We start from the raw sequence: 144179 nt of genomic DNA on the forward strand, positions 1-144179 counted from the left end.
AGTTTCATTTCTGCCAGTCTTTGAGGGTGATGGTAGGGGTTTTCTGTTAGCACTGACCAATTAGCTTACTGCTGGTGAACTGGCTTTGTATGCATGCAATATCATTTTGAAACCCTCAGCGTTTTCTTCCCCCTAGCCTCTCTCTTCAGTTTCTCCTCTTGTTTCATTTTGGTTGCTTGAGTTTATAAGCAAAGCAGCTGCCTGAGTGGGGAAGAGCTGCTCCATTGATGATCGTGGTTTATAGTTTGCTGAATGTAAGCCTGCCTAATCCTTTCGTATCATTGGATTACCATCCCCAAGCAAATTTTCCCAGCTTTCATCACGAGAATGGGCTCCCTGCCAAGAAAGCACTCACCCCAGCTCAGTCCACCTGGCTCTTCCCTGCAGTCCTCCCCATCCCAGGCCATTAAAAGGGCTTTCAGGCTGAATATTTGCACAAGCATTTCTCCAAGTCAAATACAAAGTCTTTGTTCCATAGGTTCCCCAACGTCTATGCAAAATTCTTTTCTGAATTATCATCAGAAAGAGAGAAACACAGCCTTGGATGACCATTTCATCAGTTTTCCCTTAACCACATCTAATTATAAAAATTAGTTTTTATTATTTAATTTTAAATAATACTCAAGGTCAGATCCGAGGATTTAGAGAAAACTATACAGTTTTTAGCATTAATGCCACTCTACAGGTGGCTGCATCTGGAAATCAGGTTTAAAAAGCCATTCTGGAATTCCTGAACACTTCATAAACTCCACATCAATTAAAGTTTTAACCGATTAAAAAAATGTTCATGGCTATTTGCTGCCTAATTCCCTCCACAAGCCTACAGAAGGGACCTTCTTGGATTTCAAAGGGAAAGGGTTCTTTGTGACAGCAAAACAGAACAAGGGGTTTGATTCACACACACACACACACCTCCGTCAATCACGTCTAATATTCTGAGCAAGTATAAACTCTCTCCCAGGGCCGGGACAATAGCACCTTGCCACTTGATCACTGATTGCGATTCTGCCTCAGCTAAATGTTAACAACGGTAAGGCAGCAATTGCGGCAGGGTGCTTGCTCAAAGAGCCCCTTTCATACTCAGGCACCCAGACTCAAGGGATTTAAGGGCCTAAGGGTTGAGGGCACTGTGCAAGCAAATGCCCAGAATTCCACTTGAAGCACCGAATCTGTTAGAGTACTCTGAAAATCAAAGATTCTTCTGCATAGTTCCCACCTTTACACAAAGCTTTCAAGAACGTACACTTAAAAGCAAAACGCGGAGTAGATCGCCATAGCTACTGTAGCCTCTCCTTATCCGGAGAGAACACATCCCAAGATCACCAGGGTGTGCCTGGAACCACAGATAGTAGTGAACCGTGTATGTACTGTGTTTTTACTATATATGCACATTTATAATGAAGCTTAATTTATAAATTAAGCCCAGTAGGAGGTTAGCAACAACAGTGGTAAAATAGAACAATTGTAACAGATAGTCTAATAAAAAATATGAGCATGTGGTCTTTACTCTTTCAAAATACAATTTTGGTTTTGCTTTTAAGTGTGTGGGTTTCACCCTGTTGAGGACAGCTGGTATTATTGAATGCCCTAGATTATTGTCACATAATACCAGAGTTAATCCGTCCTTGGAGATTTTATGCCCCCTTGCTTCCTTTATACCTTTTTTTTTTTTTTTTTAGATTTATCTATTTATTTTCATTTGAAAGACAGAGTTACAGAGAGAGAGGTAGAGACAGAAAGAAAGGTTTTCCATCTGCTGGTTCACTCCCCAGATGGCCGCAACAGCTGGAGCTGCACGCATCCAAAGCCAGGAGCCAGGAGCTTCTTCCAGGTCTCCCATGTGGGGGCTGGGGCCCAAGGACGTGGGCCATCTTCTACTGCTCTCCCAGGCCATAGCAGAGAGCTGAATTAGAAGAGGAGCAGCCGGGTGTCAAACAGGCGCCCGTATGGGATGCCAGCACTGCAGGCTGGAGCTTCAACCCTGTTACGCCACAGAGCCGGCCCCAGCACTTTTTTTTTTTAAAGATGTTTTGTTTATTTATTTGAGAGGTAAAGTTACAGACAGTGAGAGGGAGAGACAGAGAGAGGTCTTCCATCCCAAATAGCCACAATGGCCAGAGCTGGGACGAACTAAAGTCAGGAGCCAGTAGCTTCTTCCGGGTCTCCTACAAAGATGCAGGGGCCCAAATGCTGGGACCGTCTTTTACTGTTTTCCCAGGCCATAGCAGAGAGTGGGATCGGAAGAGGAGCAGCCAGGACTAGAACTGGAGCTCACATGGGATGACAGCACTGCAAGTGGAGGATTAACCTACTACACCACGGTGCCGCCCCCTCCTTTGCACTCTTATGAATGTAGGTTGTTTAGGGCATCTTCATCCAGAAAAGTCTGGTTTCATCACAACTGAAGGCTTGTCTGGGATGGTGCCCTTGCTCCTTAGAGCTCTTCAACTGTACTGGAAGTGTGGCAGCAGCTTCTCCATCGGCAGATTCAGCCTCTCTGGGAGTTTTTATATTTTTCAACCCAAACTGATTCCTGAATCCAAGAAACCATCCCTTGTATAGATTAAATGGGTGGGGGTCCCTGATGTCAAGGGATGCCTTTGTTCAGGCTCAATGCTTTCATACACAGAGCACATGGCCTTCAATGAGAACATGTATTCTGTTCATGTCTTCCACTTATAAACTTAACGTCTTTTCCATCTTCATGAAGCACTTATCTCACACTATATCCATAATTTTTGCAGTTTGAGAGATGACAGCAAAACTAGTACTGATTTATTTTTCTTTTTCACAGTTTCACAATAGCATTGCCATTACTGTAGCTCTTAGTGACTTCAGCTTATGCTTTTTTTCTTTACTAATGAAGTTGAGAACGTTCACTTTTTCACTTTAAAGAAGCAGTTTATGACTTCTCTCCAGCTTATCCAAATTGCCAGCATCACTATTCTTGTGCTTTGGGGCCATTATTAAATAAGATAAGGGTTCTTAGAATGCAAGCACTCTGATAACTCCACAGATGAGCTGTGACTAAGTGACCAACAGGTGGATAGGGCAGACAGCATGGATACACAGGACAAAAGGATGATTCTCGTCCCAGGTGAGATAGAGTTGGACAGCATGAAATTTCATTATACTACCCAGAACCAGGCACAATTTAAAACACATAAGTTGTGTATTTCTGGAATTTTCCATTTAATATTTTTTGGCCACAGTTGACTTTGGGTAACTAAAACCAGGAAAAGCAAAACCACAGATAAGGAGGAACTACTGTATATTATTGATTGACTCAAACCCGGCATATCAAAAGTGTCGAGAAAGAACAATTTGGTGGCTCACAGCCTCCTTCATTCACAGTCTCCAGTCTTTCCATGGCTTTCTAGAGTTTCCAGAGACAATGGAGGTGGAAGGCTTCCCCAGCCTCCCCTTTTACCCCTCCCCCTCTGAACTGTCCCTCCCCTTCCCCCAGGCTTCCAGAAGTCAGTAGGCAGGAAGGTCTTGCAACTCATTCTCAAAAAGATAGTGCTTCCAAAAAGGAAAAAAAAGCCAAAAAGACAATGCCTCTGGTTTAAATAAAGCAACCCAGAGGAGGCAGAAGCTTGAGGAAAGTTAGGAAATGCCTTGTTCTTTGGTGGTTGACACTATATCTTCTTAGTATAAGTTCCTTCAAGACAAGGGACCATATATTTTATGTAAAGTCAAGGGTGACACCTAACAAATGCAATGTGCTGATAAGCTCAACTGGAACTCAACTTCCATTCATAGAAATAGCTTAGGCTTGCTATGAGCTCACACTCCCAAGTTTCATTTTGCATTTCTGGGCTCATCACACATTCAGATTCAATGCTGAAAGTCAAAGTGAAACCCCCTGTGAAGAAAACCACACTGATTTTACCTGCTTTAATGTCAATATTTTGAGAAACCCTGACAATAAATCAAATGAGTTCACTCCACATTTGCCTTTTGAAGTATATAAAATACCTCCCCCAAAGTGTCAGGAAATTTCCCTGGATTCAAAACTGTTCCCCAAGGCAAGGACTTTAAATGAGGTGAAAAGCTGTCAGACTGATCTAAAAATGTTTTTAAAAAACCCTGCCTGAATGCCCTTTTTATCCTTTTGTTACTAATAATTTTTAAAATATTTAATAATTTTTAATGTTTTCCCATTTTCACTTTAAATGTAGATATTATATACAAACACATATATACCATCATTTCTTGAAAGCAGGGATATCAAAATCACAAAAATGTGGGGTTCATGTCAATTATCATAATGTCATCATACAGAACACTTCAGGAATTTGAGTGTCCTCCTTGTACCAGGGCTGTGCTCATCTTTTCTGTATTGCTCCAATGTTAGTAAACATGTTGCTGAAATGAACCTGCCTGGATGGCTTATCTCACTCGCATATTCAATGGTTGAGAGCAGAAAGAGCGAGGGACTTGGAAATTTAAACCTAGAGCAGGTGCTTTGTGAAAACTTCAACACACTGAGTTCCTCGGAACAAAGACCAAAAGTAACTATGCAAATATCTCTGTTAATATGCCTACAAAAAAAAAATATGCCTACAATAACACTGTCAACAGAAGACAGAAGTAGAGAAACAAACCAAAGAATGAGAACCTATGAGGAAAGAAGAAGAAAGCTGGAGAGGAAAAAAGATACAAAGATGGATTTCTTTTTTATCCATTTCTAGAACAGGTGGAATTCTCACCTGTTATTGAAATATGCCTGATTTGGAATTTTCATTCGATTTGAATGTTTGAATCAGATTTGGGGCTGATTTGGTCTGGCCAGTTTATCTGTAGCCCGAATTTGTCGGGTCCATTTCCCTGGGGCTGTGTTCATCATACCTGAAAGGCATCCTTTGGTGCTTTTCTGTCTGTCACCCTGAAAGAATAGGACGGGGCCACCCCAGGTTTCGAAGAAAAGAGTAGAACTAGGAGAAAGCCACCGAGCAAGGAAGGTACACATAGCAGAGCAGGAGTGACCAAGTAAATGACTAGGGTCTCAGTCACAGAGCTGAGTCAGGTGTCAACAGGTTGGTCAGGAAGGCTGAGAGCAAAAACAAGATGGAGTTGTGGGGAACACGGGGACAGTTGCTAGGAGATGGTCTAAACTACCCACTGTCATCTGCTGGAATGGGGAGGAAGGGGACAGAGCACCCTATTCGTGCTGGTGAGTTGTTCACTGCTAACTACGTAATGCAACCCATCTAACCCCCAAACTCAACACCTGGCAATCTTAAGGCCTGAAAGTCCTCATCTTTGAATACTTTGCATCCTCCTTTTTCATTTTTTTTTCAAATGATTTATTTAATTAATTATTTGAAAGGCAGAGTGACAGAGAGAGAGATATCTTCCATCTGCTGGTTCACTCCTCAGATGCCCGCAACAGCTAAAGCTGAAGTCATCAGCCCAGAACCCCATCTGTGTATCCTATATGGGTTGAACTTGGGCAATTCATTCGTTGCCTTCCCAGGCACATTAGCAGGAAGCTGTATCGAAAGTGGGGTAGGTGAGACTCAAACCACTATTAGATATGGGATGCGAGTATACCAAGCAGTGGCTTATCATGCTATGCCACAACACCAACTCCTAGCTTCTTTTTAAAAAGAAAATGATAGCCCTGGGCTTTAGTTTCTCTCTTCACTGATAAAATTCAAAAGGTCCCAACTGGGTATTCCATGGAGGTGCGGATGAAAAGTAACGAGTGGTTCCTTTCTCCCACTCTACTGTGTTGCTGGGTTACTAATCTAGCCCTCACTGGTGATGATTTTCCTGTGGACAGTGGCTTCTCTCTCTCTCTCTGCTCAGGGCCTAGCCAAGTGGCTGGCATTAGATAAACAGCTGAGTGCCCAATTCAGTGAAGAAGTGGAAGAATGGTTGTACCATTTGACACTTGCAATGTGAAAGGTCTCCAGATAGGCTTGAAGCATTTGTCCCCTGAGTCAATTAGACACCATCAGTCTCCAGGAAGCCCCACGAGTGCCATTCTTATGGTCAATTTGTCTTCCGCAGAATGAAAGTAGCTGTTGCTTTTCTGGAAACATAGGAGGAAGCATCTGATGGGCTGCCCTTCTTACTGCCTTTTTGCCTACATAACAAACTCATCTCTCTTTTTTTTTTCTCAAAACATATAGTGTATCTGTTTCCAAGCTGCAAAGAAACCGTTGAAAATTAAACCACAGAACAGCATTTTAATGAGAACATGATTACCTAACACCCCACTGTGGTTTCAGATGGCGTTGTGCCAACCTTCCAAACTGCTACCAGAGCTCAGTTAAGAAAAAAAAAAAAAAAGTAGAAGTGGGGGCGGGGGGAGTGATTAGCATCCCCTTAGCAAAGGTAGCTTTCTTGGATGACTTCCAAAAAGATCTCTCTAGAAGGGCCAGGTTATTATTGGCACCTACAGTTGAAGAAAAATTTCTTCCTGTTTTCAAATTTTGAGAGAGAAAAAAAGCAGGGTGTGGGGGGGGATACCCTTGAACTAGTACATGATGTCCTGAGCTAGGTGTTTGCAGCACCAGAGTTCTGCTGTGAGTGACATACCCAACACGGCTGATCTCATCAGCTCGCCTGCTGCGCACTCCCTTGCTATTTTTGTAGCCTGAGTAGCAGGACCGCAGGTGCTGGTACTACAAGGTGGAAGCTCCACTGGCACTCAGAACACAGCCCCAGAGCGCTCTGTTCCTGTTCTGTTTGAAATGACCTGCGCCTGGTACTGAGCAGAGAGAAAGAGACAGAGGCACTGAGCCCACCTGGGTGATTTCCCAGGAACACCCTTTCCCTGGTCTCCAACCAGCCCAGCACTCCTGCTCTAGAGACTGTGGTTTCATTTCCACTTTGGGTTTCCTGAATTAACCCCTGAAGTGCCGTCTGCAGCTGCCTTCTGTCAGTTCAGTGACAGCCAGGTGGCCCTGCAAGGCTGCAGGAAAAAGTGAACCACAGGGCTGGACGCAACCACTTGACCCATCACCTGCTGCCTCCCAGGGTACACATTAGCAAGAAACTGTGGAATCAGGAGAAGAACCAGGACTCAAACCTGGGCACTCCGGTATGGGATGTAGGGGTCCCAAGTGGCATCTGTAACTGCTAGGCTGAATTCTTGTCCCCTGCATAATCTTTTAATTCTATTTTCCATGAACTCCTTGAACTCCCTCATGGGAGCTGATACAGGAAGATGCGGACTAGCATAAGTGCGATGAGAAGCAAAATGCTCTCTCTCTTCACTCCCTTCACCTGGTTGATTCCCACTGACTCACTTGTCAGAGTGTTGAGGTTGCCTCTTGGGAAGTCTACCAAGTTGGGCGCTGCTGGACCGTGAGTGTCTCTGCGCTTGTCTGGGTTCCCATGAGCTGCGTGAGGCAGGTTCCCTGTCAGCCTGGTGCACAGCTGTTTCGCCCTGCCTCGTGCCTAGGACGTGGTTGGTGCTCAGCAAATGTTGGTGGAATAAAGGAGCTGAACATCTATCAGGAAGGTGTAGCTGGGATGTGGGGTGAGAGGAGGGCTCTAAAATGGAAAGGATTTGTAGTAGAAGACAGCTCAGAAACGGCTGGATAGCACCTCCTCATTGGAAACCACGGCAGTCTGTGCTGGTGGGAGGTCAGCGAGGTGACCCTCATGGGTGTCACAGCGGCCTTTGATGAAGAGGAGCAGGAAGGTCCTTTTGGGCCAGTTAGGTGAGGCCAGGTTCTGGAAGGTCAGTTATGCTAAAAAGATGATGACAACCCAAAAGAAGATGTGCCAAAAAAAAAAGAATTAGAAGAGAACATCCACACCACTAGAAGCCACTCGACAAATTACTAGGCTCAGTTTTAAAGTCCGATCTGGGAAGTATTTTCCTGCACTGGAAAAGCAAGCTGCCAATCTTCCTTCCAGTAGCTGCCCCACCCCCACCCCGCCACCCCCACTTGACTCTGAAATGTTGACTGTCTTTCTCAACACCTGAAAACCCAGGCTGAGTTTCACCTTAGGAAAATGCAAACTAGTCAGCTGCACTGCAGAAAAAGCTGCTTGCAATCACAGATTTCTCTGAAGCACTGTGGTAATAAAGAGAATTGGAAAATGACCACTGACTCATTTCAGCTGATCAGGCAGGGTGACTGATGAACGTGGCAAGTGGGTGACCAAAGAAACCACTTCTCTTTGAGGACTCTTCTTACCTGAATCCCTTCACCAAAAGAAAAAAAAAAAAAAAAAAGAAAAAGGTCATCTAGGGGCCAACGTGGGTAAAGCCGCTGCCTGCAGTGCCGGCATCCCTTATGTGCTCAAGATTTGGCTGCTCCACTTCCAATCCAGCTCTCTGCTATGGCCTGGGAAAGCAGTAGAAGATGGCCCAAGTCCATGGGCCCCTGCACCCGCATGGGAGACCAGGAAGAAGGTCCTGACTCTTGGCTTCAGATCAGCCAGCTCCAGCCATTGTGGCCATTTTGGGAATGAACTAGTGGATGGAAGACCTTTGTTTTTCTGCCTCTGTCTCTGCCTCTCTGTGACTCTGCCTTCTAAATAAATTTTTAAAATCTAAAAAAATAAAAATTTGGTCATATTTCACTTGGGGGTTCTTGGCAGGCATTTATTAAAAGGAAAGGAGCTCTGAGAAGAACTATAATTGTCAACAGCACAGAGGGCTTGGTTTCTACTGCTTCTGGCTCATCCACAGGGTTCTTACAAGTGAAGGGCAAAGTATGGTAAGAAGAGGGGCTGAAGGAGGAACATAAAGTTATAAAGGATGGGACGGGCCGGCGCCGTGGCTCAATAGGCTAATCCTCCACCTTGCGGCGCCGGCACACCGGGTTCTAGTCCCGGTTGGGGCGCCGGATTCTGTCCCGGTTGCCCCTCTTCCAGGCCAGCTCTCTGCTGTGGCCAGGGAGTGCAGTGGAGGATGGCCCAGGTGCTTGGGCCCTGCACCCCATGGGAGACCAGGAAAAGCACCTGGCTCCTGGCTCCTGCCATCGGATCAGCGCGGTGCGCCGGCTGCAGCGGCGGCCATTGGAGGGTGAACCAACGGCAAAGGAAGACCTTTCTCTCTCTGTCTCTCTCTCTCTCACTGTCCACTCTGCCTGTCAAAAAAAAAAAAAAAAAAAAAAAGGATGGGACTACAGGTATAATATAAATATAATATATATGAAAATATATAAATATTAATTTATATTTAATTATATTAATTTATGTTAAATTATATTAAATAAATATAAATATAATATATATGAAAATATAATATAAATATAAATTTTTGTCCTTTCATAGCAATCTTCTGTCTCAATTAATATACATATATAATAAAATATAAATATAAATAAAATATGCTGACACCCCCATACAAGAGGTGGAAAGTGCAGCTTGCACACAGCTAACTGTTGCATAAAACACAGCAAGCATTGAATGTCAATTCAAACCATGTTAGCAAGATATTGATTTAAAATAATGCAGCTGGCATTGTGGTACAGTGGGCTACGCTACTGCTTACAATCCCAGCATCCCACATGAGCACCAATTTGAGTTCTGGTTGTTCCACTTCCAATACAGCTCCTTGCTAATGTGCCTGGGAAGCAGCAAAAGATGGACAAGCACTTGGGCCCCTACCATCCACATGGGAGAGCTGAGTGAAGTTCCAAGCTCCTGGCTTCAGCTGGCCCAGCCTTGGCTCTTGTGGCCATTTGGGGAGTGAACCAGTGGATAAAAAATCCTCTCCCTGCCCCTCCCCCCAACACTGTATATGTGTGTGTGTGTGTGTGTGTGTGTGTGTCTTTCTCTCACCTTTCAAATAAATAATAAATTTTTTAAAAATAAAAATAAAGAAATACCAGGAAAAAGAGGGGCTGGCATAGAGAAGAGATTCCAGTTGTCAGTTAGCTATCAGGTAGTCCTGAACTCTCGTTGGAGCCCTCTACTCCAACCCAGGGCACACTGGGTAGAACAGTGTGACTCATTGCTATATAGGACTCCGGTACCAGCTCATAATAGTCCCCAGGGAAGACCACCTGGGATGACAGGTGTAAGAGACCTCACCAGGCTGCCCTGCAGGCCCAGATGGCATGGTGCAGGGCAGCAAGGCCACTTAAATAAGAATATACCACATGATGGGCGCTTCTGTAAGAGCCATCCCTTGAGAGAGTCCATCTGGAAGTGGATTTGAACTTCTAAGTGGAACCTCATACAGTCCAAGTTCCAGTGATCACAAAGATCCCTGTGATGTGCACTCTTCAGAGACCAGGCAAGAGACATGGGGGTAGGGCTGTCACATGGTGAACAGCCCTGTTGACATCCGTAGCAGCGCAGCTGTGAGAAATGGGTAGCTGTTATCTTCTAGTTCACCATCAGCCTCTGGGGGGCCTCAGGGAGGAACATACTTGCTATGGGACACTTGCTCAAAGCCCCTTGGCTAGTAGGCCCATGTTCCTAGGAAGGATGGAGGAACTGAGGGTGGCACAAGCTCTTAAGCAGCACTGCCCTGCTTCTAGCAACGTCTATCTCCTGCCACTGGGTTCCCGCCTATTTCATGTTTGCAATCTCAGTTGTGGGTTCAAGGTCATAACTGTCTGTCCCTCCTCAAGAGGGACACACCCACCGTTCCCTGGTTTCATTTGTACACTGGGGTTCCAACTGTCACTCTTCAGCCAGAACATTGGTTTCACTTCCCTGGGCCTTAAATCGCTGGTTTTTGAAATAGAGATCTATCTACCCGGGTGGATGTGAGAAATAAAAAAGGGGGCGTAAACAAAGCCCACAGGAGGCGCACCACGAAGCGGTTCACGCATTAGTGAGCACCTCACAAACAAAATCATTGTAATGAAGTATTTTTGTCCTTTCATAACAGTCTTCTGTCTCAATTCTGGTTGACATCAGAATCATCTAGAGCATTTTTTAAAAACGCAAATACTCAGTGCCCCATCCCAGTCTGGCCAAAGCAGAAACGCCAAGGTTGAATACTAATGATCTGAATCTGACCTAGTATAAGTAGCCTGTTGTGTGAGGATTAAAGTCAAGCAAATGCTCATCCCTCCAGGAGTTTCCATGAGGGATTCCTGTCCAGGGAAAGGTAGGTTTAGGGAAATTAAAAGTTCTCTCACAAATACAGCCCTCTTATTTGCTTGGTTCTTGGTTTGTAGCTCCCTACTGCAAGATGAGTAGTGATCCATGTACAAAGACATATTTCGTCCATCACCCCATTCCATGCTGGTCCTCTCTCAAGCCCGTCTCTCTGACAGCCCAGAGGGCTATGTCCGGTCACTAATCGAAAACTGTACTCTCTCCGGGGCACTCTTTCCTCAGCCAAACATGAAGATCACTTTTAATAACCACAAAGTTTCATGAACCACCAGATGGAAGCTGGTCAAGCTGGTAGTATCTATCGACACTCTTAAAACATACACAAAAAAACAAAGACAAACTCTTAACAAATTCAAGACATTTCAAATAGATTCAGTATTTTATTCATCACAACAACACCCTGATGCTTCTGACAAACTGTAGCACATTGTTTATTTGGTGTGCTTTAAGATTTGGCACTTGGGAATATATGTACCCTTTGCAATAACTTCCTTGGGACTCCTCTCTTCACAGATTGTACCACCCTGTCAGTGTCCAAGGTCAGTGGACCACTCAATTGCCCTAACTTGCTGCTATACGGTAAATATCACCCCTGAAATACAAATTGTGGAAAAGCAGTGCTAAAGATGAGTCACTGGTGAGTAATCAGTGGGCTGGAAATGTGTTGTGAGACCATGAAGGAAAGAGAAAATGGATCTGAAAGCAACCTTTTCCCATAATAAGTTATATCTAAGGTTGGCCAAGAGAAACTTGTACTTTGAGAACCTAAATCAGATGCTCAAAAGTAGACCAGCAATTGTTATAATAGAGTAAAGGTTTAGAGGAAATAGGTTCCTATTTTCTTTAATATGATTGTGACACAGAGCTGGTGCTGTGGTATAGTGAGTTAAGCTGCTGTCTACAGTGCCAACATCCCCTCCAACATCCCCTAAGTGTGCAGGTTCCAGTCCCAGCTGCTCCACTGTCAATCTTGCTCCCTGCTAATGCATCTGGGAAAGCAGTAAATGATGGACTAAGTAGTTAGATCCCTGCACCCAGCTGGGGGACCCAGAGGAAGCTCCTGGCTCCTGGCTCCTGGCTTCAGCCTGGCCCAACTCTGGCCGTTGCAGCCATTTGGGGAGTGAACCAGTGGATGGAAGATTCTCTCTCTCTCTCTCTCTTTGTCTGTCTGTCTCTCTCTCTTTCTGTAACTCTGCCTTTCAAATAAATAAATAAATCTTTCAAAAAATATTATGGCACAATTTATAAGCAAAGCCACAGTGTAGAGCAAGTTATTTTCAATGTTCAGGTAAAAATTATTCTTGAAGTTAAGGAGCTCTGAAATTATTTCAGATGTCTAGAGTATGACATTCCGATAATGTGCCCAATTGGGAGATGAGGGGTGTGGTGGCCGTATGGCCTCTCTGTGAAGCTCAGCTCCTTTTCCATCTCTGACATAGATCTTCCCCTGGGGCACACTGGTTTGAAATCACTTCCTGTCTGAATTCAAACCTGGTCAATTCTGGAGGTCTAAGAATAGTGGCTGCCATCAACCTGTTCCATCAAATAAGTAAATGTGAAAGCTGCAGATGACTGAATGTGGATTGTTATTATATCACAGATGTTGGCTAGAATTTTTAAGTTCCATAGGACATTTGCTTCCATCTTTTTTTCTTTTTTCAAAGATTTATTTTATTCATTTGAAAGACAGAGTTACGGAGAGAGGTAGAGACAGAGAGAGAGGTTTTCCATCCGCTGGTTCACTCCCCAGACAGCTGCCACAGCCGGAGCTGTGCTGATCCAAAGCCAGGAGCCAGGAGCTTCTTCCAGGTCTCCCACGTGGGTGTAGGGGCCCAAGCACTTGGGCCATCTTCTACTGCTTTCCCAGGCCATAGCAAAGAGCTGGATCGGAAGAGGAGCAGCTGGGACTCGAACAGGCGCCCATATGGGATGCCGGCGCTTCAGGCCAGGACTTTAACCTGCTGCGCCACAGCACCGGCCCCTTGCTTCTTTCCTTCTGCCTTTTCTCTGAAGCTCTTAGCCTCGACCCAGCACCAACTGATATTGAATAACCACATATCGATTTGCTTTGATCTAACAAAATGCCCTACCCAACAAAACCAGCACTGGATCTGACCTTGCCCAGATAGAGACCTCAAGAGTTTAAGGTAAGGGTCTTGAAATCTATGATTATTTTTTGTCTACCAACTTTGCCACCTTTGATGATTATCATTCAGATGTGCAAGGAGATGAAGTCACCTCAATGACATCAGTCACAGGATGTCACCGTACTGCACATAATGCCCACATTTGTTGGTTAAGAAACCAACTCTGAAAAATAAAAGGGTAAGCCCTCAGAAAAATAAAATGGTGTCTTCAGATTCTCTCTAAACGGCATCTTCTTGCCTCTAAAACAGGCTCTCCCCTTGATCTCCACTTATCATACCCTAATGAAAATTTGTTCCCTGACCTCCTCCTTCTTCCTCAACCTCTTATCAGTGAATTGCCGCATGTTGGTTCTCCAAGATCTCTTCTATTCCTTGGCCTCCTTCCAGTTCCCACCACTATCTGGCTGGCCCAGACCTTTGCAATCTCCTACCTGAACAAGCAAGGTTTCTCCCTGGTCTCTTCACCTCAGCTTTCTCCTTCCAATGCATTCAAAAATCCAATTAATTATTCTAATGCTAAGCTCCAACCACAAAAATTCAAAATCTTCAGTTTTCCTATTGCTTGATGGAATAATATCCACACCTTTTAGACTTGCCTGTGAGACCATCTGTGCTTTGGCCTCTATGTTCCTCCCCAGACAGGATTCCAGTCAAACTGCCTGATCCATATTGGTCCAAACTTCTATTGTGTTTTATCACTTCATCCTCCTTGCTGCCTACATCTTTATGGGTCAAAACCCCACTGATTCTTCACATACATCTCCTATGTGAAAAGCCCCCTCTTGACCTGATGAACCTTGCTTGTACTCCACCTACACAGCCCATCTTGCTCCGGCTTATATCACATCACTTGTGTTCCCACCTGATCTCCCAAACCGGACTTAGCTTCAGCCTAAAAACTAGGGGCCAGTGCTGTGGCAACTAAAATCTAGGGGCTGATTCTGTGGCATAGTGAGTAAATCCGCTGCCTACAATGCAATCATCCTGTATGGGCACTGGTTTGAGTCCTGGCTGCTCCACTTCCAATCCAGCTCCCTGCTAATGTGCTTGGGAAAGCAGCAGAAGATGGCCCAAGTGCTTGGGCCTCTGCATCTACATGGGTGACTAGGATGAAGTTCCTGCCTCCTGGCTTTAGCCTAGCCCAGTCCTGGCTATTGTGGCCATTTAAGAAGTAAACAAGCAGATGGAAGTTTGCTCGCTCTCTCTCTCTCTCTCTCTCTCTCTAATAACGAAGCAATATTTTTTTTAACACCAAATGCTATTCATTTAGTATCTGGAAACAGTGCTTGGCAGAGCTCTGGGTGTTTAGCTACTCATTCAGTTAATGGAATGAAGAAGGAAGGAAAGAAAAAAAAGAAGGAAAGAAGGAAGGGAGGGAAAGGGGGAAGAAGAGAGGGAGAGAAGGAAGGAAGGGGGTGGAAGGGAGGGAATGAATAAGCCTTAGAAATAGAAGAGAAGGAAATCAGAATAGGCTAGAGAGAGCAAGGAGACAAGTCCCTGAAGGAGAAGGCAGGTTGTAAAGATAAATGAAAATGAAATGCTAGGGGACACATCCAAGGTAGTGTGAGAGTTATGTGAAAATCTCCCTCACACAAGAGAAGCTAAACCTCACCATCCACCTAGATTTTCACCTATGGCAAACTCTACCACCTATTGCCACCCCCACTTCAGGCCAAAAATTGGGCCTGAATGGGTAGAATGGGTAGAATCTCATCTTCATCTAAAGTAGATTTCATTAAGACATCTGATCTTTGTAATAATTAACTTTTAACTTTTTAATTATTCTGGATGGTTTTCATATCAATAGCAACTCTGCATGATAAACAGTTACTGGAACTTCCTGATAGATGCCTTACACCTCAAAATCTGGTAAGCTCCTCTTTGTCACACTGCTGTCTCCCCTGCTGCTTGTTCACATTTCCACAGCCTGGGGGAAGCCACTGACTCCAGCTCCCAGAGCAGAGCCTGCTGCTGTACACTACCAAGTCTTTGCCTTAATGGTTCTCTGGGCAAAAGTCCTTCTCCACCCCTCAACATTTTCACCCCCACATCCAGGTTTTCTTGGGGGAGATTCAGCGTAGCGTCACCGGAAGGGCTGTCTAGGGGCCTCCTCAGGAGTCTGAGAGTCTCTATCATGAGATACAGATGCCTGGTTTACTGTGGCTGCCTCGGTTTCCATGCAATTCTGGAAGATGAGCCCAGACCAGGGAGATTACAGGACCTACACCACTGCCTCTGGCTAGTGGAGAAACTCAGACACGTGCATGTACACATCTGCTCCCAGGGCTTCTCACCCCAGCAACTCAGAGCAGGGAGGGCTTGCATAGTAAAACCCACTTCCCTCACTCTCAAAAGATGTTTATATGTAAAGCAAAGTGGGGCGACAGAAGGGGGAGAGAAACACAGACTTTCTGTTGACTTATTTTTGCCAATTTCAGGTTCTTCTAGATGCGCCACACTCCCCTACTTCCAGCTATTTCTTACCCAGAGTTCATTCAACACATCTCATTCTGTTGCAAGAAGCAGGGGAGCCACAAAGGCATGGAGTGGGACATTGCAGACAACAGGTCTGGAGATCAGAGCATTCTAAGTGGTTCTTTCCGACTCAAGGGGGTGGGGGTGGGGAGAAACGGATTTTAAAGAAGGAAATGAAGTGTATAGTTTGAAAAAAATATACCTAATTAAGTATGTTTCATATTTGGGAAACAGCCTATTGTTTTCACAATACAAATTATAGGAAGTAAAGTTCTCTAGAATTCTCTTGAGTGCTGGAGAATGAACAGAAGAAATGTCTCTGTACACCTGGGCTTTCAAGAACCAAGCTAAGGTGGGCACATGGCCCAGTGGTGAGGATGCCACATCTCTCCTAGCAGAGGGTCTGGCTTTGATACCGCACTCTGCTCCTGACTCCAGCTTCCTGCCAATGCTCCCTGGGAGGTGGCAGGGATGGGTTTAATATTTGGGTTCTTGCCCCACATATGGGAGACCTGGAATGAGTTCCCATTTCTCAGCTTTGGCCCTGGCCATTGTGGGCACTGCAAGTGAACCAGCAAATGGGATTTCTCTTTGTCTATCTCCATCTCTCTCTACATCTCGAAAAAATAAGCACTAAATAAATATATAAAAGAAGCTAAAAACTCTCCAAGAACTTATTCCCAGGAGAGTCAAGGGTGGAGGAAGTGCTTGCCAGAGTCAGGGGTTCCCAGTTTCTAGACTGATCTGGGGACCTTCATTACATGAACCCTAGACAGAGAACAATAGAGAAATCCATGGTAGTGCCTCAGTGGACTTTCCTCTTTCTGATTGGAGGTTATGGCAGAGGGACAGGCAAATACCAAAGAGAGAGCTGCTGGGATTTCAAAACTCAGAAACCCGGGGCAGTGCTGTGGTGTAGTGGGCTAAGCCTCCACCTGCGGTGCTGGCATCCCATATGGGCACCAGTTTGAGTCTTGTCTACTCCACTTCTGGTCCAGCTCTCTGCTATGGCCTGGGAAAGCAGTGGAAGATGGCCCACATCCTTGGGTCCCTGCACCCATGTGGGAAACCAGGAAGAAGCTCCTGGCTCCTAGGTTCTGATTGGTCCAGATTTGACCGTTGTGGCCATTTGGGAAGTGAATCAGTGGATGGAAGACCTTTCTCTCTGTCTCTCCCTCTCTCTGTCTGTAACTCTACCTATCAAATAAATAAATAAATAAAATCTCAAAAAAAAATCAAACCTCAGAAACCCATAAGAGGTTGGGTTTTGGGAGTGGCTGGTTACAATCTCACGTAAGTATGAGCGTGCGTGTGCATGAGCGCACGCTGTCATGTGCATACGTGGGTGAGAGCAGTGGGGCAGGGCTTTGGTTGAAAGAGAGTGGGTGGTTTTTTTTTTTAGGCTGACCAGTTGCCAAATTTGACAAAACCTTAGCACACATCATGTGGGTGAAAGGCAACAGGAAAAAAAAATCCCCTTCAGAAAAGCAACCAGCTGCCACAGTGGGAAACTTGATGTGAAAATTGACCTGGTTGAGAGCAGAAGTCCTACTCAGCCTCAAGGTACCTAGCCTACACCAGTTTAGGGAAGTGCTGGACAATGGAGCAGAGTGCCCTGTCATTTATCAGCAGAGATAAAGCTCTCAGCAACCTGGGTGTGCAAATGGAGACCTGCTTGCGGAAAGGATTGATCCAAGTTGTCTCTCATTGTTCCTAGTGTCTCTGTGGAGGTCTTTCTGTTGCCTCTGACCCCAAAGAAGCAATAAATCATCTACATGTGAGCTGAAGGGAGGGTGGGGAGACCCAGACCCTCCATGCTCTTTTTCTCTGGGGGCTGCCCTACCTCAGTTCTCAAACTCAAGTACAGCTATGGAGGTTGAATTAATCCACAGAAAACACAGCTCTGGGGATCATGCCACAGCTGGTTAACCACAGATAAATGAGAAGGGGGAGAAAATGGAAGAAGCCTGAAACACCAGGGGTGGCATTATGGTGCAACAGGATAAGCCACACCTGTGATGCCAGCATAGCATTTTGGAGCACGGGTTGGATAATGGTCCAAGTGCTTGGCCCCTGCCACACATATGGTACACCTGGATGGAGTTCCTGGCTCTGGCCTGGCCCAGTCCCAGCCTTTGCAGCCGTTTGGGGAGTGAGCCAGCAGATGGAGAATCTATTTCATTCATTCATTCATTCTCTCGCTCTCTGCCTTTCAAATAAATAAAATAAACCTTTAAAAACAAAAAAATAAAACCTGAAACACATCGCCTTGTAGTTTTAAATGGCTCCAAAAACAGTTCTTGCTCCAACCCAGAGCCGTTCTCAACTTACAGAGATTCCAGGAAATGTCCCAGACATTTGGTAGAAGGTGGGCAGGGAGGGTCGCCCGATGATGACGCAATTTCTCAAGGCCTCCATCAGCATGGGCTAAAAAGAAATCCATTTAGACAATGTTTTAAGTATTCATTTTAACCTGGTTTCACCTAATGCAAAGATGGGGTTAATCTCATTCTTTATCAGTGAATTCCAAAGCTGCTGCTTTCCCACACTTCCTCTCCAAGGCAAGTACATTTGAAAGTCTCAGGAGACCTTAAAAAGTCTCGCACTAAACCTTTTGAGTCACTTAATCCCCAGATCTTCCATGTTTGGAGATAATTTCTTTTATGAAAAGAAAACCCAACCTGGCCCTATTCCTTTCCCCAACTTGCTAATGGAACAAAGAGGCCTCTCATTAGACTCACCCCTGAGCATGCAGAAATAAGTGGCTTGGAAAGAGCAGGTTTTACTTTAGCCTTGGGATGGTTGGCTGCTGCCTTCCTTGGCTTCCTCTCTTGGCATCTCATCTAAACTCTCCCTGAGTTAGACCCAGTAGGTAGAAACCAGGAGAGACAGGTCCCTAAGACAAAGGAAGGGCTCTGTGATGTTGGGGTTTGCCCAGCCATGGGATGCGCTTCCTTTCCAAGGAACGGGCTGCCCATTCCTGGGAGTGTTTAGAGATGGGACCACCTGTGTGGGGCTGTAGAAGGAGCTCCTTCCACTGGCTGGAAAGTAGGACCAAATGGTTTCAAAGACCCCTTCCAATCTCCTGAATCCGAGACTCACTAACTACAGGAGGGGCTTTCAAGGCACACATGAGAAACTCTTTATTACTTCTCCTTCCTTCCCTCATCACACATGTCTCTCTTCTGGTCCATAATTAGAAGTAAGAACGTTTCACACTTTATTTAAGGCTCCATTTCCCTTTAGCTCACTTCTGTGGGTAATGGTGGAGAAAGCCATTTGCCTGGTTAATCAAAGCCTTCTACTGGCAAAAAAGATATTTTGGCAGTTGCAATAAGAACCTATACTAATAATAGGTTATGTTTATTGAACATTGACTATGTGTCCCTTATGACAATAAAGAATTTACACACATATCATATTTAACCTTCCCAACAGTCAAAAAAGTGAAATATTACTGCTGTCCGGATATTATAACAAAGGAAAGAGATTTAGAGAAATGCTTGCCTAGTATCCAGACTGAAAAACCATGTGCTCTCAGAAAAGAAGCCTTGATTTATCACATTTGTTGATTTCCACACTTTATTTTTTATTTATTTATTTGACAGATAGAGTTAGACAGTGAGAGAGACAGAAAGGTCTTCCTTCCGTGCGTTCACCCCCCAAATGGCCGGCACGGCCGTGCTGCGCCGATCCAAAGCCAGAGCCAGGTGCTTCCTCCTGGTCTCCCATGCCAGTGCAGGGGCCCAAGCACTTGGGCCATTCTCCACTGCCTTCCCGGGGCCACAGCAGAGAGCTGGACTGGAAGAGGAGCAACCAGGACTAGAATCCGGTGCCCATATGGGATGCCAGCGCCGCAGGCGGAGGATTAACCAAGTGAGCCACGGGGCCGGCCCCCGATTTCCACATTTTAAATAGTCATACCAATTTTAAGCTACCAACATGATGTTTCTAAATTTGGAATTGGAAGAACTGTGCAGAGTGGGCACTCAGAAGACTGTATGGGCCAATTCCAATGCCCCAGGCTCTGCACCACTAAGCTAGTCCAGCTTATAATCCTCCTTTCTAACTAATCACTCCTCCTAACTAAAGAGAAGAAGGAACAGCATCCCTCTTGTTGAAGGAGGATGACCTACAATAACTGAAAGAGAAGTCCTGTCAAGATAGCTAAGAAAGCAGAGGGCTGGGGATGGGAAAGGAGTTGAGGAATATGAGTCACATAGAGCTTGTTAATTCTTCTCAAGGTCCCAAATAGTGGCCTCAGTGTAGTCAGGAGCCACAAGGTAGGATCAACTCAGAGCTAATTGTGGTCTTAAAGAGATGGGTAAATCCCAATGCAGAGACCACACCAAGAGGAGTTTTTAAAAAATAAAAAGAGAATAAAGAAAGAAAGAAAAGAAGAACAGAGTGATTGATTTATTTGAAAGAGCAGCAGGGAAAGAGAAGAATCTTCTATCCACTGGTTTACTCCCTAAATGGTTACAACAGCTAGGTCTGGGCCGGGCAAAAGCCAGGAGCCAGGAACTCTATCCTAGTATCCCACTTGGGACATCTTCTGCTGCTTTCCCAGGTGCATTAGCAGAAAACTGGATCAGAGGCAAAGTACCTGGGACTCAAAACAGAGCCAGAATCAATGGGAACCAGTATCACAAATGGCAGCTTAACCTGCTGCACCACAATGCCAGCCCCATTCTAGGCCAGCTGTAGCTATGTCCATTGCTACCTGTGTATGTTTATTCTAACCCCCCAAAATCTCCCAGTCTCTAATCTCAACCTTTCTTTCTTTAAAAAAAATCTATTGATTTGAGAGGCAAACAGACAGAGCTCTTATCTCTTGGTTCATTCCCCCAAATGCCTACAACAGCTGGGTTTGGGCCAGGCTGAAGCCAACAGCCCAGAACTCAATTCCAACTACTTGAGCCATTACCTGCTGCTTCCCAGGGTGTGTGTTAGCAGGAAGCTGGAGTCCGGGGCAGAGCCACATACCAAACCCAGACACTTCCATATGGTGTGTGGGCATCTCAAGAGGCATCTTACCTGCTAGACCAAAAGGCCTCCCCATCCTTTCTTCTGATGCCTAGAGCCAACTCCTTAGGCCAATGTAAACCAGAAGTTTGTACAGTTGTGTGCATATGTGTGTGTGTTGAACCAACAGTTTTAAGTTGAAACATTTCAAATTTAAAAATCAGGACATTCAGGTTCTCAAAAAATGTGAAGATATGACCCAAATTCCTACATAGGGCAATGACAGGTAGTGGCTGATGCTTTTGTTTTTAAGGGAGGGTGCTAGAGATGGAGCAGTGGTGGCAGGGGTTGGGGGAGATCTTCCATCTGCTGGTTTATTCCCCCAAATGACACCTAAGGCTTGTCTCCAACAGGGGTGATGGGACCCAAATACTTGGGCCATCTTCTTCTGTCTTCCCAGGTAGATTAGCAGGGAGATGGATCAGAAGCATACTCTGCTAAGGTTCAAACTGGCATTCCAATCTCAGATGACCAGTTTAACCCACTATGCCACAACATAGGTCCCATGGCTGGTGCTTTTTGACAGGGCGTGTACCCTCTAGTTCTGCACAGTCCCTACCACTCTCTACTGTCTCGCTCATTTCAATATGTAAGGACTTTCACTTGTATCTTAGACCTACAAGGCATAATCAAGCCTTTAGATTTAGAAAACTCAAACAAAGCATTACATGACTCTCCCTACACACACAAACAATTCCAACCCTATCCTTCTGATATGGGATAAATAGGTAGGAAGTTAATTTAGGATTGTTGAGTGAGAAATCACAAGTCCCCATTTGTAAGTCCATCCTCCTACCTGTCAGTCAAAATGCCACCTTTCCTGGGATGCCTCTGCTTCATCCCAGACCTAAGAAGAAGATGCCATGAAGATATGGATATTGAGCTCCACATGGAAGTTGTGGAGGTGCCAAATAATTCCCATGAGGATTCACGCCTAGAGGGGTACCAGCCAGACCTCATAAAGGAGGCTAACAACTAGGAGAGGGGTCTCTCCTACTCCAGAAACTAAGGCTGGAGGAGCTCCCAGATGTTCTGTCTCCCTTTTCCTTTCACAGGCAAATCTTCAGGCCCACTGCCCACTCATGATCCATATTTCTCTGTGTAGGATGACCCATGCTCATGTGTGTGTGTATGTGTGTTCACTTCGTCACCTTTTAAATAAGCTAATTCCTTTGTGCATCTTATCTGTGTCAGCACTTAGAATACATATCTTTGTGCATGACAAGTCTGGAGTAAAAATACAAATAGGCCCTTGCCCACATCACTTCTGCTCACATTATGCCCTTGGTAGTGTTAAAGGGCATCTGTCTGAGTGATCACATCACCACATTTCTGGGAGCACCGTGGCTCTGCCATGGGATATACAGTTCTCTTTAAACACTGACTGCCCATAGGGCCCTAGGCAGCTCCTCTTGTTATATAGCTGCTTGAAGTCACCACCAATAAGCTACCAGTTTAAGGAAAACAATGGCAAGTCTCCACAGAGAACAGTGTGTGTTCACTCAGTGATTTCTTCAAGTCGTGCCCTCCTTCCCAGGTTGACACCATAATTTCTGAGGCAACAGCACACTGAGTCTGTTTGTTGCTGTTCTTCACACCCACAAAGCCACACAGCACCTGCCGCAAAAGCACAGCAAACTTTAACCATCCAACCTCCTGGCAGCGGAATTAGCCAAGCAATGATCACCACATTGTTAATGAAGTGGCTGCTTTGCTATAATGATGGACCAGGGTCACTCTGATTTGCCCCGATTTGTTTCCCAGTCTAACTTTTTCTCTTTGTACAACATTTTGTACAAAGCTGTTTTTTGACTACTATGAAGCTTTATAGAAAAATCACTAACATTCTCATTTTTGTGAAAGAAGACCTTTTGGAGATTCAAGATCTGACTTAAATTTAGGGTTAAACAGATTCCCGGAAGGCCAGTAATAATTTTCCTAAATTGGTATCGAGCTGCAAGACCAAAAGGCTTAGGTTTACTCTCCAAAGTCAATTTTTATCAGCAGGTGTTGGACACAGAGGACTCAGTGAAGGAGGAGTGGGCTGGGTGCGGGGAGGCCGAGCACTGCCTTTCCCACCCAACACCAGCTCGGAAATAGTTGACATCTGATAGCATTGTCTCTTGGAGATTTGTAACCCTCTGCTAGAATTACATGCCCCTTGGGAAATAGCCTCCTTTTCTTTTTAATCGCTTGGGAAAACATTAACTTTGTCCCTTTGAGTATTCTCTCCTACCATCAAGGAAGCCTGCACTTTTTTGCTTCCTTTCAAAAAGAAATGTGGTCAGTTTTTTTAAGGGACAAGGGAGGGGTGAGTGATGTACATTCTGAAGTTCATTACTGCCACCTCCTCCTGTCCCCACCATCAGGAAGAGCTCTGTTCCTAAGCTTTCTCCCCTGACTTGGAGCCTGGTTGGGGACATGGTAGAGCTTGCTGTCATACACAGGCACACATACTCAGCAGTAGAGTGAGCAGCAGGAGGTGGCAGGATGCTTGCCACTGTGTGCCTGGATTTGTATGCCTCCTCTTCAAATTGTGGCCAAGGCTCGTTATTCTCTGGGTTAAAGCCAACCTGGTAACTTGGGGACCCTGCCAATGTCTTGACAACTCCTAAGCCCAGCTCTGTTGCTACAGCCATACAGAAAAGCCATTAATTCTTTGAATAAAGGCTCAATGAGTGCTTAGGGAGCCCACAATTTGGTCAGAAGTGGGCTAGCTGGATAGAGGACATCTGGACACTGACTTTAAGAGAGCTAAAATGTTTGGGGAAGAGGTCATGAGTGTGTGTTCTAACATTTAAAAGTTGAATAACGTCACAAGGGATGCCCCTCTAGAAGTACAAAAGTAAATGCCAAATGACCCTTCAGAGAGAACTTGCCGAGCATGGACTGCAGAGGCCAGAGAAAGGGAGACGTGGTGATGTGATGGGGTGAGCCTGTGCTCTGGAGCCTGACAGACCCAGTGCACATGCTCCATGTGATCGAAGACGCTTCTGCACTCTCACCAGACCTCGATTTCTTACCCTGGATTAGCGGTGACAGAACCTGCACACACCTTGCAGAGTTGTTAAGGGGATTATCGAGGGTCAGCAAGCACTCAATACATCAGCTTTGTTTTCAGATTTTTTTTTTTAATTTGTGAGACAGATAGAGAGTAACTTCCCAAATGCTCCCCAAATGTAGGAACCAGGAATTCAAACAAGGTCTTCCACGTCGGTGGCAGGGGCCCAACTCCTGGACCCACCATTTCAGGGTTCACATTAGCAGGAAGCTGGAATCAGCACAGAGCCGGTACTCAAACTCAGGCACTCCCAATACGGGAGGTGGTGTCCCAAGCAGCTGAATCTTAACGGCTACACCAAATGCCCACCCCTATTCATTTTATAAAGTACATCATACAGCAGTTGAGAGTAAGAAATTAGGTAGGATTAGCTCAGGGAAAAATAAACAGAGCTCGTTCCTTGAAACATAAAAAAAGAGGACTGTTAGGGAAAAGGTCATCAAATCTAGTAGAAATATCTAAGTGGATACTTCAGGAAGTGAAAGAATATGAGAAGAAGGACATTTTAGCTCCTTTTTCTTTTGTCATAAAACTTATTGGTGCTGGTGCTCTGTCATACTAGGTTAAGCCTCTGCCTGCAGCACCAGTATCCCAGATGGGCACTGGTTCAAGTCCCAGCTGCTTCACTTCCAAACCAACTCTCTGCTAATGTGCCTGGGAAGGCGGTGGAGAATAGCCCAAGTGCTTAGGCCCCTGTATCTGCGTGGGAGACCCAGAGGAGGTTCCTCCGGGCTTCTGGCTTCAGTTTGGCCCAGCTCCAACCATTGCTGACATTTGGGGAGTGAACCAGCAGAGGGAGGACCTCTCTCTCTCGCTGTCACTCCATCTCTTTCTCTGTAACTCTGCCTTTCAAATAAATCTTTAAAAAAAAAAAAAAAAAGGAACTCATTGACATTTTTCCTGAATGTGAAAATGCTTCATGTCTATTACAGAGAATTTGGAAAGCATAGAAAAGTGCAAGGAAGAAAATAAAAAGCCAATATAATTCCACACCCAGTGGAAACTGCTAAAGAAATTGTGGCTTTCCTCCCAATCTTGTCCTACTGCATATTTCAACCTCAGATACACACAATTTTAAATCCTACTTTTTACACTTAATGTTTCCTAAGTATTTTCCCATATCAATAAAAATTCTCCACAAGCACCATTTGCAGTGTCCACACAAAATTCCACATATGGATGCATAGAAACACTTTCAACTCTTCCAGTAAACAGTGGACATTTAGGGCTACACAGCTATTTCACCATCATAAATAATGCTTCCACAAGTATCTTTGTAGCACAAGCCCTGTTTCCTTAGGGCAAGTTTTTAAAGGTAAACTGCTGTTCCAAGCTCCCTACTGAATACAAAATGTGTAACAGGGAGACTGTCCCAACCCCCATTCCCACCAGTGACAAGTGAGAGACAGCTGGTCTTTTCAAATCTGGAAAACAAATATTATCTTTAAAAAAATGTTTTTGGCTAATTTGATAGACAACAAACAGCATTTCATTGTTCTTTTAATTACTGGTTTCCTTCCAGCAGATATACCTAAAAGGATCTACAAGGAGTCTTCAGATAAACAAAGGAGCTTTCTTTTGTCTGCCAACAATCAACAAATATTTATTATGCAACTAATTTTCTTCCAAATGTCTCTTGTGGAGCAGGTTTAAGGGAGTCCGCCCTCTTCACAATGGTTTTAGCCATTGTGAAGAGAGGAGTTTTGAAGTCCAAATGCAACTAATACTCAGGATAAAACCGACTTGTGAACAGCAAATCATGGCAACCGGGCTGAAATTCGAGTCCATGTATGCAAATATGAAAATCCTGGGGTTGTAGTAATGATTTGGTAAAATAACAGCACTCTTCAAAGTTTCTGGAAAATTCTACATAATGCGATTCCACGAGTAGTCTCATCTAGACAGGAGTGTATGTCCTAATGCCGCGGTCTCTGAGCTTACTACTTTCAGCTTTCCCGTTGGGGTGCAAGTGCTGACTCTACCGACAAATAGGAAAGAGGAAAACCACGCTGCTCTCAGCCTGCGCGCTAGCTCTGGAACACCCCAGGCTGCAAGCTTTTATCTTTCGATAAGGAAGGAGGTAGTGTTTATGGTCCAGTCTGGGCAATCCCTCTCCTAGGGACCCACCCCGGGTGGAGGGAGTCTGTTGTCTGGATCGGCGCAACCGTGGCTCGCGCCGCCCGACGCTCCCACCTCGGTCTCAGTTGTCACTCCTGCGGCCTCCCGCCTGCGGTCGCGTACTTTCTCGGCTCCGCCCCACCCAGGCACGGCGCCGGCGGCAAGTGACGCGGGGCTGGAAGGCACTGTCTGGGCGCCCACCGCAAACCCCATCCCGTCTGCGATTGCTTTAACCGTCCAGTCCTCATCCCTTGCCCCGTCCAGCTCTACAGCCCAAATTGTCATCTGTGCCCACGCTTGTCCCCAGCGCAGAAGACGCCAGAACTGCGGGTCTGGGGCCGGAGCGGGGGAGGAGGGGAACGGTTCAAGCCGACTTTTGCTGTTTAAACCGTTTCTGCTGTTTCCTGGGGGTGCGGGCGTCTGGCCCGCGGCTGGATCTGCAGAGCCTGCAACAGTGCGCGGCTCGCAGGCCGACCTCGATAGGTATCAGTTGACCAAATGGACCTCTGTCATGAAAACTCACAGAGCGGTATGGGGATAACGAGTGATTCTGTACAAGTTCAAAATGCCATAGACTCCACATTTCTTTTCTAATAAAGCACCCTTTCATAATTTTTAAAGCACCATTCATGCAACTGGGAGCCACCACTGGATATTCCTGCAGGAATACGCATCTTCTTCCCCATCACAGTCTCCGTAATTATGACAACCCCTAGCTTCCCCGGTGTTATTATTGCGAACGTGCACGGAGAGCTGTGCTCCGACGGAGGGAACTTGCCTCACCTTCTGAGCGGATTCTTAACTGCTCAAAAAGCGGAGAGTGGAGTCAGGTGCTTGGCCCCACTTCCAACATTGCCGCCTACTGGTTGGGTCACTCCCTCAAGTCTCCTCCCCGCCCTGCGCATCGGGGGTCTCCAAGTGTTAGTTAGCATTTCCAGGTGTGAAAATCCATCCACGTGAGCAAGGATGGATGCGCCACGCCCGGACGCGTCCCAGCCAAAGCTTCCCGCCTCGCTCCAGGGACATCGTGCTTTCCCCAAATTCGAGAATGCCTCCGCGATGGCCCACCGGGCGCAGGGACCAGGACGCGATCAACCCCCTAAGAGCCTTCAGTCGGCGGCTTCCGAAGGGGGCACGCTGCCCCCGAGCCCTTGTGTGTTCCTCCTGGTGGCCCGCGCTTCTCCCCCACCCTGCCTTTCCCCTCCCCTCCCGGCCCCGCCCGCCTGCCCACCCGCTCTGCGCATGCGCTGCTCTGGGAGCGTGTTTTTATAAAAGTCCAGCTTCGGTCAGAAACTTCAGTTGTTGGCTGCGGCAGCAGGTAGCAAAGTGTCCTCGAGGACTTGGGTGCTCCGGTAGCCACCGCGGCTGGAGAGCGAGCAGTCACCATGGAAGGGATCAGTGTAAGTCCAGTTTCAACCTGTTTTGTCCTAAACGTGCCCACGCTTGAACTTAGAGCGCAGCCACTTTCTGAGCGGGCAGAAGAGACCAGAACGTTGGAAGTGCCAGTGCACGGGCAGTTTTCGTGATTATAGCCAGGTGGGGGTAGGACTTGGGATCTTCTTTGTAAGCAGAGAAAAGCTTGGAAACGGAGCGTTGGGTGGCTGCGTGTGTCCCACTCAACCCCTTGAGTCTTGGGGCGCGCGCCGGTTTTCGAGCTGTTTGCAAACATAACAACATTCGGTGCACAAGTGCACCGAAGTAGCGCGCGCGGCGCCAGCGCTCAGACCCTCGGTCTCTTCTTGAGAGCAAGGTTTTCTCGGAGCAAGTTAGGTTATCAGAATTTGGAGGTGGAGGGGATCGCGCCTGGGCTGAATAACCCAGATGAGACTGCCTTCTTGGTTAACTTCTGGCAAAGGATCGGGTGGACCGTTCTTGCCGTTGGGCACTTGCTTGCTAAACTCTTGGCCACCCGCGGAACTGTGCCAGTGCCCGGGCTCGGTGGGCAGAGGGCGGGAAAGAAAGGCGGCCCTTCCGCGCCAATTGCCTGAGCGGTCTGAGTGGTGGCAGCAGCTGGGAGGCGGCCGGTTTTGTAGCCTGAGCGCCTTGGGACCGAGGCGCAGACGTAGCGGGCGTCGGAGGCGCGTAGCCCTTCCCTGGCTGCGAATGGGCCCCGAGGTTTAGGGATCGTGCAGAGCCCAGAGGGTTGTGTGGGAGACACCGTGCAGCCGCTAACGGCGAAGGCGAAGCGTTGCGCGGCTGGGACTTAGCGCGGGAGGGTGTTGGGTCCGCACCTGGGCTGCCCGGCCGCCGCGGCGAAGACAAGCAGGTGCAAGTGGAGAGACCGTTTGGCTCTCGCCGAGCCCAATTGCGGCGTTTAACCGTCGGTGGTTTCCTGAAGCCTTTTGAAACCGGCTCTCTACGGACGCTTTTCGTTTCCTTTCGCGGCGCGCAATTCAAAGGCGCTCGCCGCGGAGCCGCCCAGTCTCTCCAGCACCCTGCGGAACAAGCCCGGCGCGCAGCCGGGCAGAGCCCCTGGGACCAATGCCCACCAGCAGTGGGCATGGTAGGCAGCCGCGGCCTCCCAGCGCTGGGGCGACCAGGTCCCCGGCGTGCCCGCCGCCAGGAGGCTTCCAGCTGCCCACCTCGGAGCCCATTTACACTGGATCCGTGGCGGGGTTGGGAAGCCAGGCGGGAGAGTGAGGAAATGAAACTTGGGGCAGGACCACGGGGTGCGGACCCCGTGACTTTCCCCACCCAGGAAAATGCCGCGCTCCCTAACCTCCCGAACCCGCCAAATGATAAACAGGAGCCTGGCAAAAGATCCACGCCCGCGATGAGTGCCCTCTTGGGTTAGGGGGTGCCGTTGGCTGGTCTGACGCGAGCCCTCAGTACCCCAAGCTCCAAAGGGCCTTCGCTTTAAGCCCGCCTTCTCTTATCCCACTGTGAGTTACTGGAAGCATTGGGTTGGGTTTGGACAGGCGTGGGAAAAACGTTTTGTGCCTTTGGAGTGTCAGTCTTTGGGACACCCCAGGGCCTCTCCCTCCTCTTTCTTGTTCTAGCGAATCTTACAAAAAGTTAATCCCAGCTTCTACCCCCACCCAACGTTAGATTCCACCCCTACACCACCCAGACACCCATGCCGCCTGGGAGTGGCCTCTTTGTGTTTGTAGGTTTTTTTTCCTCCTCCTCCTAAGGTTGTATTCCTCCCTCTAGTGGGCGGGGCAGAAGAGTTAGCCAAGATGTGACTTTGAAACCCTCAGAATCTCAGTGCCCTTTTGTTCTTAACAAAAAATCTTGTAATTGGTTCCAGTAAAGAGGGATATAATGAAGTGACTCTGGGGAAAGATGGGAAAGAGGGGCTGCAGGATTCTACGATAATTCTCTTGTACCCTTGCCCCAGGACTTCAGAATTGCCTGCAGAAAGCTAGCCTGCCGTGAGTGTTATGCATTCTTGTTTAAGACGTAAACGTTCTCTACAGCTCGAGCATGGTGAACAATTGCTGAACATGGAAATGAACGTGCCTTCCTTTGCCTCTCTTGCAGATTTACACTTCAGACAACTACACGGAGGAATTGGGCTCAGGGGACTATGACTCCATAAAGGAGCCCTGCTTCCGGGAGGAAAACGCCCATTTCAACCGCATCTTCCTGCCCACCATCTACTCCATCATCTTCTTGACTGGCATAGTGGGCAATGGGCTGGTCATCTTGGTCATGGGTTACCAGAAGAAGCAGAGAAGCATGACAGACAAGTACAGGCTGCACCTGTCGGTGGCCGATCTCCTGTTTGTCATCACGCTTCCCTTCTGGGCAGTGGATGCTGTGGCGAATTGGTACTTCGGGAAGTTCCTGTGCAAAGCTGTCCATGTCATCTACACAGTCAACCTCTATAGCAGTGTCCTCATCCTGGCCTTCATCAGTCTGGATCGGTACCTGGCCATCGTCCATGCCACTAACAGTCAGAAGCCAAGGAAGCTATTGGCTGAGAAGGTGGTCTACGTCGGTGTCTGGATTCCTGCTCTCCTGCTGACTATTCCCGATTTCATCTTTGCCAATGTCAGAGAGGCAGAGGGGAGGTACATCTGTGACCGCTTCTACCCCAGTGACCTGTGGGTGGTTGTGTTCCAGTTTCAGCACATCATGGTTGGCCTTATCCTGCCGGGTATCGTCATCCTGTCCTGCTATTGCATAATCATCTCCAAGCTGTCACACTCCAAGGGCCACCAGAAGCGCAAGGCCCTCAAGACCACTGTCATCCTCATCCTGGCCTTCTTCGCCTGCTGGCTGCCCTACTACATTGGGATCAGCATCGACTCCTTCATCCTCCTGGAAATCATCAAGCAAGGATGTGAGTTTGAGAACACTGTGCACAAATGGATTTCTATCACCGAGGCCCTAGCCTTTTTCCACTGTTGTCTCAATCCCATCTTGTATGCCTTCCTCGGGGCCAAATTTAAAACCTCTGCTCAGCACGCACTCACCTCTGTGAGCAGAGGGTCCAGCCTCAAGATTCTCTCCAAAGGAAAGCGGGGTGGACATTCTTCTGTTTCAACCGAGTCTGAATCTTCAAGTTTTCACTCCAGCTAACGCTGATGGGAAAGACTTTTTTTTATACATATATATATATATATAAAGAACTTTTTTTAAGTTACACATTTTTCAAATATAAAAGACTGACCAACACTGTACAGTTTTTATTGCCTGTTGGACTTTTGTCTTGTGTTTCTTTAGTTTTTGTGAGGTTTAATTGACTTATTTATATAAATATTTTGTTTCATGTTGATGAGCGTCTAGGCAGGACCTGTGGCCAAGTTCTTAGTTGCTGTGTGTCTGGTTGTAGGACTGTAGAAGAGGAACTGAACATTCCAGAGTGTGTAGTGAATCACGTAAAGCTAGAAATGACCCTCAGCTGTTTGTGCATAAATAATCTCTCCATTCCTGTGGAACATCTTTTTTTTTTCTTCTTTCTATTCTTAAGTTGTTTGGTTACACTATGTGATTTCTCTGTAGAAGATGGCACTTATAACCAAAGCCTGAAGTGGTCTAGAAATGCTGGTTTTTCAGTTTTCAGGAGTGGGTTGATTTCAGCACATGCAATGTACAGACTTGTATTAAGTTGTTAATAAAAGGATGTGATAAAATTGCCTAGTGTTATGCTCTGATTTCTGTCGACATTCCTTTGGTTGGCAGCAGACACACATAATAATAGACAATGCTTATGAAGTGACAAAAGCATTTGGTAAATAGCAGAGCTGATAGTTAAGACTATGTGACATGACTAAAGCTTTAACTGCTTCCACCTCAGGTGGAAGTTCAGGGATGCCCACCCAGCACCATTTTCTATGAAAGAACTTCCAGAAGAACAAGTAGACATAGGAAGAAAACGCATGCAACTGTGTTTGGATCTTACTGCTGCTGTCTCCTTGGTGTGTGATCTGCATGGGTGTCATGGCTGGCACTGTATGCTTTTCTCATCTAAATCCTCCGTAGATACCATCACTCCCCTTTCACAGATGAGGGCACCGAGTGCGCTTCAGAGAACTTCTGTAACTTGCACTTTCAACAGGCAGGTACAAGAGTGGATTCCATTTATCATTCCACCTTTTGCTCTTAACCCTTACCCACTGTTGTCCCCCAGAACACCTGGTCATGAATCAACTGAAGTGTTAAAAAAAAAAAAAAAACAAGCCAAAAGTGAATGTTTTCTTCATAAAATTAACCATGCCCAAAATACCCTTCTGTGATATCTTTTATGCAAATCTCAACACTTGTTCTCAAGTCTATTGCAGCACTCAGCACCACCTTGGGGGTTCAGCTGAACAGCTAGAAGCATTGGTGTGTCTTAGAATCTGGAAGAGAAGGCCCCTGAAGCAAGCTCCCAGTTGCCCTTGTTTTGCACAAGACTCCAGTCTTAGGTAACATCACCAGAGCTATTTACACTACCATTGTGCAAGCCCTGAGCTCTTGAGTAAATTTCAGCTCTGGTCTCCATTTGAAGATAATTTCTTAACTATAGTGAATCCTACCTGCCACACTTTGGAACACAAGCAAGACACTCCAAGCATGCGCTCAGATAACAAGTAGGATATAATTAAGGCAATATTTAGTCTCCTTTTAGTAATTGTTTCTGGCACAGAAAATCCGTTTTGGAGGAAAAATTGCAATGCCTTATCTTTCTGAAGCAAATCACATTTGTTCAAGGCAAATTATAGATCTTGTGAAGGGAAATAACTTAATTACGTAAAATAGAATCCAATTTGGCTGTACATTTTTGCTGCAGTCTATGGATCTGGGGTAATTCAGAGCGGTGTCCCTATTCCACTTGAGAACACAATTAGATTTGAGATAGGGAATTATCTGGAGGTTTCTTGGTTTTCCCTGGAAAGCCTGATTGGATCACCCTTCGCCTAAGCATAGTTTTACATAGACTTTTCAAAGGCTTAGTCCTAAAGCCATGACCATTGTGGCAGACTTCACTTGAACCTTCTCCATAAATATTTATTCTCAGGGAGACAATAGAAGAAATCCTCGGAAGGAATTCCTTTTTCTTTCTCTTCTTGGCTTGAAACCCCCTTACCCCAGATTCCTCTCCTTTGCCTTGGAGTCACAACAAAAGGGCCGGAGCTGAAACAAAATTCCCAGTGTCACAAGTCTTAATGGATATTTCATTCTCCCTAGGAACAAAGGTGGGATCACTCTTTTTCAAAAAGGAGAAGAAAGCGTGGGCACTCCCCACCCCCATCACTCTCTGTCCCAAGCCTGCCATGTTCAGAGTGGCTCCAAAGGCTTGCCTGTGTTGTGGTTTGTCTGACAATGCTGGCCAGCCCTCACATGAAGCAGCTGATTGTTCCCTCTCCTCATCCCTTATGAATGGGACCCTGGAAGGTCAGTAATGTAGATCAGTTGTATAATGGCAGCTAAAATATTTAAATTGTATGCATGCTGCACATAATGGCATAAAAATGACATTTCACTTATTAATAGCATTAAGCCTCTAACTGGGAAAGAATGGGGATGTTTTTTCTCTTGCAAAGCTTTTGCTTTTCTAAAATGCCACTTGACAATTTACCTCCCTCTACAGTGGGCTTCCCAGCCCCCTTTGGTGATTATGCTTATATTAAAATAATGATTCTGGTATACCCTTTTAGGAGGTCACCCTACAGACTTTAATAATTGAACCAAGTATAACTTTCTCTTAGCTTATTGTCAGATATTAAATAAAGGTTTCATGAGCAATTAAGTTACTGTTCCCATGTAACAGTCCATTTAAGTGGGGAAGAGGCCCTGGGGATGAAACCATCCAGGCATCCCCCAACACTTGGAAACAGAGAAGCATGGCTTCACGGGGATTTACTTGCCCAGCAGGCTTTGAAGAGGTCTCTTACCTGGCTGTCCAGGTGGCTCAGGCAGTCAGTGACAATGGAGATCTCTGCAAAGAGCCAGACACAAGATCTGGCTAGAAGCACAGACTCTCAGGGATGTTGGAACCTCAAGGGCCAATAAAAGATGTAGCTGAGGGGCCAGCGCTGTGGCGTAGCCAGTAAAGCCACTGCCTGCAATGCCAGCATATCATATGGGTGCCAGTTTGAGTCCCAGCTGCTCCACTTCCCACCCAGCTCTCTGCTATGGCCTGGGAAAGCAGTAGAAGATGGCCCAAGTCCTTGGGCCCCTGCCCCGACTTGGGAGACCCAAAAGAAACTCCTGGCTCCTGGTTTGTATTGTCCCAACTCCTGCCATTGCGGCCAGTTGGGGAGTGAACCAGCAGATGGAGGACCCCTCTCTCTCTCTCTCTCTCTCTCTCTCTCTCTCTGCCTTGCCTCCGCCTCTCTATAGCTCTGCCTTTCAAATAAATAAATAAATCTTTAAAAAATATATAGCTGAAATTCTGTAAGAACATTGTTCTGCAGCCTTGCCCCCTAGAAAACACTTGGTAAGATCTGGAAACAGTCTAGGTGACCACATTGGGTGGAGGGCGAGGAGGACAGGGAACTGTAGGTGAGGTGTTGCTGGCCATCCAGTGGGGAGGGGCCAGGGGCATTGCTAAACATCCTACAAGGCACAGGACACCAACATCAGTACAAAGAACAGGACCAAAATGTCAGTAGTGCTGCAAGTCAAGAACTCCTTTATTAAAGTAATGAAAATTATCAAAATAAGCATGCGTCCAACTTGTATAATGCTATGAAATAGCACAAATCCATGATGAGCTTGGTCTTCACATGCACTATGATCTGGATATTGGTGTGCTCCCAAAATTCTTATGTGATGACATTAGGAGATGGGGGCCTTTGTGGTGATTAGGTCACCAGGGCAAGGATCTCATGATTGGGATTAGTGCCCTTATAAAACAGACTGCAGAAACCTAGCCTGCCCTTTGCACATTGTGAAGACACATCATCTGTGAACCAGAAAGTGGGCCTCCACCAGATACCAAATCTGCCAGTGCCTGGATCAACTTCTCAGCCTCCAGCGCGGTTGAGAAATGAGTGTCAGCTGCTCTCCGTGGCAGTTTGTGATCGCAGCCCCAGACAACTCAGCCAGTATCACCGGACAGTGCTCCAAGGTCTCCCTTCAGCCTCCCTGGCTCTGTCCCACTTCAACACACCCTCCCCACCCACCTTGCTCCCTTCAAACAGTTATATTTCACCCTTAGTTCAATCTGACTTTCTCATCAAGAACACAGCTTTCTGTCAGTCTATCTTCTCTCACTGGATTATCAGCTTCTCCAAGGCAGGAATGCTGCCATTTTTTCTCTGGGTTGCTGCAGGCCCTGCTGGGAAAATAAATGGCAAAGGGTAACAGCTGAGGGTTCTCTAATTCCCATCAAGTGTCTCCAAAACCCACGGTGTTTACTCACTTAATCCTCACTGCTGCCCATGACTCAATTTGGAACACTTCCCATTTTCCTCCTTTTATTGAAAATATAAACAAGTGATGAGGTACCAGCCCATTGTTCCATTGTCTGCAACTGACTCCGATTAATTTAAATCAATCCTAGTAAGTCCGACAATTAAAATCTTCAAAAGCCTTCTGAAAATCCTTTCAACTAGAAATGTGAACTGGTTGCAGTCCAAGTTGAGGAATCCACAATGTCAAGAAACCTCAGAAGGGGAAGGAATTTTTCAAACTCAAACAAACAAAGGTGCTCAACCAAACTATACCAGGTGCTGGGTGTTTATCTGGCAGAGCTGGTCCATGATTAACTTCATTTACATATTCCAGTTCAACTAACCAGAACTCAACTCATCAACACTTTTAATTAAAGGGAATTACTTCCTCATATTTGTCTCTGTCAGAAAGAAAAATGTATTGAGAGCTCATTAGATTCCAGGCACTCTTATAGATAGGATACAAGAGCTCCACCAATTAAATATTGCTATCTCTGGAGCCAAGGTATAACCTAGCAGTTAACAGGCCCACATCCCACGTCAGAGCACCTGTGCTTCCCTCCTGACTCTGGCTCCTGGCTCCAGCTTTCAGCTAACGCAGACGCTGAGAGGCAGATCCAGAGAGGCTGCAGTGGTGGCTCAGGGAGTGGAGTCACTACCACCCAGATCCAAGACCTGGATCATGCTCCCAGTCCCCAGCTTCAACCCTAGCCCACCTATAAGTGCTGTGAACACTTGCAGAGTGAACGAATGGACGGGAGCTCTCTTCTGTCTCTCTGCCTCTCTAATTCATTTGCTCATTAAAAAGAATATAGATATCTACTTTCAAGCAGGGGCACAAAGAAATTAAACAACAAAGAAGGGGATGATGTTCTTTTCACTACACATATTATCAACGGAATTAAACAAAACAGAACCATCAAGTTCTGAGGCATGTTCTCAAGTTCTCAATATAGTCAGTCCAGACTTGTCTGTCCTTTCTAAGCTGAGTCATACATAACTGTTACTTTGAGAGTAACACACCAGGGTAATTTTTAAATGTAATCTTCATCATAACCCTATACAATAGGGGCTATTACTTGCTTATTTTACAGATGGGGAAACTGAGGCATAGGATATAGCTGAAAATGAACCAGCATTACTTGTTTCATGAGTAATTAAGCTTTGATTTGAGCCCAGGCAGTCTGATAGCAGAGTTGCCTTCTTGCGCACTATAGGAGCTTTATTATTTGCTATCATGTTAGCCAATATTCAATATAATGAAAGATCCTTAAGGCTGTTCAACACTTTTCAGGGTTAAATACTAGACACTAACCTGATTGTACTTTCTAAAGCAAGGGTGGGGAACCTTTTCTCTGCCAAGGGCCATTTGGACATTTATAGCATCATTCATGGGCCATACAAAATTAGCAACTTAAAAATTAGCCTGCTAAAGAACTATAGGATTTTGAGGCCTGCCTTGCAGTTGCTTAGACAGGACCAGATCACATGATGTTGCTGGCCTTATACAGCCTGTGGGCCAGACGTTCCCCACCCTACTTTTAAGCAACAAAGCAGCACTGACATTTTAGAAATATTTGAACTATCAGTGGTTGAAATATTCACAAAAATGGGTTTCAAGCCAACCTGATCCACTGTGCCTGGCACACAGTAAGAGCTCAATAGTGCTTTGTTGAACGAGCACACAAGTGATGACCCATAAATGTCTATTCTGTAGAGCACACCATCCTCTGGGCACCAGGAGGGCTGTGTGTCAGGCTTGACTTCCTCCAGTCACAGTCCTCCCTTCCCACATAGCCGCTCATGTATTGAACAGCACCCAGGTCACACAAATGTGAAAGCTGCTCACAACAGTAGAAGACGGAATCCTTTGGTGTTCCAGACGTGCTGGAGAGGTAGCTAAAAGACTCTTGCCCTTTCCAACTTGCCACATTTTAGGAAATCAAAATTTCCACCCACTCACACTATTTTCCTATTACAGTCAGGCCACCAAATCTGCGGATCATGCCCCCATGGAATCAACCAACTTCTGCTTTAAAACATTTTTTAAAAGTTTTCATTTGTATCTGAGTATGTCCAGACTTTTTCCTTATCATTACTCCCCAAACCATACAAGTAGAGTATGACCATTTACATAACATTTATGTTGTGTTAGATATTACAATCTAGAGATGATTTAAAGTCTATGGGAGAATTCTGTAGGTTATATACAAATACTATACCATTTTATATACAAGACTTAAGCATGCTCAGATTTTGGTGTCCTGGGAGGAGAGCCCTAGAACCAGAGAGCAACCCCTCAGATAGCAAGGGTTGACTGCTACTTACTCTCCATTTAAGGGAGAGCCGACTCCAGCCCATCTCCCAAGGTAGCCGGGAGCTCGCTAAGCTTCATCTGTCTTGTTGCTTTCTCAGCCCCAGAGAAGCTGTTTACAGCAGGAGGATTAGAGCAGAAGGCCTGTCAAAACCTGGGCTCTGGGAGAGAGCTCTGAAGGCAGTTTTTCAGCCTTCTATCCACATGAGACAATTTGTCAGGCTCCTGGGACTGAAGAAGGAAATTGAGACCTTCATGTTGGGCCACATCCCACTTCCTTTGGCTAAACCTATTCAGTCTTTATCAGTCCAAGCGAGCGTTTCCATGCTAAGTTCCCAGCATGGTCTGTGCACGTAAACTCACACAAATACAGGCTTTTTACAAGGTAAGAGCGGCTATTGGTGTGGACCATCATTATTCTTTAAAACTTTTGAAAAATGTTGCTTCTCAACAAGTTTAACACCTTAAGTGCCAATTCCTAACATAGTTGACTGACATTTGACTGGATGAAAAAGTAATCAGGTTCCATAAGGCTGTATTAATGTTGTCTGAAATTAAGCACAATTAGCTCAGCTGTCTAGAACTTGATGTTTCCAAAGCCAGAATTAAGGGTGTGAATCCCACTGGGGCCATTTTAGAGGGATTTAAAGAGGAATACCAAGCTCTATGATGGCAAAGACTATGTCTGTTTATAGTTTGAGGGGATCTTTAAAAAGTTTATGAAAAAATCATACAATGAAAAAATCTAGGCATAGATTTCAAAATCCTCTTCACCAAAATAATCTAGTCCTTTACTTTTGCTTTTCCATAAGTTCTTTGATGTACCTTCCTATTTCCAGGGTCTAAAATAGGGGTCCTGAGCCTTCTTTGCAAATGCTCAGGTAGTAAATTTTTTAAATTTTGTGTGCCACGTATTTCCTAACCCAGTTACTGAGCTATGCCATTGTAGCAAGAATATTGTAGCAATAACACTTTATTTCTGGAAACCAATTCAAATTTCATAGAACTTTCACATATCACAAAACAGTATTCTTCTTTTGATTTGTTTTCTCCAACCATATGAAAATGTGAAATACATTCTTTGCTCCCCGACTATAAAAAACAGCAGCCTAAATCTGACCTGCAGGCTATAGTGTGCTGACTCTGATCTAGATAATGATTAAAATACAATAGGAATTCAGTGAACATGAATAAGTAAAATTCTAAAGATAGGAAAGTTTACTCTTTACTGCATGTGATTTCTATATTCACATTAACATAAAGGTATTTCAAAAGGTTCATGGAAAATGGAATTGAGAGAAGACTATTTGGAGGCAAAAAAAAAAAAAAAAAAAACCATTTGAAATCCATGCATTCAAGGAGCATTCAAAAAGTTTGTAAAAAAAAAGTTTGCTATTGAAAACAGGTGGGGGCCGGCGTTGTGGTGTAGTGGGTAAAGCTGCCGCCTGTACTGTCACCATCCCATATGGGTGCCAGTTTGAGTCCCGGCTGCTCCACTTCTGATCCAGCTCTCTGTTGTGGCCTGGGAAAGCAGCAGAAGATGGTCCAAGTCCTTGGGCCCCTGCACCCACTTGGGAGACCCGGAAGAAGCTCCTGGCTTCTGGTTTGGATCGTCCCAACTCTTGCCATTGTGGTCACTTGGGGAGTGAACCAGTGGATGGAAGATCGCTTTCTGCCTCTGCCTCTCTATAACTCTGCCTTTCATATAAATAAATAAATAAATAAAATTTGTGCATGGATTTCAACATTTTTGGCCTCAAAATAAGCTTATCTTTTAATTCCATTTTTCTGCAAACTTCTTGACATACCCTTGAAGAACACCACTTATGAAGCACACTGCCATTCACAAAATGCTTTCACAGGCAGGATCTCACCCCCATCTACTTTTCAGTTCCTGAGCCATCACTTGCTGCCTCTGAGGTGCACGGTAGCAGGAAGCTGGAATTGAGAGTACAGGTGGGATTCAAACCCAGGCACTCTGATGTGGGATGCTGCTGTCCCAAGCAGCATCTTTTTTTTTTTTTTTTTTTTTTTTTTTTTTTTGACAGGCAGAGTGGATAGTGAGAGAGAGACAGAGAGAAAGGTCTTCCTTTTGCCGTTGGTTCACCCTCCAATGGCCGCCACAGCTGGCGCACCGCGCTGATCCGAAGGCAGGAGGCAGGTACTTATCCTGGTCTCCCATACGGGTGCAGGGCCCAAGCACTTGGGCCATCCTCCACTGCACTCCCTGGCCACAGCAGATAGCTGGCCTGGAAGAGGGGCCACCGGGACAGAATCTGGCGCCCCAACCGGGACTAGAACCCCGGGGGTGCCGGCGCCACTAGGTGGAGGATTAGCCTGTTGAGCTGCGTTGCCGGCCCCAAGCAGCATCTTAACCATGGCACCAAACATCTGCCCCAATCCTGCTGTTTTACTAGGTCCATTATTTCAGGAGGAAAGGTCTAGAAGAGTTGCCTTTGCTATTAACCTTTGTGCAACTCCATCACTCTTATCTCCTAGAGTGCCAGTGAAGGTGGCATCTCATTCTTCCCTAAGTCCCATAGCTTGAAGAGCAACAGCTCACTAATGAAAGTTGGTGAGCCCTGACTAACACCCTGGAGCAGGAGCAACACCCACTTTGATCCTACAAAGTGATAATCACCAGTCACAACTTTTGGCAGAGACTCCCCAGACAGCCTATAAAGAGGACAAAAGAAAAGCCATGATGCAGGGCAATGAATAGCGTTTCACAGCCACAAGCTGAGCCACAAAAGCCCAGGGAAAATCAATGGTGCAGAAAGCGTTTTTGGACCTGACCCCAGCTTTGAGGGGAAGAAGGATTATTTTGCTGTTTCCTTTCAGCCCTCAGGTGCCTCACGGGGTCGTCAACGTTGATTTCCAAGGGGCCTCCACTATTACGTCTCTTACGAAAAATGTCTCCCAGCAAACTTCATTGCTTTATAGGACATTCTTCCCCAGGGGAGAGGCCCAGCTTCTGTCTCAGACGGGAAGACACGTGAAGAGGCTGACGTGTCTTCTGCCTGTCCTGAGGTGGGTTTCTGCTGCACCTGCCGACAGCACAAGACGGGTGCTCAGTCACCGTGGCCTGAGGGAAGGAAGGCAAGCCGTCTGGGCTGCATGGGTCTCTCAGTGTGGAGTGGAAAAGAAGGAAGTTGAGGACTGGTGTTTTAGTGCAGCAAGCGAAGCTGCTACTTGAGACACAGCAACCCCAGTCAGAGGGCCGGCAAGTCCTGGCTGCTCTGCTTCAGATCCAACGTCCTGCTAACTCACCTGGGAAGGCAGCAGATGATGGCGCAAGTACGTAGGTCCTTTCCAGCCCTGTGGCAGACCAGAATGGTGTTCCTGGCTCCTGGCTTCCCAGCCTAACACAGACCTGGCCACCACTGTGGCCATCTTGGGAGTGAGCCAACAAATGGAAGAATTCTCTCTCTCTCTCTTCCCCCCTTCAAATAAATAAATATGTTTTTAAAATAAATAAGACTACACATAAGAAAGTCTGTTTTAAAATATTTTTTAAATAAGAGAGTTGTATGGGAATAAATAAAATGGGAAAGGACACCATGTGCCAATTAGTAAAAGAGGAAATAAAACTGATAAACAAAAATATGAGGAAATGTTCAACCTCACTGGCAACCAAATACATAAAAATCAAAACAACAACACACTGCTGCTCACTCATCACACTAGCAAACATCTGCACAGTAATAAGCCCCCCCAAGTGCCCGGGTGCAGCGGGCCACGCACCCCCGAGCACAGCTGCTCAGACCAAACGGGCAAAGCCCCAGCAGCCCTCTGTGCTCACCCTTTCTGCCTCTGACAGACCACTTCTGGACATCCAATGTGAGGAAAGAAACCCTAAATCTTATAACAGCTTTGTAAATAAAGTTGAGTTTTGCATTTGCAGAACTAGCAGTACATATCGATGCATTTGCATATCTAGCAGTACAATGAGAGGTAAGGCTGCCGTTGCAGCCAGTTGTGGAGTGAACCAGCAGATGGAAGACCTCTCTCTCTCTGCCTCTCCTTGTCTCTCTGTGTAACTCTGACTTTCAAATAAATAAATAAATCTTTAAAAAAAAAAAAAAAGGTTTAGAATCTTGTAGAGTTCACTAGTAGCAGAAATCTTAACGTTATATTCCCAGTAATGACTTTGGCAGTCCAGTGTTTCTGAACAGAAAGTCAGGATCTCAAGGAAGCATTCTAGAGAAGTCCAAAAGTACAGGAGAAAGAAATTCAGGACTGTGTGGCAGTAGCTACAGACCAGACTGAGCTGATGGCAAGTGAACCTGATTCAATCAATGCATAGACATGGCACCATCTTTACAGGATCACGTCTTCAGTAGAAGCAACACAGACCTGGGGACTCTCTAAGAACTCCTCCCAGAGAGGTCAAGTCTTTCTAAACGCACAGAAAAGCAAACATACTAGAAAAACCTAAAGGAAATTTCTGAAAGGGTTGGGCATTCACACATGACAGCAATAGTGTGGGGCCTGAAATGAGAACAATGTGTAAGAGGTCAACCCTAAATATTCCTTTTTTGCATTGAATTAGAAAGGAAATGTCTTGTTGGGGAAGAACTTCCTTCATTCTAATAAGCCCCCAGAATACAGCAGCACACAACAATGGTGGTTTAGTTCGTGTCCAATAATGCAAGGTTCTGGGGTGGGCAGTGGCTGCAGAAAAAGACCAGTGCTTTCTGTTGAGGAGAAGATACTGCGATTCTTTACTTTTATTGCTTGAAATGAGAGGAGGAGTCAGAACACATGGACTTGAAAGGAAAAATAAATATTTTCCCTCAGGGTTAAAATGAAAGTAATACATTAACAAGAAATAATTTAACAATTACTATGACTGTTATTCTAGGAAACAAACTCTCCTCAAAAATTATATGTTGTCAGGGCTGGCGCTGTGGTATAGCAGGTAAAGCCTCTTCCTGCAGTGCCGGCATCCCATATGGGCACCAGTTCATATCCTGGCTGCTCCACTTCTGATCCAGCTCTCTGCTATGGCCTGGGAAAGCAGGAGAAGATGGCCCAAGTCCTTGGACCCCTGCACTTGCATGGGAGACCTGGAGAATGCTCCTGGTTCTTGGCTTGGGATCGGCCCAGCTCGGCCATTATGGCCATTTGGGGAGTGGGTTGGTGGATGGAAGACCTCTCTCTCTCTCTCTGCCTCTGCCTCTCTGTAACTCTGTCTTTCAAATAAATAAATAAATCTTTAAAATTTTCATGAAAAAGATACTATCGGCCGGCGCCGCAGCTCACTTGGCTAATCCTCCACCTGCGGTGCCCACACTCTGGGTTCTAGTCCCGTTCGGGGCGCCGGATTCTATCCCAGTTGCTCCTCTTCCAGTCCAGCTCTCTGCTGTCGCCTGGGAAGACAGTGGAGGATGGCCCAAGTGCTTGGGCCCTGCACCTGCATGGGAGACCAGGAGGAGGCACCTGGCTCCTGACTTCAGATCGGTGCTGCGAGCCGGCCGTAGCGGCCATTTGGGGAGTGAACCAACGGAAGGAAGACCTTTCTCTCTGTCTCTCTCTCACTGTCTAACTCTGCCTGTCCAAAAAAAGAAAAAAAAAAAAGATACTTTGAAATCTACATGGTAAAGAAACCTCCTTTTGTAGTTCTGAGTATATATGGTCACTTGTGACTTGAAACTTGTGTTTCTGTTTTGGTGCCTGATTTATCTGGTTGAGCATTACTAGTCCACTCAGGCATCACCAAGGAGTTTTGGTCTCACTCTTCACTATTTTTCACATGTTTGTATCACTCTTTGGTTCTAAATTAGACACTTGAGGGAGGATATTGATTCTTTGCCTTATTTCATATCATTTTTACTTCTCATCATATTGTATTTAATTTTTATTAGCATCTAGTACAAGTTAAAACGAAAGAACTTTAACCAAAGCACTGCAAATTTATTGGCCACTTTATGGGCCTCCATTATGGACTGAACTGTTTTCTTCAAAAATTCCTGTGTTGAGACCCTAACCCCTACTGCCTCAGGATGTGACCATGTGAACATATAGGGTCTTTTTTTTTTTTTTTTTTTTCAGACAGTGAGAGAGAGAGACAGAGAGAAAGGTCTTCCTTTGCCGTTGGTTCACCCGCCAATGGCCGCCGCGGCCAGCACGCTGCAGCCAGCGCACCACGCTGATCCAATGGCAGGAGCCAGGTACTTATCCTGGTCTCCCATGGGGTGCAGGGCCCAAGGACTTGGGCCATTCTCCACTGCACTCCCTGGACATAGCAGAGAGCTGGCCTGGAAGAGGGGCAACCGGGACAGAATCCGGCACCCCGACCGGGACTGGAACCTGGTGTGTCGGTGCCACAAGGCGGAGGATTAGCCTAGTGAGCCGCGGCGCCGGCCTAACATATAGGGTCTTTAAATAGATTCTTTTTTTTTTTTTTTTTTAAGATTTTGTTTACTTGAAAGTCAGAGTTATAGAGAGGCAAAGGCAGAGAGAGAGAGAGAGAAAGAGAGGTCTTCCATCCGCTGGTTCACTCCCCAGATGGCCACAATGGCCAGAGCTTTGCCAATCCGAAGGCAGGAGCCAGGAGCTTCTTCCAAGTCTTCCACATGGGTGCAGGGGCCCAAAGACTAGAGCCCTTCTTCTACTGCTTTCCCAGGCCATAGCAGAGATGGGTGGGAAGAGGAGCAGCTGGGACTCAAACTGGTGCCCATATGGGATGCAGGTGCTACAGGCAGCAGCTTTACCCACTACACCATAGTGCTGGCCTCTAAATAGATTCTTAAGTTAAAATGAATCCCGTAGGCCCTAATCCAATATAACTGATAACTTCATAAGAAGACAAAGGGAGGGTACAGACACAGGGGGAGACCAAATGCACTCCCCAAGTTCATGTTTTGAAATCATAACTCTTTCTGTCGTGTGGAGAAGACGGGGAGTTGAGTAGATCTGGAAAGACTACTAAGCAAGAGAGTATAAGAGTGTGAAATCTGCGATCTCATCTGGATTGATGTTTCCCTAGCTTCCACGATACATGTTCCAAAATGAGCCCTGGGTGGGGGACGCAGTGGCCTAGAGACACTCTCATCATTGACAGTAAAAGGTCACATACACAGACACATAAGGGGCCGGCACTGTGGCGTAGTAAGTTAAGCCTATGCCTGTGGAGCCAACAAACCATGTGGGCACCGGTCCCAGTTGGCTGTTCCACTTTCAGTCCAGCTCTCTGCAGTGGCCTGGGAAAGCAGCAAAAGATGGCCGAAGTTCTTGGGCCCCTGTACCCATGTGGGAGACATGGAAGAAGCTCCCGGCTTCAGATTGGCCAAGCCCCTGTTGCAGCCACTTACGGAGTGAACCAGCAGATGGAAAACCTCTCTGTTTTCTCTCTCTCTGCCTCTCAAATAAATAAATAAATCTTGGCGGGTGCCGCAGCTCAATAGGCTAATCCTCCACCTGCGGCACCAGCATACCGGGTTCTAGTCCCAGTCAGGGTGCCAGATTCTGTCCCGGTTGCTCCTCTTCCAGTCCAGCTCTCTGCTGTGGCCCGGGAGTGCAGCGGAGGATGCCCAAGTCCTTGGGCCCTGCACCCACATAGGAGACCAGGAGAAGCACCTGGCTCCTGGCTTCAGACCAGCGTGGTGCGCCGGCCGCAGCAGCCATTGGAGGGTGAACCAACAGCAAAGGAAGACCTTTCTCTCTGTCTCTCTCTCTCACTGTCCACTCTGCCTGTCAATAAATAAATAAATAAATAAATAAATCTTTTTTAAAAAAAATCAGACACATAAAATGACTTCATTATTGAAGGCTTACTTGCTAGTTGTCCTTTTCCACTGTCACCTCAAACCAATATGTCAAAAACAGAAGGGGTCTCCATAAACCAGATCTATGTATAAGCCACTTTCCCCCATCTGTCTACCAGCCCATCTCCTCAACTTTTCACTTGTGAATCCTGGAGGCTACCCTGTGACAATTCCCTCTGTGGGGAGCAACTCGGACTAGACTGTTACTGGAATTAAGACTTATTCTGTGCATCTGCTCTCCCACAATATGGCGCTGGGAGAGGAGGAAACAGCTTCTACACAGCTGCCTCCAGTTCAACCAATAAACAGCAGGAGCTGCTCCTGATTGGAGGAGAGCAGCGTACTCGGCGTTGGGTAGCAGAGTTGGGATTGGTGGAAGAGGACTATAAAGGAGGAGAGAGACAACATGCACCAGGAACATCTATCTGAAGGAACACCTGAGCAGCCCCTGAGAGAGCCAGCCGGTGGTGTGCCGCTCCCCCGCGGAAGTGGGGAAAGCGGCAGGGGGAAGGGTCGGTAGCCAACCCGGGAAGAACCAGCAGCAAACCCGGGAAGGGCCGAGAAGACAAAAGAACAGCCCAGGGTCCTGTGTCGTTCCTCCACGAAGAGGGGGAGCGACATAATGGTGCCGTGACTCGGATATGAAGCCTAGGCAGGGTTTAGTGTCGTTCCTCCACGAAGAGAGGGAGCGACACCCTCTCCAACATCCCTGTGTCTCGATCCCTGGCTCCTTCTACTTCATCCTGCATCCTGGCTCCAAGGATCGGGCGATATCCAGATATCTGTCTTGGAAGAACTGGAGCTTATAGGAACAAACACAGTTGAACTTTGTTTTCTCAGTGTATTTCATGAGTGCAGCCGTTAGGTTCAGATTTCTTTTCCTTTATGAAAGTTTCCTGTCCTGAGCTGCCACCTTCTTGCCAAACTCTTAATCCAACATTCCACACTATGCAATTTACTGTTGAATCACTTTCCTACTCTTTCATTATTTATGTATTTACTTGAAAGACAGTGTTAGAGAGAGAGAGAGAGAGAGAGAGAGAGAGAGAAAGGGAGAGACAGAAAGATCTTCCATCTAATGGTTCACTCCCCAAATGCCTGCAAACAGCTGAGGTTGGGCAAGACCCCAACCAGAAACCTGGAACTCCATCCAATTCTACCTCTTGGATGGTTGAGGCCCAAGTCTTCTGCTGCTGTTCCAGGAACATTAGCGAAAGCTGGATAGGAAGTGGAGCACCCAAGACTCAGGATGACGCACATATGGCTAGTGTCACAATGCCATTGTTTCCAGGTCCCTACTTCATGGCAATGTGCTATAGCAGCCACAAGACACATAATACATGCAACTACAATTCATTTTACATATTTTTTCCAGGTATATTTTCTTTTTTAAAAAAATATTTATTTATTTGAAAGACAGAGTTACACAGAGCAAGAAGGAGAAGAAGAGAGAGAGAGAGAGAGAGGTCTTCCATCTGCTGGTTCACTCTCCAATTGGTCACAATGGCCAGAGCTGAGCTGATCCGAAGCTAGGAGCCAGGAGCTTCCTCTAGGTCTTCCCACGTGAGTGCAGGGGCCAAAGGACTTGGACCATCTTCTACTGCTTTCCCAGGCCATCAGCAGAGAGCTGGATCAGAAGTGGAGCAGCTGGGACTTGAACTGGCGCCCATATGGGATGCCAGCACTGCAGGTAGCTGCTTTACCCACAACACCACAGCTCCAGCCCCAAGATACAGTTTCTTAACCTCTGCTCTAATCATGTTCCTTTCCCACTTATTTCACTTCAGGATGTATTAGGTTTATTAGGCAACTACTCTGTGATAGTCACTATAATTAAACTGAGGGTGTAGAGGTGAACAACACCAGCATGGCCCCTGACTCCATGGAACTTCCAGTCTAGTGAGGAAGACAAACATTAAACCATTAGAGCCTCCATAAAATGTATGGTTATAAATTGTAGTGTACTATCTATGAAAGGAATAGGTATGAAACATGATTGGAGATCACACGATGTTAAGTTGGTGCCTGAAGGATAAATAGGAGCCAACATGACCCAAAAAATTTAAGGGAAAGACATGGATAAGAAGAGACAAAATAGACAAAATGAGAAAGTGCCCAGGAAGGGAAAGAGTTTAGAATCATGGAACTGAAATGCAAAGAAGGCCATTATGCCTGAAGCCTGGTGAGCAAGGGGAACATGAACAATATGAGACTGGGTAAGAAAACAAAGAGTGCATCAGAAAATCAAGTTCAGGGCACTTGGGATGCTATCTTGGTGAAAATAGAAGGCACTGAGAGGTTCCAAATAGGAACAGAACATGATGCAATGACGTTTATAAAGCTGTCTCCAGCTGCTGTCCAAGAGAGGACCCAATGGAGTAAAGAAAGAAGTCGCCAGTTGGGAGGTAATGCATTAGCCATGTATGGATTTGGATTGTGGATGGATTTGAGATTTACTTTTTAGGTACAGTTGATTGAACCTGCTGATAAACTGGATCTGAAGAAGAAATGGGCTGTCCCTTAAAGCATTCTGGTCTGGCTGAAAAGCCCATGAGAGCATTGCAGGCATGGAAAACCAAGACGCTGTCATGAAAATGTTCTACATGAAGGATCTCTGTGAGTGAGATCCCAGTGGAAAGAAGAGGCCATCAAAGAAGGATGTACTTTTCTCTGAAGGGAGGAGAGAACTTCCACTTTGCTTATGGCCTTGTATAAATACTGACAGAGACTGTGGATTCAAAAGGCTTTTATAGCCTTGGCAGCTCATGTCAAGAGCCTTGGGTGGTTACTGACATCATACATAAGAATAAGTGCACAGGAGCCACTGCGCTCTTACTTCCCATGCAGGACCTCTGTCCTTAATGAGCTGTATTATGAGAATTAATTGTAAAACTTGTTTTCAAACAGCTTGTGTGCAAATTGTGGAAATCTTTACTTAGTATAGAGTTGGTCTTCCATGTGTAAAATTAATTGAAAATTAATCTTAATGGAGAACAAGACTGGGAATGGGAGAGGGAGGAGGAGGTAGGGTGGGAGGGTGGGTATGATGGGAAGAATCACTATGTTCCTAAAGTTGTGCTTATGAAATCTGTACTCCTTAATAAGAGGTTTCTTTGGAAAAGAGATAAAGGAAGGGAGGGAGGGAGGGAGGGAGGGAGGAAGGAAGGGAGGAAGGAAGGAAGGAAGAAAGGAAGGAAGGAAGAAAGGAAGGAAGTTGGGCTGTCACAAGGCATCTGACTTGAGAAATTAGGTAGATGAAGATGCCCAGTACTGAGACTGGGAGGACTGGATGTATTAGAGATACAGTATAAGTTCCTATTCGAAATGGTTCCAAAGGACGATGGCTCAAAGAAGTTGGAGACAAGTCTCTTCTACAAAGTAAGCTGGTAAGGCACCTTTGCCACTGCATGTGTAAAATTTCTGACTTGGACTAGAAGTTAGCTGTGTTAAAATTTGGCCTTCACAACTACATACTGGTCAGCACGGAGGGCACAATTTTGGGGCCACCACTTGAAAATGGCCTGAATTGCTACGGTTGCCCTCTCATTGGGCAGAGCCTAGCTACATGACTACACTGAACTAAACTGGAGGGATGAAATTAAGCTTCTGGCTGGGAAGCTAGATGCCAGGCTGAAATGGAAATTTTTTTTTACCAAAGGAAAAAGAAAAGAAAGGATGTCGATGGGCAAGCAGCAGCCACATGAGCAGGTGAGATGAGCAACATATGAGCAGGAGGTTCCCATGGGATAGCTAAGTGAAGAGGTTTAGTAGGCAAATGGAAATGAGAGTCTAGGAGCTCAAGGTGCAGGAGGGGGCCAGAGATGTGGATTTGATGTATCATCTCCATGCAGATGATATTTATAGTCAAGGGTTCAGGTCAAATAAAGTACAACAGATAGAGAAGAAAGCCGAGGACTGAACCCTGAGGACTTTTGCTGTGGTTTCAGTGTGATTTGTCCCTCCAAGAGGTCAAGTGTTTCAGGTTTAGACCTCAGTGTGGTGGTAAGAGGTGGTGTAGGTCTTTAAAAGATGGGGTCTAGTCAGAGAGCCTCAGGTCAATTCGGGGTGTGCCTCACAAAGGACTGTGGGACAACGGTCATGCTGTGGCTTCCTGTGTGGCAGCTATCACTTGCTCCCCGACATGCTCTTGCTGTGATGTCATCCACCAACAGACCAAACCACTGAGCCTGCCTGAGTTTGAACTCTCAACTTCTAAACCTACTATGTAAATATGCATCTTGGCCAGCGCCGAGGTTCACTAGGTTAATCCTCCGCCTGCGGTGCCGGCACCCCGGGTTCTAGTCCCAGTCGGGGTGCCGGATTATGTCCCGGTTGCTCCTCTTCCAGGCCAGCTCTCTGCTGTGGCCTGGGAAGGCAGTGGAAGATGGCCCAAGTGCTTGGGCCCTGCACCCCATGGGAGACCAGGAGGAAGCACCTGGGTCCCAGCTTTGGATCGGCGCAGCGCGCCAGCAGTAGCAGCCATTTGGGGGGTGAGCCAATGGAAGGAAGACCTTTCTCTCTGTCTCTCTCTCTCTCTCTCACTGTCTAACTCTGCATGTCAAAAAAAATTGCATCTTTTCTTCAAAAGTAACTTGCTTGTGATATTTTGTTACAATGCTGAAAAATGGGCTGCAGTACTTAGAAGCTGAGTAGAGAGGCCAGCATTGTGGTACAGTGGGTTAAGCCACTGCCTGCAATTCCAACATCACATATGAGCAATTGTTCAAGTCCCTGCTGCTTTGCTTCTAATCCATGTCCTCGTTAATGCACTTGGGAAACCAGTCAGAAAATGATCCATCTGCTTGGGATCCTGCTGTCCATGTGGGAGACCCGGATTGAGCTCCATGCTCCTGACTTCAGCCTGGCCCAGCCCAGCCATGGTAGACATTGGGGAGTGAACAAGCAGATGGAAGCGCTCTCTTGCTCTCTTTCTCTCCCTTTAACTCTGCCTTTCAAATAAATAAAAAAAAATACTCTTTAAAAAGTTGAATACAAAAGGATGAGCTTATTAGGAGACTAATAAGACCAGTGAAAGAGAAGCCCACAAATGTGAGACCTTATGGAAACCAGTAGCAGACAGCATTTCCAAAAAGATGGCCCCTTGTAAAACGTATCACACTGACACTGTATTTCTACTGACAGTTCCAACTCCTACTTTCCATCAAAGTCTTTAAATTTGTTTTTAGACTATCTATCCAAACATATTTATCTAAACTTCCCATTCTAAATTCATTTTCTTGACCCTTAAACCTGTCAACTGGTCCCCACCTCCGATCATCCTCTTCAGCCTGGATTGTTTCTCTTACCATTATCTAGTTATCCCAGTTTTCCACTTTGTTCCAAAGTCTCCATTTGTGAAGACATCTTTCACAATAGCTGAGCACTAAACTGTTTTCTTATTACCTTATTTTTCTCTCTCTCCCTAACTCCTAAGGGTACATTATGTATATTCCATTTCCTCAATAAGCTAATAGAGTTAGGTAGCTATCCACGCTAATCAGTATCTGTTACTACTAAGAAACAAAAATGATACTTCCAGGGAATATTAATTAGGAATAGATGTTTAGTATTTTAAATGTAGAATCATCTTTGAGATTATCTGATTCAAGTCTCCAATTTAGTGCTTGCTTTGGCAAAATATACTAAAATTAGAATGACAGAGTATCAGTATGTTCCCTGTTTAAGTGACATATAAATTTATGAAGTGCTCCATGCTTTAAGAATGGGGAAAATTTTTGCAAACTGTTCATCTGGCAAAGATTAATATCCAGAATATATAAAAAACTCTAAAAAAAAAAAAGATTAAAAATGGGCAAACAATGGAGTAGGCATTGTGGTACAGCAGGTTAAGCCACTGTTTGAGATGCCAGCTCCTATACAGGAGTTCCTGGATTTAAGTCTGCCTCCAAGTCTGTTCTAGCTTCCTGCTAACGCACCTAGGAGACAGTCAATGATGACTCAAGTGTGGGAGATCCAGATGGAGTTCCTGGGTTATGGCATCAGCCTAGCCAAGCCCTGGCTTTTGTGGGCATTTATGAAGTGAACTGGCAGATGGAAGAACTCTCTCTCTCTCTCCCTCTCTCTTTCTCCTTCCCTCCCTCCCTGTATCAGTCACTCTGCCTTTCAAATAAATAAATAAATAAACAAAGCTTTTTTTAAAAAGGGGGGGGGCAACTGTGATGAATATATATTTCTCAAAAGAAGAAATCCAAATGGTCAGTAAATTAATAAAGTAAATGTTCACATTACTAGCCATCAGGAAAATTAACCAAAACTCCAGTGAGATAACATCTCACCCCAGTTAGAATGACTACCAACGAAACATCAAAAAATAACAAATGCTGCTAAGGATGAGGAGAAAGCCTTATACAGTGTGTGGGAATATAAATTAGTACAACCCTTATGGAGAACAGTATGGAAATTTCTCAAAGAGCTAGAACTGTATGTAACGTGTGATCGCTCTATCCCACTATTGAGTACGTATCTCAAGGAAATTAAAGAGTTATCTGCACTCCTATGTTTAATGCTCTATTACCCCATAAATAAATACAGTTAATAATGTTAGAAGAGTTTTCAAAAGATAATGAAAGAGTTTACCAACCTTCTTGCCCACCCTCCAAATACCTAGTTTACACATGAAAAGTCTAAAGTCAAAGAAACATGAAAACGTTTTGTCTGTATTTAATGAAGGCAGATTAACACTCAAACACCATCCTCACCAATGAGCACATTCAAACCATGGGTTCCACTAATTGCACTAATTGCAGCAATCATTCTTTTACTTCTGTTCTTTCTATAGCTCCCCACTATGGTTTGGTTATGGTTTGAGTATTGCCTAAGGCTGAAGTTTAATCCCCATTGTTAGGTGTTAGGAGGGTAGAAATTGAGAGGTAGAGCCTTTGGGAAGTGATTAGGATTAGATACAGTGCTGGGTGTAGAGCCCCCATGATTGAATGTGGTGGCTTTATAAGAAGGAGAGAGAGCAAGCCGACACACAGAGAGACACGCATGTTCCTTATTTCTTGATATGTGATACCAAGTGCCACCTCAGGACTCTGCCCACCAGGAGGCTGACATCAGCTGTGAGTCCTTGAACCTGCAAAACTGTGAGCTAAATAAGCCACTTTTGTTTTGAAACTTAGCCTTCGCTGGGTGTTTTGTTATAGAGATGAAAAGCTGAGTAACTCTGGGTCATCCCCCTCAATTACCTATTAGATTCCTGGTAGGTGTCAGGCTCAGTCGCTATGCACAAAACAAAGGTCTACCCTTTGGAACTCTATACAGATAGAGAAGCTGGAGTCTGTGCTGATCTATTCCTTCCAGACATCCCGCTATGTGCAATTTTCAAGGAATCTTGAAGCATGTGTACAGAAATAAAATAAAGCCCCGTCTTGACAGATTCAGATAATAAAAGCAACAGGTTCACCTGCATGGACAGACTTTTACCTGCCTCATCGTAATTCCTCCACTCTTTTGCTGAAAATTTTGCCAAACTTGGTGCAAACCACATTGAATCAATAAGTATATTTAGCATTTTATGCAGCTTTTCTCCTCTAACTCAATTAGCCCTCTATAAATCTTACTGAGTTATGTCAGTCTCGTTATAAGCCAGAGGATGGTTTACAAATAAAGGGTTGCTGCTGTGAACCATAGATGCTTTTAACCAACTTTTTTTTTTTTTAACAGGCAGAGTGGACAGTGAGAGAGAGAGACAGAGAGAAAGGTCTTCCTTTTTCCATTGGTCCACCCTCCAATGGCCGCTGCGGCTGGTGCACCGCGCTGATCTGAAGCCAGGAGCCAGGTGCTTCTCTTGGTCTCTCATGCAGGTGCAGGACCCAAGGACTTGGGCCATCCTCCACTGCACTCCCGGGTCACAGCAGAGAGCTGGACTGGAAGAGGGGCAACTGGGACAGAATCCGGGGCCCCGACCGGGACTAGAACCCGGTGTGCTGGCGCCACAGGCGGAGGATTAGCCTAGTGAGCCGCGGCGCTGGCCTAACCAGCTTTTAATACTCTTAGTATTTGTTTTCAGTCCTGTATAAGGACCACTGTCATGGGTACAACTCTGAAAGGAGAGAAAATGTAGAAAGCCTGGAAGATACCCAGGAGGGGTCAAGGACTCTCCATTCATGGTACTCCTTATGAAAACATTTAGAAGCTATTCTCAAATGGTGTGAAGCCACTTTATACCAACCTAGCTGTGCAGTCCACAGTAAGCAGACAGGAGGCAGACTGGTAGCTCTGAACCCCAGCATCACCCTTATACCTGCACTACTAGGACACTGTGTCATGTAGAAAACCTCACCTGTGAGGAGTCCTTGAGATCGAAGGAAATGCCCACATAGAATGTGGCCCTCTGGGGCCAGTGCTGTGGCATAGCAGGTTAACCTGCCACCTGTGATGCCAACGTCCCATATAGGTGCTAGTTCAAGTCCTGGCTGCTCCACTTCCAATCAAGCTCCCTGATAATGCCCCTGGGAAAGCAGCAGAATACTTGGGCCCCTTCACCCACATGGGAAGCCTGGAAGAAGCTCCCGGTTGCTGGCTTTGATCTGGCCTCGCCCTGACTGTTGGCGCCATTTGGGGAGTGAACCAGTGGATGGAAGATCTCTCTTTCTCTGTCTCTTCGTCTCTCCCTCTGTAACTCTGCCATTCAAATAAATAAATAAATCTTAAAAAAAAAAAAAAAAAGTGGGCCTCAGGTGCTGTAGATCAACTCCAGCATCCAGGGCCTCATGAATCTGTGCGGTGAAGCCCTACACTCACTGCCTGAGTAGTGTGAGCCTCTTCCCTGAGTGGCTCTGCCGAGGGCAGAACATGTCATCAGTCCACACAGTCTTGAGCTCAAGCACAGATTTTTGGGGTGGGGAGGGAAACAGAACTTGGATGTATTGGCTGAGCCCTTCCCAGCCCTAAGGAAGAAGGCAGCCCTTCAGTGTGCCACCAAGCTAGAAGTGAAAGAAAAATGGTGACATGCAGCCTCTGTTTGCATTTTTGCCCAAAGATTAAGGGTAGGCTGTCTGAAACCCTGGTAAAAGGAGCTGCAGTATAAAAAACTCTTCACGCTGTGGGACTCTGGGCAACCAAGTCCTCCCAGGGAGGCTCCAGCAAGAGACACCATGACAGGGAATCTGCAAGGCAGGGGCGTCCGGACATTCACGCACTTTGATATCTCCTCATCAGTAAGGATGGGGAGGCATCTGTCTATCATGGAATTACAGGAAAAGCTGAAACTTCTGATAACTGGATCTGCTGAAATAAACTGACTATAGGTTGACAAGAGAAAAGACACAGGGCCGAAGTTGTGGTATAGTAGGTAAAGCCGCTGCTGGTGATGCCGGCATCCCATATGGGCTCCAGTTTTGTGTCCTGGCTCTTGCACTTCTGATCCAGCTCTCTGCTAATGACTTGGGAAAGCAGCAGAAGATGGTCCAAGTACTTGTCCCCTGCATCCATGTGGGGGACCAGATGAAGCCTCTGACTCCTGGCTTTGGCCTGGCCCATCTCTGGCCATTGTGGCCATATGGGTAGTGAACCATCAGATGAAAGATCCTCTCTCTCTCTCTCTCTCTCTAGCTCTTTCAAATAAATAAATAAGTCTTAAGAAAAAAAGAAAAGACACAAATGTATTAACATACACATGTGCACAGTAGCCACACAAAATGTGAAACTCAGAGAGGCCACATGATTGAGGTTCAAATACCCTCTTCATAGGTGGGAGAGGAGTAGGGGATGCAGGCAATTTTAAATGATGACTAGATGATTTTATGAGAGATGAATGGACATGAAGAACAGAAAATATCCTGGGAAAATGTCTGTGTGGACTGTGGGTATGGGGTTAACGCTCATCTCCCTTGCTAGGATCTGTATGTGTCAACATCTGATAGTTGGTGAGATACGCTATGGAGAATCTGGTGCTGAGGTGAGTGTGGGAGCTTCAGACAAAGTCCTTCCCTGTGCTTTAGGAGACAAAGCCAATTCAGACACAGGAAGACAACCGAAGGTCAGAGAGACTTTGAGGCTGCTGCTTCAGCATGGCAAAGCACCACACTTTGAGGTTTTCTGAACCCCATCAGAACTATTGGAGACACTGGTTTTAGTTAGGGCTTGTTTAGTTGTTGGCCTTCATATCCCCTTAGCTCTTCCCAATAGGCATAAATCCAAAGAGCTAGGGGTAGGAAGTTTCTTGTACATTTCTTTTTTTTTTTTTTTCAATTTTTAAACACCCAAGGTTTAGAATTTAAATTAGGTGTCTAGGAGCTAGGGTTGTGCACAACAATTAAGCCACCACTTAAAACTCATACATTCTGTAAAGGAGTGCCTGAGTTCAAGTTCTGACTCCACTTCTGACTCCAGCTTCCTGCTAATGTGAACCCTAGGAAGCAACAGTGGTGGCTTAACTACTTGGGTTCCTGTCAGCCACCTAGGAGACCCAGACTGAGTTCCTGGCTCTTGACTTCCACATGCCCAAGTCCAACTGTTGTGGGCATTTAGGGAGTGAACTAGCAGGTAGGAGATTCTCTCTCCGTCTTTCTGTGTGTGTCTGTTTTCCAAATAATAAATAAATAAGAAGTTTTGAAAGTGTCTAAACGTTTAGGTGTCTAAAGTTTAAGGTGTCTAAACTCCTTCTTTCAATCAAAATTTAAATTTTGGCTGTGACGCTTATTCTGTTATATTCGAAGAGACATGTGATCTCTAACCTTTAAAGAAGGCCCTTTAATTGTTCAAGCAATAATTTCATAGTAATAATAATTATAAATGTTATTAATACCTGAAGATGTCTACCCATGTTTCTTTGTTCTTCTCCTCCCCCATCCTTGTGCCTCTCTTTCTTCAGTGACTGCATACAAGTGGCCAGTGTGCACACGCTAATGAGTTGCCCAGGCACTTAAGGATCTTAATCCCAAATCATAAAGGCCCCTAAGAAGGACCTCAGCTGCCACCCATAAATTTTTATTTAAAGGCAAGATAAAAGTGGAATTAATTCAGCACAGAGCCAATGCAGTGGGGAAGAAAAAAATTAAGTGTCAATTCAAAATACTTAGTGTGTCCCTGCCCTTCCTGAGCTCATAACTTCTGCACATGCTTAATAGGTCATGTCAGAGTTAATGCTTCTTCCTCCTAGGGACGGCTTCATAAAGCCTCCTGAAATTCAGTTATCACAGATGATTTGGAAATGGAAACTCGGACGCGACTCTCCACTTTCTCTAATTGGAATGGCTAATTTGGCCATAACCGCAGCTCTATCCAGATGCTCAGACTTGGTTCAGAGTATAGAAATCTGTAGACGGGGGATTTACTCAGGATGCTGAACAAAGGAAGCCATCATTATCTGTGATCAGGAGAAAGTATTCTAATTAGTGTTAATATCCTCCTGCTGAGCTTCCTGTCATCCACATTTTGATCTCTGTGCTGTGGTTTTCTGATGTCTGGGCTACATGCAAGCAAGGGTCAGGGCACTGATAAGAGCCAACGTGAAGCTGAGGCTGGGTAGGCCGTCCAGAGGGAAAGAATACACTCTAACATGCCACCTACACAGACTCTCTGGAATGAGATCTTAGTAAAAATCGGCCTATCAGGTATAAGTCTAATGCACTCACTTTATAAATCCATAATAACAGTGATTGAATAAAAGCATAAGAAGAATATGTGGAACATTAGCTTCAAACATGAATTTCCATTAAGGCTCATCTGCAAATGAATCTGAAACACATGGAGACCCATTAAGGTCTGAGGTTTCTCAACAATAAATTTAGACTCTAGGGGAGCTCAGGGACAAGTCAGTGCTTAATAAATCCCTTTTGACAATGTCAGTGACAGGAAGAGGTGCAGGTGGGCCTTCCCCTGGATTCCTTTCTGTTCCTCACCCCCTGAAGTCAGTGCCCTGATGGGTTGATTTGAAAGCCAAGAAAGAAACTTGATGTGCAAGTCCCAGGCAGAAAGAAGGAGGGAAAAAGAAAGATCCTATCAAGTCATAAATTTCTAACAGAACTGACACATACTGTCTTTTCAAAATCGAGGGATTTAACTCACCCAGTGGAAGTCCTCCATTCAGATTTTTCCAAGTACCGGGCTGTCTGCCAGCCACATATTTTATGTCACATATGACATGTGTGGCTCATGGTCAGAGCCAAGCTGGAGGAGGCGCCAGGTCGGCAGTTATCCGGAGAGGTAATCTGAGCAGCGAAAAGGAAAGTTTGCTCCCTCTCCTATCCTGCCTCCTAAAGTAAAGCTAGCTATGATAATCTGTGACGGTGCTGAAAATTTCTGAAACATCTACACTGGAAAGTCTTCTATTCTTTTGACTCTTTTTTTTCTTCCTGGGAAAATCAACATGCATGCCCTGATTCCAGCTCATGTTTAGACTCTGTAGTGCCTGGACAAAATGCAAAAGGAAATCTACCACGTGTTTGGTCATTTTCTGAGACTCCAAGCTGAGTTCAAATACATTCAATACTGTATTAGACCTTTTTGCAAAAATGTAGCTATGCAGGAAAATATTAATTACATGTTTTGCTCCTTATAAAACCTAGAGATGACTCCACAAAGGACAGTTGGTGAGAGAGATTTCATTTGACGTACATCACATTAGATAAGAATGCTTTCCAGCTTTATTATTAACTACCAAGTGATAAATAGAAGTCTGGTTTTGAAGTGCAAACCTTGCCTCCATCATTTTCTGTGTAATTTCTCTGTCCACTTAGATCTAAGACAAAAATAAATATGAATAAGCAAAGGAGGTGATAAGAGTAAATACCAAGAGGGTAAGATAAATATCAGACATAAGAGTGGCCGGGGGGCAGGGGGAGCTCTTAGAAACAAAGCTTTGTTGTCACTGTTCTTGTTGAAGAATATCATAGTGGTGAATTTTTAATCAAAAAAAATCCAAATGAACCATTTTCCTCATGTAAAATTATGATAATTAAAAACTACTGGAGCGATATTAGTTCAGCCCAGCAGTTAAATTACTGCTTGTGATGCCTGCATCCCATGCCTGGGTTTGAGTCCTGGCTTGGCTCTCCATTTCATTTCTCTCCTGATGCAGACCCTGGTGGCTCAGGTGGTGGCTCAAATAGTTGGGTCCTTGACACCCTTGTGGGAGATCCAGATAGAGTTCCTGGCTCCTGGCTTTGGCCTGGTCCAGCCCCGGCTATTGTATGCATTTGTAGAGTGAACTAGCTGATGGGAACTCTTTGTCTCTGTCCCCCTCTTTTTCTTTCAAATCAAATTAATTAATTAAAAATAAAGCATAAACATTATTGGGCAAGGGACAGGACTGTGGCTTAGTGGGCTAAGCCTACACCTGCGGCACCAGCATCCTATATGATTGCCAATTCATGTCCCGGCTGCTCCTCTTCCAATCCAACTCTCTGCTGTGGCCTGGGAAAGCAATGGAAGGTGGCCCAAGTGCTTGGGCCCCTGCACCCATGGCAGACCCTGAGGAAACTCCTGGCTCCTGGCTTCAGATTGGCCTGGCTCTAGCCATGTGGCCATCTGAGGAGTGAACCGGTGGTTGGAGGACCTTTCTCTGTCCCTCCCTTTCTCTGTCTGTGGCTCTGCCTCTGAAATAAATGAATAAAATCTTTTAAAAAATTATTGGGAAAGGGTAGTCAGAGGACTAAGAATTGAGGTACAAGAAAGGAAATATAAAAATATGAGAATAATTCAGAAAGTCTGAGGAAAAAATGAAAAGATAAAAAAGAGGGAATTAAAAGGTAACTTTATTTTGCTACAAAATATTTTGAAATATATGCATAGTTTTTTTTATAATTTACATTTTCCATGAATTTTTTGGAGATCTTCTTCACCTGCATGGATTTCAATTATTTTTGCACCAAAATAAACTTATTTTTTAATTCAACTTTCCATGGTCTTTCCAAAGTCCTTTCATATCTCTACAAATGCAGGGTCTTTTATTTCCACCTGCCATGCTTCACCAAGAGCTGACTTATGAGGAAAAGAAGCTGCACAAAGAGCAAAGGGAGCCGGCGCCGTGGCTCAATAGGCTAATCCTCCACCTTGCGGCGCCGGCACACCGGGTTCTAGTCCCGGTCGGGGCGCCGGATTCTGTCCCGGTTGCCCCTCTTCCAGGCCAGCTCTCTGCTATGGCCAGGGAGTGCAGTGGAGGATGGCCCAGGTGCTTGGGCCCTGCACCCCATGGGAGACCAGGAAAAGCACCTGGATCCTGGCTCCTGCCATCGGATCAGCGCGGTGCGCCGGCTGCAGCGGCGGCCATTGGAGGGTGAACCAGCGGCAAAGGAAGACCTTTCTCTCTCTGTCTCTCTCTCTCTCACTGTCCACTCTGCCTATAAAAAAAAAAAAAAAAAAAAAAAAAAAAAAAAAGAGCAAAGGGAATCTTAGCCAGTATGTGTGATATCTGCCTCCCAAGACCTTTGTTCACTATCAATAATATTTCTGGAATTCATTCATTCTTTCATTCAGTAAGTCTTTACTGAGAACTCGCTATGTCCCAAGAACTGTTTTAGATGATAGGGAATTAAAGATAAGATGACAATATTTATTCCTATCCTTAGGTTACTAAGAGAAGAAGAGATAGTAAATAAATAAACAAACCAATAAGCAAATGGGGTAATTACTGTTTCTGGGGTAAGGAAAAAAATATTATAAATGAGAATGACTAAGCAAACTATTTACAACTGGGTGATATCTAGTTAATAATTCATCCATCTCTCAGAAAATGTATATTGGGCTCTTAATCAGTTAACTTTTGTAGCATAAAAAAGCACTCCAAACATATTGGCTTAAGAAAATCAACAATTTGTAGTTGATAATTCTTAGCTTTAATTGATAATTCTGACCTTTTGCAATGGGCCCAGCTGGATAATTTTTCTGGTCCCAGCTCAACTCCTCCATGACCTTGTGGTCCTCTAGACAGCTATACTTCTGGGAGCCGGCTGGCCATCGGTTGGAGCTATGAGAGCGATTGGGCCTTGCGTCTCTCACTCTTTAGCAGACCAGCCTGTGCTTTTTCATGTAGGGTCCAAGAGGGAAAGCAGAAGTGTTCAAGGCCTCATGACATAGAGGCTCAGAACTGGTGCAGTCCCTGCCTCATGGCCATAGCCAGTCACAATGCCAGGGATTGCAAAGTCACATTGCAAAACATAGAACGGAGGACAGAATTACTGGAATTTGCTTTTCCTAAGTGTAACACAGTTATCTAGAGGTAAGCCAGGCACTGAGAAGATAGTGGTAAACAAAAATCTACCTGACCCCTGTCTTGTTGGAGCTTCCAGTCTATTATCTATGCCCACAATATTACTGGGGGAAGTGCCTGCCTGCAGCTCTAAGAGAATGGATGCAGAATTGTTGTTTACCTGTGGGACATAAATGTTGATTTCATTAATTGGCACTTGGCACCTGAGACAGGAGAATCTGCCTGCTCAACATGGGACCTATTAACACGCCTTATTGTGAATAGAACTAATTACTGAAATTGGATCCTAACCAAGCCACCCTCAGTCACTTCTCTACAGAGTGCCAATCCTATTGAGCAAAGGACGGCCACAGTTCTGTTGAAATCCTGCTTTCTTTTAAGACAAAGTCATTTGTTCATTTGTTCATTGCCTCAGACTCCCAGTTGCATCTGGTGCCCCTGGACCGGAATTATTTGTCCAGAAGGTGACCTTCACTGCTGTAGCTGTCTCCCGAAAAGTGGCTTCCAACAAACATGCAGCAAGCCAAAGGGGCCAGGAGGCCTGGCCAAGGCCTGTTGGTCGTCCACCTCCCAGATGTCAGAGCCCAGAGACAGAAGGGGATTGTCTTCAAATGGCCTCATCCTTCGGCACTGCAGGGGAGCAGCCATGTGGTAGACACGACAGGTCCAGCTCTGCCAAGGCCATGCGGAGCTCGCCATGGGACCAAAAGTTGGAAAAGAAACTTGCCAAGTTCTGGCAGAAAGGCTTAGCAGAGCTCTTCATGTGCTTTGTGTCCATTTGTCTTCTTGGGAAGTGGGGCTTTTATCACTTCCTTCTGATTTTCACATTACACAGAAAAAACATCCTTATGGGCAGGTTCATATCAGTGCATTATGGGTTACTCATGCACAGTAGCAGGGGTTCAGGAAAAAATAAAACCCAAGTCCTGTCCTCAGGGCACTTGTTGGCTTGTAGAAGTACAATGAGGCTTCTTAAAATCTGGGACTGCATTTCTAAAATGGTTCTGTTTCATGTCACACACTTGCTAATATGATGTAAATGCTTTCTGTGACTTAGAAGGAAACACTCTCTTTAATGGAACATATTAATGTTGCCTTTGTCATCTTCTATGCTGATATTTTTCAACCCAGATGCATAGGGATTACTCTTTTAGAAGCAGAAGAAGGGAGAGTTTTCTGTTCAGAAATGTAATTCTTGTGGCTGAGTGAGGCGTTATTCATTACCCAGAAAAGGCAGGTGGGCTTCTGTCTGCTCTGGTCCCTCCAACTTGGCACATACTGTCATGGGCCACACCTCCATGCCCTTGTTTCCTGCTCTTCTCTCCACCTGGATGTACTTTCTTTGTGCATATCCAGACTCCAACTCAGCTATAAAACTGAGCTGAGAAGATCCTTTTTCCATGAAGTCCTGTCTAAAAGACCTCCATGAAGTCTTACCTGCCTGGTAATTACAGTTTTCCAACAATGCCATAGTATTTATCTAAAGCTATTGGGGCGGGGGGGGGATTACCACATTGTTTTCCCCACAGTGCATAACACAACGCCACCTGCACAACTGGTTCCCAGAAAAACTACTTGTTGAAAATGAATAAATCAAAAGAAGGAGAGGAGAGGGAAGCAGAGGTAAAAAGAAGAAAGGGCAGAAGGAAAGAGAGAAACAGAATGAAGCAACTGTTCCCTGAGGGGATCCTGGGAGGGAGGCAGCACCACCCCAGAAGAGTGAGAGGAACTTGCAAGCCTATTTCAGGGAACTTGCTGGTTCCATCTATGATGTTAATGCCTTCTGAATACACAGATCTTTCTAATCAGTTTTGAGATCTGGCCATGCAGAGAGGATCTGCAGCCTCTTCCCTTTGTTCTCAAATGTGTATTGGTCCAGGGACTGCAGCCAATGGAGGATGCCACTGACACAAAAGAATCCAGCAGGAACCCCTTCAAACTGACATCAACGCTACCAGCCGCACAAGTCCCCCATTCTAACCCCAGACAGAAGCCACGCTGTTTCATCTCAAAATAATAGGGATGTGGGTCCTCCACTGCAGCACAATTTCCTGTGGGTGATCAAGCGTGATGATCCCAGAAGGTTGCCCCCAGAGTTGAAACAGGAAGGGAAGAGAAAGGGACACTACACTGTGGAAGCTGAGATTCTGCTGTGAAGTCCCATTTTATCCCTGTATCCGCTTTTTCTACTTTCCTTTGAGAAATAACACACCACAAAATAGCTGCAAGGAACAAGCAGTGGCAACCTCACTCAAGACACAAGAGGATTGTCATCCAACTGGCCCCAGGCCCCTGCTTCTCTGTTAATCATTAAATTAAGGCTTCTCCATCACTCCTTCCTGCCTTCTGTAGGTTAAGCCCCTTATAGCACATCTCAGGCCCCAAGAGCATGTTTTTTAAGATTTAACATATATATATATATATATACACACACACACATATATATATATAATTCAATCAATTTACTAGTAAAGAACCCAGAAACAAAGAGAAAAATCATATCCCCAGTTAAACATGTCCAAGTGTCCAGATAGCGGTGACATTTTCAGCATGAGATGGTAGGATAACCGTGCCCTTGATATAACGTAAGTATGTGGGCCGTCTCACATGTAATTCCTCTAGACCCAGCTTGGTTCTTCTCCAACATCACTTGTTGAAGTTGTACCTGACTGTAAACGTGGTACAGAGGCAGTAAAGAGGCCAGAGCTGTATCTGTGCAGCCCATGAGAGGATGTCTCTCAGTCTTCAGGAAGGTGCTTGGTTTGTGAAAAGCAAACCCTCATCCTGCTCATTTTCAATTGAGAGTATCTTAGGACTGGACCAGAAGAAAGACAGCTTTGTATCAATGAAACTCTACAGGCCGTGGGCAGACACCTGCAGCTCCTTGGGGAATGATGCTAACTCACATCACCATGTCCTGAATTTTCCCAGTAGCATCTCGTTCCCATGCACTGAGGATCATTCAATGCCAGAAGAAAGAGCTTTGAAATAAGGAAATTACTTTTCAGCCTCAAAAAGAATGTCTTTAAAAAGAGTGTTGAAGTGGTAAAGAAACCGAAGACCAAGACTGTTTTTACTCAGAATCAGGTTGGATAGAAAATGTCTTTAGAGTAAACTGTTACCCTGGCATTGATATTAGAGATTTAGCTCAAAAACTGAATGAATCTAGAAGAAGACCGAATCCATATTTGGTTCCAAAATCAGTGTGCAAAGGTGAAAAGATCCCATAAAGAATCACAGTTTCTAATGGGAAAAAAATTACAATACAAATCTCCTGGAACAGATAGAAAACTAACATGTCAAAGTGTTTAAACAAGTGCAAACAATGAAGAATTAATGAATGGGAAAATTGAGTGTTTAAAAAATGTGGTTTTTTAAAGATTTATTTATTTGAAAGTCAGAGTTACACAGAGAGAGAAGAAGAGGCAGAGAGAGAGAGAGGAAGAGAGAGAGAGAGGTCTTCTATCCGATGGTTCACTCCCCCAATAGCCTGCACTGGCCAGAGCTGCACTGACTCGAAGGCAGGAGCCAGGAGCTTCCTCCAGGTCTCCCACGTGGGTGCAGGGGCCCCAGGACTTGGGCCATCGTCTACTGCTTTCCCAGGCCATGGCAGAGAGCTGGATCAGAGGTGGAGCAGCCAGGACTTGAACCAGCACCCATATGGGATGCAGGAAGCACAGGTGGTGGCTTTACCCTCTAGGCCACAGTGCTGGCCCCCAAAAATATGTTTTCAGAGATGGTGGAATAGGAGGGAGCTTACTGCCCTAGTCTAGGGGAACACAATTAAAAAAAAAGTGAAGAGAGTGCAATCTCAGGGAAGAGTTAAGAAGAAAATGGCAGATGAAACTCCAAGCAGGGCCGGTGCCACGGCTCACTAGGCTAATCCTCTGCCTTGGGGCGCTGGCACACCGGGTTCTAGTCCCGGTCGGGGCCCCGGATTCTGTCCCAGTTGCCCCTCTTCCAGGCCAGCTCTCTGCTGTGGCCTGGGAAGGCAGTGGAGGATGGCCCAAGTGCTTGGGCCCTGCACCCCATGGGAGACCAAGAGAAGCACCTGGCTCCTGCCTTCGGATCAGCGTGGTGCGCCGGCCACAGCGCGCCAGCCGCGGCGGCCATTGGAGGGTGAACCAACGGCAAAGGAAGACCTTTCTCTCTGTCTCTCTCTCTCTCACTGTCCACTCTGCCTGTCAAAAAAAAAAAAAAAAAAAAAAGAAGAAGAAGAAGAAGAAGAAAAAGAAAAAGAAAAAGAAAAATTAAAAAAAAAAAAGAAACTCCAAGAAAATTAGAGGGACACTGTGGATGCATACAACTCAGGATCCCAGCAGCCGAGAGTCCCAGCATCAGCTTTGGAGAGTGAGGAGAGTCCAGACTGCAGCACTAGCAATAAAGCTGCAGGAAAAGCCTGGCATGAGTCTGGATTGTAATCCATTGGGTGAGAATGTACCTGCCAACCTAGAGGGAAAAAGGAGAAGGCACATTTCTCTCTCCCCAACCACCCAGCTCTGGCACCCAGTAGCTAGCTGGCGCTGTTTTAGACATGTAACAGCTGCGCCGGCATGTGTCCACACCCCAGCAACCAGCTGAGAGGAGTCGCCTGAGTCTGGCTGGGAGAATTGACAGGGGGCTGGGCATTCATGACTGTGGGAGCCTTGTGTGCTGGGACTGTGAAAACACTGTGACCATGCAGGAGGGGGCAGGGTGTGTCTGAGTCTCTGGGCGGTCACTGCAGGTGACTCCACAGGATCAGGGCTCCATGATTAACTGGTAAGGATCACTGCTGCAGGATCCATGCTCACCCTGGGGACTGTGCAGATCCCTTCTGTGGTTCTTGTGGCAGCACAGAGGAATATTACACCCACTGGGGCTAGCGTTGAGGCATTGGTCTCCTTGGAGGAGAGGAGGTGAGCATGAGACTATGCCAACAGAGCTGAATAAAACTTATCTCTGATTAAAAAAAAAAAAAAGGAGATTTACCATACTCAATTTGGGAGTCACCTTGGACACTCCTCTCACCCTGAAACACTGACACCCAGCACATGTCTCTGGGTATTCACTTAAAGAGCAGACACGATACAGAGGCACAGTCCAAATATAAAAGCAATGGGGGGAGGGAGGGAACCAGTCAACAAGTATCTCCACAAATGCCCAAAAATAAGTGCAAAATTCAAGAAACTAGAATAAGGAAGACAAAATGGCATCTCCAAAGGAACACAACAATTCAGTACTAGAATGCAAAGATGAAGAGATTGAAGAAATACCAGAAATGGAATTCAAAAAATTGATCATAGGATTACTTAGAAGTAATCAGAAGTAAATCCACAAATTAAAGAAAAACATGCATGACATAAATGAAAATTTTTCCCATGAAATTGAGATTTGAAGGATAAATCAAAATGAAATATTAGAAATGAAGAATTCAATAGATCAAATAAAAATGAGGTGGAAAGCCTTAACAACAGACTCAGTGAAGCAGAAGAAACAATATCCAAGTTAGAAGACAAATCTCTGGAAATTTTACAGTCTGACCAAAAAAAAAAAAAAAGGAGGAAAAAATCAGAAAACTAAAAAACAGTGTCAGAGAGTTATGGGATACTATCAAACAATACAATATATGGGTATATGGGTCTTAGGAATTCCTAAAGGCGCAGAAAAAGAGAACAGATTAGAAGTTCTATTTAGTGAAATATTTACAGAAAATTTCCCTAATTTGGAGAAAGAAAGGGACATCTAAGAACATGAAGCACATAGAACTCCTAATAGACATGACCAGAAAAGATCTTCACTACAACACATCATATTCAAACTCTCCACAATGAAACATAAAGAAGATTCTAAAATATGCATGAGAGAAACACCAGATTACTTTCAGAGGCACTCCAATTAGACTCACAGCTGACTTCTTATCAGAAACCCCACAGGCTAGGAGAGAATGGTGATGTATACTCCAAGTCTTAGGAGAAAAAAACTGTCAACCCAGAATACTGTAACCTGAAAATCAATCATTTATGAATGAAGGAGAAATAAAGACCTTCCATAACAAACAAATTGAAAGAATTTGTCACAAATCTTCCAGCTTTATCAGAGATGGTTAAGGATATGCTACAAACAGAAACATGCTCATCACTCTGAAAGAAGGTGAAGGTAGAAAACCTCCCAGTAAAAGTACAAAGGAAATCCAAAATAAACAATAGGAATATTATTTAAAAAAATGGCAGGGCCAAGTCATTATTTATCAACAGTCACCTGAATGTAAATGGCCTCAACTCCACAGTTAAAAGATACAGACTGGCTGAATGGATTAAAAAACAAAACCCATCTATTTGCTGCCTACAAAAAACATATCTCACCGATAAAGATAACTCACAGGCTGAAAGTGAAAGTACCAAAAAAATATTATATGCTAACAGAAAACAAAAAAAGAGCTGATGTAGCCATCCAGATATCAGACAAAACAGACTTTCACAGAAAAACTGTTAAAAGAGACTAAGGCACTATGTAATAATTAGGGGTCAATTCAACAGGAACATCTGAATATAATAAATATATATTATCTAATTACAGGGAACCAGGATATTTAAAAGAAATTTTAATGGATCTAAGGGAGACATAGACTCCCATATAATAGTAATGGGAGTCTTCAATACCCTACTTTCAACAATGGACAGATCAAACAGACAGAAAATCAGTAAGGAAACAACAGAATTAATCGACACAAAAGACCAAATGGACCTAATGGATATCTACAAAACTTTTCATCCTACAGTTGCAGAATAGACATTCTTCTCATCAGTGCATGGAACTTTCTCTAGGATAGACCACATGCTAGGCCATAAAGCAAGTCTCAGCAAATTAAAAAAAAAAATAGAAATCATACCATGCATCTTCTCTGACCACAATGGAATGAAGCTGGAAATCAACAACTCAAGAATCTCTAGAATAAATGTAAATAGATAGAGACTGAACAACAAGCTCCTGAATGAACAGTGAGTCATCAAAAAAATCAAAAGATAAATTTAAAAAAGTTCTGGAAATGAATGAAAATAACATACAACATATCAAATCTTCTGGGATATAGCAAAAGCAGTATTAAAAGGAAAGTTTATAGCAATTGGTGCCTATATCAAGAAATTGGGAAGACATGAAATAAATGAGCTATCAGTGCATGTCAAGGACCTAGAAAAACAACAGTAAACCAAACCCAAAATTAGTAGGAGAAAAGAAATAATTAAAATTAGAGAAGAATAAACAAAAGAGAAACCAAAAACACAATACAATAAAGATCAGTGAAACTGAGAGTTGGATTTTTGAAAAAATACATAAAATTGACACACCATTGTCCTAATTAATGAAAAAAGAGGGAGAAGACCCAAATCAATAAAATTAGAGATGAAAAAGGAAATGTAACAGACACCACAGAAATAAAAAGAATCACCAGAAATTACTACAAAGAGTTGCATGCCAACATATCAGGAAACCTGGAAGAAATGGATAGATTACTGGACACATGCAACCTACCTAAACTGAGCCATGAAGACACAGAAAACCTGAACAGACCAATAACCAATACATAAATTGAATCAGTAATAAAAACCCTGCCAGCAAAGAAAAGTCCAGGACCAATGGTTTCACTGCTAAATTCTACCAGACATTTAAAGAAGAACTAAATCCAATTCTTCTCAAGCTATTCAAAAATTGAATGGAAGGGAATCTTTCCAAACTCCTTCTATGAAGCCAGCATCACCTAAATTACTAAACCTGAAAAAGATACAACAGAGAAAGAGAACTACAGGCTAATTTCCCTGATGAACACAGATGCAAAAAAAAAAAAAATTTGCTGGCCAACTGAATCCAACAACACATCAGAAAGATCAATAACCTGTGGGATTTATCCCTGGTATGCAGGGATGGTTTAACATTCACAAATCAATCAATGTGATATATCACATTAAGAAACTGAAGAACAAAAATCAGATGCAGCGAAAGCATTTTATAAAATACAACATCCTTTCATAATGAAAACTTTAAGCAAATTGTGTATGTAAGGAACATTCCTCAACACAACCAAGGCAATTTATTACAAACCTATTACCAGCACTAAATGGGGAAAAGTTGGAAGTATTCCCACTAAGATTCAGAACCAGACAAGGATGCCCATTTTCACCATTGCTATTCAATATAGTCCTGGAAGTTTTAGCCAGAGCCATTAGGCAAGAAAAAGAAATCAAAAGGATACAGATTAGGAAGGAAGAAGTGAAAGTACCCTATTTTCAGATGACATGATTCTATATTTAGGGGATCCAAAAGACTCCACTACGAGACTATTGAAATTCATAAAAGAGTTTGGTAAAGTAGCAGGATATAAAATCAACACACAAAAATCAATAGCCTTTGTATATACAGACAATGCCACAGCTGAGAAAGAATTTCTAAGATAAATTCAATTCACAATAGCTACAAAAAAATCAAACACCTTGGAATAAATTTAACCAAGGACATCAAAGATTTCTGCAATGAGAATTACAAAACATTAAAGAAAGAAATAGAAGAAGATACCAAAAAATGGGAAAAAATGTTCATGTATTAGAAGAATCAATATGGTCAAAATTTCCATACTACTGAAAGCAATTTACAGAATCAGTGTGATACAAATCAAAATACCAAGGACATTCTTCTCAGATTTAGAAAAAACAATGCTGAAATTCATATGGATACACAAGAGACTCTGAGTAGCTAAAGCAATGTATACAACAAAAACAAAGCCAGAGTCATCAAAATACCAGATTTCAAGACATACTACAGAGCAGTTATAATCAAAACAGCTGGTATGGGTACAAAAACAGATGGACAGACCAATTGAACAGAATAGAAATAAATTAATCCATACATCTACAACCAACTTATCTTTGGCAAAGGAACTAAAATCAATCCCTGGAGCAAGGACAGTCTCTTCAACAAATGGTCTGGGAAAACTGGATCTCCACATGCAGAGTATGAAGCAAGACCCTTCCCTTATACCTTACACAAAAATCCACTCAAAATGTATCAAAGACCTAAATCTGACTTAATACCATCAAATTATTTTAGAACATTGGGGAAACACTGCAAGACATTGGCATAGGCAGAGTTCTTGGAAAAGACCACAGAGGCACAGGCAATTAAAGACAAAGTTGGGGGGCTGGTGCTATGGCTCACTTGGTTAATCCTCTGCCTGTGGCACCAGCATCCTATATGGGCACCGGGTTCTAGTCCCGGTTGCTCCTTTTCCAGTCCAGCTCTCTGCTGTGGCCTGGGAAAGTAGTAGAAGATGGCCCAAGTGCTTGGGCCCCTGCACCTGCATGGGAGACCAGGAACAAGCACCTGACTCCTGGCTTTGGATCAGCACAGCTCTGACCATTGTGGCCATTTGGGGAGTGAACCAATGGAAGGAAGACCTTTCTCTCTGTCTCTCTCTCTCTCACTGTAACTCTAATTCTCAAATAAAATAAATTTTAAAAAATCTTTAAAAAAAAAAAGGGCAAAATTGACAAATGGAATTATATCAAATTGAGAAGCTTCTGCACCGCAAAAGAAACAATTAGCAAAGAGGCAACTAACAGAATGGGAGAAATTATTTGCAAAGTATGCAACTGATAAAGGATTAGTATTCAGAATATATAAAGAGATCTAGAAACTCAACAGCAACAAGACAAATAACCCAGTTAAGAAATCAGCAAAGGACTTAAATAGGCATTTTTCAAAAGAAGAAATCCGAATGACCAACAGGCATATGAAAAAATGCTCAGGATCACTAGCCATCAGGGAAATGCAAATCAAAACCACAATGAAGGGGCCAGCACTGTGGCATAGTGGGTAACGCTGCCACCTGCTAGTGCCGGCAACCATATAGGTGCTGGTTCAAGTCCTGGCTGCTCCAATTTCTATCTAGCTGTCTGCCATGGTCTGGGAAAACAGTAGAAGGTGGTTCAAGTGCTTGGGCCCCTGCACCCGTGCAGGAGGCCCAGAAGAAGCTCCTGGCTCCTGGCTTCAGATCAGCTCAGCTCCAGCCATTTTGGCCATTTGGGGAGTGACTCAGCATATAGAAGACTTTTCTCTCTCTCTCTGCCTCTGTATCTCTGTAACTCTGCCTTCCAAATAAATAAATAAATCTTTCTTTTAAAAAACACAGTCAGATTTCGCCTCACCCCCATTAGAATGGCTTTCATACAGTAAGCAACAAACAATAAACGCTGCTGAGGATGTTGGGAAAAAGGTATCCTAATCCATTGTTGGTGGGAATGCAAACTGGCGCAGCCACTCTGGAAAACAGTAAGGAGGTAACTCAGAAACCTGAATTTAGACCTACCACATCACCCAGCCATCCCACTCCGGGGAATTTTCCCAAGGGTAACAAAATAAGCATATGAAAGAATTATCTGTACCCCCATGTTTATTGCAGCTCAATTCACAATAGCTAAGGTATAGGATCAACCCAAATGCCTGTCAACTGAAAACTGGATAAAGAAATTATGGGAAATATACACCATGGAATACTACACAGTGACAAAAAAAAAAAAAAGAAATCATGTCGTTTGCAACGAAATGGATTTTTTTGAACACCTTGTTCAAAAAAGAAAACTAGAAAACATTCTATTTCATGAAATAAGCCAGTTCCCAAAGGCCAAATACCACATGTTCTCCCCATCTGTTGTAACTAACAGAGTACCTAAAAGGTAATCTATAGAAGTGAAATTGACAGAGATGCGATGATGTTGAACAGCCCTTGTCTGTACTGTTGAGGAACAGGGTTTTTTTTTTTATACTATTTATTGAACTTTTTACTTAGTATCGGGTTAATCTGAAGTGTATAAAGTGAATTAAAATAGAACTTAGTAAAATATAAGAATGGGAGTAAGCAAGGGAGGGCAGGTAGGGTTGGAAGAATCACTATGTTCCTAAATTTGTATTTATGAAATGCATGAAGTTTGTACACCTTAAATAAAAGGTTTCTGGGGGAAAAATGTGTTTTCTTTCCTGCATTTAATCTGTATTTTTTCTAAAAATATAGTGTAAATAATTACCGTTCTAGCATGATACATATTAGATTTGGGTACTTTACTTACAGTAAAGACTATTCCTATATTTTTAAATAAACATTTTCAGAAAAGCCAGCTATTTTTAAAGTGGACACAGTTAATCTAACAAAATAATTCCCCAAAATCAATAAACTTGTGACTAAGGCATTCCACAAGCTAGATTCCATTCACAAACTATTTCAAGTAAAATAATCTAAAGAACAAAGATGTGATTTATTTTAACTAGTTTCTTTCGAGTGCATTGTGAAACATGATTATGCTTAACTGAACTTGTGACTAAGGCATTCCACAAGCTAGATTCCATTCACAAACTATTTCAAGTAAAATAATCTAAAGAACAAAGATGTGATTTATTTTAACTAGTTTCTTTCGAGTGCATTGTGAAACATGATTATGCTTAACTGTATTATAGAGCGTGATTTATTTATGAATCTTCAGTTTCTTTTGATTTATGGCATAAACAATGAGACCATCTCACCAAATATTAAAACAAATCCTGATAGTATGCCAATTTCAAGTTGTTGGGGTTTTTTTAGGCAAAGTCGTTTTGTAAGAGATATAAAAACAGCAGCTGTTGGAGCTGGTGCCGTGGCATAGCAGGTAAAGCTGCCGCTTGCAGTGCCAGTGTCCCTAGTGGATGCTGGTGAGTCCCGGCTGCTCCTCTTCTGATCCAGCTCTGCTGTAGCCTGGGCCTTGGGCCACTGCACACGCATTTGAAACCTGGAAGAAGCTCCTGGCTCCTGGCTTTGGATCAGCCCAGCTCCAATCATTGCAGCCATTTGTGGAGTGATTCAGCGGGTGGAAGACCTTTCTGTCTCCCTCTCCCTCTCTGTAACTCTGCCTCTCTTTAACTCTGCCTTTCAAATAAATAAATCTTAAAAAAAAAAAAAAAAGCAGCTTTCATATTCACACCGTTGGCACTTCGTTGCACAAAAACTGCAAACAAATGCAAGATTAAGTAGTTTTCTAGTTCATTTAATGTTATATTTTTCATTCATCAAAAGATAGTGATCATCTGGCATAAAAAAAAAAAGGAAAGAAATCGTACCTGATTTTATTACCAGTCACTGGACTCCATGGGAACTGGGGAATGGGGAGATTCTGTTGTTTTCTGGGCAGAGTGCTCTTGGCCCAGAAAGCCTTGTGAGGAAAGACATCAGGCATGTCTCGCCATGATGTTGGAGAGAAGGAGATGCTCAAGACCTACAGGGTCAGCAGCTAAGTGGTGGTGGCTGAGAAACTGAGAGGTCAAATGGCTCACATCAGATAAGTAGAACCCAAGATACTTTCAAGATACTGTTTCTGTACCTCTGTGTGCTAGCATTCCTCTTTCCAACGACTGCCTTCCTCTTCTTGGTTCTCCCACAGCACCTGCAATTACCTCCAAGGTAGATTTTCAGCTTTCAGTCTGTTTCTGAGGCCAGAGCCTTCCAGCTCATGACTGGTACATGTATGACTCATACATAAACAAGGTGTTCAATAAACATTTGTTGAACTCAACTGTAGTACTCCTGAGACTTCAGACTTTAAACTCATAGCACTAGAGTCCGTTCCAGCCTAAAAGTGCAATTCATTGACTGCCAACAGTATTAGATAATCACCAAGGATTACTTGGAAAATAATGACAAATATAAAAGAAATAAAAATGGACTAATCTCATGCCCAGAGATAATCACAAGTTACTTTTTGATATATTTTCTCTAGCTTCTCTTTCTATGAGTAAACATATTTTATAGATGGAGATTATAAATACTTTAACTTAATAAAATTAATTATAGGGGCAGGCGCTGTGGCATAGTGGGTAAAGCCGCTGCCTGCTAGTGCCAGTATCCCATATGGAAGTCAGTTTGAGACCCTGCTGCTCCACTTCCAATCCAGCTCTCTGATATGACCTGGGAAAGCAGTAGAAGATGGCCCAAGTCCTTGGGTCCCTGCACCTGATGTGCGACCTGGAAGAAGCTCCTGGCTCCTTTTGGATCGGCTCAGCTCTGGCTGTCGCAGCCATCCAGGGAGTGAACCAGTGGATGGAAGACTTTCTCTCTCCCTGTCTCTGCCTCTGCCTCTCTGTAGCTCTGCCTTTCAAATAAATAAATAAATAAATACTTTTAAAAAATAATTGTAAACACTTGTCATATTTTTTGATCTTCATTTACAATGGTCCTTGGAACTTATATTTCTAAATTCAAATATATTCCAATATTATTATATTCAAATCTATATAAACCTGTTCAAATTTTTTACTATCTCTTTAGGAAATCATTCTTAAAATGACTTGGTGGCTCACTTGGTTAATCCTCCACCTGCGGCACTGGCATCCCATATGGGCACTGGGTTCTAGTCCTGGTTTCTCCTCTTCCAGTCCAGCTCTCTGCTGTGGCCCGGGAAGGCAGTGGAGGATGGCCTAAGTGCTCGGGCTCCTGCACCTGCATGGGAGACCAGGAGGAAGCACCTGGCTCCTGGCTTCAGATCGGCGCAGCGCCAGCCATAGTGGCCATTTGGGGAGTGAACCAACGGAAAGAAGACCTTTCTCTCTCTCTCTCTCTCTCTCTCTCTCTCTCACTGTCTATAACTCTACCTGTCAAATAAAAAAAAATGACTTGGGACAGTGAGAAATACACACTACGAAAATTGGGAAATTATCTACTAAAAACCAAATCATTTAATGGATGGGGAAACTAAGATCCAAGAACAGTTTTTTTTTTTTTTTTTAAGTCACTCTGGTGTTAACATCTTTGAGAAAAAATCACCAGAAAAAGATGAATGGAAACTGACATTTTTCAAGTATAGATAAAGTCATGAAATGCTAAAGATTTGTTTACCTGGGCTATGATCTCTGGCCAAAGGCTAGGTGCTCATTCAAGGAAATGTCTGTTTCTAGCCATACAGTTCTCTTCCCAGTAACCACAGTTGGTTCTTCCTCTGCCTCTAACTACATCACAAGGGAGTCAACAATAGTCCTGATAGCCCCTTTTGACTTCTGGCAAATTGTTAGTCAACTGCTTTATCTCAGCACCAACTAGGTTCCAAATCATGAAAAATACTGAAGATAGAACGGTGGGCAAGACAGACAGAGGCCCTGTCCCCGGGAGCTTATATGTGAATGTCAGAAAGCACAGATGACTAGCATGATAGAACAGAATAGCTCCGGCTATTAGCTACTAGGTTACTAGGTTTTAGCTCATGTGATGGAGAGCTGTTGTATCTAGGGTGATCAGGATGATTTTTCTGAAAAGCTTGTATTTGAGTTAAGACCCAAATGATGACAAGTACCAGCCACTGGGAGATATGAAGCATGCAGTTGAATCTAAGACTGAGCCAGAAACTAATGGCAGGTGAGAGAGAGAGAGAGTGGAAAGGATAGGGTTAGGGTTAGCTGAAGGCTAATCCTGAAGGCCATTGCAGGCCATGATTAGCATGTTGGGTTTTATCCTGGTTGCAGTAGCAAGCCCTGGAGGGCTTAAGGCTCAGGAGCTGTGCGCTGAGCTTTCTGTTTGCTGGTGTCAAATCACCTGGGAGACAGCATAGACACCTGAAGAAGGCAGGCTGAGGACCAAGCCCCACGGTTGAGAGGTCTTATAGGGAGAAGAAGGTTTTGAAGGAGACTGCCAGGTGTCTCGTTTAGCTGGGAGGGGAGCCAAGACATGTGGTCTTCCAGAAACTCAGAGACAAGACAAGGAGGGTGTGGCCACAGCATCCAACACCACCGAGAGGATCAACAAGGTGATGACACTGAACGTGGGCTCAGGTAGAAAGAGGGTCATTCATGGCTCTGAAAGAAAAAGCTCAGTGAAGCAATTGATAGGAAAAGCTTGAATGGAGTGGACTGGGGACAGAAAGGTGGTGGCGGGTGGTGACAACAAACAGGGCTGATTCTGCCAAGGAATTGCGATGCAAAGAACAGCAGAGGAACACAGCAGTCTCTGCGATGGAGCGTGGGTGGAGGCAGGTGTTGGAGAGCACTGTCCACTAGAAATTTCCAGGCTGATGGACATGAGCTGCATCTGCTAGGGGCCATTTGAAAAGTGGCTGATAGGAATGAGGAACTGAACTGTTGCTTTTACTTAAGTTAAATTTACCTAGCTGCATGTAACTCGCAGCTACTGCTTGGGCAGCACAATTTGTAGTTTTGCCTTTAAGGAGTGATATTCAGATACATCTGTATGCTGATAGGAATTATTACATACATTAACTCAAATGGGTGCCTGAGAAACTCTGCATCCTGGGTGGATCTTTCTGCCACTGCCAATTTAAATCTGTTGGTATTGGACTCACAGTTTACATTTTACAATAAGAAGGAGAAAAACCCATCCCTTAAGGTCAATTCCTTGAACCCTTATAGTTCTGGGTGAGTCACTTTAACTTCTGTGAGCCCAGTCTTTCCAATAGGCCTGGAGTTTAGCATAAGAATACCTCAGGGCCAGTGCTGTGGCATAGCTGGTAAAGCCTGTGGTGCCGGCTTTATGAGTGTCAGTTTGAGACCAGGCTGCTCCTCTTCCTATCCAGCTCTGTGGTGTGGTCTGGGAAGGCAGTAGAGGGTGGCTCAAGTCCTTGGGCCCCTCCATGTGGGAGACCCAGAAGAAGCTCCTGGCTCCCAGCTCCAGATTGGTGCAGCTCCAGCCGTTGCAGCCATCTGGGAAGTGAACCAGCAGATGGAGGAATATCTCTGTGTGTGTGTGCCTCTCTCTCTGTCTCTCTCTCTCTCTCTCTCTCTCTCAATCTCTGCCTCTCTGTAACTCTGCCTTTTGAATACATAAATAAATCTTTTTTTAAAAAAAGAATACTTCAGTCCTATTTTCTAAGGATAAAGGAGATGAAGTCCTTGTTGGATCTAATTAGAATGTCAGTATGACGAGAGATTAAGAATACAGGATTCTTTATTTTATAGTAATTATAATGTTCTCTGTAAAATAGCACACTGTATGAATACAATATATACAATTTATTATTGGTGTGATACCTATGTATTGTATTTTAATTCAAATATATAGAATAACCATGTGTAATTTTTATCTACATGTTGATGATATATGGTGGTTATTTCTCTTCAAATGGTTGGACTTAATTTTGTAAATGTGTTATACTTTTAAAAAATTTGAAAAGTGTAGTTTTCATTTCTTAAAGTAATATTTTCCAATAAAAAAAAAGGATACAGGATTAGCATAGCAAGCCATAGAGGTTCAAATCCCAGCTCTCACGTGCATTAGCTAGGAAACCATAAGTGAATTACATGACCTTCTTAAAGACTCAGTCCCTACATCTGTAAAATGGGGATAATAAGAGTCTAGGATATGGTGAAGACCCAGTGGGTACAATGGCTGCTCCAATGAAGAGCATATGACTCTCAGGACTAAAAAGAGTTCTGTGGCAGTGGCGGGGGGGGGGGGGGGGCAGTGGGTGGGAGAGTGAGATCTCTGTCCTTCAAAGGTTAGGTAGCTAGGTACCACACAGAATGAATGGGCATGAGTCGGCATTTAATAAAAGTCACGTATTATCATTAACAGCAGGCATTAGAGGGGCCAGCCTTGAGAGCCCCCAGTCTAGTGTTGGTTCACTAAAGCTGCTAACTGGGTGCACTTGGTTAGCATCTAGAAAGTAGGCATATGTTTTGCAAGATAGCAGGATAACTGTTTCCTAAACCTGGGATCTGGGATTAGGAAAGAGTTTCCCCTACTTGGAGCATGTGACTCCTTCGCAGAAGTGGGTGCAAAGATAGGAAGGTTTGGAGAGCGTCTCCAATAAACATTACTACTACTGGATGATTTGTTATTTTTCCCAGGCCCTTATCTACCAACACTGCCCACTTAACCCTTGAGACTTACTGATAATTCTGGGCCCAGCTGCCAGGCCAGCCATCATCTGTTTAGAACTTCAAATGAATGCCCCCAGACCCGCCTACTTTCGCCACATAGTGCTTCTAGATAAGTCTCCCTTGTTCCTGATAAAGGCTTTGAAGAATAACTTGCCTGTTAACAAACAGCTTTTGATTGTGCCTGGGTTTGATCTTTATTTTGTCCTTATTCCTCAAACCCCTTTAAATGGGTTCTTTCACACTCCTCAGATTTGCCTAAAGGAAACCCCATGAAACAATGGACCCAATTCTCCTTAGAAGCAGGGAGTGAGCTGTCAAAAAAAGGCCTCCTTCAGGGCTGTGGTGGGTTTGGGGGGAGGGTTGGTGAAGCTCCCAGTGACAGTAAAGAGAGAACCAGGCTAGCTTCAAAAGCAGTGACCCGGTGGGGAAGAGTTATAGCACACAGCCCTCCAGTCCAGGAGGACAGTCTCCACCCACTTTCAAAGAAAGCTTGTTCCTCAGACACAAAGCAGCTTCTTCCCAGGAAAGCCCAAGGTCATCAGTGCCATCCAAATCACCAAAGCCCTCCTCCGATGGCAGAACAGGAAACCAACCCGTGTAACGTAGAGGGGTGTAGAATACACTGCTCCCAAAAGCTAAGTTTTCTGTTGAGACTTTTTTTTTCTACCTTTGGGAAATTGGCTCTCCTTACAGGGGTGGGGGACCTTTTTTCTGCCAAGGGTCATTTGGATGTTTATAACATCATTCATAGGCCATACAAAATTAGCAACTTAAAAATTAGCCTGCTATAGATGTATTGAATTTCAAGTCCCACCTGCGGTTGCCTTGGCAGAGTCAGACCAAATGATTTCATGGGCCTTATATGGCCATGGCCTGTGGACTGGATGCTCCCCACCCCTGAGTCCTCAGGGGCATACATCCACCCTGCCTCCTTAGCACCTGGCACCTAGTCCAGACTGGCTCTTTAGAATTGCAGACCTCTAGACTGGCGCCGAGGCTCACTAGGCTAATCCTCCACCTATGGCGCTGGCACCCCGGGTTCTAGTCCCAGTCAGGGCGCCAGTTCTGACCCAGTTGCTCCTCTTCCAGTCTAGCTCTCTGCTGTGGCCCAGGAAGGCAGTGGAGGATGGCCCAAGTGCTTGGGCCCTGCACCCGCATGGGAGACCAGGAGAAGCACCTGGCTCCTGACTTCGGATCGGCGCAGCACGCCAGCCGTAGCGGCCATTTGGGGGGTGAAACAATGGAAGGAAGACCTTTCTCTCTGTCTCTCTCTCACTGTTTAACTCTGCCTGTCAAAAGAAAAAAAAATGCAGACCTCTAGACAAGGATTGGTCCAGTGAAGAACACATCTCAAACAGGGCCAATCAGAGTTCTATAAAAAGGGGTTGGGGTGGAAGAGAGAAAACTCTCCATCTCTTTCTCTTTCAAAGATCAAAGAGCCAGGTACCACACAAAGGGAATTGGGAGTTGGGAGTTTAAGACACAACATTAAGGGCAAAATTTGAGTTCCTGAATGCAGCCATGCCTGAATGCCTAAAATTTTATCTACCCTTTTAGACTTCATAGCTATTTCAGCCAATAGATGACACTTTTTCATATGATCATCTTAATTGGTATTCTGACACTTGCAACTCAGAGGACATAAGCTGAAATAATGATATTAATGCTACCTAGGAATTTCTGGATAAAAATGGATGGCATGATAGAAATTCGTGTTCAAAGTGGGTTTTAAGATATAGTCTAGGGGCCAGCGCTGTGGCGTAGCAGGTAAAGCCGCAGCCTGAACTGTTGTTATCCCATGTGGGCGCCAGTTCAAGACCCAGCTGCTCCCCTTCTGATTCAGCTCTCTGCTATGGCCTAGGAAAGTAATGGAAGATGGCCCAAGTCCTTGGCCCCCTGCACCCACATGGGAAGACCCAGAAGAAGCTCCTGGCTCCTGGTTTCAGATCGGTGCAGCTCCAGCGGTTGTGGCCAACTGGGGAGTGAACCAGTGGATGGAAGACCTCTCTCTCTCTTTGCCTCTCCTCTCTCTCTGTGTAACTCTGACTTTCAAATAAGTAAATAAATCTTTAAAAAAATACGTATAGGCTAGGTGCCACCTTGGAAGCCTGTTGCCATAATATAAGCATTATTTCACACTGTCAAAATTGACTCTGTGATTAGATAGGAAGAAGTTATTTAAAGAATAACAGCTTGTCAAGTCTTTTTTTTTTTTTGTATTTTTAATTATTTTATTTATTTGACAGGAGGGAGAGAGAGAGATCAAGAGAGAGAATCACCCATCCTCCGATTCACTCCCTGAATGCCCACAACGGCCAGGAGTGGGCCAGGCCAAAGTCAGAAACACAATCCAGGTCTCCCACATGGGTGGTGGGGATGAAAAAGTTGAGCCATTACCTGCTGCCTCATAGGGTAAGCACTAGCAGGAAACTGGAATCAGAAGCAAAGTGAAGACTTGAGCCTGGGTACCCCAATATGCTATGTGGAAGTCCCAAGTTACATCTTAACTACTACATAAAACACTTGACCCTGAAGTCATTTATACCATGTAGATGAGCTAAATCAAAAAGATATTTTCATGTTCTTGAAAGTACAAGGGTTGGAACCACATTATTATTTCAATAGGTACAAAAAAACACATTTGAATGGAGCACTTCCTGTAGATGTACTTATGATGTAAAAATCATATTGAATAACTAATAAAAGAACTATATTATTTTACTCATGTACAATATACATCCTATATACAAGACAAATAGAATTGTTGAGAAGATTAGAGAAAATACTTGGAGTTACAGTTCTAGAAATAATGCCCTCTGCATTGTAGAATTGGTCAGATGAGAGAATCATGATCACATCACCAATTACCAGGCATTTCTGTTTGCACTGCCATTTTTGTACCATTTCTAAATCATTTTTGAGCCTAGAACTCAGCTTTCCACCAATATCCACTCCTGCTAGCTGCATTATGACTTCTGAATGAAGCACTATTGGACTTTTGCTCCCGCCACTGCTGCTGGCATGGTATACTTCGCTCACTAATTCCCGGGTCAAAGTTTGTGCCAGTGTAGCTGATTTGTGCACTGTTACAGAAAGAATTGTCTCCTCAAAATTCCTATGCTGAAGTCCTAACCACCAAAGTGACTGTACTGGGAGACACTGTCTTTAAGAAGCTAATTGCAATTAGATATGGACCTAAAGGTAGGGTCCTAAGCCAATGTGACTGGTATCATCATAAGAAGAGGAAAAACTACTAGGAGTGCATGTGCACAGAGCAAAGGCCACAGGGAGACCCAGAAGGGAGAGGCCATCTGCAAACCAAGCAGAGGGGCCTCAGAAGAAATTAACTCTGCCAACACCTTGATCTTGGGCTGCCAGCCTCCAGACTGTGAGAAAGTACATTTCTGTTGTGTAGGCCATCCAGACTGTGGTTTTGTTGTGGTAGCATAGGAAACACAGTGGACTGCTTTCTATGCCTCTCCCTTAGCTGTAAGGCACCTAGGAAGTGGTAGGTGGTAGCACCAAGGAGGAACTCAAGAGACCTCAGAAATGAAGATTATAGAGAACTTGATGATGAAGTCAAAGTGCAAGTGAAGGCAGAGAATGAATCAGAGAGGTTTCTCTATAGCTAAAAACTTGACAGTGGAAAGAGAGAGAAAGAGAGAGAGAGAGAGAGAGAAGCTGTACAGGGAATGGATTCTGGAAGGAGTTCAATTCTGTATATTTTGAAAATACAGAGCTATACAAATTGGGAATTGGGAGTGGGAGTCTGGGGCAGGGCATGCAGCTTCACTCTAGTGTGAGGTAAGAGCTGAAGCTGAAACAAGAGTGCATGGTTTGAGGGACACAGAAGTAGATTCAGGACCTTGAAAGCTATAGGTGGTTGGAGGTGATATATCAGCTATATCAGTTAGAATGATCTGATTTATGCTCCTGTAACAAACAACCCTAAAATCTTAATAGCAGTAAAGATTTAGTTCTTGTTCTGATGCACGAATTCTGGCTGGTGGCTTCACTCCCCCTTCCCCCTATAACCCTTCAGGGTCCCAGACAGAGGTCCTATCTCAACACGTGCTCCAGTGATCACCAACAATGTCAAGAAGTGAGTGTGGAAAATCAGGCCAGACTCTTAAAGCTTCCACACAGAGAAGTCACTTCCATCTGCTTTTTATTGGCCAAAATAAAACACATGTCAACACTCAACCTGAAAGGGCAAGGAAGTGTAACCCAATCACAGACTCCAAAGGGGTAGAAATGGCAGTATTTGTTCAACCACATTAACAACAACCACAGGAGACAAGTGGAAGAACAGGAACCAACAGACGAAACAGGGACAATTTGGCTTCTACATTGTAGAAGGAGGTGATGAAACAGGGCAATGCAGCATGCAAGAGGCCATCGCCACGCTCAAATACGTTCACTCACTGCTTTGTTTGCTGGAAGCATAGTCATGAGCATTTGTGTGTTTGTGAATGTGAGTGTGTATGTGTGTGTGTGTGTGTATGTGTGTGTGTCTTATGTTATTATGTTTTAGCTTGGTTTTTAATTTACAGCATTGGGTTTTCCTTCCTATTTGGGGAGATTTCCCCTTGTGTGTAATATTGGAGAAGGGAGGGCCTGAGGCCAGAGATTCTCCCTTGCCATCCTTAGAAATCAGGGCAGAGACAAGTGACCTGGGAAGCCTTGTGACCTTTAAAGCTTGACGAAGAAGAGGTGATTTGCAAATGCTGCTACAGGGACATACTTGGCTCCCCTCCCAGGAGACAGTAGCTTGAGACATCGCCCCATACCAGCGAAGAGTACCTCGTTGCCCCATGTCAACAGGAAGTAGTTCTAAAGACAGATCATCATCCCTCTACCCCTCCTGGACTTTTGGGACTAATGTAATCCCATACAACTCCTGCTTTTTAAAAAATAAAAGGGGAGAATGTTAGTAAAATGGCACAGTCTTTTCTATGGCGCGGTCTACACTCCAGACACCATCCTAGGCTCTAGCCCCCACCGCCATTGCTGGAAGCCAGATGGCCACATGCTCCAACCACCAGTGTCAGCCCCACCCCCCATCCTAATGGGATTCGCTGCTCCTACTTCCCTGCCTGCCCCCTGGCAAAGTTTTAAAATGACCTGTTTCTGAGCATGTGGCACTCTCTCGCTCACTCTCTCTCTCTTTCCTCTCGGTCTTCTGACCTCTGTCTCTCTCTCTCTCTGCGTCTCTCTCTCTTATGCTCCCCTTCTCCCTCTTTTCCTTCTTTGCCCATTTCCTCCAGTCTGTTGGGTTTCCCCCAATAAACTCTTTCCCTTAAAAAAAAAAAAAAAAAGAGGTGGTTTGAATTTTCTCATGGTGGTGGATGGAATCCATGCTGGACCCCAGCAGCATCAGAGAGGAAATTTTATCATTATTTCCCACTTTAAGAACTACATTTCCGGGGCCAGCACTGTGGCCTCCTGCACAGCCTACATCCCATATGAGCAACAGTTCGAATCCCAGCTTCTCCATTTCTGATCTAGCTCCCTGCTAAGGTGCAGGGGGGAAGGCAGCAGAGGATGGCCCACGTGCTTTTGTCCCTGCACTCATATGGGAGACCCAGAAGAAAGAAGCTCTGGGTCTGGCTTCAGACTGGCCTACCTCTGGCCATTGCAGCCATTTGGGGAGTGAAACAGTGGATGGAAAACCTCCCTCTCTCTCTCTCTCTCTCTCTGCCTCTCCCTCTCTCTCTCTATCTCTAACTCTGCCTTTCAAATAAATAAAAATAAATCTTAAAAAGAACTACATTTATAAATTGACTACTTCTTAAGTTTATTCTCTTATGCTACTCCCTACAAAAGTGTTTCAGAGGAATCCAAGGGCAGCAGACCTACTGGTGTTAAGTTGCCCAACTTGGGAAATATGTAGGCTCTCCTGTTGGTCCTCCAACCTCAGAGCTAGGACAATATCTTCTGTTTCTATCATGCTTTTTTCATGGTGCTAAATAATACATAACAATATATAGTTATAGGGACCAGCGCTGTGGCGCAGTGGGTTAACGCTCTGGCCTGAAGCACCAGCATTCCATATGGGCGCCGGTTCTAGTCCCTGGCTGCTCCACTTCCGACCCAGCTCTCTGCTATGGCCTGGGAAATCAGTAGAAGATGGCCCAAGTCCTTGGGCCCCTGCACCTGCGTGGGAGACCCAGAAGACGCTCCTGGCTTCTGGCGTTGGATCAGTGCAGCTCCAGCCATTGTGGTCAATTGGGGAGTGAACCAACGGATGGAAGACATCTCTCTCTACCTCTCTCTCTCTCTCTTTCTCTCTCTCAAAATTATTAAAATGAAATTAAGTTAATTTTATTTGGGTGCAAAAAAACTTTGAAACTCATACAAATTTTTCATCATATTCATTTCCATGAACATGTTGAAGATCTCCTCATATATTCACATTGTTGTTAAATATATCTCCATTAAACAATAACTATCTTTTTATTCCCTACATCTACCTTTCTACTTTCTTTCCCTATGAATTTGACTCCTCTAGATACCTCATATAAGTGGAACTGGCAAGGATATGTCTTCTCATGACTGGTTTATTTCACTTAGCCTAATGTCTTCAAGGTGTATCCCTGTTGTATTATATAACAAGATTTTCTCCCTTTTCAAGGCTGAGTAATATTCCACTGTCTGTGTCTACCACATTTTGTTTATCCATTCATACATCAGCAGTTACTTGGGTTACATCCACCTTTTGGCTATTTTGAATATGGATATGAAAATATCTCTTTGAGGCCGGCGCCGCGGCTCACTAGGCTAATCCTCCGCCTTGTGGCGCCGGCACACGGGGTTCTAGTCCTGGTTGGGGCGCCGGATTCTGTCCCGGTTGCCTCTCTTCCAGGCCAGCCCTCTGCTGTGGCCAGGGAGTGCAGTGGAGGATGGCCCAGGTGCTTGGGCCCTGCACCCCATGGGAGACCAGGAAAAGCACCTGGCTCCTGGCTCCTGCCATCGGATCAGCGCGGTGCGCCGGCCACAGCGCGCCGGCCGCGGCGGCCATTGGAGGGTGAACCAACAGCAAAAGGAAGTCCTTTCTCTCTGTCTCTCTCTCACTGTCCACTCTGCCTGTCAAAAAAAAAAAAAAAGAAAGAAAATATCTCTTTGAGACACTGCTTTTAATTCTTTGTGTATATACCCTGAAATAGGATTGCTGGATCATATCTCATGGTAGAGCTATTTTTTATTTCTTTATTTTTTTACATTTCTTTTTATTTCTCTGAGATTCAGAAAGAGAGACAGAGGAGAGTTCTCATGTGCTCATTCATTTACTGCCTGCAATGGCAGGGGAGCCGAAGCTGAGAGCCACAAACTCAATCCAGGTCTCCAACCTGGGAGACAGAAACCCATCACTGCTGCTTTTCAAGGTCTTTATTAGCAAGAAGCTGGAGTCAGGAACTGGAGCAGAGTATCAAACCCAAGTACTCTAGTGTCTTAGTCATTAGGCCAAATGACCACCCTATTTTTAATTTTTTGAGTACATTTCCTACTGTTTCTCATAACAGTTGCACCATTCATCTTTCATGAACTTCTCACGTATTCCTGTATGTTTTGACTGTACAATCCTGTGAGATAGGTAGAATGCAGATTATTATCCCTTTCTTATAGACAAGGCAGCTAAAGTATAAGAGGTTAAATGGTTTGTATAATGGGACAGCTACTTCATGAGAAACTGGTTTTGTAGTCCAGAACACTCCCAGTTGAACAGGGACACTCAGTCTGAGGGAGGGAAGCATGTCTCCCTTCAGGTGCTAAATCTAAGGCAAGACTTCTTCAAACTGCACCCACACCCTGGTCACAAATACGTTAAAAAACAAGTTCTTTCAATGGGTATTGTGAACAATGCTGCTTTGAACATGAGTATGCAAATATCTCTGTGAGGTACTTAAAGACATGGACTAGACATGTGCATGACCTAGAAATAAGGAGAAAAAAACACAGAGCCCTTGTTGCAGGCAACGTTGTCTCCCTAGGGATTCTGGCTCGTTTATGCACATGTCTATTCATTTTTCATCCAGTTGCACCCTAAAGAAAGCATCTGAGTAATGAGGTGGACCCAATGGTTCTCAGGGAGGGCACTGGTAAGTATGGGGTGACTTGTTTTTGTTGTCACAATGGCTGCCCCTGTGAGCAGTGGTGCTAGGGATGTTGAAAGTCCTACAGCACAGGATGGTCCCACAGAAAGCAGAATGGCCAAGCCCAGTGGCAGGTTGCCCACACTAAGGAATTCAAGATCAGGCTGGCTCCAAAACACAGCACAAGTCATGTCCTGCAGCCATGACTGTTCAAACGGATTTCTATCCCGAAGCCTGCCCACAAGGAAATTCTCAGAGCCCAATACCCAGAAACTGTACAACATCAGTTTGACTCTCAAGTTCAGATAACATTTTCCTTTAAACATCAGCAAAAGCAAGTATTTTAAAGTAGTTAAAACCAAGACTCATTTAAACCCATTTGCTTTTCCAGGGGAAATATGAGATTCAAAGTTTAAAGTCATCATTTTTAAAAATTATTTTTAATTAGCATTTTCAACAGAGACATGATGCCGAACATATTTATTTATTTTACTCAGAATCTTAATTATTTATTTGAGCAGTAGAGACAAAAAGGGAGAGACAGACAAACATGAAGCTTCCATCATCTGGTTTATTCTCCAAATGCCCACAATGGCCAAGGCCAAGGCCAGGCTGAAGCTGAAAGCCAGAAACATACTTTAGGTCTCCCACGTGGGTGACAGGAACCCAGTTATTTGAGCCATCACCTGCTGCTTTCCAGGGTGTATATTAGCAGGAAGCTGCAAACAGGTGCAGAGCTCAGATTCAAACCCAGCTAATCTGATGTGGGACGCGGGTATCTAAACTGCTAGCCAAACGCCCACACTAAAGTCATTTTATAGATTACAGAAACTTTATGGCCTCCCAGGCTTCCCATTGGCAGACTCTTTGGCAGAGAAGGTGTGTTCCTCAAATATCAAAAGGTCCTAGAGGGGCTGGTGCTGTAGCACTATAGGTTAATCCTCTGCCTGCAGCGCCAGCATCCCATATGGGCGCCGGTTCTAGTCCCGGTTGCTCCTCTTCCAGTCCAGCTTTCTGCTGTGGCCTGGGAAAGCAGTAGAAGATGGCCCAAGTCCTTGGGCCCCTGCACCCATGTGGGAGACCCGGAAGAAGCTCCTGGCTCCTGGCTTCAGATCAGCGCAGCTCCGGCCGTTGTGGCCATTTGGGGAGTGAACCAATGGATGGAAGACATTTCACTGTTTCTCCCTCTCATTGGCTGTAACTCTACCCTGCAAATAAATAAATAAAATCTTTTAAAAAAAAAAAAGGTAATAGAGCCCTTTTCCCTGGGTCTGGAGCTGGTGTGTACCCTACACTTCCTCCAATCTTCCCTCTGCATAAACCAAAACCGAATCTGTTCCATGTCTCTAACCTGAATATTCCTGGCTCTGCCTACCCCACGGCCTCTAATCGTGAACTTGATCTAAGTCAGAAAAAGGAGAGAAAGGAAAGAGGGACAAGGTGCTTGCATGCTCATTAGCATTTCCAATTTCCTCTCTCTGCACTGCTCTTCCTTCCTCAAATTTCAACACCATGAACTAATTCTTCATGATTGATGGTGGCCTGTAGATAACCGTGTGCACTTTGTTGCTTTCATAGTCCCTTGCCTGTCACACAAAGCATTCTAAAACGCTGCCTGGAAGGAGAGCTGGCAGCAACCTGCAGAAGTAAAGATCCACAGAGACTGTGTTCCTCCAGCTCCATCTCAAGTTGCTTGTTTCCAGAAGATGTCGGGGGAGGAATTATGGGACAACTTCAGCCTTACTCTTTCAGAATCGCAGACAGAAAAGCTGGTGAATCACTTGGAAATGAGCACACGGCCTATCCCTGTCACATCCTGGAAGCTATGAACACTTTCAGTGCACGTACATGGATGATCAATTTCTAAGCACATCTTTGTTTTTCCTAAATAGCTGCATTATTTGTCCGATATTGAAAATGGCATCTGTGCTGTAGGTAATTTCCATACTTGCTTGGCACCATCAACTGCCTTTGATGACACTGGGGGCTGCTGCTTTTCTGTCTCCTCTTTCCCTCCAGCTGCAGGACCCAGATGTCAGGTTGAGGAATGCATTTTCTCTGGCAGGGATATCTGGCTTCTCTCAGTGGCTCCTAAGTTGGTGGCTATTGTGGAAGTGCCAGCAAAATAGCACAAGATCACACTAAAGACGGGATTCAGATGTTTTGTGAAAAGCAAAAACAGAGTCCGAGTCTGGGAGGAGAAACACATTTCTTATGCCTCTAATTATAAACCAGGCAAGTGGCGGGCTGGGCCTGAGCCAATTGCAGATTCTCCCCCTTCCCCCTTTAGCTGCTGCTCATCCATTTCCCCTCTTGACAGTTTTTTATCTCCCTGCTCGGCAGTAGATATCAGCAGCTGGGGACGATGAAGGCTTTGCCTAAGTTAATCAAACCTGGGGTAGTGACAGGAGCAGGCCTGATGTGAAATAAGCGGACAAGGACAAGTGAAGTAGAAAGACGGAGAGGAGAGGAGGAGGAAAGGAGGAAGAAAGACAGCCTAAAGGAACTGGTAAAGTGAAGCTACAGCAAAGAACAAACGCCATAGTACCTCTGTGCCCAAGGAGGCATCCATGTCACCTGGGTACTGTTAAGCTGCTCTTGCAAATACGAATGGAGCTCAAGCACCAACCTGCCCACGGCCCTGGCCTGCCTGATGCTGAGTCTAGCTTCAAAGGCATCTTGAATGAAGCAGAAACTCACAGAACCATGCCCCAAAGCACCACATACCGTCGTCAACTGTGTCAGGCCCGGAGGTAAAGAGACTCCCAAGCCATCGGGGGGCCTTGTGGTGGCTCATTAGTGTTTTTTTTTTCTTTTCTTTTCTTTTCCAAGCAGCTGCACTGGGCTGGGCAGGGCAGGGCTTGGAAGCTTCCCAGGGCTGAGGCAGTCGACTGTGGGCCACCCAGACGCCCCTCGCTCCCTACCTCAGACCCTGCATAGGAGTTCACTGAAGCCTAGCGAGAATCCATCTCCTGGGGGAAAATTCAGGGAACCTCGTACGATTACAAGAGTGAAGTGCTGCATCTTCCTGGAAGTTGGCTTCCACGGATTCCCCCATCCATGTAAGGCATCACCCCGCGCACTGCTCTGCCATTTCAGGTGTGGCCCCTGTGGATCTGGGTTACATGTCTGGCTTAGTCTATCTGGGCTGCTCTGACAAAATACCATAGACTGGCTGGCATAGAAACAACGGAAATGTACCCCCCACACACACACAACCCTGGAAGCTGGGAAGTCCACAGTCGAGACAGCGGCAGATTGGGTGTCTAGCTTGAGCACTTTCTGGTTCACAGTCTTCTCGCCATAACCTCACACTGGTATAAGGGGTGAGGGGTCCTCTCGCAGCTTTTTTATAAGGGCATTAACCAGTGCGTGAGGGCGCTGCCTTCATGATTCAGTCACCTCCCAAAGGCTGCAACTCCTAACACCATGACCTTGGGCCAAGGTTTCAGCATGTGAATTTGCAGGGTGGGACATAAACTTTCACCGTAGCTTTTCGTGGCTGCAGACCGACTCCTCTGCTGCCCTCCGCAGGCTAACGCCTGGGACATCCCAGTTCCTAGGTTCAGGGCAGATGTTAGCCTTCCTCCATCTTCCATCCTTGCATCTGGAGTATGGGTCAGTGTGTCACAAAGTCAGCTGATGAGAGGAAACCAACACCTGGCCGGCTTCTCTCAGAGTTGACACCCAGCCTTGGGGTCCCCCCCCCGACTGCTCACCTTCACTGATTCAACTCTAGGGTTATTTTGGACCCTAAAGGTAAGCCAGATGCAGGGCCTTTGAAGGCTGGTCATACACTCCAGAACACAGAAAAAGCAGCACAGCTGTAACAACTCTGCTGGGAAAAGTGACCACTATACATCTGCTGGAAGAAGGTGCATACACATCAGAGGGCCAAAATAAAAACCTGGATTCCATGAGAAAGTATTTTCTTAAAAGATCACAAAACGAGGGACTGGCTTTATGGTGTAGCAAGTAAAGCCACCTCCTGCAATGCAAGCATCGTATATGGGCACTGGTTTGTGTCCCAGTGGCTCCACTTCTTATCCAGCTCCCTGCTAGTGGCCTGGGGAAAATAGTGGAAGATGGTCCTACTGCTCAGGTCCCTGGCACCCATGTGGGAGACCCAGATGAAGCTTCTGACTTTAGCACTGCTCAGCCCTGCCCATTGAAGCCACCTGGGTAGTGAACTATGAATAAGAGATCTCTCTTGCTCTCTTCCTCTTACTCTCCCTCTCTGTGTAACTCTAACTCTCAAATACATAAATAAATCTTAAAAAAAAAAAAACACAAAACTTGAGAATGATCGGTATTTTAGGGAACTGTCAGAGGAAGTGTGGCTTTACCCAAAGTTGTGTTAATGCTGCCCTTTAGGATTAGGGCCATAGGTCAGGTGAGACATCAATGTCAAGGCCACATAGGGCAGGGTGTGATAACGATGGCCTTCTTTTCATTATTTGTTTGAAAGGCAAAGAGAGATAGACATATATAAAGAGCTCCCAGCTGCTGGTTCTTTCTCTCAGGCCAGGAACATGGAACTCCATCTGGCTCTCCCACATGGATGGCAAGGACCCAAGAACCTGAGCCATCACTTGCTACCCACCAGGGTGCACATCAGGAAGAAGCTGGAATATGAAGCAAAGCCAAGATTTGAGCCCAGGCTCTCCAACACGGAATGCAGGCATCCCATGTAGGGTCTTAACCAGTGTACTCAAGGCCCACCTAATAGCCTTCTTTCCAAAAAAAAAGTGCCTTTCTGGACTCCTGATCACCTGCCTTCTCCCCCAGTTGGCCTCAGGCTACTCTTGCCCTACTCACTACTTTATGTCGAGTTACTTCTAAGGCATTGAATGCTTCCTTTTGCCCAGTGAACACAACAAACTCTTCAGTAACTCAGGGACTTCACGTATCTCCCTGGTAGGCTCAATGTACCTCGATCTTATACCACAGCCTTTCGTGGAAACTGCACCTGGTAACCCTGGGTATCCACATGCTCCGTGTTTCCAGCCTGATCCTCTTGCACATGTGCTGTCACCCTTCCCCGGCGTTACCTGTCTTGTTACACACGTTTTGGCATTTAATCTTTTGCTTCCACGCTGGTATTGAAGAGAAGATAAAGACTCTTAAAGAGCGGTGCCTCTTGTTCTCTTTATTCTCTCCCAGCTGGTTCCAGTATAACACAGCTGGTGCCTGTGTGTACCCAGCATCTGCAGGACAGGCACACCAGCATCCTCAAATGCATGCATCAGTATTGGTTGGTGAGTTGAGTCCACCCTGTTTGGGACGTCTGGCTGACAGTATCTGAGGGGTGTCTTTAACTTGAAATTTAAGCAGCAACAAGAGGAATGAGATGAGAAAGATTGCAGGAAGAAAATGAGTGATTATGCCTAAAGTGCTTAACAACCCGCTATCCTAGATAACTTTGTGTTATATATGTCATGAGTTGCAGAAAATTCAACTGATGGTCCTCGTGTCAGGCAGACTTTGTGGGTGCTTGGAAGAAATACTTCATTTGCTCGTTGGAGTTTGGGAGCACGACTCCTCTGGGGCTTTCTCCAGCAGTAATAGATGTTCCTAGGCATGGTGTTGTGGCACAGCAGGTTAACTAGACCAGCACCCCATATGGGAGCACTGGTTCAAGTCCCCATTGCTCCACTTCCAATCCAGGGCCCTGCTAATGCATCTGGGAAGGTGATGGAAGATGGCACAAGTAGTTGGGCCTCTAATACCCACATGGGAAAACCAGACAGAGTTCCAGATTTCTGGCTGCCTGGCTTCAGTCTGGCCCAGGCATAGCTGCTGAGGCAATTTGAGGAGTGAACCAGCACATGGAAGATCTCTCTCTCTTTCTAACTCTGCCTTTCAAATAAATAAATCTTTCTTCCTTCCTTCCTTCCTTCCTTTCTTCCTTCCTTCCTTCCTTCCTTCCTTCCTTCCTTCCCCCCTCTCTCTCTCTCTCTCTCTCTCTCTCTCTTTTTCTTTCTTTCTTTAAATAGATGTCCCCTAAACTGTTCTCCAAAGAAGGCTATCTATTTTTTTAGACTGAGTAGATAGGCAACTTGGGAGTTGTGATGTCTGGTGGAAAAGGTGGAAGAAGTAGAGAGAGAAAGAGATTTGGACAAACTTGTCTGTAGACCATATTTTGCATCAATTTGTAATGTAGTATGCAATATAAATTACTTCCTCTGTTTTCCCAATGAAATTTCCCATAAAAATCTTTTTTAAAAATCACAAAGCAGGAACACAGTTGAATTTGTGGTGTAAAAGTGGCAAAGGTCTGTCCACCAGCTGCTGCACGTCAAGACCCAGGAAACAATGGGGACCCTGTACACACCAATCACTGGGTGTGCCACAGACAGGGTCCAGAATATCTGTTTCTTGCTTTTCATGCTAATCTCCCTAGATGACAACAGGGCTCTCAGAGGCTCTCAGTGTTTTCTGAGTTCCAGTCATTATAATGCAAGAACTTTCTCCTCTTGCTAGCAAATTTTCCCTGCTTGTAACTGCTGTTACTTCTGCAGCTGGAACTTCTGACAGCCTCAGCACAATTGCATCAATTGTATGTCCTACAAAAAGCTGTGCTTGGCTGTTTTCTTTGTGATGTTACTCTGGGCCCTGCTTTGTGTCCATTCTTCTTCCATTTTCCCTTGAAGATGGCACCTCACCCTCAGCCACATGATCTTAGGAGCCTGACATAACAGCTCTCATCTCTTCTTCTCCCTATGCGTCCATGTGTCACACAGTCATTCACTTTAAAGTATTTGGGGAGCAATTTCGTTGGACCTGGCAATGTTTTAGCTCTTATTTCCATGGGGGCATACAACCTAGAAAAATGTGTGCTCCAGACCCACCCACGCTTCTCCACACTGCTCGTGCCCCCCCCCCCCCCCCGCCCAGAGGCCAACATCTGTCTATTACATCCCTTGGGCTTCCTTGACCTCTGACTTCTGCTTGGCTTTGGCCAATGGGTTGGGGATACTAACATGATTTGGGAGGTGAGAAAAAGAAAGAGATGAGAGCATTCACTCCCCTGGTGCTCCTATTTGGCATTGGCCTTATTACTCTGTCTAAGACCATGTCTCCTGGAAAAAAAAATCCTCTCTAATGTGGCTATAGCTTTTTCTGAGTTCTGGCATCATCTCCCTTTTCTTGTCCCTTCTGAACCACCTAGATTTCTTTTAAAAATATATTTTTTAAAGATTCATTTATTTATTTGAAAGGCAGGGTGACAGAGAGAAGGAAAGACAGAGAGTGAAACAGGGATCTTCCATCCACTGGTTCACTCCCCAAATGACTGCAAAAGCCAGGGCTGAAGCCAGGAGCCTAAAACTCATCCAGGTCTCTCACATGGATGGCAGGGGCCCAAGCTCTTGGAACATCTTCCACTGCCTTCCCAGGCACATTATCAGGGAACTGGATTGCAAACAGAACTGCTGCAACATTTCTGGAATCATAAGAAGCAGCTTAATCGACTGTACCACAGCACTGGACCCCACCTAGCTCTCTTTAAAATAGCTTCTCACTATTGCCAAACCCTTGATGTTTCACCACCTCTATTTAGTTCTCTTAATGCTGCGCACACCCTTAAAACTAGTTCCTTCATTAAATTGCCCCAGTGGGTGTGTCATATGTTTCCTGCCATCATCTTGGTCCTTACAAGTGTCCAAGGAGGAGATAACCAGACTAATTAGGATTTTTCATTAGGATGCTAATCCAGTGGATGAGCAAGAAAGTGAACTAAAAAAAAATGACATTGGAGGGGCCAGTGCAATGGCATAGTGGGTAAAGCTACCACCTGCAATGCCGGCATCCAATATGGGCTCCAATTCAAGTCTTGGCTGCTCTATTTCTGAACCAGCTCTCTGCTATGGCCTGGGAAGGCAGTAGAGGATGGCCCAAGTCCTTGGGCCCCTGTGTGGTAGACCTGGAAGAAGCTCCTGGTTCCTGGCTTCGGATCTGCCCATCTCCGGATGTTGCGGCCATCTAGGGAATGAACCAGCAGATGGTAGACCTCTCTCGCTCTCTCTGCCTCTGCCTCTCTGTAACTCTGCCTTTCAAATGAATAAATAAATCTTTTTTTAAAAAATGACATTGGAACAGACACAGAAGAAGCAGAGAGAAGTCTTCTGGCTGTCAGGGAAGAGCACGGCTGGTGGAGAGAGCAGCATATGCAAAAGTGCTGAGGTGAGAGTTTTCTTAGAATTTTTTAAGGACTAATAGAAGCCCAGGGTGCCTGGAGTGGAGAGATCAGAATGGTGGCCGAGGGCCACAATAGGTAAGACAGTATAGCAAGGCCTTTGGACTTTACTCTGAAAGAAATGGGAAGCAGAGAGAGTTTGAGCAGAGAAGTAGCATGAAATGACTTTTTTTTTTTTTTTTTTGACAGGCAGAGTTAGACAGAGAGAGACAGAGAGAAAGGTCTTCCTTCCATTGGTTCACCCCCCAAATGGCCGCCACGGCCGACGCGCTGCGCAAATCAGAAGCCAGGAGCCAGGTGCTTCCTCCTGGTCTCTCATGTGGCTGCAGGGTCCAAGCACTTGGGCCATCCTCCACTGCCTTCCTGGGCCACAGCTGGACTGGAAGAGGAGCAACCAGGACAGAACCACAACCAGGACTAGAACCCAGAGAGCCGGCGCTGCAGGCAGAGGATTAGCTAGTGAGCCACATCGCCAGCCAACTTTATATTTTTAAAGCATTGCTCTGGTTGCAAAAGTAGAAGCGTGGAAACTGTTTATGGGCAAGTTCAGTTGTTTAGTCAAGAGAAGATAGCAGCTTGGACTAAAATACAAAGCCAATGTGATGTCGGGAGTTCGTTTCCATAAATGTTAATATGAGATGCTTACTCTTATGTCCAAATGGAGATGACAAGCAGGCAAGTGGTTTTTCAGCTTTGGAGTACAGAGGAGAGGCGAGATGGGAGCTATAAATTTGGGAATTTTCAGTCTAAAAATGGCATTAAATCATGGAACTGGGTGAGATCATCTCATAAGTGTCTTCGGAGATGAACAGGTCCAACACTGGCCGCTGGGGCCTACTATCACTTAGAGTTCAGAGGATCTAGACAAAGAGACTGAGGTAGGACGGGATTTAGAGAGGTCCCAATGGCTAAGTGAAGGAAGTGTTTCAAACAACAAGGAGTGTCTTCCATGTGGACATCAGATACCACTGAGAGCTAGTCACCTCACTTAGCAATGTGGAGCTCATTGACAACCTTGAGGGAGCTGTTTTGGTGGGAGGGATAGATGAAACCTGGCCTAAAAGGGCTGAAAGGGAAAGAATTAGAGGAAAGGAAATGGAGTTAAAGAGGAAATATAAATCCCTTGAAAGTTATGCTATAAAAAAAGGAGAAAACAGAAAAGGCTGGAAGGGGACATCAGGTCAAGGAAGGTAGTTGCTTTTGATTTGCAGACTGGTGGATATGAGTCAGTGGAAATTGTAGGAGGAAACATTATGTGGGAAGGAGATAGAGGCTATTGGGTCAGGAGAGAGGTCGGCCTTCAGTAGAAACATGATTACAAGAGAAAAGACAGGAAGATGGACACAGGTAGAGAAGAGTGGTTAAGGTAGGAGGGTCCTATGGAGGTTCTCCTTCAGTTGTATCTATTTACTGAGTGAAAACTGAGATGCAAGGTCATAACAGCTCTCAGCACAGCTGAGAGTAAGGAAGAAGGGTGAGGTGCTAGTGATTTGGGGCGAGAAGGTGTACAAGGATGTATAAGAGAATGGGAGAATGAGTTGACTGGAAGTATAGCAGGCTCACAGAACACCAAGAAGAGTCCCCTGGAGGTTTGTAGTCACACTGACCACACATCTTTCTGGTTTGACCAACCAAAGACATGGCTTCTATGGCTCATCTTCAGTATGCCCTGAGCCTTGGGAAGCACTCATCCCTGCACAATCATCTACTAGTGTATTAAGGCCATTTTCTCAGTGACATGTCTCTGGAAAGGATACCTTTCAGGCAGGGACTACTGGAAGAACCATGAAAACCACAGCCTTCTCTATTCTTCCCATGTCTCTCATCAAGCTGCCTGATCTGAGAGACAGAAATTAATGCTGCAATTTTGCTTTCATGTGGCCCCCTCCCTACCACATCCCCCTGCCCCAGGCACTGTGTTGGATGCTTCATAAATACAAAGACTAACAGGGATCCTAACTGCACTCAATGAATTTATAATCTGGTTGGGGAGCAGTGATTTATACAGAAGCACCCACGTATGTAAAGTGGCTAAGCCCACTAGACCATGAGTACGTCCAGGTCTGGAATTGTGAATGACCAGAGTAGAGGTATGTGATTCAGATCAGATACTAGAGAGGATCACAAGTGGGGGCCATCAAGAAGGGCTTGGAAGCATCAAGGGACTATCTACTGGGGCAGTGGGACTGAAGCACAGTCACGGAGCAGGCAAATCGTCTTGTGGGCTTTTCCGGTGTGTGCCCTGGAATACGTGACTGAGCTCCATGTCTCCCAGTGCTGAGGTTCTGCTCTAGGCCTTTGAACTGACACACCCGCTCAAAATATGTCGAAATTGAGTACCCTGAGTGTAGACCTCCCAAGGAGCCTCTGAAGGTTGGCTGCACCACCTCACTCCCTCCCAGGCAGCTGGATCCAGGAGCCTTTGCCCATACTTCCCAGTTCATTTCCTTTCTAAGGCTTCTTTGCCCTCGATGTTTGTTTTAACCAGAGTTTGCCAATATTTGGGGAGGAGAGAGACACAAACAGAGAGATGTAGTTCCACACTCCCGGGATGGCCTCCTTCCAGTTCCTAGAGTCTAGGATGTGTACATTATCTCTGTTCTGGATGGCTGCAACTGGGGCTAGGAATTAGCTCACTTTGCCTATTTAAATTAATAAGCAGGAAGAGTGCCATTTGTTTCTTAGCCATTGGATAGTTGAACGGCAGATCTTTGCCTCTGCTTGACATGGCAGAAATACCATGTACTCTTGCTGAACTCCAATGAAAAGACAAGTGCCACAAACAGTTTAATTTTTAGATTGTACCTGTCACTCACTTTACATTTGCAATGCTTCACTGGGACAAGAAACTCCCCTAACATCTGTCATTCCAAAGATCCTAAACAAGGCTAGTTCATTTTGTAACCTTAAGGAAGTGGCAGAAAAACTGTGTTATAGTGAGCAATAAAAATTATGGAACACAGTGCCCTGGGGTAAGTGGTAGAGATGGCTGAGAGCATGTTTTGGAATAAGATATGGAGTAAAGTGGCAAGCTAAGCAAAGGAAAGAGAAGTGCATAAAACTGATGTTTGTTTGGGCTTAAAGGGCAAACTGTAGGTATATCTCAAATCAGCAACTTCAAAGTCAAGACCAAGAGAAAAGACTAAAATGAATTTATAGAGGGGTATACTTCCTGAGTAAGGTCAAAAGCCATTTGCCCTTTTCCACAAGTGGGACAATAACACCTCCTTTACTTAACACTTCACTTTTTTTTTTTTTGACAGAAACTCTGGCAAATGGCTAATTTTATTGACAAAAATAGTGCTTGGTTTACTCTTCACCAGTCTGGCACAGCTGTAGTGATGGCAGAAGCCCCTGGACCAGTGGGAGCCAGTATGCATGCATACTCTGTAGTTGTTTTTTTTTTTTTTTTTCTGCCCTCTGTTACCAAAATCAATCTTCTTGCAACTGTCATGATGGATACCAGTTTGGGCCAAGGCCTAGTCCTTTCTTACTATCTCCTCAAGGCTGGGCTGTTTTGGGTGAGGATATCCAGTTTTGCTTTGCCTCACCTGACCACTTTCAGGGTCTGTGTGCATAAAGCCTGTATTTTCCATCATGAGTTAGAGCCTAGAGTTCACCAACTCCATGGACTTTTTTGTCTTTTTTGTGGCCACCGTCTTTCTACCTTAAGTGCGAGTTGGACCCCAACTCAGAGTAGCCCCCAAGGAAGCAGCACTGCCCCCTTCTCCAGGGTGCTCTTGAGCTGACACTTATTCACAGCTGGCGTTAGTTACATGTTTTCAGTAAAGAACAAGCAGCCACTTTTTCTCTGGCAACTCGGGGAGGGACTTTCTTACTAGACTAACCTTATGTCAGAAGTGGAGGGAGGGTGCATTTTTCTTAGAAGAGAGACCTGGGCTGGTTGAGAGGAAGGCAGACCCCCAGCAGCTTGAAGCTCAGGTTTTGGCAACAACTTGCTTAGGCAGAACTGGGAGCAGATGGGGTCTTTCGATGAATTGGGAGTTCAGCCAGTGGAAGCTCTGCAGAACACTCCAGCTGGTCTGAGAGTAGAACAAGGACAGGACTGAACAGAGAACATCATTTCTTTTTTTTTTTTTTTAAGATGTGTTTATTTATTTGAAAGTCAGAATTACACACAGAGAGAGAAGATGCAGAGAGAGAGAAGTCTTCCATCTGATGGTTCACTCCTCAATTGGCCACAATGCCAAAGCTGTGCCGATCCGAAGCCAGGTGCCAGGAGCTTCTTCCAGGGCTCCCACACAGGTGCAGGGGCCCAAGGACTTGGACCGTCTTCTACTGCTTTCCCAGGCCATAGCAGAGAGCTGGGTCGGAAGAGGAGCAGCCGCGACTGGAACCGGCGCCATGTGGGATGCCAGCACTTCAGGCCAGGGTGTTAACCTGCTGCGCCACAGCACCAGCCCCGAGAACATCATCTCTGAACTAGAGACAAGGGCTTGAGTTAGTGAAGAGCTGACTGCTCCAGAGCATTTGTCATTCACACACTCACCTCACTACAACTCTACTCTCTATTATTCAAGATCTATTCATAGTCAACATCTCCAACTAGATGGCCATATTCTTGAGGAAAATCATTTTGTGTTAAGCATTTGCTCTCTAGGACAACCTATGAGACAAATACTATGACTGGCTCTGTTTTGCATAGAAGGAAACTGAGGAAGAGAGAGAGATGAGTAAGCAACTGATCCAGGATCAGCCAAGGAGTGGTGCTTCACATTTTTATTGAAGAAAACAGTGCATCAGTAAATTGTTAAATTTGTACAGTTTCAAAACTCTTCCTTTCAACCTTCTTCCTCAAGCAAGTTTAAGATGTCACTTAGAATTCATAATTAAGGGTTGGAAGCAAACTATTTGAAGGGAGCAACTCAAATTGAGTGCATCAGGATGGCAAAACAGTCAAAGGGCGATCCTTAATTAGTTTATTTGACTGTAAAATGCAAACTACTGGAGGCTGTTATCTAAAGAAAAAGATAAAAGGCAACAGCAAAGTCAAAGATAATGGATTTCAGCAGTCACAGATTTCTCTCTCTGGAAATCACAGCTGTTTTTTTGTATCTGCCAACCAACTGGAACTCGTCAGATGACTTTTGTTGAAAGTCCCACAGGTCCTGGCAGAGTGTACAAGAGCTGCAGAACACATGGGCCCCCTCTTTTAAAACCTTACATTTTGAAAAGGGTTCATCCTGAGAACTCAAGAGAAAACTGAGGTGGTAAGGGATGGGGGATGGGAAGGGTGGGACAGACAAGATTCCGAGCATGTCTTTATGTACCTAACATTTCAGCCATGGTGCACTGTCCCCGGCCATTCTGTGCAACAAGCGGACACAGGAGCAGCAGTAAGTCTATAGAGACTGAAAGGTTACTACCAATTTAACTATTTAGGTATGGCATCGATGATGACCATGGTCATTGCCAAGATTGGAATGTCTGACCTCTCCCAAACTCATGTTGAAATTTAATTACCATTGTAACAATAGTGAGAGGTAAGACCTTTAAGGAGTGATTAGGCCATGAGGGATCTGTCCTCACAAATGAACTAGTGCTAATATTGCAAGAGTAGATTCCTATAAAAGGATGAGTTTGGCCTACTTTTGTCTCTCTCTCTTTTTGTCTCTCCCCTTTACACTCACCACCACCACCACCACACACACACACACACACACACACACACTGCCTTACTCTCTCCTTCTTTATGCCTTTCCACCATGGCATGGTGTAGCAAGAAGGCCCTTGCCAGCAGTCAGCCCCTTTGACCTTGGACTCCAGAACTGTGAGCCTCATTATAAATGGCCCAGTCCATGATACTCTGTCATAGCAGCACAAAACAGGCTCATCTCACCAATCAACAAGCATCTGGCCAAATCCACCAAGTACAGGGCTCAATGCTAGTTAGATCTGCTAGCGCAGTAGAGCTGGCCCTACAGTCTGCACAACTCAACAGAACTTGCTCCTCTACAGAAACCCACAAGCTCAAGTTGCATGTTGACTCAAGTCACATCAGGAAGAAGGCCAGCTGGGTTAACAAGTCATCTGAAGAGCTCTTGCCTGCCTTCTTGTCACCAAGGTAACAGAGGTTGGCCTGGAACTGGCAGCCAAGAGCCCCCACTGCCAGCTCTCTGCCCTTTTGTGACATTTCCCTCATCTCCCCTCTTTGACTGCCTCGCTTCTCCCACAACACTTCTACCCACTGCTGTCCCCAGTATTGATATTCATACTGATCAAGGCCACACTTGAAATTTCGTTTTTAGTGGGCTCTGTATATCTATGCCATCACTGGGCTGAATGGAGACATCTTACCCTCAGAACGAAGCCCTGTGAATAGTTGCTACCAAGTGGGCTGGCTGAGACGAAAGGAAAAACTGGGGTTAGCATTTACTGAAACTGGTCAGGCTAATGTGGAAATCCCCGATGAGAAAGATGCAAAACACTCTGCTGTTTCAAGTAGGAATGAAGAGATTTGTGGAGCCAAAGTGAGGGTGAGGCAGGAATATAATGCAAAACTGGTTACATGGGGAGAGGAAAATGAGCTGGAGGCTAGACTAGTTTAGATGAAAAGTGAAAAATTTCAAGCATACAGAATAGTAAAGAAGATAATCCAATAGGCCTCAGAGTAAACAAATGTTAGCATTAAGCATTTTCATCCCAATCCCTTTAGTTTTAGGAAATAAGATGTCACAACTCTAACTGAAGTTTCCTTTGTAATCCATCTGGTGTTATTTCTCACTTCTCCTCCCTGAAAAGCAGATCATTTTCAAAAAGAACAAAAGCTACTGAGTCATCATATTAGGGTCACTTTATGTAGATTTTCAATGGTTTTTGTTTCACGTTAAAAATAATAAAGCTTTGTTAAACAACCACCAGTGCATAAAAATACGTGTAAAATAAAGCCAATTCTATTTCTTGTTCCCCTGTTGTTTGAAGGAACAGAGCCTGCTCTCAAGACACTTCCTAGAGAAGATTGTTCACTTATAGCCACTTGGGCCACATTTCTGAAGTTCACTTCTTTCAATATACATTTTTCACATATGACCTGTGTCAATTCTTTTTTAAAATTTTTCATTTTATCTGATATGCAGAGAGACAGAGAAAGAAGATCAGACACATACTGCTGGTTCACTCCCCCAAATGCCTGTAACAGCCAGGGCTGGGCTGGACCAAAGCCAGGAGCCTGGAATTCAATCCAACTCTCCCACATGGGTTGCAGCGATGTAAGCACGTGGACCATCATCTGCTGCCATTAGCAGGGGGCTGGATTGGAAGCAGAGTAGTTGGGACTCAAACAGGCACTCTGATAGGGGATGGGGATGGGATGCAGGCATTCAAAGTGGCAGCTTAATTCATTGCACCACATTGTTTGCCCCTCCGTAGACTTTTTGAAGTACTCTTGTACACTTAAAGCAACCACTACAAAACTCACTGGGTACAGGTTGTTCTCTGTTTTAAAAGTGTTGAGGGGTTATGTAGAGGAAGCTAGACAATGAAAGGAAAATTATTTCACAGTGATGCTACCCAATCTATCCCAAGGAGGCAGATGGTGTTACGTAGGCATTGTGAGGCTACTCAGCAATCTGTCAGTCATGGGAGGAAAAATATTCCATCCCACTCCAAGAAAGAAAGAATATGGGCATGTCACATATCTATAATGCCTTCTTGTCCTGCTTTAAGGGGGTTCAACAGAATGTGCCCTTAGACTGAATCTAATACCAGGAACTACACACAAGATAAAGGGAACATAGTAAGGGGAATAATAACATGGACTCTGGAGCCAGATTTACTGAGATCAAAGCCCAGCTGTGCCACGTAGTAGAGGGTTAACCTTGTCCAAGCTATGTAACCTCTCTATGCCACTGTTTCTTAATCTGGAAAACCAAGGTTATTATGATAACAGATATTCCATAAAGTATCTCATAAGAGCTTTAAATGTGTTGATTTCATAAAGTACTCAGAACAATGTGTTGTCCAAAGCGGCACCATTACAAGTGTTTGCTGCTACTATTTGTGTTCCTTTCCTCTCCTCTAACACTGTCATTTTTGTTAAAGTGAGAATTTCAGTCTTTATAGTTATGCCTGCCATGCTTTGGGTCCAACAGTTCCCCTTGACAATGTCTATGGATGATTCTTGCAAAAATCAGCAGACATACCTTCCAGCCTGGCACAGTGGGAGGAATTTAAATGACAATGCCACCCCCTAGCATTTCTTAGTCTCAGTTTCTTTATGCACATGATAGAGTGAATAACACTTTATTCATATTGTAACAATTAGAAACAATGCTGGACGTAAACATCTATTGGCACATAGTGGACACTCAGTGATGACAGCTTTCACCACCCTTCTCATCATAACAACTTAGCTTCCACTCATTTTCCATAAAAGACGTAACACACTGATGCAACTTTTTATAAAAGATAGTTATTGCTCATATTATTGAGGTTTTTAAGGCCTTTCCCAAAAGAATTCACTGTTTCTTTTATACAAGCTGACATGAACTTTGCAAACATATTATGATATAATTCTAATGTTTCCTACGCATTTATAGTGACAAGTTTACTTTGTGTTTATATTTTAAACACATCCCTAGCTTTCACTGTAATATACATTTTGAAACATGCACTTTACCTGGGGCCAGCACTGTGGTGTAGAGGGTAAAGGCGCTGCCTGCAGTGCCAGCATCCCATATGGACATTGGTTTGAGTCCTGGCTGCTCCACATCTGATCTAGCTCTCTGCTATGGCCTAGGAAAGCAGCAGAAGATGGCCCAAGTCCTTGGATCCCTGCATCCACGTGGGAGGCCCGGAAGAAGCTCCTGGCTCCTGGCTTCAGATCAGCTCTGGCCACTGCAGCCATTTGGGGAATGAATCAGCAGATGGAAGACCTCTCTCTCTCTCTCTCTCTCTCTCTCTCTGCCTCTCTGTAATTCTGCCTTTCAAATAAATAAATGAATAAATCTTTAAAAAAAAAAACATGCACTTTAAACTATTTTCAATAAAGAAAGGCTTGGCCTAGTAGTATCCCAGAAATTGTTATGGAATAGGCAGTGGCAGGCATCACTATTTTAAGAGACGCCAAGTACCAGAGGGCTTGTTCTAGATGCACATTGCCTAAAGAAAACATTGTGGTGCAAAAGCAATTACTCCAAATCCTTTTGAAGTTATAAGAGATTCATTCCTTTGAAAATATTTCAAGAGTTTAAAAAGAGTTTTTAGAAAAAAAAAAATGGATAGCTCTAGCTTTATTCAGAAGAGTCTTACTAGATCATGGCCAATTCCAAGTTGTAAGGAGTCTTTCTGAAGCTCATTCTAGCACAGGTGCCCCACTCCACAGGTCAGGAACTCAGGCCCAGAGAGGGGCAAATGCAACTTGGGGTCAGTCTTTCATCATCTCTTTTGCCATTGCTTGTCCCTCTGGGCCTGAGTTCTTACGTTTGCGCTAAACTCAAGAGCTATGGTTTTTTTTTTTTTTTTTTTTTGGTCTGACTTGAAATTTAGATAAATATGAGAACACCTAGAGAGAGAGAAGTGACACGTTCATATGTATGTGAGATTAGCAAGAAAATGATGAAAAGAGCAAAATAGATGAAAATATTCTTCTTACAGAATTTATCAAAGTCTTTATTCCACCCATTTTTTAAAAGTGTTATGTAAACTCTACTAAGTCAAAAACACAGTTTTTTGGTGAAGCTTAAGAGGGTTTAAGTACTTGAACATAAAAACTTACCCAAAGATACACACACTGAGTGCTTCAATCAGGTGGATTACAGGAAGGACTCCGGAGCAGTGAGTCAGATTAGTCAACTTGATACCTATGGTCATGATGTATGTTTACGGAAAGCCCCATTATTCACAGCAACTCAAATAGAACACAGCCCGCGCAGATGCTGGGGCACAAATTCTGTTCTCAAGCACTCTATGCTATTCCCCTTGATGATATTGAGGCTCTCTGTCTCCAAGATAAAACCAGCCCAGACCAAGGTGAGCAGCTCAGAAATGACTTCAAATGGGTGCTTCTACACTCTCTTTTCAATTCCACTTTCCTGGACTCTGTAAAGGACTCCGAGACAACAGGATTCGAAATGCAATGCAGATGCAAAACCAGATGTTTTCCCCTCTTCATCCTGATGTGACTGTTTTCCCTGAATATTCTATCCTGTATACAGGCAAGACACCCTACTTCTTGGGTTATATAAAAAATATTTGGGGAGGAGGGTTGCTGAGGCCAAAGTTTTTTTCTAGGGTGAAGACGTGACTTGCTAAGATTCTCATTAAATTCCTGCTCATGCTGAGACTCCTAAATCTTCTGGGAATCAGAAAGGGAAATAGAGATTTTTCCCCCAAGCCAATCCAGCTCTCTCAGTGTATTTCCCCCAAGATGATTTTCTGAGTATCTGATATGGTTAATTTTGGAATTGATTTCCTCCTTTTCTTTCCTTCTACTAATGAACTCTATTGTTAATTCACTACTCATTAACACCTCCACTGGAAAACATAGGAAAGGGAATGAAACTCGCCTGTAATTATGCAATACCAAGAAAATACTTGATTCAGTAAATATTGTTTTGTTTTTTTTTAAAAAAAAGAGCCTTAGAACAAAGTGACTTTGGAGATTTGGTAGCAGTTAAGATAACTTAGGATGCCACATTGGTAAACAAGGGAAACCCTGACTGTAAGAGCTAAACCCAGGTAGAAACTTCACGTAAGAAGCCCAGCAGGTAAGACCAATGCAGTGGTTCACAAGCATGGTCAAGGTGCAGGCACATGCTGTCTCCAGGTTCTGCCATCATCAGAGTGATGGTTTTCCATCCACTCACTCACTTACAATGCTAGGCAATTCTTCAAGTGCTTTCAAGGCAGGAAACAGAAGGCAGGATACCAGCTTTCTTCTCATGTCTTCATCATCTTAGCTAGGAAAATAACTTTTCCCAGAAACCCTCACCAATGGCCCTTTATGTCACATGAACCAGGCTGAGCCTCAAGGGAGGCTGAGTGTAGTCATAAGTCATTCTCCAGCCTTTACTCCATACTGAGAAGTAGGCAGGGAAATGAGATTTGAGATGACTACAAAGTTAATCAACCAATTGTATCTATCATGAGGGAAATCTGCCTTTTTTGATAAAAAAGAAAATAGAGGCCAAGAAACCTACATTTAGCTTTTGTTGGGCATCTACTTTGTGATGGATTCATAAGCTAGCATGTGACAAAGCTCAAGCTAAAAGCAGGTTCCTCCTGACTCCTCAGCTCTCTACATGAACATTAAACCATTTTGTGTTCTGCTCAGGAAAAGGACAGAGAGGAGGGTGCACATTAGTTTTCTGCATCAGGTAACTAAAAAAAGAGGGAAGGTGACACATATGATTCTTCTTTAATAAGCTATGCACACTTTTCTACTATATATTGGCATTAGTTAAAAAGAAAACTGCATCAAGGAATTAATTTTGAAACAACTGGCTAAGATTTGGAAGAATTAGATATGGACCTCTTCTATACCAAGTATCTACAAGGGATTGAAGTTCTCATCCAAGACTAAAAAAATAAAATATACAAACTCACTACTGTTTTGGAACTTTTTTTATCATCCCTGATTTCATAATAAAGAAGCTGAAGCTAAACAAAGTTCAATGACTCATTTTAAGTTTCAAGGAGACTCAATGACATAGCACAGATCTGTAATCAATGAAATGAAATTTTTGTATGATCTTGGGCAGTAGAGCTTAAGTTGTACACTTAAGTAGAGTATATATATGCTATTTTTTTGAAGCATGTGATCTCATATTCCCTAGGTAATTCAGCCAAAGGTACAGATATTAACCCGAATCAACTTTGGAATTCATCTCAAAGTTGAAACTATTTCCTGAATGACTTAGATAACTGGTTAGTCATTAAGGTTCTACAAATAACTACATGGAAATTTCTAATGACAACAGAATGTTACTTTGTTTGTAGAATACATATGGAAATAAGAGTTTCAAAATTATACTCTAGTGTGAGTATTAACAAGTCTGAATTACCAACACCATTTAACACCATTTTAACCTTAAAAATGGTCAATGATCAATGGGGTGAACATTTAGTGTAGCAGTTAAGACACCACTTAAAGGCCGGCGCCACGGCTCATTAGGCTAATCCTCCACCTGCAGTGCCGGCACACTGGGTTCTAGTCCCAGTCGGGGCGCTGGATTCTGTCCCGGTTGCTCCTTTTCCAGTCCAGCTCTCTGCTGTGGCCCGGGAGGCAGTGGAGGATGGCCCAAGTGCTTGGGCCCTGCACCCGCATGGGAGACCAAGAGAAGCACTTGGCTCCTGGCTTCAGATCAGTGTGGTGCGCCGGCTGCAGCGCGCCGGCCACAGCGGCCATTGGGGGGTGAACCAACGGCAAACGAAGACCTTTCTCTCTGTCTCTCTCTCTCACTGTCCACTCTGCCTGTCAAAAAAAAAAAAAAAAAAAAAAAAAAGACACCACTTAAGACAACTGCATCCCATATCAAGTGATTGGGGCCCTGCCACCCGAGTGGGAGACCTAGATTGAGGTCTAAGACACTGGCTTTGACCTGAACAGCCCTGGCCATTGTGGACATTTAGAGAGTGAAGCTATAGACAGGAGTTCTGTCTTTTATTCTCTCTCCCTCTCTCTCTTAAATAAATTTTTAAAACAATAATAATTTATACAAAAACCAGTGCATGGAGGGCACTGCCAGAGGTCCCAGGGGCTATGGATATTCTGAGATTCTCCAAGGCAGAAGTGGAGCTGGGGGCCTGTCACTGGGGTGAGGGTCTGGCATCTGAAGAAGACCAAGTCCAGTTCAGCTCAGGTTGGGGCAGAAGCAGATGACAGAAGCTCCACTTCTTCTCAGATCGCAGGTAGTCCCCAAGGTAGCTTTTGTGAAGACAGGCAACTTCTTTTCCTGCGACACTGAGAATGGCTTACAACTATGCAGAAAATTTGGGTGAAGTTTGGGATGAAGTGTGCTTTCACTCTCTTCCCCGTGTTCTCTAAGACATTGCTCTGGTCTAACTAAGCCCAGTCCTTTGGGGGAAACACAGATTTCTTTGTTACATGAAGGAGAAGTTACATTCATTAGATTTAGCATATATAAGGCCCATTTTTATTAATTATGTCATTGTGTAGTATTGGGCCTACAAAAAAGCCCCCAGAAAGATACGAATTTGTAACCATGTTCTTGTCCTATTGTATGCAAATATCTTCTATTCTAGATGCTCTAGGCATGATGTGCTAACACCATATCTTTTGAGAGAACAGAAAAAGACATCCTAAGGATATTTAGAATGCAGCCATGCCAGAACTATAATCCATGGATCCCAACATTTGATTATTATATGTAAAGAAGAGATGAAAAGCTGCCTTCTCCATTGTGGTTCTATCTGAAACCACCTACAATGGGAGATTTGTTTCTTGCTGGAATCCAGACCCCATCGTTATATGAAGAAATAGTTTTATAAATAACAATTGGAAAAACTGACATCACCCTATACTTTAGGTACATTGTGGTCTTTTGTGGGCTTACCAAGAAACCTAACTATTACTTAGTATTTCTATGGAAAAATTATTTTAGGCTTTTAAATAATTGATTTGCACAAGCAATTTTGGAATAAAGGCAACTCATAAGTAACCTGCGAGTCTAACCCCTGTAGTTTTGTTCTGGGAAATTATTGCATCATCTCCATGGTCACAGATACCTTGTGACTATGAGTTGGCTGCAATGGTGGATGGGGAGTTCCCCAGGCATCTTCACTGGGGTCTCTCCTACCTATGATCTTCCAAGCACGTGAACAGTTACACCCCCATGAGCTGAAGCAATAAATCCCTCCTAAAAATGATTTTTGGCTCATCCCCATGTCAGCCACAGAGATTCACTGAGGTCCACATGCTGGTAGATGGATATAGCCATGCACCTCCCAGATCCTCTGTCAAGGAGGGATCCCCTGACAAGCTGCAGTGTGTGGGCAACTGACTACCTCCCTCCAGCTTTCAGCTTCTTCAGGATCAGCCTCAGCTAGAAAGAACCATGTTGCCCAAGATTTGCCTTTCTGGCATGGTCTGTACCTGGAAACTGAGTGAGGCAGCAGGATAAAGGCCCAGACAGTATGGTTCAAAATGGAACCCATGGACAGTACTCTCTCCAGAGCTCCTCAGCGGGTTTGCCAAGGTTTTGTTGGGTCTATATAATGTTTCAACTTTTTTTTTTTTTTTGACAGGCAGAGTTAGACAGTGAGAGAGAGAGAGACAGAGAGAAAGGTCTTCCTTCCATTGGTTCACCCCCCCAAATGGCTGCTACAGCCGGCGCGCTGCCGAAGCCAGGAGCCAGGAGCCAGGTGCTTCCTCCTGGTCTTCCATGCGGGTACAGGGCCCAAGTACTCCACTGCCTTCCCGGGCCACAGCAGAGAGCTGGACTGGAAGAGGGACAACTGGGACAGAATCCGGCACTCCGACTGGGACTAGAACCTGGGGTGCTGGCGCCACAGGCAGAGGTTTAGCCTAGTGAGCCGTGGCACCTGCCTGTTTCAACTTTTAATTTAGCCCAATGCTGTTGCCTCCTCCTTCCTTTGACAGGCTTCTGTTTATTTGTTATAGACTTTGCTTTTTAGAACAATTTCTGATGTTGAGGAAAAATCAAGAAGTTAGAACTGTACAGAGTTCCCACATACTCTGCATCCAGTTTCCTTTCTATTACTAATACATAAGAAGTTGTTATAATTTTTTTTGACAGGCAGAGTGGACAATGAGAGAGAGAGAGACAGAGAGAAAGGTCTTCCTTTGCCATTGGTTCACCCTCCAATGGCCGCCACGGCTGGTGCGCTGCGGCCAGCGTACCGCGCTGATCCGATGGCAGGAGCCAGGTGCTTCTCCTGGTCTCCCATGGGGTGCAGGGCCCAAGCACTTGGGCCATCCTCCACTGCACTCCCTGGCCACAGCAGAGAGCTGGCCTGGAAGAGGGGCAACCGGGACAGAATCCGGTGCCCCAACCGGGACTAGAACCCGGTGTGCTGGTGCCGCAAGGCGGAGGATTAGCCTAGCGAGCCCCGGTGCCGGCCAGAAGTTGTTATAATTAATGAACAAATACTGATACACCACAGTTAACTAAAGTCATGGTTTATTTGGATGGCCTTAGTGTTTACCTAATGTCCTTCTCTGGTTCCAGTAGCACATCAAAGACACTACGACTCATCATGTCTCTTTAGGCTCTTCTCCTTTCACACGTTTGATCCTAATAAATACCTTGCATACAACATTCCACCTTAGATTCTGCTTCCAGAGAACCTAACCTGTGATGGTTGCCTACTGAAAAACCATTTTCCCTTCTCTCTGCTACCAACCTCCCAATTTAGACTCACAATGGGTCTAATCCAATAAATCAATCCTGATTCTGTTTGCTGGAGATTGACCCAAGAGGAGGCATAAGACCCACTCCTAGCTGAAACACAAGGACTTTCTGGCAATATTTCCCCCTTGATCAAAAAAATTTGGTCATAGAGTCCAAGGAAAAAGTTTGTTTGGTTTTGTCCCATTTCTCTCCTTTAGACATTGCCATGTGATCCCTGGAACTAGAGCAATGTCACTTGACAGAAGGGGCAAAGTCTCCTGGATATTTCACAATACTATTGAATGGTAGAACCAACACTGTAACTGGAATTCCTGTTAAATAAATAATAAATGCCCCATGTTAAGATACTGCCAGTTGAATTTTCTATTACTTGCAGCTGAAAGCATTTCTAACAGGCACTCACTCGGGCTAGCACAACAAAAAGATTTGTTATAAGGACACACATAGCTTAAAGGAGATAGAACCTCAAAAATCTTAAAAATAGAACCAGGATTCACAAAGCCTGAACTGAACAGTAGTACAAGGTCTCCTTGGAAGCCTTAGAGGTCCTCACTCCAGTGCTCAATTCTATTTATCTTTTCTTTGCCTCATAGCTTCTGCTTCCTCATATACATGACTCACTTAAGGCACCTTCAGTCTCACACCAATGATCTTATTCCAGTGGTCCACTGGTCATGTGTATAAAACCTAGCTGTACAGAGCTTCTTGTAGATAGATGGAGATATTGATGCCTTGCACTTTTTCCTCATCTCTGCTCCTCCCCTCACTAAATTATCTTGGTTCTAATACTATTACTCTGTTTTGTTATTGCTAGAATATTCCTATCTACACAAATAAAAAGACAAGATGTCTCCAAGTATGTCTTTGATTACAACTGGATGAAAGAGAGAAGAGAGGGAGGGAGTAAAGAAAAAGGAAGGGAGGAAGGAGACAAGTAAGGAAGAAAGGAAGCAAAAAAGTAGGAGTTTGACAGGAACAAACAGGTGTGGATGACAGAGACTTGGCTCTTTACCAAGAGAGTGAGACAGAAAGCAAAACCACAGAGGAATAAGGTTCAAGCCAGTTTCTAGCTCAGCCCAGAACCAATGGGGAACAAAGTTGTTTTCACGGAAGACAGGTTTCAATGGGTGACATAAACTAGACTAATCCAACAGGCTTCTGTCATTCAACCCTGCTCCACAGAAATGACTCCATGGACTTACACTGTGGATTGTACCATTCTTTCCACAGGAGTATCTTCTCTCCTCTGCTGACATGTGTACAGCTCTTCAGAGAGGCCTAAATTAATTCTATCTCCAAAATAGCAAAAGTATGCAACTTACTCCTGTGAATAAGACAAGCAATGGGAAAACCCAGCCTAATGTATCTAAAGGCACAGAGTGAAGCTATGAAAATGAGATTTTACTCCATGACTACCAGAAGATTCTTGTAAGCATTTGCTTTGCAAAAACCTTGGCTTTCATTCCTCTCTTGATTTTTTAAGCTGGTTTTTCAACACTACTCAGTAGGTAGTTGGCCCTTTTGATGTTTGGCACTTACATAAAAAGGATGAGTTATTTAATTTTCTGCAAAGGCAACCAAGCCTGTTCTGTATGTAAAGAGGCAAGCCATTCAGGCATATGTGACCACGCAGAGTGAAAGCTTTTCTTCTTTGAAAGTTCAAAGTTAACACGTCAATTGAACTCCAAGGAAATGTGCGTCAGACCCTGAAATGTGAAAACTAAGTTAGGCAACTGGAAGTGCAGGGTTAAAGCAATTATCAGAAAAATTATGTAGAACCAAAAGACTGCTCATGGCAGAAGATTGTTTTGCTTTTCTTCTTTCTTACTTCTGATTTCCTTTGTTTATCTTTTTACCAAGTGGAATGCTAGCAATCCAAAGGAAAATCCATACGGAACTTGACTGCTGTCACCAAAAACAAATTCAAAGATGGATTAGAATATAGGATAGCGAATATAGGATAGCAGGAAAGTTAGTTGAATGCTCCAGGACAGTCTCTTGCACAGAACTGAGTTTACTCATGATGGAAAAAGTTTTTAAGTTATACCTAAACAAAGTCTGAGGGAAAATGAACACTCCGTTTCTTGAGAGTGTCCAGGTGCTAGATTGCGTGCTCAGCTCCAGAAACACAGAAACAAAAACAGAAACATCCACCAACATTAGAACCTCAAAATCTTTTTTTTTTTATTTTTGACAGGCAGAGTGGACAGGGAGAGAGAGAGACAGAGAGAAAGGTCTTCCTTTGCCGTTAGAACCTCAAAATCTAAGAAGGATAAACTGAAAGCAAAGTCCATAGAGATGATGGGTTTTGAGGAGGATGAAATGTTTTGAGTTTCCTGAACTTTCAAAAGCTATCCATCGATGTGGACCCAATTCAGTCACTTTAACATGAATCAAAGACTCTACAATTTGGTATCCAATATTTATGTTTTTACCTCCAACCAAACACCTCCATCCCCACACCATACACCCTACAGTTATCTGGTTTCACACATACTATCACTTGGAGTGGGCATTTGGTACAGTGGGTAAGGTACCACTTGGGATGCCTACATCCCATATCAGAGTACCTGGTTTTGAGTTCCAGATTTGCTTCCTATTCCAGCTTCCTGCTAACACACTTGGAAAGGAAGCAAATGATGGCTCAAGTACTTGGGTCCCTGGGAGTCCCAGGTTGAATTCTGGATTCCTGGCTTCAGCCTGTCCTAGCCCTGGCTGTTCCCAACATTTGGGGAATTAACTGGCAGATAGAAGATCTCTCTCCATCTCTGTCTCTCTGCCTTTCAAATAAAGTGAAAATAAACAAAGTTTAAAAAAATCCTGCAACACAAAACAAATGTACTATCACTTTCTGGCTTCAGTCAAGCCATTCTCTCTACCTGGAATATCCTCCCCACGCCCCTTGCATTCCTCACAACCCCATTCACATACCAACCAGAGCTTCCCTGAGCTACCATATCTGTCTGTTGAAGCTCACCTTTCAAAGCCTGGTTCAATGCAAAAGCATCCATGAAGAACATCGCTGATTCCTCCTGGTTCTAACTACCATGCAATCTTCCAAGCATAAATATTTTGTTTATGCCTCTGGTTTGGAGCACACTGCTTTTAGCCTACTCAATTGTTATTTCCCTGAAGAGAACCATGGTCTTACTTACTATCATAGTCATAGTAGATTGACACAGAGTAGGTACTCAACACATGTTCATAAATGTATGCAACTGAATTGGAGCAGGACAAAAGAAAATTCATGATCTTATTCTCCTTAAAAAAAAAAAAAAATACAGCCAACAAGTAAAGTCTGGTTGGCCTGTGAAAGTTAGCTTAGGCTTTTTTTTTTTAATATCTTATTTTCTATATCAGCATGCTGCTTTTTTCATGGGTTTCCCCTGCAGACGTCTGTAATTTGTGATATTTCTCATTTTTAAAATTTATTTTTGTTCTGAGGAACTCTCCCTTTGTGTATCTCCCTGCACCAGGAAGTTGGGCCTCATCAGGAGAGCAGGGACCAGTATGTGGCTGCCGGAACTTCCTTATCATCAGAACATGCCCCTGTCCAGACATTTTAAGGAAATGTACATCTTTGCAGGAATGCTCACAAAGCTCTCAGCTGGAGGTTTCTCTAACCCAAGCATGTCAGTCAGTAAGGCGAGGAGAGACAGGCAAACCCCAAATAAGGAGTTTCCTATTTACAACCAACACTAATTAGATCCCTGGGCTAAATTCAGCTAATTTTTCCAAAGACTAAAAGAAACAAAGTCTAAGGAGAGGATTATTTTTATTTCAAGAACTACAAAAATTCAGGAGATGGTGACGAGTTAAGAAAAGGTAAGTACAACAAGGAGAATATCTCTTATATGAAGCCAGTTGCTTTCAGTGTAACAGATTCCTAAGAAGATGGTCAGTATTATTATTGACATCCTAGAGGAAGCGACAATCACCCAAACAGTCACTAAACACTCATTGCTTGATTAATGTGTGGCAAGATCTGTTCACAGGACAAGGCAGGGCAGACCTGGTCTGTCCTCAGGGAGCTTTCAGTCTCGCGAGAAGGCCAGACCTTAACCCACAATAAAATTCATTGTGGGGAGTGTTACTGTGAAAAAGTGTGTGGTGTTATGAGAATGAATGATGGGGTATGTAAACAATATATTTCTCTTTTAAAAAATATTTATGGCCGGCGCCGCGACTCACTAGGCTAATCCTCCGCCTTGCGGCGCCGGCACACCAGATTCTAGTCCCAGTTGGGGCGCCGGATTCTGTCCCGGTTGCCCCCCTTCCAGGCCAGCTCTCTGCTGTGGCCAGGGAAGGCAGTGGAGGATGGCCTGAGTACTTGGGCCCTGCACCCCATGGGAGACCAGGAGGAAGCACCTGGCTCCTGGCTTCGGATCAGCACGGTGCACCGGCTGGCCGCGGCAGCCATTGGAGGGTGAACCAACGGCAAAGGAAGACCTTTCTCTCTGTCTCTTTCTCTCACTGTCCACTCTGCCTGTCAAATATATATATATATATATATATATATATATATATATTTGAAAGGTGAAGGCAGATAAAGAGGGACAAAGAGAGTGCGCAAACTCCCACCCACTAATTCATCCCCCAAATGCCCACAACAGTTGGGGCTAGGCCAGGCCAAAGTGAGGAGCCCAGAACTCCATCTGAGTCTCCTACATAGATGGCAGGGGCCCAAATTCTTGGACCATCTTCTGCTGCCAGTAGGCAGGACTTGAACCAGGCACTCTGCCATGGGACGCAGGCATTCCAAGTGGGGCTTAGCTTGCTATGCCACAATGGTTGCCTCCGATTCTGTACCTACTCTGGGGATGAAGTTCTCTCTGTGAAAATGACATGTAAAGCAGACCCTCAGGACAAGCAGACATTCACCACATGCAAACATGAAAAGAATCTTTTTTCAGACAGAGATAATGTGAACACAGACACATTCAGGCCCCACGGGTAGAACTGGAAGATAAAATTGGGAAACAGGAAAAAGTGATTTATATACATGTGGGGACCCATCCCGGACTGCCCTTAATAGCCAGGCCTCCTCATGGTGTGTTCTTATAGACTCCAGACTTCATACCCCAGAGCTCAAAATTGTGTGAACACAACAGAGAGAAATTTCTATCAGTCTCCATTACCAAACAATAAGAGAGAAGGAAGCACTTTCTATTCCAATCATTATTACAAACCCAGCACCTACCACAGAATCTAGAATATTATATGTACTCAATAAGTATTCGTGGAATGTATGAATGAATAAATGAACGGTATAAGATTAAGAAAGTTCCAGCCTTAACTCCTTATTGATCTCGGATATTTCATTCACCCTCTTTGGGACCCATTTCCCTCCATGATTAAAATTTTAAAATTCTATTCCAGTTCACTTATGTTCTACTTGTACAGATTGTATTTCTTGTTCACAGTTTCCACTGAATAGCATGTTTTTCCCATTGCTTATAATTTGCCTGTTCATAGAGGCTGCTGGATAGGTGGAATTTGTAAGTTTATCAGATCCCAGTCAAAGAGAGAAAATCCTGATCCGTGGTCCCTTCTTCTACCCATAATCCTGCAGGTTATCAAAAGGCTAACATTGGCCAGCGCCGAAGCTCACTAGGCTAATCCTCCACCTGCAGGGCTGGGTTCTAGTCCCAGTTGGGCACTGGGTTCTAGTCCCAGTTGGGCGCCGGTTCTGTCCCGGTTGCTCCTCTTCCAGCCCAGCTCTCTGCTGTGGCCTGGGAAGGCAGTGGAGGATGGCCCTGGTCCCTGGGCCCTGCACCTACATGGGAGACCAGGAGGAAGCACCTGGCTCCTGGCTTCGGATTGGCGCAGCACACTGGCCATAGTGGCCATTTAGGGGGTGAACCAACAGAAGGTAAACCTTTCTCTCTGTCTCTCTCTCTCACTGTCTAACTCTGCCTGTCAAAAAGAAAAAAAAAAAAAAGGCTAACATCAAAGCTGATGACCTTACCTGTGGGGAGCAATCCGGACTGGACTGAGTTACTGGAATTAAGACTTATTCTATGCATCTGCTCTCCCACAATATGGCGCTGGGAGAGAAGTAAACAGCTTCCGCACAGCTGCCTCCAGTTCAACTAATAAACTGTAGGACTTGCTCCTGATTGGAGGAGAGCAGCGTACTCGGCGTGTGGGCAGCCGAGTTAGGATTGGCGGAGGAGGACTATAAAGGAGGAGAGAGACGGCATGCACCAGGAACATCTATGGGGAACATCTAAGGGAACCCGTGCAGCCCCCGAGAGAACCGGCCGGCGGTGTGCCGCTCCCCTGCGGAAGTGGGGAAAGCAGCCAGGGGGAACTGCCCTTCCACGGAGGTGGAAGGGATAGTAGCCAACCCGGGAAGAACCAGCAGCAAACCCGGGGAGGGCCGAGCAGACGAAAGAACAGCGCAGGGTCCTGTGTTGCTCCTCCACGAAGAGGGGGAGCGACACTTACCAACATGTTTCCAGACCTTTGGTTTCCTTTTACTACTTACACTCTGTGATAAAACAACCTAAAAAAAAAAAACTAAAAAATTTAAAAGTTCTTTTTAGGATTGGCACTGCGGCGTAGCAGGTAAAGCCGCCACCTGCAGTGCCAACATCCAAAATAGGTGCCGATTCAAGCCCTGACTGCTCCACTTCTGATTCAGCTCTCCTATGGCCTGGGAAAGCAGTAGAGGATGGCCCAAGTCTTTGGGACCCTGCACCCTGGAAGAGGCTCCTGGATCCTCGCTTCAGACCAGCCCAGCTCCAGCCTTTGCAGCCATTTGGGGAGTGAACCAGCAAATGGAAGACCTCTCTCTCTCTCTCTGCCTTTGCCTCTCTGTAACTCTGCCTTTCAAATAAACAAGAAAATATTTTTTAAAAGATTTATTTTAAAAGACAGAGTTACAGAGAGAGGTAGAGACAGAGAGAGAGGTCTTCCATCGCTGGTTCACTCCCCAGATGGCTGCAACAGCCAAAGCTCAGCCGATCCAAATCCAGGAGCCAGAAGCTTCTTCCGGGTCTCCCACATGGGTGCAGGGGCCCAAGGACTTGGGCCGTCTTCCACTGCTTTCCCAGGCCACAGCAGAGAGCTGGACTGGAAATGAAGCAGCCAGGACTCAAACCAGCAACCATGTGGGATACAGGTGCGTCAGGCCAGGGTGTTAACCCGCTGAGCCACAGCACTGGCCCCAAGTAAATATTTTTTAAAAAGTCCTTTTCATTCGTATTTTCAGCTCTTCCAGTAAGATCCTAAGATTACCTAAAACTAATTGACCATTAGAGGGGTACAATTACCCCTTCTGCATCCTACACTGAAATATACACCAGCAAGGTGATCTTTTCCTGAAGAAACCTTAGAATTCACATGATTCAGTTTCAGTAGTTTATGAATATGTGGTGTTTTGATACCGACCTTAGAAATGAATGTGGATAAAATAAATGCATTATTTATTTTTATATCTGAAAAATATGGCAAATCATAACCTCAACTATTCCTAGTAACAAGAGTTAAAACAGCTTATGTTTTCATTCTAACGACTATTGTAAGAAGAGAAAACAAATGAAATACCTAGTTGGTGACAGTAATCTAGAGCATAACAATATCGCAAGTATAGAGATAACAGTATTTAAAAACAACTGATTGTACCAAAGTTTGTGAATATATGGGTTTTTTTCTAGCAAGTAAACAATGTGATTTTTAAAAGCAGTTTAGAATTCTCTAAAACATGGTTCTTATTTCTCTGAATGTTTCCACCCAAGAAGACATAAATTTACTACAGTTTTCATAAAAGACATCTAACCCATAACTGTGAACTGAAGGGTTATAGCCATATTCAGGGTCACTGTCTGGAAACAGAAAACTATCAGATCAGGAAGGCGCTGTGGCCTGGTGAGCTAAGACTCCACCTGGGGTGCCAGCATCTCACATGGGTTCCGGTTCGAGACCCGGCTGTTCCTCTTCCAACCCAGCTCTCTGCTATGGCCTGTGAAAGCAGTGAAAGATGACCCAAGTTCTTGGGCCCTTGCACCTGTGTGGCAGACTCAGAAAAAGCTCTTGGCTTCCAACTTCAGATCAGCCCAGCTCCGGCCGTTGCGGCCATTTGGAAGACCTCTCTCTCTCTGTCTCTCCCTCTCTCTGTAACTCTACCTGTCAAATAAATCAATAAATCAATAAATAGAATCTTAAAAGAAAACTGTATCAGGTCTGATCATCAAGTCAGCTGCTTAATTAGCTTGCCTAAATTGCTTGTCTTAATGTGAGACCCTGCCTCCTTTAACTCAGTACGGTTACCCTGTTAATGCAGAAAACAATGGTTATCCTGGCCTTTTGTAGACTAAGAGCAAGTTTTAGATAGTTATTTGAATATAACACAGTAAAGGATTATTCTCAGGTAAAAATCTTAATCAATTTTTGCAGGAAATGGTAACAAGTCAAACCTTTATAACAGGCCAAAAATGTTATGTTAGCAAAAACAACAGCATCCAACCTACTAGAGTTCATGTGTTTAACTCAGAGAAGATCAGTGGAAGCTTGACCAACTTTCTTCTTGCCAAGAAAATAGGCTTTGCTAACTAGTTACTTGAGAAGTACACTCACAAAAACCAGAGCTGTGCCATGGTCCATCCTAGGAGATGGTAACCCAATAAAAGTCTCCCATGTGGTGGCAGGAACCCAATTGGTTGAGCCATCAACACTACCTCTCAGGGTCTACATTAGCAGGAAGCTGAAGAGAGGAGCCAGAACTAGGTATCAAGCTCAAGTACACAGGGGAACTTAACCAGTGTTGAAACCACTAGGTTAAGTACCCACCCAGTATCCAGTTGTTGTCTCATAATAAGAAACTTTATCAACATTGTTTGCATACATTGATAAGTCATGTATTATAAATTTCAAACATTAGGCCAGCGCCGTGGCTCACTAGGCTAATCCTCCGCCTAGCGGCGCCAGCACACCAGGTTCTAGTCCCGGTCGGGGCGCCGGATTCTGTCCCGGTTGCCCCTCTTCCAGGCCAGCTCTCTGCTGTGGCCAGGGAGTGCAGTGGAGGATGGCCCAGGTGCTTGGGCCCTGTACCCCATGGGAGACCAGGAAAAGCACCTGGCTCCTGGCTCCTGCCATCAGATCAGCGCGGTGCGCCGGCCGCAGCGCGCCGGCCGCGGCGGCCATTGGAGGGTGAACCAACGGCAAAGGAAGACCTTTCTCTCTGTCTCTCTCTCTCACTGTCCACTCTGCCTGTCAAAAACAAACATTACATATTCTTTTCTGAATATTAATTATAGATATGCCTTGTAAAAATAACTTTATTGAGATATAATTTATATGCCACATGTTAAAATCTACAATTCACTGGCTTTAATTATACTCACAGAATTGTGAATTTACTGCCACAATCAATTTCAGAGCACTCATTATAAACAAAAAGAAACCCCACACCCAACAGCCTTCCCATACCTCAAACTCTAGGCAACCACTAATCTGTTCTTGGTCTCCATAGATTTGCCTGCTCAGGACATTTCCTATCAATGCAGTCCTATAGTCTGTGACCTCTTCTGGCTGGAGCTTTTAGTACAATGTTTTCAAAGTTGTTCTACATTGTAAAAGATATCAGTATTTTACTTCTTTTTACTGACTAATAGTACACCATTGTGTGTATATACCACATTTTATCCATTAATCAGCTGATATATATATTAGTTTTTTTCACTTTTTGGATATTATGAATGCTGTTGCTAAATTAGCATTAGTATCATGGACATACATTTCATTTCTCTTGGGTCTATCTATAATTAAGAGTGGAATTGCTAAATCACATAATTAACTTTATGTTTAACCATTTGAGAAACTGCTAGACTGTTTTCTCTCTCTTTTTTATTGTAGCCATCCTACTGGTTATGCGACAGTATCTAATGATGGTTTTGATTTACATTGCCCTGATAACTAGTTATGTTGAACATCTTTTTATGTGCTAATTGATTAAGCATATATCTTCTTTGGAGGAATATCTTTTTGGATTCTTTGCCAACTCTTTTAATTGGGTTATTTAGCTTTTATTGTTATTGAATATTCCCATGTTCACATGGAACATTCATTAATAAAGAAAATATAGGGATCATAAAACAAACCTAAAATAATAGAAACCATATTAATGGTGTCCTTGTACCACAGTGGAATTGAACTATAAATTAGTAACAGAAAGACAGGCAGACAATCCCAAATTATGGAGATTAAAAAACACACTTGTAAAAAGACTAATCATAGCAAGTATTGGTGAAGATGCTTAAAAATGGACCTTTGATACATTGCTCGTGGTATTATGAAAACGGTACAATCACCTTGAAAAACAAGGACCTACAACATGACCTAGCCATTCCATTTCTAAGTATTTACTGAGGAAAAATGATAGCATATATCCATATAAAGACATATACATGAATGTCTGTGCAATTTGATTTTTAACAGCCAAAAACTGGAAATAATCCAATGTCCTTTAATAGGTATAGGGGTAAACAACTTGTGGCATATCCATACAATGGAATATTTCACAGTAATAATGTAGAATGAGAAAGCAATTAATAAATGTTACAATTTGGTTGAGTCTAAATAATTCCTGAATAGAAGGAGCCAAAAGAAACAAGAGACCATGGTCCCTTTTATATTAAATAGAAGAAAATACAAACTGATCTATAGTGACAGAAAGAAAATCAATGGCTGCCTGGGGATTTTGGTGGGGGAAGAAGATGCAGTAGGGTGGTAGGAAGAAATTAAAAAGGGATTCTGTCCTGGTTGCCCCTCTTCCAGGCCAGCTCTCTGCTGTGGCCAGGGAGTGCAGTGGAGGATGGCCCAGGTGCTTGGGCCCTGTACCCCATGGGAGACCAGGATAAGTACCTGGCTCCTGCCATCGGATCAGCGCGGTGCGCCGGCCGCAGTGCACTGGCCGCGGCGGCCATTGGAGGGTGAACCAATGGCAAAGGAAGACCTTTCTCTCTGTCTCTCTCTCACTGTCCACTCTGCCTGTCAAAAAAAAAAAAAAAAAAAAAAAAAAAAAAAGAAAGGGGAACGAGAAAACTCCAAGTTGTAATAAATACATTCATTATCTTGATTATAGCAGTGGTTTCATGGGTGCACACATTGGCCAAAATTTGTCAAAATGTATAATCAAATATATATAGCTTATTGTATGTCAATTAAACCTCAGAAAAGCTGTTTTAAATACACACACGCACACACACACACTTTATATAGGGAAAATTAATATCATATATTATTTCTTTTTCCCTGGAGCCAGATTAAGGCATTTTCTTTTTATCAGTTCAGTTGTCTATCACAGACTTCTGAAATTCTAAAATTATTGATCATAAACTAATTCAGACAGCTCATCTCATTTTGTTTTGTTCCATGAATTTTTTTTTATTTGTTCTTTTTTTTTTAATTTGTATGTATCTCATAAATACAACATTAAGGGGCCCGCGCCATGGCTCACTTGGTTAATCCTTCACCTGCAGCACCAGCATCCCATATGGGCACTGGTTCTAGTCCTGGTTGCTCCTCTTCCAGTCCAGCTCTCTGCTGTGGCCTGGGAGGGCAGTGGAAGATGGCTCAAGTGCTTGGGCTCCTGCACCCACATGGGAGACCAGGAAGAAGCACCTGGCTCCTGACTTCGGATCGGTGCAGCGCTGGCCATGGTGGCCATTTGGGGAGTGAACCAGTGGAAGGAAGACCTTTCTCTCTGTCTCTCTCTCTCTCTCATTATCTATAACTCTACCTATCAAATAAAAAAAAAATTAGGAACATAGTAATTCTTCCCACCGTATCCGCCCTCCCATCCTTTTACCCCCTCCTTCCTCCTCCCTCTCCTGTTTAGTCCAAGAAGGAAAAAGAAACAGAAAGAACGAATGAAATAAAAAAACTAAGAGAACTGTTCTTCAACAGTCTAGACAAGGGCTGTTCCATGTTATTGAGTCTTGAAGGTGATTTCACTTTTTCTTTTCCCCTTCCTTCCTCCCCCTTCTTGCCTTTTAGAAACTTGTCTTAAAGAAGAACCCAAGGATGATACATCTTTTGTGAGCTCTTAGACATAACTATAACTTATGAGACATAATAATATCCTCCACTTAATACACTAAATGAAAATGATTCTTGAGAACGAGTTTTACTATGAAGTCTCATGACACAACCATGAATTGTTCTTTTGGCAAATGTGTATTGGTTACAAGGGCAGGAAGGTGAAAGAATGTGGAGATAAAAGACCCTCTAAAAATGATGGTAGGTCACAAATGTTACCTTTTTTTTTTAAAGATTTTTTATTTATTTATTTGACAAGTAGAGTTACAGACAGTGACAGAGAGAGACAGAGAGAGGTCTTCCATCCAATGGTTCACCTCCCAAATGGCCGCAACGGCCAGAGCTGCACCAATCCGAAGCCAGGAGCCAGGTGCTTCTTCCTGGTCTCCCATGCGGGTGCAGGGCCCAAGCACTTGGGCCATCCTCCACTGCCTTTCCGGGCCACAGCAAAAAGCTGGACTGGAAGAGGAGCAACCGGGACTAGAACCAGCGCCCATATGGGATGCCAGCGCTGCAAGCAAAGGATTAACTTAGTGCGCCACGGTGCCGGCCCCATGAATGTTATCTTCTTAAACTAACACAGCATGCTAGGTTTCCACAAAAAAGTATTTTACATATACATTTTTACTGAGCATCTCTTGGCAAACATCAGCTCCTACAGACAGAAAGCATATTAATTATGAGTGCTACATACAGCATCTGTCTAAAACATACTATTTTATGATAACAAGGATATTCCAATTAAATCTTGATTTTTTTTCTTTAAAGATGTATTTATGGGCTGGCATTGTGGCATAGTGGGTAAAGCTGCCTATGATGTTGGCATCCCATGTGGTCACATGTTCATGTCCTAGCTGTTCCACTTCTGATCCAGCTACATGCTAATGGCCTGGGAAAAGGGGAAAAGCAATGGAAAATGGTCCAGGTATTTGGGCTTCTGCCCACAATGTGGGAGACCAGGATGAAGCTCCTTGCTCCTGGCTCCAGCTTGGCTGGCCTAAAGAATGGAAGATCTCTCTCTTTTTCTATCTCTCCCTGTTGCTCTATGACTCTTTCTTTTTTTTTTTTTTTAAGATTTATTTATTTATTTGAAAGAGTTACTCAGAGAGAGGAGAAGCAGAGAGAGAGAGAGAGAGAGAGAGAGGTCTTCCATCCAATGGTTCACTCCCCAGATGGCCGCAACGGCCGGAGCTGTGCCAATGCGAAGCCAGGAGCCAGGAGCTTCTTCTGGGTCTCCCATATGGGTGCAGAGGCCCAAGGACTTGGGACATCTTCTACTGCTTTCCCGGGTCATAGCAGAGAGCTGGACAGGAAGTGCAGCAGCTGGCTCTGGAACTGGTGCCCATATGGGATGCCGGCATTTCAGGGCGTTAACCCACTGCGCCACAGCACCAGCCCAACTCTGACTTTCAAATAAATCAATAAATATTTTTTTTTAAAAATCTACTTAGTTATTTTGCAGCTGCTTAAGGCAAGGGTGGCCTTTGAGGGCTCTGAAAAAGGAAATGAATAAACATAATCCACTCTTTCAGATACCATCTGAATATTCCTGGGTTCACCTTGTGTAGCTGTTGTGGGTACTGAGTGGGTAAGCTTTGGTTTATTTTTATGTCAGACTTGAAAGGTGTAATTAGAGGTAGCAGATTCTGTCAGAGAGGGGAAGACAGCACCCAACTCCCCAATTAACTGTTATAGCCAGGCCTTGGGCCAAAGCCACAGAGCCAGGAACTCGGTCCAGGTCCCTCATGTGTGTAGCAGGAATCCAACCATTTGAGACATCACCTGCTGCCTCCCAAGGTCTACATTAACAAGTAGCTGGAGTTAGGTGCTAGAGGTGAGTATTGAATCCTGGCTCTCTGATATGAGACAGTGTCTTAACACAAGTTAACAAAAACAACAAAAAAGTATTTACACACAGAGAGAGAAAGAGGAAGAGATCTTTCACCCACCAGTTTGCTCCTCGAATGCTTGCAACAGCTAAGATTGTGCCAGGACACAGCCAGGAGCCAGGAAATCCACTCAGGTCTCCCCCTGGGTGGCAGGTCCCCAAGTACTAGAGCCATCATCTGCTGCTTCCCAGGGTGTGTGTTAGCCGGAAGCTGGATTGGAAGTGAAGGTGAGACTTGATCCCACGCTTTCCAATATGGGATGTGGGTCTCCTAAAAGGAGCTACAATGTTCACTGCTTTAATCAGTGTCTTAACCAGTAGATCAAACACCTTCCTCCACACTTCACTCTGAAGGTGTGCCTGAATCTCTCAGACATTACCAGAACGTTCTCAACATTGTTACTTACATTTTACATGTTTAGATGCTTTCCCTGGACAAAGTTGTGAGTCTACTGAAGACAGAGACTATCTGCCCCTTTGAGAGTTGATATTGAACACATCTAACTCTTAATATTGTTACTTTAAAAAAAAATTCTTCAGAGACTAAATGTAAAAGCAGAAGAATCAGAGATTACACTGTCTCTCATGAACACATACGGAGTGCCACCATACACGGTGCCTCCCACAGCACTAGACCTCCAGGACCTAGGAGAATGCGCTGAGTCATCACGGAAATCCAGAAAGTCGAACAAAGAAGCTCCCTGTACAAGGCCATGGAGCTGGGACAGAAGAGGGACCCTTTAAAGCTTTCACACAAGGAAAGGACAAGAAGCACACAACTCTCAGGAAGATTCCTCTTTTTTTATGGAATTGCACAGGACGGACAAGTTCAGTGCAAGCAAGAGGCAAAAGGACTAAGGTAGCAGAGTGGTTAGGAATTGAGAATGTCCAGTTGTGAAATCAAGACAGAGAAACTAGTAGAAGCCATTCAGGCAGAAAGGAAGACTTGATACTGGAAACAACAGCAATTCAATAAATTATGTTTTTCTCTATTATTTCTTCACATTTTTCTCTATTATTTATTCACATAGGCACACATATTCATTTGGAAAAAGGGAAATAGATAAATAGACAGAAGATAGAGAAATAGATACAAGACAAACACCAGAAAGTAAATAGATACATATCAGGGCTGGCGCTATAGCTTAATAGTCTAAGACTCCACTTGCGGTGCCTGCATTTCATATGAGTGCCAGTTCATGTCCTGGCTGCTCCTCTTCCCGTCCAGCTCTCTTCCGATGGCCTGGGAAAGCAATCAATGATGGCCCAAGTGCTTGGGCCTCTGCACCCATGTGGGAAATCAGGAAAGAGCTTCTGGCTCCTGACTTCAGTCTGGCCCAGCTCCTGCCATTACAGCCATTTGAGGAGTGAACCAGCGAATTGAAGACCTTTCTCTCTGTCTCTCCCTCTCTCTGTAGCTTTACCTCTCAACTAAATAAATAAAAATCCTTTTTTAAAATGATATATATCCGGGGCCGGCACCGTGGCTCACTTGGCTAATCCTCCGCCTGTGGCACCAGCATCCCTTATGGGTACCGGTTCTAGTCTCGGCTGCTCCTCTTCCAGTCCAGCTCTCTGCTGTGGCCTGGGAGGGCAGTGGAGGATGGCCCAAGTGCTTGGGTGCCTGTACCCGCATGGAAAACCAGGAGGAAGCACCTGGCTCCTGGCTTTGGATTAGCGCAGCATGCTGGCTGTAGCAGCCATATTGGGGGTAAACCCAAGGAAGGAAGACCTTTCTCTCTGTCTCTCTCTCTCTCTCTCACTATCTAACTCGGTCAAAAAAATGATATATATCCCTTCTTCCAAAATGAATTTCAGAGTTTACAAAAATTCACTCAAAATTGGACAAAGAAATAATTATAGTTAGAAAATAATATTAAGTGCAGAGTGATATCGTTACACAAAATGCATGCCATGAGAAGAACACCATCTGATACATGAATCATCGTATAAATAAAGTACAAGCAAGCCAATCTCTCAGGATAGGCTTAATAGTTTCCAGCACTAGGAACAGAGGGAAATTTCTCTCTGAAGTCTTCAAGCAGAGAATATTGTACTCTTTGGTGAGCAGTAAATGTCTTCAACAGTATTCTTAGAATAAACACAACCTGTAATGTAGGCAGTTGGTATAATATTAGGGGGAAAAAGTCAAAACCAGCAAAGAGGCCGGTGCTGCAGCTCACTAGGCTAGTCCTCCACCTGTGGCACGGGTACCCCACGTTCTAGTTCTGGTTGGGGTGCCGGGTTCTAGTCCCAGTTGCTCCTCTTCCAGTCCAGCTCTCTGCTGTGACCCAGGAGGGCAGTGGAGGATGGCCCAAGTGCTTGGCCCTGCACCTGCATGGGAGACCAGGAGGAAGCACCTGGCTCCTGCCGCAGTTGCAGCCATTTGGGGGTGAACCAACCGAAGGAAGACCTTTCTCTCTGTTTCTCTCTCTCTCTAACTCTGCCTGTTTAAAAAAAAAAAAAAAAACAGCGAAGATAATGGAAATGAGATACTTCAAGGCAACAGGAATTCTGACTGGTCTGGATTAATCTGAGGACATTTTTTTTTTAAATCTCTAGATGCCGTATTCCTCTAAATGTGCCCTATGTACCATGAATATAAACTAAAGTTCTTGATAAAAAATGGGAAGTGATGTTTTTTACAGCAGTTGAGATGCCCACATCCCATATCAGAGTGCCTGCATTTGAGTCCCTGCTCCACATTGATTCAAGGAAGGCAGCAGGTGGTGTACCAAGTAATTGGGCTCCTGCCTTGCATGTGAGAGACCTGGATGCAGCTTTGAGCTCCCACCTTTGGCCTGGCTCAAGGTCAACCCTAGTGGTTGTGGGCATTGGGGAAGGAAACCAGTGGATGGTAGAGCTCCCTCTTGCTTCTCTGACTTGAAAGAAAGAAAGAAAGAAAGAAAGAAAGAAAGAAAGAAAGAAAGAAAGAAAGAAAGAAAGAAAGAAAGAAAGAAAGAAAGAAAGAAAGAAAGAAAGAAAGAAAGAAAGAAAGAAAGAAAGGAAGAAAGAGAGAGAGAGAGAGAAAGAGAGAGAGAGAGAGGAAGGAAGGAAGGAAGGAAGGAAGGAAGGAAGGAAGGAAGGAAGAGAGAGGAAGGAAGAGAGAGGAAGGAAGAGAGAGAGAGGAAGGAAGGAAGGAAGGAAGGAAGGAAGGAAGGAAGGAAGGAAGGAAAGAAAAATATATAATACATTTTTTTTAACTTTTATTTAATGCATATAAATTTCCAAAGTACGACTTATGGATTACAATGGCTTCCCCCCCATACCGTCCCTCCCACCCACAACCCTCCCCTTTCCCACTCCCTCTCCCCTTCCATTCACATCAAGATTCATTTTCGATTATCTTAATATACAGAAGATCAGCTTAGTATACATTAAGTATGGATTTCAACAGTTTGCTCCCACACAGAAACATAAAGTGAAAAATAATAGATGATTTTTTTTAAATGATGATGAAATCAGAGCAGACCTATTGTCATGTTTAATCCCAGTGAGAGTCAAGTTGGGAATTGATAATTTCTTTTTTTTTTTTTTTTTTTTTTTTTTTTTTACAGAGGATCAGTTTAGTATGCATTAAGTAAGGATTTCAACAGTTTGCACCCCCATAGAAACACAAAGTGAAATATATTGTTTGAGTACTCGTTATAGCATTAAATCTCAATGTACAGCACATTAAGGATAGAGATCCTACATGAGGAGTAAGTGCACAGTGACTCTTGTTGTTGACTTTACCAATTGACACTCCTGTCTATGGCATCAGTAATCTCCCTATGCTCCAGTCATGAGTTTCCAAGGCTATGGAAGCCCTCTGAGTTCTCCGACTCTTATCTTGTTTAGACAAGGTCATAGTCAAAGTGGAGGTTCTCTCCTCCCTTCAGAGAAAGGTACCTCCTTCTTTGATGACCTGTTCTTTCCACTGGGATCTCACTCGCAGAGATCTTTTGCCAGAGTGTCTTGGCTTTCCATGCCTGAAATACTCTCATGAGCTTTTCAGCCAGCTCCGAATGCCTTTAGGGCTGATTCTGAGGCCAGAGTGCTATTTAGGACATCTGCCATTCTATGAGTCTGCTGAGTATCTCACTTCCCATGTTGGATCACTCTCCCCTTTATTTACTCCATCAGTTAGCGTTAGCAGGTACTAGACTTGTCTATGTGCTCCCTTTGACTCCCAGTCCCTTCACCATGACCAACTGTGAACTGAAACTGATCACCTGGAACAGTGAGATGGCATTGGTACATGCCACCTCGATGGGATTGAATTGGAATCCCCTGGTATGCTTCCAACTCCACCACTTGGGGCAAGTCAGCCTGAGCATGTCCCAAATTATACATCTCTTCCCTCTCCCATTCCCACCACCATGATCAACAGGGATCACATTTCAGTTAATTTTCAACACTTAAGAATAATATATAATACATTTTTAAAAATGTAAATGTAGGTCCCTGGGGCTCCCTTAAGAAGTAAATCAGGATCTTTTTCATATGGCCTCATGAACCTGGTTCTTTAAAAAACTTCCTAGGCAATTCTGGTGAACACTGATGTTTGAGAAATGTTGACTAGAGACACATTTTTCAATCTATGAGTAGACCCATAATTCAGTGTGAAATCAATTCAATGAGTTATGATGAATATTTTTTAAAAAATGAAATGTAAAATAAAACAGACTAGAATATATAAAAGTGCCCACAAGCTATGAGAATATGGAGGGGTAGGTGCTGTGGCACAGTGGGTAAAGCACCCACCTGAAATGCCGGCATCCCATATGGGCGCCAGTTCTAGTCCCAGCTGCTCCACTTCTGATCCAGCTCCCTGCTATGGCCTGGGAAAGCAGTAGAAGATGGTCCAAGTCCTTGGGCCCCTGCACCCACATGAGAGACCCTGAGGAAGTTACTGGCTCCTGGCTTTGGATCGGCACAGCTCCAGCCATTATGGCCATCTGAGGAGTGAACCAGCGGATGGAAGACCTCTCTCTCTCTCTCTCTCTCTCTCTCTCTCTCTCTCTCTCTCTCCCTCCTCTCTCTGTGTAACTCTGACTTTCAAGTAAATAAATAAATCTTTAAAAAAAATAAGGATATGGAATTAAGGTAAATACCTTTAGTATAAATTCAGGGATGCACACATATTAATATATGAAATACATATAATTTAATGTAAATAGTATATACTGATTATGAGGTATATATGCATGACATCATGGTATTTTATTTATATGTATTTATATAATTTATATATATGTACATATATCTATATACACACACACACACGAGAGGACCTCAAAATGTCCACGAAATACATGGAGTTTTTTAAATGTTTATTTATTTTTATCTAGTTGGAAGGCAGAGTGAGAGAAAGCAAAAGAGACACACAGAAAGATCTTCCCTCTACTGATATACTCCTCAATTTTGCCTACAACAGCTAAGGTTCGGCCAGACCAAAGCCAGGAACACGAAACTCCATCTGGTCTTCCATATGGGTGGCAGGGCCCAAGCACTTGAGCAATCATCTGCTGCCTCCCAGGGTGCATTAGCTGGAAGCTGGCTTGGAAACTGAAAAACCAACACTCCAGCATATGGTATGCAATGTCCCAAGTGGAGCCTTAACCCGCTGCACCACAGCCCCTGCACATTATCTTTTTATTTCCATTTCCCCAAGAATTTTTCGAGGCCCCTGCACACACATGCACATGTGTGTGTATGTGTGTATGATAGACACTATGCATGTTTTCTCCCATGTAAATCACTAGCCAGAGGAATGCGTCAGATGACCTTCCACTTGGACAACAGTCTCCACTCACTTTGCGTTAAGCTCTGAGCAGTGGTGAATTGGAAGTCATACCTGTAAGAACTAAAACCAGGTGAATGTCCTGTGTCCTAAACTGTCAGCCCAGCTGGGGCAGGTGTCAATCACATTTGTAAGAAGTTCAGGAGTTAGACAGAAACCAGAAACTAAACATAAGGCCAGAGACCTCAGTGAAGTTCTTGAAGACCAGACCAAGAGACAGAATTTGGGGTCCACCTAACACAGAATAAGCAAGTCTGGGTACATCACTGGCTGAATAGCTCCTCCCCATCTGACTATTCATATTCCCTCCCTCTCTCTGTCTCTCTCTGTCTCTCTCTCTCCCTGTTTCCCTCCCTCCCTCTTTCCCTCCCTTCCTAACTCTATCTCCTTTCCTGCTCGGAAAGATCTGACAGATGAGGCTTCTAGTCATTGCCTGCTCCACCCAAGAAAGGTCCAGATTCCAAGGCCACACTGTATTTCTATCGCCTTGGTAAAAACTTCCCGAACTACAATCAAGAGTCCCTTCTCTGAATTTCTACATTTTTAATTCATTGTCAGTTTATCTTTAATAAATTCATGTATTCACTCAAAATATTTATTAAGCACCTCCTATTCTGTATTAGGTACTATGATGGTAGGAAATTTCATCTTGCTTTGAACTGCCCACACCACCTAAGCAAATGATGTATTGTGTTTGACCCTAAGTTGAACAGAAATTGCTAATTAGCTATTAGTGTGTTTTTCCTTCCTAACTATGTTTTCTTTTTCTTTTCTTCCTCTTTATTTATTTTTGTTATTCTATTTTATAATTTATTTTTATTTTATGTTATTTATTTGAGAGAGAGAAAGAGCTCTCATCCCTTGGCCCACACCCAGTGACTATAAACCAGGCCAAAACTGGAGCTGGGAATTCAATCCAGGTCTACCAAAAGGGTGGCAGGGACCCAACTACTCAAGCCATCACCACTGCCTCCTGGGGTCTGCATTAGTCAGGAGCCAGAATCAAGCATCAGTCCTAGTGGGTACAGGGATGCAGGGCATGGGAGTCTGCACTGTTGGGCCACATGCGGGTCCCCTTTTCTTTATTTTTTCACTGGATAATAATAAATACAGTGAAAGAACATCAAAGTTCAGAGCAAACTGAGTGACAGCTGCATTCATTTTCTCATGCTTTACATTTCAATGCTGCTCTTGTGTGGATGTGACCTTCTTAAATCACATTTAATCAAATTAAAAACACTTATCAGGAATGTATCTAAATACATTCCAAGCATCATTTATCTTAAAAAAGCAAGTCTGTTGAATGCATAATGAACTTTTTCATTTGTTTCAATTTGATCAACCTGAGATGCTTGAATGAATGCATAATAGGCTCACATCTCCCTGGAAACATCCTAAACCAAAAGTCAAGAATGACTAGCTCCTTTCTTTGTGAAACAAGCTTTAGGAATGGAAATATTTCTTTTATGCATTGGTAAGCAATGAAATAAAATTAAACTATCTTGATGGGAATTACAGAGATATACTGGAATTCTATGATGAAGTAGCTTTAAACAGCCAGGAAGGGGGATCTACTAACCCTCTCACAATAACACTTGTGAAATACACAATAATATAGATCGATTGCTGAAAACTTTTTTAAAAAAGAGAGACATAAAGAAAAAAATTTTAATCATCTGTAATCCTGCCAACTATGGATTAACACTTGAAAATCCCTCCTTCCAAGTTTGACTTAAGAAGCCCTTAGTATATCAAATATTTATGTGAAATTCTTTGAATTTACTAGCCCTAAGGATAGGAATTTGCCATCCAGACTTCGACATTGTGCTGGAATCAGATAGAGAAAAATAATGTGGAGCAGGCAATCTGTTCAAAGAAAATTCATTATGCACTTTTCTTAATGCATCTATTAAAATGGGGGAGAAAAACTGTTAACAAAAGGTAACTTTGTCACCAGGACAAGATATGCTATTATTGCCTTAATAACCAAATTACTCTGTGATATTAGTTTCACTCAAGAATGTTGTATGCTTAATAAGAAGTGCCAGAAAGGGGTGTGCTTGGCACTTTCACACTCATTTACTGCCATACCTCAGAGCATTATAGAATGTTCAATTGAAATGTAATTTTCCAGCCAAGTTACAGTTCTACAAAGGCAAGGGAAACTCAAACCCTCAACTTTGTCCTAGAGCTTGTGAAGTTTAATGTCACTCTGACTATCTTACATGCCAACATAAACCTAACAGTGTTAGCTTACACTCACGAGCACAGAGTATAACAACAATCACTGACTTAACAACTGACTTGTGACAACAAAATCCTCCAGATTTAAGCTGCTGCTTTAAAAGAGATATAACTGATGTCAGTATTGAAAAGATGAAAGCAACTTGACCCTTACATATTAAGTCAATATGCCAATGCATATTTGAATATGTTGACAACATAGAAATAGCAAGAAGTCCAGATACCCAAGCAAGGCTTTAAAGATTAGACCAAATTAAACTTGATTGAAGACCAACATATTATAACTACCAATCTTAACTGAATTCTTTTTTAACTTTAATTACACATGTACCCGAGACATCCTGGCTAGTACTCTGGACCTTTTTTTTTTTTTTTCCTATCTGTTCAAGGGTTGAGATATTTTAAGACTCAAACCTATATGCATATTTACAGATAATGATATGATATGATATGATATGAGATGTATAACATGACTCCCTGATGTTTAGATAATGCTAGGACCCATTGAATGAGAGCCCGAGTGAAAGCAGTAATTCAAAATTTCCTTCCTTTGTGATTTTTCAGTCTAAATCTCCCCATTATATTTTCATTGTTTGGGCGTTATTGTATTAAAGTGCAGGGCAAGCCTGATAAGAGCAAAGGAAAGGCTGAACACAGCCTGGAGAAGGCAGAATGAATTTCCTCCAAAATCAGTACAGGGACCCACCCTGGGGCCTGGAACTATGGGAATTTCCTACCGAAGGATGTACCAGCCTGTAACTCAATTTTCACCATGAGATCAATGGGGCCTAGAGTATGGAACATCCTCTGACTCCAGGTAAAATCAAACACAAGTTAGAAGTTCAGGTGAATTTCTCGTTTTTATGGATACCAGCCTACTGTCACAGACTACGAAAAGGCTTCTACTGCAACTGCCACGAACTGTGAAGAATTGAAATTCTATGCTTGAGGGTAGCAACAGCACAAAGCCTCAGAAGAAAAAAAAAAAAAAAACTTTAAAGCCACTTCTGAAAACTGATGAATGTCACATATTATGCTCACAGGATATCCTATCCAAAAGGATTTGCTTCTTTCCTCTGTCAACTCGCAGCTGTGACTGTCACATTCTTGGGGTGAAACTATGCTCCATGTCCACTTAAGCCTGATCTGAAAGCTACCAACCACAAATATGCAGCCCTTGGAGCATCCTGGCCTCCCATTGCTACCATAAACACTTTGGATAGTGCTTGATTTATTAACATGGTGAGTGATTCTACTAGAACAATGATTCCCACCGTGGGATGATTTTTGCCCTCCTCCCCAGGAGACATTTGGCAACGTCTGGAAACATTTTTGATGGTTCCAACTAAGGGTGGGAGGAGGGTTGCTACTGACATCCAATAGATGGAGGCCAGAACTGTTGCTAAACATCCTACAAGGCATAGAACAGCTCCTCTCAACAAAGAATTACCTCGCCTAACATGTCAATGGGGCCAAAGAGATACTCTGAACTAGAGTTTTCATTTTTTTTTTAAGATTTATTTATTTATTTGAGTTACACAGAGAGAGGAGAGGCACAGAGAAAGAGAGAGAGAAGTCTTCCATCCGATGGTTCACTCCCCAATTAGCTGCAATGGCTGGAGCTGCTAGGAGCCAGGAGCTTCCTCTGGGTCTCCCAAGGGGCCCAAGGACTTCAGCCATCTTCTACTGCTTTCCCCAGGCCATAGCAGAGAGCTGGATCGGAAATGGAGCAGCTGGGACTAGAACTGGTGCCCATTTGGGATGCCGGCGCTTCAAGCCAGGGCGTTAACCTGCTGTGCCACAGCTCCGGCCCCTGCGGTTCTAATTGTTTACAACTACTCCATGGAAATGGACATATGAGTGGGTGTGTAAGGATGGGATAGAAATATATTTACTTGTTCTTTTTTTCTCTACCTCTCAGTACCCCCTCCCCATCTTCTTGTAAGTGGTCACCATTCTGTTTTCACCAAACCTGTGATTTCCCACTAAAAGACACAAGGGGGTCACTTTTAGCACAAAACAAATGTTGCTGTCTTCCAGGAGCCAAATGGTATGTGCTAACTTTCCAAGTGACTTTGACTATTTTGATGAATGGAGCTTTTTCCCTATCTAGTGAAGAAAAAGCAACTTAGGTAATGGTCTCTGACACGGTGGAGAGGTTTGTGTGTTGTGTGTTTCTCTGGTCTACATCACTGCATGCACTGTATCAATGTATCACTGCACACACTTGACCAAGTGAGATTTCTCCATCCTGATATAGGCTAGTCAAAGAAATCAGATCCAATGGGAAGGAAACATGAAACCATGGGAAAGAAGATAAGCCTGACAACCTGATCATTTTCTTCTCAGAGAATCAAAGTCTTGCAATGCCAAGGCCATCTGTTGAAGTCAGGAAAAGAAACATTGGAAGAGAACAAAAACACAAAGAAAAACCAACCTAAAGATATAGAGATGATGGAGGCAGAGGATGCCACATTCTTTTCCCAAAACTATCTCACAACCATCCCCCCTGCCTTCTTTTGGAGGTGCTAACGGATAACATCCATCCTCCCTCCATCACATCACAGATTTACAGCCCTCATATTATTAAAAGGTGGGACGCTGTATGTCCAGGGATCTTTGAAACTGGAAGAGGAGTGTCCCTAATAAGCCCTTATCTGATACTAGCCTTTGACATTTCTCATTCCCTGTGCCTGGGCTACAGAACATACAACATAAGGGAAAATGCCAAGCCCTTACCAGAAATCGTATACCCTTAGGGAAGGGACTTGAACACAGAGTAGCTTAAAGGACAGCCCCTTGCTCAAAGCAAGTTTTCCACCATCTTTCACAGTGCCTGCAAGCTACCAGTGGGATTCATTCCTCCTTGCCCCCTACACTCCAGCTACAAAAACAAGTGTGGTTTTTCACACTTGCAGGATTCTGTCTCCTGCCCTCATTCCCTCTGTGATGTTGGGCTCTCGGTGGAAAACACTCTGTCCCTCACACTCACCCCTGCTCTTGCCTTTTCTTTCATGAAGATTAGGCCCAAGTGTCATTTTTAAAGAATTTCCCTTTTGGCCCTTCTCTGCCTCTGCTATGCTTCTGTAATAACCGGTTCACAACAGCATCATCATACCTGAGACAGTTTCACATCCAGTTAGCACATCTCGGATGTTTAGTGAGCAAAACAATCACTTAAGTAATTTGTTAAAGAAAGAGAGAAAGAAAGAAAGAGAGAGAGAGAGAAAAGAAAAGAAAGCTTTTGCCCTGTACAGATTTCGATTCAGCAATTGTGGGGAGGGCCCAGGAAACTGTACTTGTAAAAAAAAATTTTTTTTTGAATTTTAAAAAACCCTTCCCTAGTGATTTTTTAAAATGACTATTCTGACAAATTTTTTGTAATTTTGTATATTTAAGGTATACCATAGGGGCATTTAGACATAAGTATTCCTTGTGCAATGATTCCCACAATCAAACTAATTAACATATGCATTACCTCACATAGTTACATTTCCATGGCTAGGGTGAGAACACTTGAGAGCTACTCAATGCATTATTATTAACTGTAGTTGCCATGCTGTACATGAGTTCTCTATCTAACTTATTCATCTCAGAATTGAAAGTTTGTGCCAACAAAGCTTTGAGTAGCATCTCTCTATTACCTCCCCACTTCCTCTCCCCACCCCCAGCCCTTGGTAACCACAAATCTCTCTCTCTCTCTCTCTCTAAATCCAGCTTTGTTACATTCCACATACAGAGATATCACGCAATATGTATCTTTTGTGATCCCCATCAGTTCTGATGCCAGCATCCACCAACCACACTGGAGAACTTATTTGGCCCTGTCCACGCCTCCAAGCCCCTGGACCTGGAATGTGGATGCCATACTTCATCTTCATCACCCCAGCCTTGGTCCAGGACCTAGCACAGGGAAAGTACATGCCTGATAAAAGTGGTTGAAAGAATGAGTCCTGAAACATCTCCAAATGAAAAAGCAAACGCCAAAGCCTTAACGTGGAGTAGCTGAGTGTATGAGAACAGGAAAAGAGATCACAAGGCAGGGATGATGGAAAATCCCTGAAACCACATTACCAGGTGCTTTATATTTTGCTAAGGAACACTATGAAAGTCCCACTTTCAGCATTGACTCCCAGCATTGAGCTTCTTCCTGCCTACAATGCCCAGGCTTAAACCAATCAACTCCCTGTGGGCTGTATGTTCCTAGGATTGCAGCCAAGATGGACTTTCTGTTAAATGTCCTTCTGTACTTTCTCATCATCCATTTTTTAAGCTTTGTTGAAATAAAATTGATATACAAAAAAAGCACACACATTGAATGTATAGTATATATCTTGATGAGTTGAGACATGCATGTACCCATAACCCCATCACCAAACCAAGGTATTAAGCACATATACATATACATGTATAAAAGGACCCTTAACATGTATCCTATCCTCTTAAAAGCTTAAGGTACACAGACTGGTATTGTTAACTACAGGCATTGCGTTGTATAATTGATCTCTTAATTATCATCCATTCTTAATAGTTGCTAATGCCCAACCTGAGAAAGAATGTTTTCAAGCTTTATTTGAAAGAAGGCAATGAGAAGGTCTCATAATACATTACTTTAGACAAATATAAAATCTATATTCATTCACACACTAGTAATATCAGGAAAGAATACACATCATAGTTGTAAAGCAAAGTCTTGAATGTGCTATGCTTGGCATAGATGATAGCCAGATTAGGAAATTAAAAAAGGATGTATGTATGTGGTTTAAAATTTTCAAGTTTCCTATTAGAGGAAACTTTTCTTTTTCCTGGTGTTTTCTATCCTAATTCAATGGCAGCTGAAAACATTCCTCCCCCAACCCTCAGGGTCAAAATTCTGTTATTGGAATGTGGCTTTGTTTCCAGGCTGTTTAATGATAATGGCTTGATCACCAATACAGTAATGTAACAATCAGTTTCATTTTGAGAAGTCTTAGTGCTATATGTCAACAAATACTAAGGAAAACATTCCTTCATGTGTCCAACACACATACCCTTCAAACTTCAATTTACTCCCCTCCCCACAACAAACTCCATTCAAAAATTTCCATCTGAAAAGCTTTCTATTTAAATATTCCTTCAGAGCAAACTTTTTATTTTGAAGTAATCTCAGATTTACAAAAAAGTTCCAAAGAATACCGACAGTTTTCATGTAACTTTCAGCAATTTCTCCTAATGTTACCATCTCCATAACCGTGGTCTATTGGTCTAAACCAGGTGATGACAAGCCACAACAACTTGTAATCCAGATGTCTGTTTCTTCAGGACCCACAAGCAAATGATACAGTAGTCCCCATCCATAGTTTTGCTTTCCAAGATTTCAGTTACTCACAGTCAACAATGGTCCAAAAATACTACATGGAAAAATCTAGAAATAGTTGGTGGGTTGTAAATCATATTACAATTTGAATAGAATGATGAAATCTCACAGTATTCCACCCTGTCCCAGCTGGGACATGAATCATTTCTTGTCCAGTGTATCCATCCTGTATATACTACACGCTTGTTAGTCACTGAGCTGTCTGGGGTACCAGACTGCAGTGTTTGTGGCCAAACAATCCTTATTTTACCTAATAATGACCCCCAGAGTGTAAGAGTAGTGATACTGGCAATTTTTTACAGAATACAGGTATGGTTTTCATTGTTCCATTTTATCATTGGTTATTGTGGTTAGGCTCCTATTATGCTTACCTTATAAATTACTTTATCATGGCTAGGTATGTATAGGAAAAACAAAGCATGTAAAGAGTTTCATATTACCCATGGTTTCAGACACCACTGGATCTTGGAACGTATCCTCCGTGGATAAGGGAGGACTGCCGTATTTTTAAATGGTTGTAAAACTCAAAAGAAGTCTAGTATTTCATGACACCTAAACATTATATGATATCAAATTTCACTGTCCCTAATAAAGTTTATTGAAACACAGCCACGTCCATTCCTTTACATGTTGTTGGGTTGCTTTAGCGCTGCTACGGCAGAATTGGGTAGCTGGAGCAGAGACCATCTGGCCGAAAAAAAAAAAAAAACACCAAGTTTTCCTGCTCTGGTTCTGTACAGAAAGAGTTCTAAACCAAGTAATTAACACTGATACATTACTGTTAGCTAAAGCACGCCCCTAGTTTCCCCCTCCCTTTTCACCGCGCAGTCCTGGAGCCACGCTGCGCTTCGCAAACAAGTCGTGAGCTCTGTGCACACACACCAGGTGCATGGCAGGTCCCGCTTTAGAAAACATCCCTGGCGAACCAAAGAACGTCAGCTGGCCACTAGACCAGGGTTTGTTTTTGTTGTTTGTTTGGGGCTGTTTACGTCTTTTACACAATAGGCATACAATTGAATACAACATCTGGGCAAGGAACGCACTTGAAAACGGAGGAAGAGCTAAATTTGTTCAAGCAGTCTGTGTTGTGCCAAGGAAGGGTCTCAACGCGGGCCCTTGGGAAGAGAGGGGCCCCCAGAGTCCCCTGGGGATCAGCGTGAGCGCCTGCCCCGCTCTCACGCAGTCGCCGCCCCGGCTCCCTGTCCTTTGTTCCCCTTCCCCAGCCCGGCCTGTGAACGCCAGCTCCGGCTCCGACTCCAGCCCACTCGGCTGGAGCGGGTTGGCGGGCGGCGTCCGGTTGCCGGGCAACGGGCCACGAGGCCACTCCGCGCCGCCAGGCAGAGCCGCATCCGCACCAGCCAGTCTGCGCCGCGGGCCGCGGGCCCGGTTTCCCGCCCCCCCCCCCCCCCACAATGGGTATCGCGGACATAAAAGGCTACAACTCCTGTGTGGTCACCAGGCCTGAGCTGCCTGACACGCCAGGCCATTCTTCGAGCCCAGGCCCTTTGTGGGCTGGGCCACGTCGCCTCCCGGGGCCAGCACTGCGGGCCTGTCACCCGCGCCGGCGACGGGGCGCCCTCTCTCCTTCCCCCATCCACCCACCTTCGGCCTTTGTTCCTTTCCGCAGGCGGGCGGCGGAGCCCTCGCTCGCTCGCCTTTTGGCTGCGGTGAGGTCACTGGAGCAGGCCTCCCACCCGGCTCCCTTCCCTCTCAGGCGCCCCATATAAAATCCCAGGCCTATTCAGTCATCTTTTCTTATCTCTTTCTCATCTCCCCCCATCCCCCTTTCTCTCAAGTTTCTAAGGCTGCCGTTGCCATGGAACTCAAAAACAACTTGAGGGCTGCAGGGAGGTTTTCTATGGAGTCTGCCAAACCCCCAAAAGTCGGCGCGAAGTTCCTGGGATTCCCACCGCTTCCCTCTAGAGTCCCATTTCATTCACGATCCCTTACCCCTAGACCAAGTGTGGAGCATCGTGTTTGAGTGCTAGGAAACTCAGGGGTGAGCTGGGGAAACGTTGTTAAGTCTCCCTCGGGCACAAACCCCGGTAAAAGCCGGGAGGCATCTCCCTCCAATGGGAACATACCCCAAGGGATGAGTTTCTTTTTCCTCAGCAGCGTAAGACGGAGAAACACAGCTGTGCCATCAAGTTTCTCATTACCAAATCTTACTTGCTGAGAGACAAGTACTGCAGGCCTTCTTTCGTCCTACGGCTCCTGGTGAAACGCCTCTTGTTCAGCTAGGGTTCCCACGTGAGGATTCCCTGCACAGCGCCATCCAGAGGCCAGGGGTGGGGGCACAGGTGCTTGCCCCGTGGCTCATCACCCCGACTACTCCCAGCGTGGAAAACGAGGTGTACCTTCACCTGAAGCCTCGTGCCATCTCTGTGTTTCTCTGCGTTCCCATCGCCCTCCCTATAGTATTCTGTTAAAATGCAGACGCAATGAAGTAAGGCACGCTATGAGAGAGCCAACCTACACGGTGGCAAGCTATTTTTAACTTTTATTTAATAAATATAAATTTCCAAGGTACAGCTTTTGGATTACAGTGGCTTCCCCACCCCCATAACTTCCCTCACACCCACAACCCTCCCCTCTCCAGTTCCCTCTCCCCTTCCATTCACATCAAGATTCATTTTCAATATCTTTAAATACAGAAGATCGATTTAGTATATATTAACTAAAGATTTCAACAGTTTGCACTCACACAGAAACATAAAGTGTAAAATACTGTTCGAGTACTAGTTATAGCATTTATTCACATTGTACAACACATTAAGGCCAGAGATCCTACATGGGGAGTAAGTGCACAGTGACTCCTGTTGTTGACTTAACAAATTGACACTCTTGTTTATGGCATTAGTAATCACCCAAGGCTCTTGTCATGAGTTGCCAAGGCTAGGGAAGCCTTTTGAGTTCGTCAACTCCGATCTTATTTAGACAAGGTCATAGTCAAAGTGGAAGTTCTCTCCTCCCTTCAGAGAAAGGTACCTCCTTCTTTGATGGCCCGTTCTTGCTACTGGGATCTCACTCGCAGAGATCTTTTATTTATGTCTTTTTTTTTTTTTTTTTTGGTGGCAAGCTATTTTAAATTCAGAATTAATATTACAGGACTGGCAGGGAGAGAGCAAAAGCCTATATGTCTCTCATCTATTTTAACATTTTTAGTTGGCTGCTGTCAAACTCTAGTTACCCTAAATCAATCAAGCAGGACTGACATGCAAATATTTGTCAATGGATATTTCTGACCCACCAGAAAAGATGCCCTACCAGCATACACCGACCCTGCTCAAGTATCGGCATGCAGGGGTGGGCGCTGTGGCACAGCAGGTTAAAGCCCCAGCCTGTAGCACCGGCATCTCATATGGGCACCGGTTCGAGTCCCAGCTGCTCCATTTCCCATCCAGCTCTCTGCTGTGGCCTGGGAAAGCAGTAGAAGATGGCCCAAGTTCTTGGGCCCCTGCACCCACGTGGGAGACCTGGAGGAAGCTCCTGGCTCCTGCTTCGGATCAGCGCAGCTCCCGCCATTGCAGCCATTTGTGGAGTGAACCAGCGGATGAAAGACCTCTCTCTCCCTCTCTCTGCTTCTGCCTCTGCCTCTCTATCACTCTGCCTTTCAAATAAATAAATAAATATTAAAAAAAAAAAAAGAAAAGAAAGAATCTGCACACAAGTGAACCAGCTGAATGCTACTCCTGATGCCCACTGGAATGGAAACCCCTTGTTGGGCAATTGGCTGAGAAGTGAAGGGAGTCCTAAAAGGCAAAACACTGTGTTTCCCTCCAGATATTTGCCATTTATTATAAAGAAATAAAACTAACATTTGTGAAATGATGCCAAGTGTTAGAAAATGATAAAAATTATTCATAGTTTGGATTTTTCTCATTAAAATAATAGCTTAACTTTCACAACAATCCCAGGAAATTACTGGTATTACTATTGCTATCATCCTCCTTTTACCTAAATGGAAACCAAATCATTAGAGACTTCTTCCTCTAGCTGTTAGGGTAGACAGAAAAAGATGAGGCAGCAACTTTATTCATTGCCTGCAGTGCTTCAGGTGCAGGTCCAGGCAAGCCAGCTCACGCATACAGATCAGCACACTTGGGAAACAGGGGTTTAGCAGCCTAGTGTAGGACCCGTGGAGGGAAGAAAAGCTGTGATCCAGGGCCCTGATGAGAAGTCCGATGCTGGAAGAGTCCAGAGCAAGGAATACAGGAAGGGTGATGGTGATCAGTTAGCTTCAGTTACCTTGCACACTTTGGGGAGCAAAAGCAGAGTAACCATATTCTGAAAGAAAAGAAAATGGTAGGGTATGAGGATCCCTAAGAGTAGGGGCCCCAAGCCTCAACCACAGACCAGAGGTGGCAGTTGGGTAATGGGGCCTTCAAGGCAAGCAGAAGAAGAAAGGAAAGATGTGATGTAAGAGGCACTTGGGAAAGAATCTCAGCCACCGACACGTGTGGGGGATGTGAGACAGAGTGTGGTGGAGCTTGCAGCTGCACCGAAGCTTTTTATAGGAAACAGCTCCCCAGTGGGCTCCCCAGTCAACTCAGAAACTGCAAGAGCCTAACTCACCCCTGAGTAGTTTACTGACAGAAAATCAGAAGCAATGAATAAATATTAAATTACATTATGTAAAACTGTGCTAGGCACACAGTAGAAGCTAATTGAGTATTTATTGATTAACTGACTGCTTAAATAAATTGAGGGACAAAGATACACACAAATCCTAAACTTTTCTTCAACTCGTGCGGTCAACTTCTGCTGTGGTGATTATCCTCCAAGACATGGAAATGCAATGGGAATGAACAGGAGGCTGCTTTGGGTCCTGGTCCTGTTTCTAACTTGAGGGTAACACCTTGAGAAGGTCATTCAGTTCCCATGGCCTTGGCCATCCTGTTATATGCTAAGGGTGGACTAAAAGAATCTGAACCACAAAATTCCAAATTTAACAAATGTATACCCACCCAAAGGACTTGAAGAACAATGAAGGAAGCATTTTGCTTGGCAATTCTTTCCAAAAGTAACAATCAGTATTCCTTGAGTCTTTTCCTACAAGAATGTTCGTGATTTTCTCAAGTTTGGAGAACTGTCCCCATCAACTTTGATTTCCACAATTTCACACTCATGGGAATTTCCTCCAAGAAGCAGTTTCTTTGGCAACGTCATGCTCATGATCAACTTCATATCAATAGGAGTTATGCAGACCTGTCAGCAGGAGACTGCACCTCTTCTGGGCAGTGGGGGAGAGGAGCTGTCTTCTTTTATTAACAAAAAATAAATGCAAAAGACACGAGAGATTTTTATAGCACATGGTGGAATAAATTGATGATGAAACCAAATATCTCCTCCAGAAAATGAAAGGCTTGGTGTGTTTCAAAGATATATTACATGCATAATAAAGAATTAGCTCCAGCCCTTCAAGCTAGCTAGCTATAGTTAAAAATGAAAGCATATTGAATTCTCCATATACTCTCCTCCCAAGAAACTAGAGCACCATTTTCAAAGGTTGGGAATGGGGGCTGAAAGGAAACACTGTTTATGGAGGGAGAGTCTACTTATAAATAATGAAGTACTTTAAATGAAAGACAGTTCAAGCAAACAGTACTAGTGGTCAAACTTACTGTGCACCACCTTAATATTTATTGCACCTGTATCTAGGCTGGGGCCGGTGCTGTGGCGCAGTGGGTTAACGCCCTGGCCTAGAGTGTCGGCATCCCATATGGGCGCCGGTTCTTGTCCCGGCTGCTCCTCTTCTGATCCAGCTCTGCTATGGCCTGGGAAAGTAGTGGAAGATGGCCCAAGTCTTGGGCCCCGGCACCCATGTGGGAGACCCGGAAGAAGCTCCTGGCTCCCGGCTTCGGATAGGCGTAGCTCTGGCCGTTGTGGCCATCTGGGGGGTGAACCAACGGATGGAAGACCCCTCTCTCTGTCTCGACCTCTCTCTGTCTTTCAAATAAATAAAATAAACCTTACAAATTTAAAAAATAATATCTAGGTTTGGTTTTGTTTCACTATTCTCTGTTTAATCCCATTCTCTTTCAAGTGTGGTCCATAGATCAGCAGCAATAGCATCAACTGGGATTTTGTTAGAAAGGCAGAATTTGCAGCCCCATCCACACCTTTGGCACCAAATCTGCATTTTTAAGAAGATTCCCCTGGTAATGTTTATGCCACGATCAGAGAAGGACTGCTCTAACCTACAGCATCCATGCACTAGAGATGATGTTCAAAGGTGGTTTGCTTATTTTGAAACAGTTTTCCTTTCTGGAAAAAAATATTTTAGGAAGTATTGGCTACATCAGTCAAAAATAGGACTATATCCTACGTACCAACAAAGAACAATAGAACACAGTATCCTATCATTAGGGAAAGCTGGCTGGGGCCTATGATCAGTGAGGCTTGCATTTGGAGTAAAGATGGAGCTCCTCCATCCGCATTCTCCTGATCCACTCACTCACTTTTGCAAGATGGCTGAGGTTAAGAGTGCAATCTGGCCTCAAAAAAGAGGAAAGCTCACTGACCCATGCTGACCTATAACCCTGACCTCATTAGCTAACCAAATGAGCTAACCAGCCATGGACATCAGAGAATATTACATGTTGATTATGCCAAAGTAGAAGAAGAACTGGCAAAAGATCAACTATATAAATGGTTCTGTCTTGATCACCCATATTTAAACATAATATGAGGAGTACATACACAAATTATCTTCCGTCTTCCAGTACCCTTTCCCAACTGTATGAAAGACTGGGGACTTGATGACAAAATGCTCTTCTCTTCCATATCACTCGAATCTTTCCCCTCAAAGTACTTAAGGCAAATTGCAATTGTAAATGTACTTGGTATTTATTCTTTTAAGATCATCTCCACCACTACACCCCTTAAAGACAGAGATCTACCCCTGGTTTCCCATCCATCCCAAGCAGTTAGAAGATTCCCCAAGACCTAGAAAGAATTTAACAAACATTTGGTGAGCAGTTGACTAACTTAACAAGTAAGTGACTACTGGGCCATAGCTCTAAAAGCAATCCTACCTAAACTATCTTGTAACATTCAAATAACACTGACTATTCTATTCTGTTAGGGGTTAGATATACAATTTCACCTGCCTTGTAGAACTTCACATTGTAGTGGAAAAGACAGATTTCTAGTAATATTAATTGTTAACATTTTAGTCACTGTTCTGGGCACAGTACACATACTAACTCATTGATTCGTAGATTTTATGAGCATATCTCCATATCTTCATTCTGCAGATGTGGAAACTGAGGCAGAGAGAAGTTAACGAACTTGTTCAAGCCCATACATCTGGTATCAGGTGAACCTGGATATGAAGCAGGCAGTGTGTCTCTGCAGGCCACGCTCTCAGTAAACCAGCAGGAACCAGATACCACGAGAGGTAATCAGAGAGGTACACAGTATTTAAGGAAGCAGAGGAGGGACATCTGGTTCCAAACTCAGCCCATGACCTTCACACAAATAACCAAAAGCAAGCACATGATGATGGTGAAGAATTCCCTTGTGGCAGGACTACAACACAGTGTCCCTCCAGAAGCTAGAGCCAGCGGGCCTGGAGTCAGTCTCATCGTCTCGCAGCTGGTGCTTTTCAGTTTGGACGGCGACAGACAGCCCAGTCCAGTGAAAACACGAATTAACCTATGTGCTACAGTATCCAGGCTCTGGCTTCAACAGTTTAAGGGATTCAGAGGAAGTTGGAACAGGATGTCAATGACATCCAGATTTGGAATTTAGGGCACAACAGGATAATCACTTACCCTGGTCATGTCTCTACCTTTATTCTCCCTTTCTCCACCCTCCAGGGAGAGAACTGTCTCCTCCAGTCTTGACATACATTAGGGTCTTTCAAGCAGAATCACTTCCTTTAATTCCTGCTAGGTTATGAGTGTGACCTCTGGTTCCGCTGCATGTGTTTCAAGCTGAGATACCATCACAGCTCACATTTCCCTTCCAGGGCTCCACAAATTACTCTGGTGTGCAGATTACATAAAAGTATACTCTCAGTTCCTCGAAGTAGTCTAAAAGAACTTGGGATTTGGGGGAAATTACACGCTCTGGCGCAATATTTAAATAATTTGATTAGACCAGCTAAGCTTGCAAAGGGAAGATACCATTAATTCAATTCTTCTTGAAGGCAGCTCTCTCATTAGCTCTTTGGTCACTGAATTGAATAGTCTGGGGCTTTCTTCCAAGGAATAAGTTACAAGAAGTAAAATAAAAGAAACTTTCCACTAAATTAAAAGTACTCCATACAATGTCGGCCTACTTCTTCTCATTCTTTTTCTCATTTCTGTCTTCCTTTGGGGATAACTGTACCTTTCAATATGTTTTGTTGTTGCTGTTGTTTTTATTCCTTTTACA

At 44.2% G+C, this 144179-nt stretch overlaps 1 protein-coding gene, 1 long non-coding RNA gene, 1 other non-coding gene and 1 pseudogene across 3 annotated transcripts; 3 read left to right on the forward strand and 1 right to left on the reverse strand.

The window, feature by feature from the left end:
• Positions 1 to 4274: 4274 nt before the first annotated feature.
• LOC127491896 (U6 spliceosomal RNA) lies at positions 4275 to 4381 on the reverse strand. Its single transcript, XR_007920825.2, has one exon. It is a non-coding gene; the product is annotated as a U6 spliceosomal RNA (small nuclear RNA).
• A 759-nt stretch (positions 4382 to 5140) lies between these two features.
• On the forward strand, positions 5141 to 15469 carry LOC103348747 (uncharacterized). Its single transcript, XR_007920684.2, has 3 exons — positions 5141 to 5176; positions 11563 to 11686; positions 15004 to 15469. It is a non-coding gene; the product is annotated as an uncharacterized lncRNA (long non-coding RNA).
• Positions 15470 to 27113: 11644 nt separating this feature from the next.
• On the forward strand, positions 27114 to 30956 carry CXCR4 (C-X-C motif chemokine receptor 4). Its single transcript, XM_002712124.5, has 2 exons — positions 27114 to 27275; positions 29359 to 30956. The coding sequence occupies exons 1-2, from the start codon at positions 27261 to 27263 to the stop codon at positions 30400 to 30402; spliced, it is 1059 nt and encodes a 352-aa protein (XP_002712170.1). The 5' UTR covers positions 27114 to 27260; the 3' UTR covers positions 30403 to 30956.
• Positions 30957 to 62622: 31666 nt separating this feature from the next.
• Positions 62623 to 63273, forward strand: LOC100351827 (homeobox expressed in ES cells 1 pseudogene; annotated as a pseudogene).
• The last annotated feature ends 80906 nt before the right edge of the window (positions 63274 to 144179 follow it).

Source organism: Oryctolagus cuniculus, chromosome 3 (assembly GCF_964237555.1).
Source record: "Oryctolagus cuniculus chromosome 3, mOryCun1.1, whole genome shotgun sequence".
Classification (NCBI taxonomy): Eukaryota; Metazoa; Chordata; class Mammalia; order Lagomorpha; family Leporidae; genus Oryctolagus; species Oryctolagus cuniculus.